Here is a 133,311-nt window from a genome sequence, read left to right as displayed (position 1 = left end):
CTTTACATATACACTTACTATCGACCACCATCAAATAAGGGAGAATCCCTAGAACAAGTTAGTATCTCACTCAATAGAGTTCTACGCAAGAAAACCGTTGAAACTCAAATATTTGGATAAGTGGCTACTTCAACCTTGACCACATAGACTGGAACACACCAGCAGTCAAACGTTGTAAACCTGATGCATCACTACACCAGCAACTCCTCGATATACTAAATGACAACAATCTAACACAGGTCATACATTAATTACCACCAATTGGAGCAAGTGATTATAACTTTGTTTACAGTTAAATAAACTTGACTCTGCCGAAAAATAAACAACATGCAGGCTCATAAAGTACTAAACTACAAAAAGGCAAATTGGGAGCACATAGAAAAATACATAACTGAAACGTACAAACAACTAAAACAAGATCAATATAAATTAAATCTCGATGAACTTTGGAACACGTGAACACCAACATCTAAAATTCTATTACCAAGCAGATTCCAACAAAAAGCATTGGGAAGAAATCGACACTACCTTGGATAAAATAATAACCAAATAAAAAAGCTCATCAATAAGAAAAAAACAAACTATATAAAAAGAAAAAGAAAATCCCAAGTTTAAAAAAAACAATACATTTTTGTACCAAGAAATCGAATCCAAGCTCCAGAAAGAAATGAGAAACTCGTACTGGCAATACATAGAAAATATTGAAATAATTGAGCCAGATCAACAATGCTTCAAAAATGCACCTAAAAACTCTATTTCTTAATTAAAATCCAGTAAAAAAACAAAAACACCTAAGTGAAGGTACACTACTCAAGTCCATCTGAGAAAACAAAAATAATAAACAAACAATTTCAGTCTGCTTTTACATCGGAAGCAAACAATAACATCCCAGACAAAGGTCCTAGTGAATACTCCATAGTGGAGCCCGTTAAAATATCTAAGGATGATGTTTATAAACTAATCAAAATCATAAACCTTAATAAAGCTACCGATCCTGACACCATCGCAGGCAAAGTACTAAAACAAAACATTGAAATATGTACAGATATTCTCACTAATTTACAAGATCACTACAAACAGGCAAAGTACCATCTGACTGGAACCATGCACGCAAACGTCACACAGTAAACTATAGGGCTATATCCTAAACATGCATAGCTCGCAAATTACTTGAATATATCTTTGCAAGCAGCATGATGGATTCTTTAGAAACAACCAACACTTTATATGAATTACAACATGGATTTAGAGCAAAACGATCATCTGATTTGAATTCGAAGTTATCTCACTGATACATGAATTATCACAAAAGAATGACAAGATCTTATAATCATGGATTTTGCTAATGGTATCAGACCACCAATTACTCCCTCCAATTTAGAACGTAAAAGTAGCCCTACTCTGACACAAAATAGTGCTTTTGATGTCCTTGTTTACTTAAACTAACCAACAAATGCAGAAATGAAACTTTTGATGAAAGAGAAATATATCTAGACCATTTTGAGTCAAAATTTACTTGTCTATTAGTTTGCATTAAAAATTATGGATTAATGCGCTCTATGGTATACTAATTTAAGATTTTCAGAAAACCAGGGATTATTTTTGGAGTACCTCTCTTTGAAGGTCAGTTTTTTCTTAGAAGGCTTTTAAGGTATGTTGGAAATTGGCATGATGAAATCTGATACATGTACAATTCAGGATGAACCTGGTTTCTAAGAAGTTAAACTTTTTTTTTCTTAAGTTAAACTTAAGGTAAAATATTTAGAAAGGTGTGAAAATTGCAAAATTTGATTGAACAGATAGGGATCTTTAATTGGTGGTCTGACACATAATAAAAGCTTATGTCTTTCCATCTAGACATGTGTGACAGTCATAAACATTTCAACAAAAAATAATCCCATCCACTTTTATTATAACATGTATAGACATATTTTAGAATCGGTAAAATATGCTAAATACTTAGGTATTACCATCTCAACAGATCTAAAAATGGAACACCCACATCCAACAACCGCCGCTAAAGCTAATAATAAATCTTCATCAGAAGAAACATTAAAGTACAATCACAAACATTCAAAGAAAGAGCGTACCAAACATTTATAAGACCAAAGTTGGAATACTGTTGTACTGTATAGGACCCCTTTACAAACGAAAATATAAAATCACTAGTCAAAGTACAGAGACGGACGTCAAGGTATGTGAGTAACAGACATCACAACACCAGCAGTGTGTCTAAGATACTAGACAAACTACATGAATTGAACTTAACAAACTGTAAAGCTGTATATAAACTGTACATCTGTAAAACTGTATGTAAACTGTACATCTGTAAAACTATATATAAACTGTACATCTGTAAAACTGTATATAAACTGTAGATATATATCGTATTCCACAAGTTGAATCTATATGTTTAGCTTATACACAGATTTATATATATGCAGTTAGTGTACAAATCTTTACAGAGTTACAGTTTATATACAGCTTTCAAAATGTACAGTTTATATTCCAAAATAGATAGAACCTAAAACAGAAGGCTGGTTTTAGTATTTTTATCTTAAAGGTACTGACTTAGATTCAGAGAAAATAAGATTTAGCAAACAGATATGAAGCCAACTTTTTTCGGAAGGGTGGAGGGGGGGGGGGGTACAACCGTATAAATAACATTTATAGCACAAATGCTAAAAAAAATCTACTAATGCTAATACTTATGCTATTGGTTTTATATGAGACTGTTGAAGTATTATACATTGACATTGTTATCGTGCACCAAAACGTTGTGATTGATTAAAAACATCTTGTACAGGTGACAGTAGTATACTGCTGTTTAAAATTCATAAATCGGTAGAGAAAAAACATTTCCGGGTTACAAACTAAAACTGAGGCAAACGTATCAAATATAAGAGAACTAGGACACAACAGAGACACAACACCGAAATGTAACACACACAGAAACGAACTATAATGTAACAATGGCCATTTTCGTATCTTGGTACAGGGCATTTTATGAAAACATGGTGGGTTGAACCTAGTTTTGTGGCATGCCAAACCTCCCGCTTACGTCCAATGATATGACGTTACTGACATTTTATATAAGTTTTACTCATAAAATGTCGCGTCTTTTGGTAGGTCCAAGGCCAATTGATTCTTTACTCTTTCAAAGACAATAAGAGAATAGAATCAACATTTGCTACTCCCTTATATCTGATAGCCGTTAATTACACACAGCAATCCTTATACATTCGTAAATTTAAAAAAAAACCAACTACATGAATTAAACTTAACAAACTTGATTATATTTTAAAAAATGGTTCGTGTGAGAAAAAAATTAACTATCTTTAAAAATGAATACTTCCAATAGTGAATAGAATGTAAGTAAAGGTACTATATTTAATTTTAAGTTCGAGAGTTACATTCGGTACGATATAAAAGTGCCAATGATTTATGATTTACTTTGCTTACAAAAAAGTGCCAATTAATGATTTACTATTTATTGTAATCCCTATACATTGTCCGTGCCTAAAGATTAAATCTAAGTACAGTAACTAATGATTATATTGTTTTTTATGCTTTTACACCCAATTGACGGGTATCCCACATCTCTCTGAGAAGATTAAATGATATATACCGACTAGCTTGGTCAATAACTATAACATATTCGTATACCACAGACGTTCACAAATTGTTATGCATGACTAAAACATGTTTAGGAATTATAATATGTAATTAGAATTCTCATTATTGTAGAGTATTTACAATTCATTATTTACAGGAGTTAGTTCTCATGCGAATATTAAAATCCAAAGTTAATTCAAAAATAATTTTTAGGAATTTAAGCGAAATCTTTAGGGAAATACCAACTAATGAAAGAGTAAATAATTCATGAGTTTAAAAATAATATAATGACCACTTTAAAGTAAATTTATTCTCGAAAATATAGAACTATTCAAGTATATGTAAGTCCCAAAGACATAACCTGTCTATCCATATTTGTCAATCAACGGATTACTGTTGATCATTAACAATGTTATTTACGCTATATCCAAGATTTCCATATGAACTAAACATAATTGCCGGACCTGTTTTGTCGTATTTATCAGCATCGATGAATATTTTTGTAATTTTTGCTCTGTGTGACCGGAAATTAAGATCGCCTGCAACTATTATAATGGAAGTATTGGCTGTTGCAGATGGATTGACTGCATTATGTACTTACGGCCTGGAACCATACTTTAATTTATTCTATAAAACCATTGATGTTCCCGGTTCACGTGACACCGCTGTCTACTATTCATTTGAGCAAGAATCTGATTTAGAAATTTCTATTTTAGAAGCCAAACAGCTGGTCGACCTGAAATATCCTTTATGTGCGGTACATTATTTCTTACAACTCTTCGCCGACAACTTTCACGTTGTGTCTATTTTGCTGACAGCTTCACTCGGAATGCAAAAGCTAATAGTTATAGTATGGCCCTTTTGGAGTCGAGCTAATTTGACCAACCGAAAAACAGCTGTTGTCTGTGCAACTTGTTTTCTATTCTCTATGGTAATGAATATCCCAAAAATGTTTGTAGTTAGCCTTACTTCTGACGAAGATGGTTCGTGTATTGTATCTCAACCACAGAAGATGATTGAATATTATGTATTGACTATTTATCCATTTTTGTTTGCAATCGTTCTTTTAAGTGCCGTTGTAGTTATGCTAGTATCTACATGTTTTATACTCATAATTTTGTGCCGTCGTAAACATATAAGGGGTCATACAACACTTTCAAAATATGAAAAGAAATCGTGTTTGTTAGTCGTTATAGTGATGATTGTGTTTTTACTGTCAGAAGTACCTCGCATTTACTTAAATACGATCATATTTGATACTTATAGGTCTGATAGTAATCAAGAAAACATAGCATCGTACAAAGTATACACAGAAATACAAAACACAATGACAGTTTGTTTCGAAAACCTGGAAAATAAGTATGTATCGGAATTAAATATAAACAGAGAAATGTCAACCTGTGCTAGAGTATCAACAGACCCTGAAATACAAGAAAGTGTTTTAGAATGGGTTGACTATTTTACTGCAGATGTGTCTGTCCACATGTCGCTTATAAAAAGGGAACTAAAAGGTAAACTAAAATCAGATTATATAGATTTAATATGGACGTTAGGCCAAACAGTTGATTCACAACTAGATTTTGGCTTCAGATTACAATTCCATAATTTTGTATCAACTTTGTACTGCAACAACGTAACCGAGGATGACGTTTTTGATACTATAATTGACCTTGAAAGTATATATAAAAACTCATGTGACGAACCTATTGTCCTTGCAATGTATAACCGTTTGACATTTCTTATCTTAGGTTCAACACCGTACTCTGAACCTATGAACTATATTTTAAACATAATCTGGGGTCATGTGGATATTAGTTTAGAAGATTTGAAATTATTTACAGAAATTTTGAAAATTTCCATGATAGTAGGATGCGGTTCTAATTTTGTGATTTACATTGTGATGAGTGAAAAGCTAAGAGAAGCAATATCAAAGAAATTTACGTGTTGCAAACAATAAAATGCGTTTACCTACTTTGAAGAAATGCACGTTTTGCAAACAGTAAAAGTCGTTTACCTACTTTGAAGAATATCAAGTGTTGTAAACAACAAAACGGCGTTAATGAACTTTGAAGAAATTCAAGTGTTGTAAACAGTAAAACTCTTTAATTTAATTTGAAGAAAAGTAAATTTTGCAAACATTAAAACACGTTTACTTACTTTGAAGAAATTTGAGTGTTGCAAACAGTAAACGATGTTTAGAAATTCAAGTGTTGTCAACAGTAAAAGTTATGAAGAAATGTAAGTATTGCAACCAGAAAAAGGGGTTTACCGTAATTGAAGAATTACAAGAAAGTATTTTAAAATGGGTTGACTATTTAACAAAAGAGGTGTCTGTCCGTATGTCGCTTATTAAAAGGGAACTGAAAGGTAAACTAAAATCAAACTATATAGATTTGATATGGGCACTGAGGCCAAAAAGTCGATTCACAACTAGATTTTGGCTTCAAACTGGAAATGTTTTCTTACTTTGAAGAAATGTAAGTGCCGTAAACAGTTCAAAGGCGTTTATTGACTCTGAAGAATGATAATCGTTGTAAACAGAAAAGGTGTTACAAACAGTAAAAGACAGTTATCTTCTTTGAAAAAAAAAGCGTTGTAAACAGTAGAAGTGGTTTAACGACTTTGAAGAAATGCAAGTGTTGCTTACAGTAAAAGGCGTTTACTTCCTTTGAAGAAATGTAGGTGTTGCAAACAATAAAAGGCGTTTACCAACTTTGAAGAAATAATTCACTTCAGTAATTTACGCAATAATAGAACTCTAAAGTAATATGAACGTTATGATGTAGTTCATAATTTATTTTGTGATGACATGATATAATTTTGAAGTATATATACCACGTTATGATTTAATTCATTCATATTTTTAGGTGTCTACATATATAACTTTTTCTTGTGTTATTTTATTTTGCTCAGATTGGAAAGGAAAACATATTTTTTTAGAACTTTATCTTTGATATAATCCGTTTTGTTGGGTCAATTTTGAATATTATCTTTTTGATGCTTTAACCAAAAACATATTTAATATATTGTAATAAAAGTAAAACACTTAGAAATCAAGCGTTAATTATTTTCTATGAGCAACCACTATTGAATGAATAATTAAACTCAACCTAAAAACTATAATCAGGTATTATCGCCAAATAAAGACTGTCCAAGGTTATGTTACAGTACCTAAATTGCACCCAATTACATAAAAAGCAGAAACAATCTTAAAGTATAAAAAAGAAGATGTGGTATGATTCCCAATGAGACAACTATCCACAAAGACCAAAATGACACAGACATTAACAACTATAGTTCACCGTAAGATTGTCTAAGAAACTAAATAAATCGTCTTTTTATAATTTGGCGTTATACACGTCTTTCAACATAGCTAATATAATGAAGAATAGAAGTACGGAGTGTACCAAAGAGACAACAACCCAACTAAACTCATTTACTAAATAAACACAAACTGGTAGCTCTTATATGTTTCTCAATTACACGTAGATGAAGACACCCACAAAATAGTAGCAATTTTGTTACCCTTATGTTTTCAAAGGCAGTTATAGAAACATTGATGTTTCCTGAGCTACATACGAATGCATTAACTATGTCGAAGTATGTTTCCTCGAATACAACTACAAAGGACACTCAACCTATATAACGTTAATTCCTTCTGCAGAAGTAACTATTATGTTTATTATATTGGTGAAACCAAAGGATTAATTGAATAATGCCAGAGCACACAATTGTACTACCCATAACACAAATAGAACGGATATCCATTGGATAAAGTACGATGTTCAACACCATGTGGATCATACGTATGTTATGCTTTTGCATTTTAATAACCAAACACTTTAATTAAAAATAAAATTGGCATGTTTTGAAGATAAGGGTTGTGGAAAGTTTTGTGTTATAAACTTCCTCTCCTATAATGTGCCTTTAATGTAACGACACATCAACTTCACATTATTTGAAAGTTAAAATGGGAATTAAAGACATTTCAATCTTATATTTGAGGAAAAAAATTGTTTTACCTTAAACCGTAGCAAAAAATAACAAATGAAAAATTGAACAGTAAAACCAAAATTGGCAACAACACACGATTACTATCAAAAGGACCAGATTTTTTTAAGCAAACTGTAATTTACATTTTAATCGGGGTAATCAGGAAAATGGCCATTGTTATATTATAGTTTCTGTGTGTGTTACATTTTAATGGTGTGTTTCTGTTGTGTCGTAGCTCTCCTCTTATATTTGGTGTGTTTCCCCAAGTGTTAGTTTGCAACTCGGATTGGTTTTTTTCTCAATCGATTTATGAATTTCGAACAGCGGTATACTACTGTTGCCTTTATTTAACTTACACGGGTTATTGGGATATAGCTTGGGTCAAATCTTATATATGAATAGAATAGAATAGAATATTTTAATATTAAAGTGCAAACTGAATTATAACAAAAATTACATTCATATATACAAGTAATTTTCAGCCAGCCAAATAGGCTTATGATGCACTGTGCATTGTGTATCATTATTGAAAATAAAATAAATAAATAAATATAGTTCAAATTTACACGCAAATTATAGCAAGGCACGTTAACAGTTGATTCTAGATTGTCTGATGGTAAAACAGTTCAAAATAAAGTTAGAAACAAGCTTGCTGTAATTACAAAATAAATGTTTTAATTTGATGTTTGCTGGTAGCGTAGTTAAGTCTATGTTGTACTTATCTCGGATATCATTAAATAATGTTGTTCGTAATTGTTCATAGCGTTCACAAAACAGCAAAAGATGGGATTCGTCCTCTATTAATTGAGACTTGCACATTTTACATATTATATGTTATTGCAAATTGATATAAACAAAAATCACAGCTTCATTTAAATATACAGCTTCTTCAAAAGAGAGATCTATCTTTTCTACAGGAATAACTCCATATAGGAATATAACCGATGATATCCTTAATTGAAGAAAAGAAACCCTTAAATAATTGAAAGCGTAAGTTCCAAAACAATTATTCAAGCTATTTTTTCTGGAGACTGAATCTATTTGTAATCTATTGACTCCAATTTGTATCTCGAGATTTGTATCTTTGAAATTTCCTAATGCAAAGTTTTCATGTAAAAAAATAGGTCTTGCCGGCACTGTCACTGGTTTAAGCCCCGGTCACAACAGATCGTATGATTTTTTGTCGTGAAAGATCTATAAAATATAGTTATCGTGGCACTGTCGTGCAAAATGTCCAAAAAATATTTCGAGTTGTCACATCAGCTACGACATGTCCACGATGGGTTCACGACAGAGAAGAATTGTAATTGCACTGTCGTGGGTAAGTCGCAAGTCGGTCGTGCGACAGTCGTACGACAATCGTGAGTTATTTTGGGCTAATTTTCAGTTTTTCATGTCATGGGATGCTCGTGTTACTGTCGTGTCACTGTCGTACGTCTGTCGTGCCACTCTGTCTTGAAACATGCCAGGCTCCATCCGCATGAACCCAACGAAATCACCGGCAGATTCCCGCTCCAACTCTTGCATCAGTGTATACTTTACTGCCCAAAAATCAGGTGCCGTTCGATCAATGGCCTAACTCATCAACGTCGGTCGTTTCGATGATTCCTATACTGTTCACGGGCTCGAATCAACGCTAACATGATCATATTTTGCTCTTGTTGGAGTCCGGCAACGCGCCTATTCAGCAGGTCAAGCTAATCGTTCTGGAAGAATAGCCATTCTCTTTAAACGGCAGACGGCATGTTTTTTCCGAACATTCATTCCCGCCGAATTGTATTCTTCTAAATAAAACAAAAATATGTTGCACGACGAACGTACCACTGTCGTACGACAGCTAATCAGTGTTGTGCGAGCATCGTACGACATTTGGTATTCGTGAGACAATCGTGCGGCTGTATCATGAGTGTCTTGCGACAGTCATAAGATTGTCGTACGACAGTCGTGCAACAGTCGTACGATTTTTCTTTATTAGAATGGTTTATGTTGGTACCCACGACAATGTGTTTATCGGACGACACTATTACTACAGCCACCAGACAGTGACACGACAAAAAATCGTAGAGCAAAAAAGGTACATGTCTAATTTTCGTTCCACGACACACGACAGCGCCACGATGCTCAAAATATCGTGCGACTGTCGTACCATGATCCCAAAGGACCCATGATTTGACAAATTTTCATGTCGTGGCGTTGCATAGATGTGACGTGGGTTCGTTGTGACCAGGGCTTAATGGTTGGTCTTACATAAACAAACAACACAAGTATATAATTGCTTTAAAAAAGCAATTGTAAACGGTATTACCCCCTTTGAATCATGATTGATTGATATGTGTGCGTGTGTGTGTGTGTAGGTGTGTGTGTGTGTATATGTGTGTGATTGATTGTTTGTTTGTTTGTATGATTCTTTAAAGGGTCCATATAAGTGTGTTGTTTAAGTTACTATATTTAGTTTGGAAAGTTATAATTATTTTCAGGTCCCGCGCGCGTCTTTGTCTCGCGCCAGATTGTAGTGACGCGACTTTATAATAGCTATTATCAAAACCTTTTTATTTCTTTTTAGGTGGAGACGTCGCACAGACAACATGTATAGCGACGGGAAGTACACAATGTATTTCTTTCGTCACTGTAGGTAAATGACGTTTTGATTACAGTTCACGAGCAGTGCCTGCTGTGGATTTTATTGCTCCGGTGTATCGGTAAAACATGTTTGTCGATTATTTTCATATAATGTACATTTTTCAGCAGCAGTTTGTAATACAGATTTGTATTTTAATCTAGGAGCAGGCATTTTATTGTAGGATTTCACTGAGAATAACGGAGCTAGCAAGCAATTTTAAGGCACTGCAATATCTTTTCTGTAGGGAAATTCTTGGGAGTTAGCTGCACAACGTTTTTATATGAAGATGTTATCCATGTATACCATGCTGACTGCAATTTTGAAGAGAAGATCAGATAACATGCATGTGGAATTTTTTTTTCAGAAGAGATCATAATACAATATTAAAAACAAATTCTTTAGAGACGATTGGGAGTCTTTCCACTTAGATCTATAGTTGTAGTGGTGGAGTGACCAAGCCAACAATTTTTCAACTTTAATGGACCACCCTACTTGCAGGATAAATTATGACTTTTTGGAAAGAGAAATTCTTTAATTTTTGCCTGGTCGTAGACTTGAATTATGGTGCATTTTTTTTTAAATAAGGTCAAAGGTTAGTGATTGAGTTTTTCACTATTGTCAATTTATTTCACAAGAGGTTATAAAAAGTCTCCAAAAAATCTCTGAATTGTTACAAAACAAGAAATTTATAATGAAATGAACTGTGACACTTCATTTTCAACTTTAATTGAAAATAATGAAACCACCAATGGCATATTTTTAAGGAAATCCAGACTAGCAACAAAATAGAAGATGGAACAACCGAATCTCAATTCAACATTTTTTTTCTAAATGGCATGTACTTCTAAACTTGTGTACAATTTGGAAATTAGTATGGCGTTCATTATCACTGGACTAGTATATATTTGTTTACGGGCCAGCTGAAGGACGCCTCCGGGTGCGGGAATTTCTCGCTACATTGAAGACCTGTTGGTGATCCTCTGCTGTTGTTTTTTATTTGGTCGGGTTGTTGTCTCTTTGACACATTCCCCATTTCCATTCTCAATTTTATATTTCTGAATTTTACGGCATTTATAAAAAGAATCGAAGTCAATTTGGTTTTTGCTTCGATGTATATTTATTGCCAGTCACAAATATTTCACAAGGCAATTACATAAAATGAGTTTAAGGATGGACTAACGTTTCAGCGTATATTCTAGCTCTATGAACGTTTTAGGTTTTAAGTGCCTTTGCTTACAAAAGCACACATGGATCCGTAAGAAATAGTGGTTATTTGTGGTATTTAAACACACAAAGGGCATGACAACTTTTGAAAACCTGACATCAGTCATCGTTTTCATCATCGTCTTCCTCCAATATTGCTCGGTGAGTTAAATAATTACTACAACCATCTCAGACCCTTCACGTGAACAAATATTGGTATACGCGGATTTCTGTTGGTTGCATACACAGTTGTCCGTATACGTACAAACAAGGTCTTCAAGGACATCTACTGACATACGTCCCTCAAAGAAAACCGATAGCAAACCGTTTTTACCCTCTTACCAACCATAGTCCTTGGAAAGTATGATCACTGGTTTATCAATATGAGAGTTTATCCAAAGTTGCGTTTGAAGCATTGCACGTGGGATGAGCTGTAATTTTTGTTTCACATGGATAATTTTCACAAGACTGGCATCCTTTGTGGCGGCAAACTCTACCCTTAGCTTGTTTAGATCATCATGAAGATACCGGAACTTTCTCTTCGGATAATACAATGAGGCGATAAATGCACTTCCAATGTTAACGGCAATTCCTTATCTCCCATTTGAAAACTTATCGGATTTGGCACAATTTTTGGGAATTTTTGTCCTCAATGCTCTTCAACTTTATACTTGTTTGGCTTTCTAACTATTTTGACCTAAGCGTCACTGATGAGTCTTATGTAGACGAAACGCGTGTCTGGCGTATCAAGTTATAAGCCTGGTACCTTTGATAAATATAATCATAACTTGGAAGATTGAAAGAAGAGCAAACTTCCTTTTCAAGGAGATGAATTATATCACATTTACAACATTTCCACATGGTACCATCATCATGAAACAGAGGTGAAGGTATGGGACCAATATGATATGCCAATATCCTGACTACAGTCTCATTCTCACGAACATTTGCAAGAACTAAAGCACGACGAACTATTTTTACTGGGTTTATATGTGCCTTAACAAAGCCTCCTGGTTTACACTTGAGTTTTGAGGTCTTGGTCGTATCATCGAAAGTATTGAGAGGAGACCCCGACATAGGACTGCAGAAAACATGGGTTTCAGACTCATTAGAGCAGCCTTTCACAAAAGATTTAACCATCTGGATGCCACGTTCAAAAGATTTAAGAAGAGAATCATGAACATTTATTGAGGCTTTCATTTCTGTAGAAATACTAGTAAAAAATGTATTTATCAATGGCTAAGGATGATCGGCAACGTTAAATGGATCGGTCATATTTGAATGCATATACACTATCAAATCAGAAACAGTCTTCTTGTCTCGTGTCATTGCCTTTGGCTTGTTTTTTTTGTATTCAATGTCTGCATCTGTGGCTATCCCGATCTTGATCTCATTTTAGAACTAAAATGCGCAAGGATGTGTCTTATAAGCATCCATCGAAGTACAGCGGTTTTTCCCTTGTCAGTTCTATATGATGCCTCTTCAACCTTTAGAATCTTTAATAATAGTTTTCTCTGTAGCCATATCACTCCGGATACTATTTAAGGCTCCATGTTTATGTCTGATTAAAAACTCACCTGCCATAAAGATAGATTTTACCGTTTCAGACAGATTTTACCGTTTCAGACAGATTATACCGTTATAGACAGATTTTACCGTGTCAGTCAGATTCAACACATCCAACATGTAGGCTGGTGTACACCTAGCATACATTTTGTAGTTCGTCCGATCGGTAATGTACAAGCCACTACCCATTCTGTTCAGCCCTGATGTTCTGTAACAATATCTCAACTGCACGAAGAAACATATTCCAAAATGCGAAGGTCGGTGATAGTTTACAAGAGTGTATTCTGAATTCTTCAAACAATGGCAACATATTTTCCTTTAAATTAGAAAAAAAAACTGTGCATACCTTCAGCGTTTTTAGGTGTTTCAGCAAATGAACTTTGACATACATTTGGTTCAATATTACTTAACGATTTTCGTCTTAACACCAATTGAAGAATGCTTTTAGATGAAACAAAAGTGTTACGATAGCTAGCCTCATATGCCAAAGTTCATCCTTGAACAAGTCTGGAATAGACCATTTTACATTTGGGCAACAGCATACAATTAGTTGTCAAATGTTTGCACAGCCTATTGTTGACCAGCACGTTTTGACATATCTAAACATTGTTTCATAGTTGTAAATACTATTGCCATGTCGAGGCTTGGCATCTATAACCGGAGCATACGAACTTTCAGATTTCGCCTTTTGTAAGAACCGGTCCAAAATGGAACAATTTGTTCAGTACTTTCTTCAGAAAATGGAATCGAATCTAAGTTTTGTCTCGAAGGAAGTCGCAGAAATACCAAAGACAGGACAGATATATCTCGGTTTTCGATGAAACAAGACACAATCTTCCCATAAACATTAGAATAACGAGGAGGTCCATACCGTTCTGTTGGCTTGTCGAAAGGTAAACATGCCATAAGATAGGTATTCGAATCATTCAACGTCGAAGATCTTTCGAGTCCCCGATTAACCTTTATGGAACTCATGTGGGCGTTTGATGATTCGTTTTGATACTGAAATACAACTCTAGCCATGGAGTGAAATGTATTTTTACCATCGATTGTTTCAGCATTTAAGTCAATATTTTCTGCTCCCTTCTGTATAATACGACCACCTTTTCTAAATACAGTAATACCATCAGGTACATAGACATGTCTTGGATTCTGTCTATTTTCAAATTTGCTAAACTAGTCCGATATCTACGTACTTCAGAATAGGATGCACAAAAGCCATGAAAGTTTGGATTTTCAATAAAACAATTTAGAGCTAAACTCATGGTGTAATTGTTATGCGAAAGCATGATGAAATGGGGTTAACAGGTTCTTGTTTCAAGCAAGTATGCATTCTGTTATTGCCAGGACTTTTCGCAGTTTGTCGACAGGAAGATAAGAAACATTACTACAATCTTTCAATGAGCATCAGAATAACGAGGAGGTCTTTATCATATTCACTGAACTATACTGCAAAGTTAAAAATCCTCATTAAAGTTAATTTATAATAAATAATGACTTGGAATGGCTTCGAAACTTTACAATCGGAAGTTTTTAAACATTTTAATCCAGAAAATCATGAAATTATCAATGTAAATATACAAATGTTGTAACCACTTCTTTAAATTAATACAGAGTGTTCTTCCGCTAAACTAAGTGAAAATGGACAAAATTTAGAAGAGAAAAAAGGAAAGTATAGTTTTACATTATGAATAAACAATTAAACTCTGTATAAAATGCAAAATCATATGTCAAAAGACAAAAAAAAGTAACAAAATTAAAAAAATTTCCCATCTTCAAATTCGAAAAATAATTAAAAAAAAAGTCTTCTTTCTTTCCATTTTATAAAAAAACTGCACCGCATGAAATGTCTACGACCGGCAAAAAAGTAAGCTTAAGGTATTGGCTTTGCAAAAAAATCGTTTTTGGCCTGCAGGTATGCCGGTCCATTAAAGTCATAAAATAAGCACCTTTTTCTTGATCTGTCACTCCACTATAGAGAATAAAATTTGAAAAAATGGTTCATGTTATTTCTTACTTCAAACTGATAAAAAAAAGATTCTGGGTACTTTTCATAGGATTTAGTCTGAAATAGGCTACATCCGGTATAAATACGGTATAAATTTCCGGTTGACCTGATAAATGGTGAAATGTCTACAACCAAATGCAGAATATTTTATTTAATATGTGTTACTATCCTGAGTTTGTCCAGAAATAAAAACGAACCACCTCAAAAGAAAAGTATTGGGTTTTAGTAGCCATAGAAAGTGCTACTACAGAGACTTAATGTTTTTACAATGAACCAGTAAGATATTTTAACAAAGAACAAAATCTAGAACGCAAATTGACCTTTGACTTTGACCTCAATTTCAAGGTCATAGATCAGTGATCTTAGATAGAAAGAACTCAGGTCAATCACTTTCTTTGGTTGCAAAGTAATACTGATTTCAAATACATAAGTAAAGAAAACTCCTATAATGTTTGACCAAAACACTTCGACTGAGATCGGTTACGGCTTCTTTTTAAGAAAGAAAACAAGCAAAATTCAAAATTTAGAACATGACCATGACCTTTGACCTTGACCTCAATTTGCTCTAAATGAACCAAGGACTTCATATCAAAAGACTTGAGTCCTCTATGACTTATAATGTATAAATTTATTCAATATATCACCAATGTTAAATTTTCAAAAGTAAGTTAGCTCCCATAAGATGTCACTCGATCACTTCGGTTAAACTTAACCAAAACATACTTAAGAACATACAAACAATTTGGGGAAAACAGTTTGTTAAAATCTTTTATGGTTTCAGAGAAATAAAGATAACAAGAAAAAGGGGACACAGGGAGATAACTCTTATAAGAATAAGTATTTGGTTACACAGGGTATCCTTTCGATATGTTGTAAAACAAAAAAGCATCTCAGATGGCAGAAGATTTATTTTTATTCAGAACAAAAGCAAAAGGTCTTTTCGCGTAAAGTAGAAAGACCTAATTAATCACGTCAGAACCGCCACGGAACACTTAACTTGCACCTTCAATATCGATCACTTCATTCGCACTATCCACGGTGACTTTTTACCGTCACCGGCACAGTCATTGTCACCGACACAGTCACCGCCACTGTATTTATCACCATAAGAACAAAGTTAACTTTCAACGCTTGTTAACAAAGGCTCTTGTATGGTAATTAACAAAGCGTAGCAAAGATAATCATCTACACAAAACAAAAATTCGATGTTGTTTTCTGAAACACCACTGAAAAGCGTAAACACTTTGAGGGTATTTAATGTTCTTGAAATGAGTATGTTAGAATGTAGGGCTTAGCAATATCAAGCGAAAGAAATAATAGAAATAAGAAGATGTGGTATGAGTGCCATTGAAAACAATTTCCATCAATGTCACAGTGTGTAAAAAAGTAAACAAATATAGGTTTGAATATTATAAAATGTGTTTCATTAAACCAAAGATTACTTTTATACGTCTGACTGGACAATTTGACTTTTTGATCATACTTCAAAAATACGACGAAACATAAAGGGTCCTGTCGTTTGATGTATCATACGACATTAGCTTGTTATCGTAATGAATCTTAATGTTGTATTTCCACTTTGGTGATATGCAACTTCCAATTTACTAATTAATTTGTAAAATGTTTTAACTCTGTAGGTTGTATGTGTCGTTTGCTTGTCTCATTGATGTATTACCCATACCTTTATTCAAGCCTCGTAGGTTTATATATTTATCACAAATTTGAAGTTATAATACAATGGAATACATCATACCAATAATACATTTTGTTTTAAATATAAGGCTCACACAAGTCTAAACAACACTTTGAATGCGTGTGTTAGCTTAAAACTCGATAAAAAAGGATAACAATATCAAAATGGTAACTTTATTAAAGTCATTAAATAGCATTCACTACTTATATTTTGGGCCCATGGTATATTTTATTCTATTGGCCCTAATACGCTGAAAGTGTTATAAACACTAAACAGACTGGAACCGCTGTTCACTACTACAGAAATCTTGTCGTTTGCTGCCAAATTAATGTTGATAGTTTGGGATGCCATATCATAATCATTATTAGTGTATAACCACACCAAAACATCTGCATTCTTCCTTATAGTAAGGTGAGAGGCGGTTAGAAGGCCTGACATCATGGACACAGATATGAGGTAAATACCAGGTTTTGCAACTGTATAAATTCCCGTAGCGGCATTATATTCAGAACCAATACTAGCTGAATTAATAAGGGTGTATTTGATTGGACTTCCTATTGACACTGGTGTGTAACCTAAAGGTAATGTCGCTGTAAATGCATGCCCTGCGACAGTAGAATATGCTAAAAAAAAAAGAAAAATGTATAATATACACATACACATACACATACAAAAACGCTCAAAATGTTCGTCAGAATAAAATGGTCCTACGGAATCTTTAGGACACTTTATCCTGCGGTCAGCTGTCTATTGTTATTTAAATGTTCACTTAAAAAAATTTCACAATTCTGGTATTTTCACAGTATTTGTTCTCTTCGGAAAAATGCATATTTTTTATTGTCTGCAAGTCAAATCATCCAATGCTGTCAAATGATTCAAATTTTTGTTGAAGTAATAAAAATTATTACAAATCTTAATAATAGAAATCAACAATACTAGTTTCTTATCTTTATTAGGAATGCAAAGTAAAATTTTATACACAAAATTCTGGCAGAAATTGCCACTGAAATGAAAGCAGTTTTATTACATTTTACAGCTGTAATTTCTAAACACTTATATTTACGTTTAAATGCCAGCTGTGATTTAAAATAAACTTCAACTGGAATAAAACTGCTTTCATTTCAGTGACAGGTTTTGCAAGAATTTTGTATTCAATCTTCAAAGACACAAATGTTGCAAAAAACTTATCCTACCTCCATGACAAATAGGTTGTTATCCCCGCAGTGAAAGCCCCAAAGAACATTTTTATGTGTAAAACTCATTACATTAACTGCTTGATAAACGAATTAGGTATCGACAATTCACTTGGAAACTCAACATATTCCCTCGCAACACTTACCAAAGGGAAATCCTGGATAATCATAGGTCTGATCAATGTTCCTTTGGAATTTCAACCAAAAATGAAGAACTGGATCTTTCATTACTGTATTGGATACATAAACTACACAAGTGTCCTTACAAACAACGGTATATTGCTGGGTCTTTCAAGTGCTCCACTAACCTCTTTCTAAATTATTAAGATCTATTTTATCAGCAAGCAAAGCCGGGCTTCAAAGTTATTGTGAAACTGCCTATTATAGAGGTGACGTGAATCAGATGTGGATACTAAAAAATTCCAAAGATCTTTTACAGTACATACAATATAACTCTCTTTCATCTTGCAATAGTATTAAATATTTGACTTTTCTACACTTTACATATTCCAAACTAAAAGACAAATTGTAAGAGTTGGTATTGCTTTGTTTCATTAAAAAGAATGAGATAAAGGTTACAAATGACACAGTTAATTCGGACTCATATCTTGACTTACATCTAGAAATTGACAACGAGAGTCGGTTGAAAACAAAACTTTACGACAAAAGATATGATTTCAGCTTTCCAATTGTGAACTTTCAATTTCTAAGTAGCAACATTCCAGCAGCACCTGTATACGGGGTATATATCTCCTAATTGATACGATATTCCTATGCTTGTATTTCCTATCATGAATTTCTTGATAGAAGGTTGCTGCTCACAAGGAATCTACCACACCAAGAGTTCCAAATGGTGAAGTAGAAATCATCCCGTCGTAAATTTTACGGACGCCATCACGAGTTGGTTGACCGTTATGGAATAACCGTTTCTCAGATGATATAGGATATTTTTCTTACGTCGTAACTACAATCTCCTTCCCTTTCATAAATGTGACCTACCGAATTAGACTATTTACCGGATTTGTTATAACATGAGCAACACGACGGGTGCCACATGTGGAGATCACCCCTATTTTTTTGTGGGGTTCGTGTTGCTAATTTTTTAGTTTTTCTATGTTGTGTCATGTGTACTATTGTTTGTCTGTTTGTCATTTTCAATTTTAGCCATGGCGTTGTCAGTTTTTTTCGATTCATGAGTTTAACTTTCCCTCTAGTATCTTTCGTTCCTCTTTTTTACGAATTGAAAGTTTTGTCAAAATGTGAATTCAAGTTGTTTTTATAACATTATATAACAAATCGATGTTAACAGAAACAAGATTTAATCAATTAGTATTATCATTAAGTCAATATACGTTCATTTGATAGAAAAACTGATCTTTTATCCACTAAAAGATAAATACTAGTAAACGATTCCGTCATGAGTTTCTACTTTCTATTTAAAATCGTCTGAAAGCAACCAGAAATTCTCGAATACTGGCTCATCCAACATAATCAATCAACGCAATGTTCCTCATATAGTTACAGTACTTCGTGCAAACAGTTATGACTTCTAAAAATCATCACTTTTATTAATTTTAAAGATTACAGACATTATATAAAAAGCACATATCTATGAGGGTGGTAAAGCAGCTTGTTGTCTTATAAAAAAACATGTTTATTGTGACAACACTAGTACTAGTATTTAAAATGTCTAAATATGGAATACCATAACTGTCTTGTTATGACCATTTTCATTATATAATGTACATGTGCATTTACCTTTATATGATGTGCACGTGTCATTATATGATGTGCAAATATCCTTATATGTTGTGCAAGCATCATTATATGATGTGCAAACATACTTGTATGGTGTGCATATTTACTTATATGATGTACAAAAATTCTTATATGATGTGCCACCATTATCATATGATGTGCAAAGATCCTTATATGATGTGCAAATGTACGTATATGATGCACAAATATACATATATGATGTGAAAATATCCTTAGATGCTGTGCATTTCCACTTATATTTTAAGTGCAAACATCTATATACGATGTGGTTGTGTCAGTATATTATGTGATTGTAATCTTATATCATGTGGTTCGGTTAACTTCGTTATATGATGTCGAAACGTCTTTATATGCTGTGCTTTCATCGTCGTTTTGATCAATGAACATAATTACGATTAGAATGATTACTGTCTACACCATAACTGATTCCGATCTGCTTCTGCAGAATTCATATAAAATCTGTAGCTTTCGTTTGGAAAATGGTTGAGATTAAAAAAAAGGAGAAAAACCTTGACATGTTGGTTCCTCGATTTAAGTTAAAAAAGAAATTCCACGAGATATTGTTGGAAAATTGACAAATTATGAATTGCAAAGTGAAGTTTTAATCGATGGGTCTTCAAAAATCAGCAAACAGTTAAAGTTATAGATTAAAGAAATAATTCTTTTATACATGCTCAATGCTCATTTGAACAAGGCTTATATTTTTCAATATCTTTATACCTAGCGTTAGCGGGTTTTTTTTCATAAGAAGTAAATACATGAATTTCTAGTTTTTTTTGTGTTTTTTTGTATTTTGCCTTGCTGACCAAACAAAAAAGCAATTCTTAGCTTCTTTGATATGCTGAATCTAACAATATATTGAGATATTGGATATTGGACAATATAAAAGTTAATTGTCCAATTTCAACTTTTAAAAATGTTGAACCTCATTTATTATGTGTCACAAATAATGTGTCAGATATTTAACAATATTAAAATTCAGACTTGTATCAAGCTTGAATGGTGTGTTCCCATCGTTTAGAACATTTTAAACCAATCATAATGTGTCGGTGTACGATTTCGAAAATATTATCCAGAATGCATTTAGATTCTGAAACGGCGAATTGTGTTAACTTATTCTAAAATTCCCAAATTATGTTTCAAATATATTTATTAACATTTTCCTATTTATAATATAAAACAATATACAACTTGAAATACATGTTACATAGTATAAAATAACATTATAAGTATTAATTAAGATCTTGATTAACAGTAAATGAGGTACTAGTTAGTGACCTATTGTTATACATACATTAATAAATGGCTACAGTCAAGGGTCGACGGCTGTCTAAACTTTATGACATTTTGTTGAACTTTGCTAGACATATAATCGGAAGTTAATTTTGCCACAGCTGAAGTTTTATTGAACAGAAAAGTTCAATAGTTTTTTAGTATACTCATTTGACATATTTGAACAGTTAAACAATAATTGCATATAAACTGTTTTACACAATAGATCTGACATACATAAATTAGATCAAATTAATAAACTGTATGAAATAAAATAAACTGCATTTCGTTTTATTACAATGCGTCTATTACCGGTTGTTTCTGAAATTATAATTATTGTTCAGAGGATATATTCCGTCGTAACATTAAAACATTTCATTTAACCAAGATAAAAGAATGGTTGGCTATGATACAGCAAACACTAATCAATCAATTTTGTTTAAGTTTTGTGTATATAGATATGCTAATATATTTTTTGTCAGAACTAGCTCGGCAATCATATTGAGGTCGATATTGTACCGGAATGATTTTGTTTTCATTGTTTCTGCTCGTTTTAACATTTTGTCGTTCTATATTTTATATTGCTTTATATTTGGCACGGTAGTATTTCATGGCTTATAAGGGATACTGATAAACTTTTCAGGTTTTGCACGACTTCCTAACCCTGCCCATAATTCTACATACACAGTTAACTGAAGTATTTTCTTTTACTTTGCATAAATAAATTTTAATATGTATTATGACAGTTTACTTCTTTTGCTATCTTTTTTTTTAAAAACCTAAGGCCACTTGTGCTTTTATGTCTTATATCAGGCAGTGAATACAACATTAAAAAAGTTATCAAAAAATCATTTTCACCTGTATATAGAATGAATTCATATTTTTCTACATCTGATTCATCCCTCAGTATGGGAAAGTATGTTCAGTTGATACTGTATTGTTGGTCTAATCAAACTGTTCAAATACATTGACTTATTAGGGGACACAAAAGAACAACCTACAATCTGGGATGTAATTACTACCGTACCACCTATAAGTATGCCGCTTTATGTCCATAGTAAAATTGTGTTGTATAGATGTTTAATTTAGAAATGTCTTGTTTTGATCGTTGTATTCCATGTTTAAAAAACCCTTCCCTAATAAATAAAAAAAAGAACCATCAAAAGAATGAATGTATAACAACTGTCATATTCCTGACTTGGTACAGTCATTCTCTTATGTAGATGACATAGTTCTTAAAATAATTCTAGTCTGAATTCAATGTAGTGCATACTTAACATATTTACATTACACAATAGTACCATAAATGGTTTATCTCAGACTGAAATGGTGTGTTTTCTACAGTAGCAAATGTGATATGAGATTGATTCAAATTTAATGATAATAAAAGATAGGCAGAAGATACTAAAGGGTCTTTTATTTTTTTCTCTCATAAGGCGACACCAAACTGACGACGTCAATGAAAAGATGGAAACGACCTAAATAAAACCAACATTCTATGTTAACCGAAGACTAAGAAACACAAACCCTACAATATTTAGTTTGCTCAAAAAGTAAAGGTTAGCATTTTTCCTTGAAGCAGTGAATATAAAAATGCCACAGAAATTTTTCATTAAATCCATGTAGTACGTAAATTTGAAAATATATTGATAGCGACATAAAACGCTTAGTACAAAATATCTTTAAACTCAACATTATCTATATAGGAAATGAGAATTTCATTTTCAAAAACATTCAACTTTTTCCAATTTGTCTAGTTCTGTGATTGCAAAATAAAAACATCCGCTTTTCTCTATATGTAAAACGGGGATATTCTTTTTGCAATGCTGATATATTCTAGTATACTATAAAATGCATTCTTCATGTCAAAGACACAAACACTATAATACTTCATATTTTGATTGACACTAATACTACACGCACGTCTAACCCGACTTACCACTGGTCTGTTAATGTCATTTATCTATGAATTGTCATGTGACCAGTATTTAATTATTCTTGTTTTAAGTCATTTAAGGTAGATTCATGGTATACCGCCATCTTGGATTGTTATATAGCAGTACACAATCAGTCTAGTTATTTGCCCAAATCTGCAAATTTGTAGACAGATGTGCAATTTTATTAGTTAGATTGTTTATTTATATAAAGAAAATTTGCTGATTTTCTGCATCATCCAAAATATTTAAACGAATACTAAACATTTGTGTTTTAGAATTATTTTTTCCACTAACATTTTGAGGGGAGATGACTCTTTTAGTAAAAAATATATACTGATAGGAACATTTTAAATTATTACTTATAGCAAACAAATAAGTTCGGTGACACCATTTTTTATTTTTATTTTCTTAAAGCATATTATAAAACCTATCTTCTCACAATTTATTTCAAAATTCTATCTCATAGATATTTTTATGCACAAAAGTCTGAGTCATTCTAAGCAAATTTAGGCAATTTTTAACGACTCATATCTTGAAAATTAATTTGGTGACCCATCCTTTTTATTATAATTTTGAAAAGAACTTAGTAAAATCTCCATTTTGGCAAAGACTAAGAAAATTCTATTTCGGGGAAACATATACCTTAGATCTACCTTAATTTGATTATTTATTTTATTGATTATGTAAAAAGTAGAATCACCAAAAACTCAAAAAGAAAATTCAAAAAGAAAGTCGCTAATCAAAAGGCAAAACCAAATCTCAAACACATTAGATGAATGGATAACAACTGTCATATTCCTGACTTAGTAGAGGCATTATTTTTATAAGTAGTGACAGGATGATACACTTCTAATGCGAAGTTATACTTAGTAAAGTTTTAAAATGTTATCCTGCTGATTCAATTATATTCATATGAGACAATATCAAAACCCTTTTTTTGACACCTTTAAACTGTTTCCTTATCAAAGCCTAAATATACAAAACTATATAAGTTATCATATTTATATTTTAATTTTTTAACAATATCGAAATATCACCTGCTGATAGATTTTTAAATAATTAATAAAAAATCCAAATGTTCATATCAATTTTATTGTGGTTTCATTTTGCTAACATTTATAAAAGGCATCTTCAACAGATACAGAAATACTGCATCATAGTCTTCTCGTATTCAAGTGTACTGATCTCCTCCTCCTTCTGCGGCGCCCTTGACACTTAGCAGGTTTGATGATACGGCCTGTTAAAGAGAAAATGAAAATAAATTGAATTAAGTAATGCTCGATTAACCACTTAACTTTGTGTTGAAACAATATCGTTTTGTTCAATATGTTGTCAAATGGATATATAATTGATAGTTATCAAATATCTAGGCTTATAATTTGATACGCTAGACGAGCGTTTTGTCTATATGATAATACTCATCAGTGACGCTCAGAAAGCCAAACAAGTATAACGTTGAAGAGCAAAGACATGATACCAATTATGATGGAAGTATTCTTTGGTTAGAATTTCAGAGCTGACATATTTTTATCAGTCAATAAATCAAAGAAAAAGAACAATTTAAAATATGTAGGGGGACGGTTGAGATTGCATAAACATGTTTAACCCCTCCGCATTGTTGCGCCTGTCCAAAGTCAGGAGCCTCTGGCCTTTGTTAGTCTTGTATTATTTTTAATTGTAGTTTCTTGTGTACAATTTGGAGTTAAGTAGGGCGTTCATTATCACTGAACTAGTATATATATTTGTTTAGGGGCCAGCTGAAGGACGCCTCCGGGTGCGGGAATTTCTCGCTGCATTGAAGACCTGTTGGTGACCTTCTGCTGTTGTCTGCTCTATGGTCGGGTTGTTGTCTCTCTGACACATTCCCCATTTCCATTCTCAATTTTATTAGACTTCACTGATAACTTATGTTACAGTAAATAAGGTTAATTATAAACGAAACACCGCATGGTCCCAAATGGAGGGTTGAAATAGCATGTAATCGTCAAAATTCAACCGTCACCTTTTTGCTACAGCTAGCGTTAATGAAAGCGACGGATATTTAACGATTAAAATAAGGATAATCAAGAAACCAAACTAAGGGAATTAAAAAGGAACGAGACCGGTTGAGTTGACGATGGAATCGTCTCCTTCTATGAATACATCACTCGCCAAGCGAATCCTCACTCAATCAAAAATTAAACAATCGGGAATAAGACACTAAATGTCAAATTACAAGTCTGACGACTTTCTTCAAATCTAATGATAAGATCTAGACGACGATTTAGTGGAGAGAGCGACGTAAATTATCGGTCAAACGATTTGTGATAGTAATCGTAAAAGTTATGTAGCATTGATTTCAGTCGTACTCCCTCATGACTGTTAAATCAGTTCTTTTAAGGAACATACACCTACTTACGGAGTCCAGCATAGTTTGAACATATATGAGGTTAACGTATTTACTAAGAAATGTTAATGTCCTGTAATGATCTGAGCTGAGAAATGAGAAGTTGCAAATTGGAAAATTGAAATCATTACGTTTATCATAAATCTAGTTTGAAGTTGTCAATCTGTGTCAATATCGAGGATTATATACGAAGAAGGCGGTCAAAGCATATAAAGTAGATCTTATGTGTTTTATCACCTTTCATAAAATAGAATTTTTGAGCAGGCGAGAAAATTTATTTAAAACAATTAAAATATTTAATCGCCCAATTCCATAAATATGAAATACCGTAGCATAAATCAATTGTGAGCCGAATAGTGGCATACATAGAACATGGATAATGAATTTAAGCTTTTAAAAAGATCTATTCATCTTCAAAAATTGATACTTTAAACATTATGGACTAGGATAGTATTCAATACTATTGGTTGATCATTTTTTTGCTGATCGTATTTAGTATTTAACGTAAAATAATAGGCAAAATCGACAATAACTTGTCGTTGTGGACTTGGATAGTATTCAATACTATTGGTTGATCGTTTTTTGCTGATTGTATTTAGTATTTAACGTAAGATAATAGGCAAAATCGACAATAATTTGTCGTTGGACAATTTCTACTACGTTGACTTATTTATAGATCTTGTCTAGCTGATTATTTTTTTATTTTGACAATAACTCCTATAAAAAGTTTTCTATCAATTTTGGTGTAATGAATAGTAAGTAGGTTTTAATATTCTGAAAATCTTTGTCTTTGTCCAATTTTTACTATCTACATCAGTTGTCAAGATAATAGGAAAGCCTTTCATTTACCCAAAAGTTCCATTTTAGTCATGTCACTCTCGTGTTGTTGGCAGGCAAATTAAAAAAAAATGATAAAACTAAATTCCCTTACGATGATAGCAGCCTAGTAATTTCTTATGAGAGGATCTTTGTAAAATCTAACAATCGACGACGATGGGGAAATTTTCACTCTCCCCTAAGTCTCAGATGAGTAAAAAAGAGAAGGGGGGATGGGTGTTCCAAAGAATTTGACATTATCATGTTCGTTAAATAAGACAATCTTTTCAAGATGTATTTTATTAAACAAAAACTGCTTGAAATTGTGTTTTGCAATACTGATATCATATCATATGTAATATAAACCATTTGAGTGAGTACTGATGCTACAACGAAGTTGTCATTTTATTTGTTTGTAGGTGTTCACTTATTTGATTGATAATAGTTATCAAAGGTACCAGGATTATAGTTTAGGACGCCAAACGCGCGTTTCGTCTACATAAGACTCATCAGTGACGCTCATATCAAAATATTTATAAAACCAAACACGTACAAAGTTGAAGAGCATTGAGGATCTTAACTTCCAAAAAGTTGTGCCAAATACGGCTAAATATGATATCATTTTCTACAAATTTCAAATACATCACTTTTGTTAGGTACAATCGTATGCATTTCGTATCCGTTAATTGTTTTAACATAAGAAATTAGAAGATGGGATGTGACTGCTAATGAGACCACTATCAGCAAGAGACTAAAAGGAATTAAAATTTATGCGTACCAACTTTCAAGTGTACATATATATGAGGAAAACATTTTGGATGTATAATCACAGTTGAACTAATACATTATAAACCCTCATGTATTGAAATGCCAAATATTTCTGTCTTCACAACTCCACAATTTGACCTCAGTTCATCCCGGTTATATTCGAGGAAATAATTGGATTGTGTAATCGCGTATATTCTGTAATTTGTGGAAAATTTGTCTGTTTTTTGTTAGTGTTTTTGTACATGATGTTGACTGTTTTTTTTTTGTCAAAATACGAAGGAATTATCTTCCTAAATGTCAGAGAGAATTAAGAAGGATACATAACGTAGTACAGTGGTTGTCGTTGGTTAATGTCTGTCATATTTGATTTTTCTCAAATTGGTTTGATAAAATTTAGACAAGCAGATACTAGCTATAGTATTTCAATTGAACTATTACATATTTGTTAATGTCGGTGCCGTTTAAAGCCGATTATAAGCCATTGTTTTTCTCATCGTTGTAGGCCGTACGTTTGCCTATAATTTCTTTTATCCACGTCATTTGAAGTTTTGTGCATAGCTACTCATTGCCAATCATACCAAACCTTCTTCAGAATTTTCATATTGTGACGTCATAAAAACAGTCGACCATGCCTGATGACGTCACATCAAAAGTACACAACTTTACTCATATCTTTTAAAAAGGATAAAAATCATTCCACCACTGTAACTCGTGAATTACGACATTTCTCCACTCTCAACAGTTAAATTGTAATTATTTAAAAAAAAAAACTCGTTAAGCCTCGCGCTTTAAATATTAAAATCTAACTATCTCGAGTGGAGAAATATCGTTATAAAGTTGTTGCAGTTGTAGAATCTATATTTCATTGCAAAGAATCCTGATAATTTTGATTTTGAATTGATGGATATAGTGTTATTGAAAGATTTTATTTTCTATTGAAAGAAACATGTATTTGAATAAATTCGAAAACCTCTTCATTTTATAGTTTATCTGCCTACTAATTTTTTTTTGTCATAAAAAAAAGTAAAATCAGAAAAAAAAATGGATTCAGAGGAAAATTTAAAACGGAAAGTCCCTAATCAAATGGCATAATCAAATGATAAAACACATCAAACGAATGAACAAGAACTGTCGTATTCTTGACCTAGTACAGGCATTTTAAAATGTAGAAATGATGCTTAGGCCTTTAAAAAGAAATATCGTGTACGATATTTATATTAAAAGTGTCAACCAAGTGTTCTTACCGCAGACTGGGGGAATACCACTCCAGGCTTTATCATCCTGACATTGACGAGTCAGGTCACCATGGTATCATGCTTGTTCATGTCGGTGCAGTTTATTGACTTTATATGCCATTGTTTTTCTCATCGTTGAGATCGTACTACTGCCTATAATGTCTTTCCTCCACTTCATTTGAACTTTTGTACATCGCTTCTCATTGGCAATCATACCAAACCTCCTAATTTTTTTTACATTTGTACTTGAGAAATGTGTATACACATATTTTTAATTATGTATTCCTAAGCCTTAGGATAAAAAAGAGGGACAAAAAATACCAGAGAGACATCCAAAATTATAAATCGAAAATAAACTGACAACGCCATGGCCAAAAATGAAAAAGACAAACAGACAAACAATAGTACACATGACACAACATATAAAACTTAAAAATAAGCAACACGAACCCCAGCAAAAGCTGGGGATGATCTCAGGTGCTCCAGAAGGGTAAGCAGATCCTGCTCCATATGTGGCACCCGTCGTGTTGCTCATGTTATAACCAATCCGGTAAATAGTATAATTCGGTAGGTCACATTCATGAAAGGGAAGGGGATTGTAGTTACGACGTAAGGAACATATCCGATACCATGTGTGAAACGGCTATTCCATAACAGTCAACCAACTCGTGATGGCGTCCGTAAAATTTACGAAGGGATGACTTCAACTTCACCATTTGAAACTCTTGGTTTAATAGCTTCCTTGTGAGCAGCAACAAATATCTTGTACGATCTTTGTATTTAATTATCTATACAGTGTTCTTACCGCAGACTGGAGGACTTCCACTCCAGCTTTCATCGGCCAAACATTCACGAATCAGGTCACCAGACTTCAATTCATAGCCGGTGTTACAAGCATAAGTTATATTGTCTTGGTAGTTTGTACCAGTCTCAGCAGTTATAGTAGTGAAATTTACTGGAGCAAGGTCTGGACAAGCTACTATCTCTACAATAGAATAAAACCCTAATTCAAAAAGTTGTTTGATTGAATAATGTTTTAATACAAGTACTAGTAGTTAATTATGAATGATTACGAATAATTGATTTTTTTCTCAATTTGGTTTATTAAAAAATTAAGACCATTAAATACTAGCTATGGTATCATGCTTGTTCATGTCGGTGCAGTTTATTGACTTTATATGCCATTGTTTTTCTCATCGTTGAGATCGTACTACTGCCTATAATGTCTTTCCTCCACTTCATTTGAACTTTTGTACATCGCTTCTCATTGGCAATCATACCAAACCTCCTAATTTTTTTTACATTTGTACTTGAGAAATGTGTATACACATATTTTTAATTATGTATTCCTAAGCCTTAGGATAAAAAAGAGGGACAAAAGATACCAGAGAGACATTCAAAATTATAAATCGAAAATAAACTGACAACGCCATGGCCAAAAATGAAAAAGACAAACAGACAAACAATAGTACACATGACACAACATATAAAACTTAAAAATAAGCAACACGAACCCCAGCAAAAGCTGGGGATGATCTCAGGTGCTCCAGAAGGGTAAGCAGATCCTGCTCCATATGTGGCACCCGTCGTGTTGCTCATGTTATAACCAATCCGGTAAATAGTATAATTCGGTAGGTCACATTCATGAAAGGGAAGGGGATTGTAGTTACGACGTAAGGAACATATCCGATACCATGTGTGAAACGGCTATTCCATAACAGTCAACCAACTCGTGATGGCGTCCGTAAAATTTACGAAGGGATGACTTCAACTTCACCATTTGAAACTCTTGGTTTAATAGCTTCCTTGTGAGCAGCAACAAATATCTTGTACGATCTTTGTATTTAATTATCTATACAGTGTTCTTACCGCAGACTGGAGGACTTCCACTCCAGCTTTCATCGGCCAAACATTCACGAATCAGGTCACCAGACTTCAATTCATAGCCGGTGTTACAAGCATAAGTTATATTGTCTTGGTAGTTTGTACCAGTCTCAGCAGTTATAGTAGTGAAATTTACTGGAGCAAGGTCTGGACAAGCTACTATCTCTACAATAGAATAAAACCCTAATTCAAAAAGTTGTTTGATTGAATAATGTTTTAATACAAGTACTAGTAGTTAATTATGAATGATTACGAATAATTGATTTTTTTCTCAATTTGGTTTATTAAAAAATTAAGACCATTAAATACTAGCTATGGTATCATGCTTGTTCATGTCGGTGCAGTTTATTGACTTTATATGCCATTGTTTTTCTCATCGTTGAGATCGTACTACTGCCTATAATGTCTTTCCTCCACTTCATTTGAACTTTTGTACATCGCTTCTCATTGGCAATCATACCAAACCTCCTAATTTTTTTTACATTTGTACTTGAGAAATGTGTATACACATATTTTTAATTATGTATTCCTAAGCCTTAGGATAAAAAAGAGGGACAAAAGATACCAGAGAGACATTCAAAATTATAAATCGAAAATAAACTGACAACGCCATGGCCAAAAATGAAAAAGACAAACAGACAAACAATAGTACACATGACACAACATATAAAACTTAAAAATAAGCAACACGAACCCCAGCAAAAGCTGGGGATGATCTCAGGTGCTCCAGAAGGGTAAGCAGATCCTGCTCTATATGTGACACCCGTCGTGTTGCTCATGTTATAACCAATCCGGTAAATAGTATAATTCGGTAGGTCACATTCATGAAAGGGAAGGGGATTGTAGTTACGACGTAAGGAACATATCCGATACCATGTGTGAAACGGCTATTCCATAACAGTCAACCAACTCGTGATGGCGTCCGTAAAATTTACGAAGGGATGACTTCAACTTCACCATTTGAAACTCTTGGTTTAATAGCTTCCTTGTGAGCAGCAACAAATATCTTGTACGATCTTTGTATTTAATTATCTATACAGTGTTCTTACCGCAGACTGGAGGACTTCCACTCCAGCTTTCATCGGCCAAACATTCACGAATCAGGTCACCAGACTTCAATTCATAGCCGGTGTTACAAGCATAAGTTATATTGTCTTGGTAGTTTGTACCAGTCTCAGCAGTTATAGTAGTGAAATTTACTGGAGCAAGGTCTGGACAAGCTACTATCTCTACAATAGAATAAAACCCTAATTCAAAAAGTTGTTTGATTGAATAATGTTTTAATACAAGTACTAGTAGTTAATTATGAATGATTACGAATAATTGATTTTTTTCTCAATTTGGTTTATTAAAAAATTAAGACCATTAAATACTAGCTATGGTATCATGCTTGTTCATGTCGGTGCAGTTTATTGACTTTATATGCCATTGTTTTTCTCATCGTTGAGATCGTACTACTGCCTATAATGTCTTTCCTCCACTTCATTTGAACTTTTGTACATCGCTTCTCATTGGCAATCATACCAAACCTCCTAATTTTTTTTACATTTGTACTTGAGAAATGTGTATACACATATTTTTAATTATGTATTCCTAAGCCTTAGGATAAAAAAGAGGGACAAAAGATACCAGAGAGACATTCAAAATTATAAATCGAAAATAAACTGACAACGCCATGGCCAAAAATGAAAAAGACAAACAGACAAACAATAGTACACATGACACAACATATAAAACTTAAAAATAAGCAACACGAACCCCAGCAAAAGCTGGGGATGATCTCAGGTGCTCCAGAAGGGTAAGCAGATCCTGCTCCATATGTGGCACCCGTCGTGTTGCTCATGTTATAACCAATCCGGTAAATAGTATAATTCGGTAGGTCACATTCATGAAAGGGAAGGGGATTGTAGTTACGACGTAAGGAACATATCCGATACCATGTGTGAAACGGCTATTCCATAACAGTCAACCAACTCGTGATGGCGTCCGTAAAATTTACGAAGGGATGACTTCAACTTCACCATTTGAAACTCTTGGTTTAATAGCTTCCTTGTGAGCAGCAACAAATATCTTGTACGATCTTTGTATTTAATTATCTATACAGTGTTCTTACCGCAGACTGGAGGACTTCCACTCCAGCTTTCATCGGCCAAACATTCACGAATCAGGTCACCAGACTTCAATTCATAGCCGGTGTTACAAGCATAAGTTATATTGTCTTGGTAGTTTGTACCAGTCTCAGCAGTTATAGTAGTGAAATTTACTGGAGCAAGGTCTGGACAAGCTACTATCTCTACAATAGAATAAAACCCTAATTCAAAAAGTTGTTTGATTGAATAATGTTTTAATACAAGTACTAGTAGTTAATTATGAATGATTACGAATAATTGATTTTTTTCTCAATTTGGTTTATTAAAAAATTAAGACCATTAAATACTAGCTATGGTATCATGCTTGTTCATGTCGGTGCAGTTTATTGACTTTATATGCCATTGTTTTTCTCATCGTTGAGATCGTACTACTGCCTATAATGTCTTTCCTCCACTTCATTTGAACTTTTGTACATCGCTTCTCATTGGCAATCATACCAAACCTCCTAATTTTTTTTACATTTGTACTTGAGAAATGTGTATACACATATTTTTAATTATGTATTCCTAAGCCTTAGGATAAAAAAGAGGGACAAAAGATACCAGAGAGACATTCAAAATTATAAATCGAAAATAAACTGACAACGCCATGGCCAAAAATGAAAAAGACAAACAGACAAACAATAGTACACATGACACAACATATAAAACTTAAAAATAAGCAACACGAACCCCAGCAAAAGCTGGGGATGATCTCAGGTGCTCCAGAAGGGTAAGCAGATCCTGCTCCATATGTGGCACCCGTCGTGTTGCTCATGTTATAACCAATCCGGTAAATAGTATAATTCGGTAGGTCACATTCATGAAAGGGAAGGGGATTGTAGTTACGACGTAAGGAACATATCCGATACCATGTGTGAAACGGCTATTCCATAACAGTCAACCAACTCGTGATGGCGTCCGTAAAATTTACGAAGGGATGACTTCAACTTCACCATTTGAAACTCTTGGTTTAATAGCTTCCTTGTGAGCAGCAACAAATATCTTGTACGATCTTTGTATTTAATTATCTATACAGTGTTCTTACCGCAGACTGGAGGACTTCCACTCCAGCTTTCATCGGCCAAACATTCACGAATCAGGTCACCAGACTTCAATTCATAGCCGGTGTTACAAGCATAAGTTATATTGTCTTGGTAGTTTGTACCAGTCTCAGCAGTTATAGTAGTGAAATTTACTGGAGCAAGGTCTGGACAAGCTATTACCTCTGTAATAGTATTAACTTCATATTTATTAATAAAATATGTTAAGTAGTAAATTATGAATGATTATCAATTGTTGATTTTTGAAGAAAATGCATTATAAGTACTTAAAAAATATGATTCCCGCCAAAATATTACAGAACAAAAAGCATGCAAAACAAAGAAACTCGAGGTAGGCTGCTCTGGTAAACAAAAGACAAACAAAAACACACAAGAATTTACAAAATTCCGATATCAACTTAACATGATATAGATTATGTATTTTTTGCTATATAAACTAGTAGATTGATTTTATTTTCGATTGAAAGTAACATAATTTGATTATATTTTTCAAAACCTCATCCTTCTATAAAAAATCCAAATACCCATTGTTTCCATAATTTAAGTTAAAAAAGGGTACGAGAAATGAAAAAAGGAATATGTTTCTTTTCAATCATCAATGAAAGTTTAATTTTGTCAAAATAAGCTTAAGAAACAGCAGATAATAGTTTTACTTGCAAGTGAATAACTTGACCTCATTTAATTCGTATTCATGTGACCTCCAAATTAATTCCTTACCCTGAGTTTGGTTACGTATGCATTTTGCATGTTTGGTAATTAAAAGGAAAGGACTGTTAAGATTGAATGTGAAACATGGGTAAAACATTTGATAGACTGATCTACAAAAACTAGTTTATTATTTTTATCTATGTATATGTATGTCTATATCTATATCTCTATCTGGTAATATGACCGTTTGCAGTCATCGAAGGTCACCTCAATGGTTAATTACATGGCGTCCTCACTAAAATGCACACAAAATATGCTGATGTATATTATCGAGTTCATGCATTGGAAATCGTTTATTTTAGCCTTCGGGAAAACGTTTTACTATGTTAAAAAAATAAAATATGAGAATTTGAGTCAATAGTTAAAATACAATTATGTATAATACTATATGGTATATACCTTTTATAAGCCGTGGATACAAGGTTTGAATGTGTTAGATTGACAGTGAGTTTGTATCCAGTCGTCCTGGTGTAAGGGTATATATCGTGGTATCATTTGATGAAGGTCTTCAGTTCGATTCCGAGAACAGACACTGGACATTTGATGTTTTTTTTTTCTACATTAAAGTTGGTGTTCCTTTCTAATTATTTATTCGACATTCCCGCCAAAATATTACAGAACAAAAAGCATGCAAAACAAAGAAACTCGAGGTAGGCTGCTCTGGTAAGGGTGATGCCCCTTAGACTTTTAGTTGGGATGTAAATTTAAAGACGCGTGACTCATTTTTATAACGAAAGAATGTGTTCAGCTAAAAATCTACGCGAAATTGAATGCAGTGACCTCATAATTAATGTGAATATTTTCTAATATGGAATTTATCGTAAATTAATTTTATTAGATATACATCTCATTTAAATTCCATTAACTTTTTTTAAGTTAAATCACCACATAATGTTCATTGCATTTGATAACAAGTAACTACATTAATTATTCCCTAAAAATGTTTTTTAATAATGAAATCAACTTAACATTTAAATTATTGTAGATTCGGTTTACTTTTAACTAAAATAGATATTAGCATGCAATCGTATTATGTATATAACAAGTAACAATTCATGCAATCTATGTCTTGTTACAATGCAATTGGCCGAGATACAAATGCTAGATATGGCGATTAATGTCATTTTATCACCGAAACAAGAGCATTATTATAGTTAGTAATATATATATTATCAAAGCTATTATTTTCCCAGTGTAGATTTTGACCACTTCAGGAAATTGTGTTGCTGTAACTAATGTTCAAGTCAATGAATTATTCATATTTAACCTACGTTCTTCACATGGACTTTCACAAGGCGTACACAAAGCTGCGTCACTTGGCACAACATCGGTAGTACCTGGTATAGATAAAAAAATATATTAAATAAGAATAAAATGTATTGCAAGATTTCAGTTCTCTGTTTCTGTGTACTTTATACATGTTAATATGAATATGATAAATGTCTCTTCAACTTATGTCTAATGTCTATCAATTTTATAGTTATTATCAGTTAAAAGCGGTGTTACCAGCATGAAAAGGAACATTGTAAATAGCTAGACAGTAATTGCACTCATTTTGATTTCCTCTCTTCGTCATTTGCTGTTCAATTGCTTCTTCCAATATTTTCAATTTACGTCGAAAGTTACTTCGATAAGCGCGATGTCTAATAATACTGCAGTGAACAAATCCAAACGTGCACGGGACCCACAACATTTTCTCAAAGGAAAAAATAAAAGCCTAATGCCAGTAAAAAAATGATTCCCACTTTTCAGCTAGTAAAATATTTTGAAATACATCTACATTTAAAAAAATCCCTTACTGACGCATTTTACCATCAGGTTCTTATTCATAAGATTCTTACATCCTTCAACAATGCTTTACAGTAACACCATTCAATTTAACAATTTGAAGAATGCAAATGACTAATGTTTAATAATTGTTTTCATACACGAAAAAGACGAGCATTCGAAACAAAAGCCGACACTCTCCGTAACAAGAATGTTTCCATAGTGCACGAATGATGAAAGAATGGAAATGAGGAATATGTCAAAGAGACAACAACCAAACAAAAAAGCCGATAACAGTAAAAAGCCATCATTGGATCTTCAACATACGAGAAAAATCCGCATCCAGAGACAGGATTCAGTTTGCCTCAAAATAAAATAATGTACTGGTTCAGTGAAAATAGATCTCATACTTTACTCAAGAACTGAACTTATACAATGAATAAAATTTAAAAAAAAAAACACACAAAACTAACAATTGGCCAAAGGCTCAATAATTGGGACAGGCGAAAATATGCCGTAGAGTTCAACATGTTTTGTGAGATCTGAACCTTCCTCCTTGAACAGAAACTTTACCCTGAAACGAGACAGACGGACTGACAGACGGATCCACTGACCAAAAGACATAAATGCATCAACACATATATTTAAATAAAGACAACAGTAGTATACCGCTGTTCGAAACTCATAAATAGATTGAGAAAAAAAAAATCCGGGTTACAAACTAAAACTGAGGGAAATGTATCAAATATAAGAGGAGAACAGCGACACAACAGAAACACAACATTAGAAACGAACTATAATATAACAATAGCCATTTTCCTGACTTGGTACAGGACATATTAAGAACAAACATTGTGGATTGAACCTGGTTTTGTGGCATGACAAACCTCCCGCTTTTATGGCAATGTTAAATATAACATTAAAATGACAACATTACATGATAGGACTACAATACAAATAAATAGGAAAACATATAGGACAGAGAAGCACACGAATGATAGGTAATAAAAGGTGCCAGGTTTAAAATTTAATACGCCAGGCGCGTGTTTCGTCCACACATGACTAACCAGTGACCCTCTGATGAAAAAAGTTCGAAAGCCAAAAAAATAAAGGGGTACAAAGTTGAAGAGCACCGAGGACTAAAAGTCCCAAAAAAGAAGTGCCAAATACGGCCTATGTAAAATAAAGGCAACAGTAGTATACCGCTGTTCGAAACTCATAAATCGATAGAGAAAAAAACAAATCCTAGTTACATATATTTATAATAATGTAGATGTATTTAAATATATGTTAAAGGATATTGATAAGTTCTTATCTTTCTTCCTAAGAAGTTTCTATATGAAGTCAGCCTTATATAAATAAAGAAACAAGTCGGCAAGAAGAGGGGCACAATTTGTCCCCATTGGAATGCCGACAGTTTGTTGACAAACACGTCCTCCGAACGTAACAAATATGTTGTCAATCAAGAAATCAAGCATCTTGATAATGTCAATTTCAGAGAATTTATTGTTTGAATTAGAGTGATCCTTTACAAAGTAGAATTTATCTCTCCCTAAGACAAGATACTTGTATCTACGTTGGCCGTTCTTTTTTATGAAACAAAGCAATACCAACTCTTTCAATTTGTCTTTTAGTTTGGAATGTGGAATACTTGTGTAAAGTGTAGTAAAGTCAAACGTTTTAATACGATTACAAGATGGAAGAGAGTTTGATTGTATGTACTCTAAAAGATCTTTGGATTTTTTAGTATCCACATCTGATTCACGCCACCTCTGGAATAGGCAGTGTCACAATAACTTTGAAGCCCGTCTTTGATTGCTGATAAAATAGATGTTCATAATTTAGAAAGAGGTTTCGTGGAGCACTTGGAAGACCCAGCAAAATACCGTTGTATAAAAGATGTCGTTCAATTTGCCATGATTTTTTCTCAAATAAAAATAAATTGTCCATTCGTTTGATGTGTTTTATCATTTGATTTTGGCATTTAATTACGGACTTTCCGTTTTGAACTTCCTCGGAGTTCAGTATTTTGGTGATTTTACTTTTTAAATACCAATTTTCAACATAAAAAATGAAAAAAAACTGTAAAAAATTGCGTATCAATCAAAATCTGATCAGAAATGATAGCGCTGATAAAAACACATGACGGTGATAGCTGACGGATAGACGGCTAATAAACATGGAAACTGGAAGACTAGTAAACGAATTAGATATAACGCAGCAACATTTCTCACGATGCATATCATTTAACGAAGGGGAAATGTGTGTTGTCATGCTTTATCTACATGGCTGCAGATTTGTTTGTTTATATACAAGCAAACTCCATCTATCTTTCTCTATTAGTTCTTTCGTCTTTCAACACAATTGGCTTCAAAATAATTCCACTTTTTTACAATTCGTAGATTTTAGTAGCTACTGTTGTTTATGACATTTTGACACGTTTTCTTGGCTTTTTCTTGTGCAACTATCTCTTAATCTATCTCAGTGAACTACAACTCAGCCAACAGATTGTTGTTTCATTGGTACTTATACCACACCTTCTTATTCATACGTTTCTCTAACAAATTACCTGTCTTGAAGTATGCGTATTTTTGTTTTTGATGTATATTGACAAAACTAACTACACAGTGGGTCAGTGAACTACAACTCAGCCAACAGATAGTTGTGTCAAATGTACTTATACCACACTTTCTTATTTATACAGTTTCTCTAACAAATTACCTGTCTTTTGAAGTGTGCGTATTTTTGGCTCTGATGTATATTGACAAAACGTGCTACACAGTGGGTCAGAATCATCTGGTATACTGTTTTCTGGAGGATTGAATACCCTTTCATTTGGCAATATAGTATTATCCACATCTGCATATTTCAAATTTAATTAACAAATATTAAAATTAAAAAAATACTATAATTATGTTTATGGTATACACATTTACCTTTTTCGCAATTAACAAAGAATAAAATATTCAGCGTAAAAGGATGTTCAGTAATTTTTAAAGGCTGAAAAAAATGATTAAATAAAAAAAGAAATCTCAAATTTTATCATTTGTCATATTTATTAGCAAGTGTATATGGTGTTGACAAATACAAAGAGAAACATGGCAAATAGTTAAACAATATTAAAGAAATACATATTTATCGGGAACATCTTAACAGTTTTGTTATCCTGATTAAGCAGTTATACTCAGACACTAATTTTTACTCGGCTCGGGAACACTTGATTCTAATCAGAAACATTTAGTTTTATTCAGCAGGAAAAACATATTTCACCCAACAGTTGAACTTGTATTAACATTGATGAATTTCTAGGACTGCCTGAAAGTCAGCAGGTTTTGAAAAGATTCAAACATATAATTGGTAGGCAGATTTACATACCCAAAAATTATAGTCCTGGACCAAGTGAACGTTCATAATATTTGTCCACCAATTTTTACCACTCACCTTTTATTTTATTTTCTAACTTCTTGACAGCGGCTTGTTTGAGTGAAACGAGAGTTAACTGCGCAATATAAATATTGTCGTTTGTCTTTGTTTTTTAAGACTTGCATTGACCTCAAAATAGAAACAAAGACAACATCTAAAAGAACAACTTTTAGTCATTAGAGGTTTAGATAAATCTTAACTAAGATAACCGATGAAAAAAATAATAATACCTGATAATAAGTAGAAGTAAAACAAGTTGTCTGTGACCTTTGTGAATTTCATACAAAGATATAACCGTCTATTACCTCCGAAAGGTCCATCACTATAGCTGGTATCGCTCCTTATACAGAATAAAAATAAAATAAAAAAGGAAATATATTAATATACATGACCTACTTCGGCCCGTACAGATTGCATGGACTTAATTTTATTAGCTTATTGTATTTTGTAACTATGGCAAGTCGTCTCACTTAACAACGTTTTGTATGATAAAACGGGTACTGTCTGATTGGTATATTCTTGAGTAGGTTCGTTACATTTTTTCGTCTTCTAAGCTGTTGTCGGCACTTATCTTTCCGGATCACCCACTTATGATGAGGTTCGAATCGCTAAAAAGTGTTGGGTTTTTATTTTGGAAAGGGGGACGGGCGTTATGTGTCTTTGATGTACCATGCTCTTGTTGTACCATGCTTTTAGATTTTTTGTTGACCTAGAAATTTTGTAACTTCTGCATCTATCAAGAACTTTAATTTTGGTAGCTATGACATAAGGGATGACATCAAAAGATCAATGTAAGATAAAAAAAAACTTAATTCAAATAGTTTGGGGTGGGGGGTTGAACTGCTGCAAGATGTGGTTATCCGGCATTGATTTTTACATATATCTATATGGGTGAATCATTTTTTCCCAAATTAAGTTAAGAGGGGGTGAGGGGGTCAGATAAAAAACTATGTAAATTAAGTTTTTTATCCTTCATTGAACTTTTGATGTCGTCCCTAAGAGTAAGGCAATCGTTAGCTCATAAGTGTAAAAACAGAAGTATGGGTTGAACTGAATGTTTGTTTTTGTTTTGTTTTAACTGGATTTTATTACATTCAGGTATATCTCGTGCGAGTGAAAAAAACATTTGTATGATAAAAACTTCCAAGTTGTACACACAATGAGCAACTCGGGTAAATACTTTTCAGGACAGATAATTTGTTTTCTTATATTAAAACAAGAATTTACTAGAATCTGATGTGGAAAAAGATGCATACTAAACAAGAATTATAAATAGACCAACGTATATAATATTTTTTACTATGCATTTTACACATTATTTGATAAATCGAATTCTAAAAGGATCGACACTAATTTGGAATACTATCAAATACAAAATGAGGGAACAGTTCGACTAGCATGGTTAGGTGTATCTAATTTAATGAAAAGAAACCACAAAGAAGCTAATATAACGTGATATATTATATAGTCTTACTTAAATACAGCAACAGATTCTGTATCTGACAATGTTAAGTTAGATATGCAAGTCCATGCGTCCATTGTCGTTCCAAGTGCATTGAAACGTACGGATGACTGTTGTGGTAAAACTGTATTCTGAATCCTAAGTGTAGTTGTTATCGGTTGATTATCATCTGGTTTGGTATACTTATAAATCCATTCCGTATTCCGAAGTTCTGGAGGCAGTATACAAATTGCATCTAAAAATAAGTTTATTTTATTAAGCATTATATACATGTATGTTGCATATAAACATATCATACTGATGTTTCTCAAAAATCTATACTCAAATGTTAATAACCTCGAAACAAATATATCCTGACACATCTCACAAACAAAAACATATTTCTTTCTATGCAGCCTATATTTGCTCCACATTTTACAATAACATGTATCGAGAACATTTAAAAACAAATGAAAACATAAAGCACCAATTATGTAGTCGTCTTTATCTATTCGTGTCCGTGATGTAATGCGTGATTCAAAAAATCTTTCAAGATGGTTGAAATACCTTTTTCAATAGTCGTCAAATGGTTATTTGAATCATTATAAGAGTCAATTTCAGATTGCATTTGTGGTGTGTCAAATAAGCCGTATCTGTCAGATGACTCGTAGCCGTTGTAATTGGAATTCATGTACCATGATCAGTTAAATAAGTTTATAATTTTAAGCGTCATGAAGAAATGAACGCTTCCACGTTTTCTTTTATTTATCTATGTTTCTTTGTGGAGTTTTTGTGGACTTTTGTTTGTATTTGTTCTCCTTTTTTTCTTTTGACCATGTGGAGTTCTCTCTTAAACTAAAGGGTTCTAAATTCCCATTTTGCACCGTTTTCTCACTTAAAATTATAAGTAACTTGAGTTGCATTAAACAAACATTTACATTTTACGTTTTTTTGTAAATGAAGCATTACATACTATAACCTAATAATATATTTAAAATATTACTTAAGCAATCAGGTTGTCTTGTAGCGTACACGGATGTCTGTGAACCCACTTTTAGATTTTTTAAAACGATGATTTTTTTTTCTTTAAAGAACAAAATCCTTAGTCATATGTTATAAAATAAAATTATCCATCGAGTCGTTTTATAAAGTAAACAGATGTCTACAATTTAAGGTGACTGGGGTGTGTTCCTCTATCTTGGATTTGGAAAATACAGATAACATTCGGTCTAAAAAATAAAAAAAACAACACGTTTAATAATTTAATGCGTCCGAAGCGCTTTTCTGGATTTACCTTCATCAGGAACGCTCAAAGCCAAACATTTGAAATCCAAAGATGTATAAGTACCGAAAATCGTTGAAGAGCTATATGTCAAAAATACTTAGAATAACTAGCCAAATTCATCGAAAGCCATCTTTGCCTAAGGGAGTTGAAACCTTAGTTTCATAATAATTTCAAAATTTATAAACGGACAATTTTAGTTTGTTAAATCATGTCAGTACCGAAGCACTGACTACTGAGCTGATGATACTAAATCTTCAATGAAATGTGCAAATTTCGACGGTAGTATGTATTAAATGTGTAACACGTTTCGTGTTATTATAGAAAAGTGGGTCTTTTATTTTAATTTACGGTGGTATTTGACAAAATAAAAGAATTTCTAGTTTGATTCACTTTTATCAATTGTGCATAAGGGGAGGGAACTCCGATATAAGGTGAGATACCACAGATAATGTAAGTTTTATAATAGTGGGGCGAGAGATACCAGAGGAACAGTAAAACTCATAGATCGAAAATAAACTGACATCTCAATGACTAAAAAGGACAAAAGACAATTAAAAGTGCACAAGACACAACAACAAGAGAAAACTAAAGACTAAGCAACACGTACCCCAATAAACTGGGGTTATCCCATGTGCTCCGGAATGGTAAGCAGATCCTGTTCTACATGTGGATGTGTCGTGTTGCTCATGTTATTACAATTCGGGTAGATAGTCTTATTCGGTAGGTTATATTCACGAAAAGGGAACTGAATTGTAGTTACGACAGAAGGAGCATATCTGATATCATCTGTGGAACGGATATTCCATACCGGTCAACCAACTCGTGATGACGTCCGTAAAATTTACGAAAGAATTATTTCAACTTCACTATTTTGGAACTCTTGATTTAATAGCTTCCTTGTGAGCAGCTACCCTCTATCATATATCAAGGAAATCACAAGTCCGAGAATATCGTAACATTTATGAGATATATACTTCGTATGCAGGCGCTACTGGAATGTTGCTACATAGAAATGGAAAGATGTCAATTGGTAAGCTGAAATCATCTCTTTTGTCGTTAAGTTTTGTGTTCATCCGACTCTCATTGTCAAAGTCTAGATGTTAAAATCAAGATATGAGACAGCCCTAAAAGAGGGACGAAAGGTACCAGAGGGACAGTCAAACTCATAAATTGAAAATAAACTGACAACGCCATTACTGAAATGAAAAATACAAACAGACAAACAATAGTACACATAACTTTATCTGTTGTATCCTTTATCTCTATTACGATCGGATAGTTGCGTTAAACATAGTCACCAAAGTTTGAACTATTTAGTGAGAGAACATCATCTATATAGCGGAAAGTAAAGTTAAAGGATATCGCTAACTTCTTATCTTTCTTCCTAAAAAATCCTGTATGACGTCAGCCTCATAATAATAAATACACAAGTCGGCAAGAAGAGGGGCACAATGGGTTCCAATGGTAATGCCGATCCCCATAGGAACGCCGACATTCTGTTTAAAAAAACGTTCTCTAAACGTAACAACTATGATGTCAATCAAGTAATCAAGGACCTTTAGAATGCCTGTTTCAAAGAATATTTTTTTTTTAATCAGAGTGATTATTTACTAAGTAGGATTTAACCCTCCTTAAGGATTGATACTTGTATCTACGTTGACTTTTCTTTATTATGACACAAAGCAATACCAATTCTTTCAATTTGTACTTTTAGTTTGGAATGGGGAATACTTGTGTAAAGTGTAGAAAAGTCAAATGTTTTAATACTACTACAAGTTGGAAGAGAGTTAGATTGTATGTACTCTAAAAGATCTTTGGATTTTTTAGTACCCACGTCTGATTCAAGCAACCTCTAGAATATGCAGTTTCACAATAACTTTGAAAGATGATCAAATAAACGTTAATAATTTAGACAGAGGTTTTGTGGAGCACTTGGAGGATCCAGCAATATACTGTTGTTTGTAAGGACACTTATGAAATTTGGGCATCCAATACAGTGATGGACGATCAAGTTCTACATCTTTGGTTGAAATTCCAAAGGTACATAGAACAGACCGATGATCATGCAGGATGTCCTCTTTAGTAAGTGTCATGAGGGTATATGTCGAGTGTCCAAGTGAATTGTTGATACCTAGTTCATTTATCAAGCAGTTTATGTAATGAGATTTAGACACAACAACGATGATGTTTTTTGGATTATTTGTCGGAATAACAACATGTTTGTCATGGAGGTAGGACAAGTGCTTTGCAACATTGACGGTCTTTACAGATTGACGTAGCATAGGTATTGATAGACCAATTTAGTTTTGTAATTCCAATTTGTATTAACGACCTCATTCGGAAAGAGTTTGACTTCTTTCTCGCGTTTATTCCATTGCCTGGCAAAATCTCGATTGAATTACTCAGTATTTTGAAGTTGTATTTCCAATTGATTGATTAAGGCTCACGATATTTCGGAACATTGGATAACACATTTCGCAGTTGACAATGTCACCGGTAATAACGTAGCCCGCCGGATAATGTGTGAACTTGGAACTAGCATAGGTTCAATTAGGAGGTTTAGACTTGAAGTCGTCAATATTGAGATCCTACAAAACGTGTTTATAATTAAACGTTTTAGTTGCAATTGGTTTGGTATATGTATAAGAAAGGATTGGTACAGACTGATGTTCAGATTAAGGAGGTATTTTGCAATTGAACTAATATATGATCAAGTATATTGCCCTAGTTGACGCCATCGAGACCTTTGTTGACAAAGAAAAATTTTGATAAAGATTTTTTCTCCTTTTCATCTTTTCCAATGCGAACAAGTTTAAAAAGTCTGTGACTTGCAATATATGACATCATTGCTGTAAGTTTGTATTGGTTTAAATGAGGGTTTGTAACAGTGGTTACCAAACATAAATTGAACAGAAAATGAAGTTTTTAAAGTGGTAATAAATAAAGTTTCGTGCGAATGTTATGAATACCATATGAGTATTAGAATGAGTTGCGAATTTACCTATATTTTTCTGTTGCAAGAAAACAAGTCCAGTGAACCCATGTTTTTTTTTTTTTTTTTTTTTTTATCGAAAGCATATTCTAAGAGTTTTGGAATGGGGGAGATGTGGTTACTTGTTTTAAAGCCAACTATGTTCTCTTTCGGGTGACATCCGGAAACGTAAGTGTTTCGATATCCTAAAGATGAAACACATACAGGTATACCTTTTGTAACAATTTAACCGTTATATTTATTGGCCTTCGTGGGTGATTGGCATTGATAACTTACAAATCCCGTGGCAAACATTTCCGTTTTCAGTAGGATTATAGATTGTGGCAGATAACGGAACATTATTTGACAGTTATTGTCACTGTAAAATCGATTAACATCGGGAGGGGTAGCTAGCCATAAATCAATTTAACCATAGAACAATCATTTTCTTCTTCAAAGTAATTAACATAGCAGTTGTTGTCAGATACTAGTAGTCCGTTTATATGTATGTTGGTGTTTGATTTTGTTTGTTTGTAGCAGTTTAGTATTTCTGTCGTTCCGTTGTTTTACGCACCTCTTTACGTTGATGACTTTCCCTAGGTTGTGGTTTGTGACCCAGATTTGTTTTCGCCTTGTCGTTTTATGAGCATCAAACAGCGTTATTATACTGTTGCCAATATCTATACAACATTTTATGTGTCTTCAAAAAGCCTTATTCACATAACAAACATATTTCATTTTACTCTGTATTTGAATTGATTTTTTTTTTCTATTTTGAGAGTCCGCAAATATCTATTAGCAGTATCATCACAATAGTATATAGTGTTTATAAACTGTTATATATATACAACTCGTCTAAACATCAACCCAACAATGTTAGATCTGTAAATATTTGCTTTCGCATTTTTTTTGTTCTTCTCTCGCCCGGATTCGAACGCATGCTACTGAGATATTGTGACACCAAATCGCCTGCACTGTAACCGTCCCGCTAGACCACACGACCACCTGGGCTTCATAAAAATGAAGTTTTCGGTGGCCGGGTGTTACCTTTCCATGTCAGTTTTAATCTAGCGTCGTACTACAGTACATGATATATAAGGCATGGAGATGTTATTTTTACAGATCAGCTAAGTTATATATAGTAAAGGATCCTACAAATTAATGTAAGATACAGTCACAGAAAATGATTATATTTATAATAATTTCTGAGCCAGTTACAACTCTACAACAGATTTATCCATCGGATCACCAGCAGTGATGGTGATACATGGCTGTATACAGTATATATACAACTCGTCTAAACATCAACCCAACAATCTTATATCTGTAAATTTGCTTTTGCAGCAACTATACAACTGTATAAAAACGACACGTATGGTGTGGCTTATTGCCAAGGGTTAAAGAGTTTCTAGTGGTCCTTTGTAGTTACATGTAGCATAGGTTGTTGCAAGCCGATTGAATCATAATGTAAGTAATTGAAGTAATTGAAAGACTGAAAAAAGTCGTAGTAGAACGACAGACGTAAAAAAATCATATATCATATGAAAACATACATAACAATGACTAAACATAACATCGCAGAAATGACTAGCATCAATAGGAAACAGTACATAGACGATTCAAGATTAAGAAAACGAACCACATCATCAAATTGACTAAAGTCAAATGCCCAGGAATTGCTAGTAGATATTTCAACTATGTTACAATTTTGTTAAGCTAATCTTTCTTGACAAATTAAAAGGGATAATATTAAGACTCTCTTTTCTTAAATTCTTAAAACACAGATTTGGTAAAACATAAGTAAATATAGTTATGCGTTGGCGATAGATTTTTAATGTCAGCCCATCATTTATTCTAACTAAAACTTGTAAAGAAATCGTTAAAAATATGTGATATGTGTTTGATTGATACTCGTGTACATTTAGGTGTCTATACACGCATAGACGATTAAATTAAAACTGAAATTACATAATGTATATGATTAAATATAACTTATTTACTTCTAAGGAAATATCAAAACATTACGTTGTTTAAAAAACGGTGACAAGGGCGTAAAGCTAAAAAATATGGTTCCTTGAGATCCTTGTACTTTTAAGTTAACCGGAGATTTAAATAGTATATTCAAACGAAAGTGTTTGTGGTCTTTATTTTGAAAAGTTCAAATTATTATTAAATGTGATATTTTTTTGTGAATAATGCTACTATACAAGAAAACGGAAACGATATCAAAGGAACAATCAAAACCCACAAGTTCAATATATCAGTGGAATACACGAAACAAGCCTTAACTTTGGCCAAAAGAAAAAAGAATATACAAAAATGACTACAAAGATTTAAGAGTTAGCAACATTAACATGAACTACAACTAAACAAGTGGTGAACTTGGGTGCTTTGCATACATAAACAGTAGTTGATGCACTAGTGAAAAGCTTTGTGTAATTCATATATAAACCGGATTCATATAAATGACATTGCATAAAACATATCCTTGACTACAACATTTTTTTTTGTTTTTTTGCAATATGTTATACCTTAAAGTACCGTGTAACTCAATGTAGTCTATATTGAAAAATGTGTTACATTGAAGCTATGTTAACAAATCTAGATTCAATTTCTCCGAAACCATGACTTTTGAAAAAATCAATTGATAACGACGAATCATGGTACATTCGTTCCTCTATAACGATATTGAAATTAAAACTGAATAACGATAAAGATAACCAGAGTCGATAAAAAGAAAACCAAGTTTATCAGATGCTAACGAATGGTGAACATTACTTCTTGACTCTAGTGATAGCTTACCTACAATATGTTACCCTCTATAGAGAAAATAAAAAAGACAAAAGCAAGCTCTACATTATAGTTTCAAAATTCATATGAATTGCTATCGGAAAGTTGTTACACAGAAATGGGAAAATTTAAATCATCTCTTTTGTCGTATTGTTTAGTTCTCAACCGACCTTTATTGGCATTGCATCGGTTGTGTTGCTTACTTGAGTTTAAAAGGATATATGCAGTAAACCAAATTTACAGTCAGTTTCATTTCAATTTTCTTCGAGAAACTTATGTATGATGTTTGTCCTATTTGAATAAACAAACCATTCCGAAAGCATATGTGAACAATTGGTTCACCCAGGAATATCGATTAATATTTTTCCAAAACGTAATAAAGGTGTTCCCAAAACAATATTTCGGATATTGATGATTTTCGACATAGGAAAATGCCGGTACCCAGTTCGGAATATAATTCGTTTGATGTGTTTGAGCTTCATAATTTGACGAGGGACTCTCTGTTTTAAATTTTCGGACTTCGATATTTTCGTTATTTTACATTTTTCAGTTTCAGTGAACATTGCCAAAAGATTTATTCCTTTCTTATTAACAGTACATTTTTATCTGTCTTTCTATTTCTGTTATATAAAACAAAGTTTGACTTATTCTATAAATCTATCTTTACCTTAATTAAGTGGAATATTAGTGACGAAGTAGCGAAGTTATATACTATTACATGAGAAGGACTTTGATTAGAATTACCGTAATGGTTAAATAATTATGTTTCTTCATCTGTTCGAAATTCATAAATCGATTGAGAAAAAGAAACAAATCTTGGTTACAAACTAAAACTGAGGAAAACACATCAAATATAAGAGGAGAACTACGACACAACAGAAACACGAACTATAATATAACAATGGCCATTTTCCTGACTTGGTACAAGACATTTTAATAAGAAAAAAATGGATAGTTGGACCTGGTTTTGTGGCTAGCCTAACCTCCCGCTTTAATGGCAATGTTCAATATAATATTAAAATGACAACATTATATGAATGACAGGACTACAATACAAATAAATGAGAGAACATAAAAGACAGATAAATATTCTATGGTAGAAAATCCATAATGTTTCAAAATATTCGATATATTCGTAGTTTTGTAAATTTCATAACTATTGACACATCAATGATAATTCATGTCAAAACAGAAATACTGAATTCTCGGTAAGTGATACACAAATCTAAAAAATGACGCTCAAAAAAGTTTTAAAGGACAATCAATTACATAACAAGATTTAAGAGCTACAATAAATTACCTGTGACTGTTGAAAGCAGCAACAGATTAATGACTACTGTCATTGGATTAACAAAAATAATCTTGAAATCCATTCTCGAATCTCTCCGTTGCAAATCTTCTGACTTAATATTTTAATCGGAAATATTGTATACCAGATGGTACATTCGCTTTAATGTTGACGAAATGTTGACAGAAATAAACATCTTGTTGTACATGTCGTTTTTATCAATAGATTGAAATTTAAAACTCATTAGCCATAGATGAATGATTTTCTGATGGATAAACAAGTTGTCAGAGGCTGAATAAACGTTAAACATTTGTAGTTATTGGGATTGGTAAAGCACCAGGATCTACAGTTGTACAAAATTGTTTTGAATTGATTACACTCTTTTTTTATATATGTATATATTTTTCAAAATATTTACTTTTTGTCATCATTTTGACGTCCGTTGTCGTCGTTAACACTTTTTTTACTATATTACTTTAACCAAATACTCATTTTTATTCGTCATCTGTGGCCTACGCTTAGAATGTCGTCTTGAATTTTTAATTTCAAAGTATTTTAGAGGCCTTTAACCTCACAAATGTGAAGTCCATATGCATTTTCAAAATAGAATTATAGTCCATCTGGTCATGTTATAACCCTCTACTTTGGCATCGTTATTAATGAACAACTAAGAGAGTTGTTAGCTAAGGGACCAAAATACAGAATTCCAAAGTCCATCAACTGGACAAGGAACTTAAGATTACTGATGAATGCATTTGAGGACTATACTAGAAAATGGATAAAGAGCAAACTAGATGAACCAGAACTGGACACTTTATCTGAATTTATCAAAGCTATTCGATCAAGAATTTAGAAGCGCATTCAGAAACTAATATTAACTATGAGCATAAGGGTTTCTATCCCATTCAAAAATCTGGCTGAAATCGATGCTTTATCCTCTTTGCACGATGATATATCATTGTTCCGTCCGATAAAGCCCCCAATACTAATTGTCTTCGTATGTAAATATCATTCTCACAAAAGAGCTTGGAATAAGCAGCATAACGAGAAATCCTGAAATTTCTTTAACATCATTTACATAGGATAAAATTTTGCAGAATCACAAATATGTCCTTCCTTCATTTGGTATTTACATCAAAACGAGAAAAAAAGAAAATATACCGTCAGTATACTTGATACCAAGACTTCATAAACTCCGTATCAAGACCGATACATATCTGGATCATCAAATTGTTACTCTAGTCATATTTTTAAAGTGTTGACTTATATTTTTTTACGATAAAAGATGGCCTTCAAAAATATGACGAATTGTGTAAATCAATGTGAATTCTCTAAAATTCTACAGATCTACTGCTTAACCTCAGATCACAATCACTGCAATTTTGTAGTAACATTAAAACTTTTGCTTTTTCCACGCTTGACACTACAATTCCCCTTCAAAACATTTACTTCATCACCTCATTAAACAAATCTTGTTCTATAAAAATGGGAATCGTAGATATTAATTTATTGTTTTGGGTTTTAATAATTCTTATTTTGTTAAGAACCAAACTGATTCTATCAGAAAACACAGTGAAGATGATATTTTCAAAATGCTATACTTTTTAATCGACTATATATTTATATGATTGTTCAGTTTAGAATTGATATTCCAATGGGTACTAATTCTGCACTCTTTTTGCCAATTTGTTTTTGTACTCGTATTCATTCACAACCTTCTTAATAACAAATAGAAAAATCACCTTGCATATTTCTTTAATTTTACTTTCAGATATATATTGGTGATGTCGTATCACTTAATAATCCATTTTAGTTAGTACATATACATCACATATATTTCATATATTCCAGCGAAGTTGACTTTAAGAATACTACTGATACAAGTTACAAGAAGGACTGCTTCATACCTTGATCTTTTCCTCAATATTAATATTGATACAGATGGACGACTTCAAACTAAAATCGATGACAATCATGATGATTTCAACTTCCCGACTATCAAATTCCCATTTCTCAGCAGTAACCTGCTCTTCGTTGTTTGATGTGTACATATCTCAATTGAAACGGTATGCTCTTGCATGTTCACACTATTCTGATTTCATATACAGGAGTGTTTTTCTTACGCAGAAACCGCTCGAACAGAGTTATGAAGAGAAAATATTAAATTTTATGAACACAAGTACGAATTGGTTGATCTATACGATGTGTCTGTGTCTAAACTAACTAATGACACCTTGCGACGTCTTAGACTGTTGGTTAACATCTTTGGTATGTCTTCTAAGTACCGAACGTTACCTTTTCTGAATATAACTGTTATACAGAGAGTGAATTTACAATGCTATACGACGTGACTCGGTATTTGTACATTCAACATTCCACATTCAGGTATTTATTTTCATTGATGTTATGGTTACGGTTGAATAATGAGTTTTGTCGTACCATTTGTTGTCCAAATAATTACAAAAATGCCTTAAAAATAGAAACTTTGGACCGTAGAATCAAATATATTTTCATGGTAACACACACAGGACAGCTACAATTACAGACTGTGTCTCTATATTCTGCAAAAATGTTTGTTTTCATCATTGAGAGTTGAAATAAATTAGAAAACCACTCTCGCAAGTATGATTCAGATTAATTGGCTTTGCAAACAAAATAAACATGACAATAAGCCTCGAGTGTCCGCATTCAATCATTTATCTAACCGTTTGTTTGTAGTTAAAGCTGAGACCTTTGCAACATAAACGGTACCAATTTTACTGCACTAGATGCCCATTTTGAGAATTCCTCATTGATTCTTTGCGGATAATATTTGAATTGTATCTAAAATTAGCTAAAAAAAAACACAAACCCAGGCAATGATTCAGAACTTTGTATGATTTGAGATTTGAAATACAGAAATATAAAAATACGCGGAAACGTTAGAGCTATAAGACCTAAACTGACCATTCACACATTTTAAATGATGATGATGATGATGATGATGATGATGATGATGATGATGATGATGATGATGATGATGATGATGATGATGATGATGATGATGATGATGATGATGATGATGATGATGATGCTGATGATGATGATGATGATGATGATGATGATGATGATGATGATGATGATGATGATGATGATGCACCCGGAAGGGTCGGTGAATTTTAAGGGGGGGGGGAGTCATTGCCAAAATATCATACCACTGCGGGGGGGGGGGGGGGGTACCATCAAAAAATATTTTAACTAGGGGGTCACACAATAAAGGTTTTTATGTCTGACTTGTATATAAATTATTGACAAAATTGGAGCGAGTGTGCAATCTGTGAAATAATGTCTGTTTATTAAATATTTGATAGTGTAAACTGTGAAGCACCATGCATCAGGATATGCCTAATTTCTCTAGGACAGTGAATCTGACAGTGAATCTGATCACTCCTTATCACAGTTGTGTAAATTTACAATCAATAAATTAATAACTCTATGAAACGTTTCTCCCTAATTTTGACAACAGGAAACAGTGAGTTGGAAAGGTTTCTGGACATGCATAATTAACTTTCTATAGTCATGATAGTGTTTAAATCATTTTGATGTGATTTTTGAGATGAAATGGGTGTGTATATATAATTATTTTGATGAAAGCAAGGATGCGTGTTAGTTATATGTCCGTCACGTGGTAATAGGTATACTTATTTTATGAAATTATTACAAAGATATCGAATAAGAATAAAAGTTGATCTCGATATTATAGGTATATCCCTTCTGTATTCTTATGGTAATATTTTTCTATTCGTTAGTATTTTTGCTCCTTTTCTCCTTTTATTCATATTTGAACACCAGTGTTCTCTGTTCTTTTTTTAAATTTTTTTTGGTCCATTTTCTGTAAATTTTATCCATTCTCCGATATTCTTTCCTATCCAAATTTCAGACCTTAATAAAAAAAAAAATACTTGATGGGCACCATGGTATTCACACACACTAAACAATACATTATATAAGTTGAACAAAGAACAAATGTATTCAGCTGGGGCCCCTAAACAAAATGTTTACTTGTTCAGAGAAAATTGATAAGACACTAAACTCTTAAAACATACATCTGTACAAAACAAAGAAAGGCCAGAGGTTCCTGGCTTGGAAGTATATTTCTTTATCTCAAATAAATCATTTACATATTATTTAATCAAGAAAGGACAAGAACCATTTAACCGGGGTTGTTTTATTTGCACTTCCTAAATCATTTGTACATTGGAATTCTGAACCCCCCCCCCCCCCCCCCCCAATTCATAACTAGATATTTTAAAGTTCAAAGGTTAAAAAAATAAGATACTAGGGCCAGTGATTGGGATTAAAATAACAGTCAATATTGAAAGTTTATCTACCAGTATACTGATAAAATTTGTAGCATTATAGGTTGCAGTAAAATAAATTAATAAATTGGAACATACAATTTTCTGTATATTTTTTTCTATTTTTCTACATGCACGTATCAGATGTTCCTTTTTGGAAAAAAAAACAAGAAGAAAGGCTGTTTGTTATACTCAGAGCTTCTCAAAGCCGGTTACTATGCAGCTGGTCATCATCTCCTCAACACAACTGGAAATCCTTTTTTTTGGGGGGGGGTCAAACTTTTGAAATTATGTTCTTAGGGGGGTCATTATGTGGTTTTATAAAATAATGGGGGGGGGGGTCCCCAACATAAAATTTTATATAAAAAATTTGAACCGACCCTCTCAGCTGATAAATAATGACCATTCCCTAAATGTGTACTTGTTTAGTTAAACTGTTCGTTAAACAAAGAACTAGCACAACATGATAGTTATGTAAACATGACAAAACAATGTATTTGTATACATGTAAATGATGTAGTGTGTATGATAGTTTCTATAATAGTTTTTTGTATTTTAAGATACTAAACTGGTGTGCACTTTTACTCAGTGATTTTAAAGTCGATCAACATATGTTTTCAGATATAAAGTTATGTTCTGTTTTCATTTAGTGTTTATTTAAATAAATATAAAAGAAGTCACCAGGTGTAGTCATTTTGGTTAAAGACTTTTACGATGACGTATTTATCGCTTTATATTTAAATTAAAGACTTTTACGTTTCCCAATTTTTTATCAAAGCAAATATTTCATTTTACATTTAAAAATATTACGTATGAGTGTTTTCACAAAGTCTACCTACCGTCATTAGTATCGACAAGTAAAATCAAACGTATATTGCAACCGTTTTGTTATTGAAAGTTGCAGTATTCGTTTGATGTGTTAAGCTTTTGATTTGCCATTTGAAAAAGGACTTTCCGTTTAAAAATTTCCGTGGTATTTTTGTTATTTCACTTTTTTAATAGCAAAGTTTTGGCTATAATGTTGTGGTATGTTTTTATTTTGTTTTCAACTATCAAAACATGTACATGACATACATATAATAACATACATGTTATTTACGATGTTATTATAAATACATCACATTTCGAAATATTTGATATTTTCTATAGAATAAACCAAAAGAAATTTTTTCAAAGAAATATATAAATGATAAATACATAGATTATATATAAATATACTAAATAAATAAATGATTTAGAAAATACGTTGAAGGTATAAAAAATCAAGAGAATTCTGAATGCAATTAGGTTCTATCCGGTCACTCGATCTGGTTCTAAACATTGGTTCCATCTGGGTTTTTTGGTTCGAAACCATAGTAACTGGTTCAACATCCGGGTTGTTTGGTTATGGCAACCCAACTTCTTGGTTCCATCTGGGTTCTATTCTAGATCATTCAAATGTTCCCGTTGAACTTGGAGAAGATAACCGCAAGTATCCCAATAAAAAGATAAAGTAGGTCAAAGACGCTAAGATTGTTTTATAACATTAAACATTTCAGCATCGGCGGTAAAGGAAGCTGTAAGGTATTTATCTTCTCTTTTAATTATTTTCATTAGGAAACAAGATAAAAATAAAGCATCGTATAGATTTTAAAAATAAACCGAAATATACAGTATATCGAACATCCTTTTATTTAATTCAGTCGTTCTGTTTTCATTTATTTTTCTTTACTCATCCCTTATTTCCGTTAATATTTCTTGAAGTTTTAAAACGACATGTCGTTCAATTTGCCGGCAATATGTGGATGTAGCCTCTTGACCAGTTAACGACTTGCATATATATTTGAATGATTGCATATTTATTTTCAAGTTCGACTGAATTTTACTTAATTGGCTTTGTAATAATGCCAGATTTGATAGAAATACATGTGAAGTATATGTAACAAATCGTTTTGTTCAAAACAAAATGTTAAAAGATATATAAAAAGAAAGAGATGATCAATTTAAGTTTGTAAGCTTTAATTAGTTGAAAAATAAGCTATAAAATATTACAAAAATGTATATGTACAATAAATTGGTCAAAGTTGAGAGTCCTTGTGAAGGGGATGCATATAATCCTTCGGCCCCAAAAAAAAAGAAATCAAAATTAAGATTAAATATTTTTATTATAGAATTGTGTGTGTGTGTGTGTGTGTGTGTGTGTGTGTGTGTGTGTGTGTGTGTGTGTGTGTGTGTGTGTGTGTGTGTGTGTGTATGTGTGTGTGTGTGTGTGTGTGTGTGTGTGTGTGTGTGTGTGTGTGTGTGTGTGTGTGTGTGTGTGTGTGTGTTAGTTAATGACAGTGTCAATGGGATGAGTATTACCAGCACAATAGTCAGAACTTCTGTTTTGATGCCATATTGGAGATGCATAAGGTGTTACCCTAGTCCGTCCTCCCCGAACATCCCAAAAAAATGAGTCCCGTTCTCCTAACTTTAGTTTGCCTCAACCAATATTGGGAAATACTACAAAACTTATACACAATATAAAAAAGAAAATGTGGCATGAGTGTCAATGAGAACTCTCCACAAGAGACCAAATGACTCAGAAATTAACAACTATAGGTCACCATACGGCCTTCAACTATGAGCAAAGTCCTTACACAATAGTCAGCCATAAAAGGCTACGAAATGACAATGTAAAACAATTCAAACGAGAGAACTTACGGCCCAATTTATGTACAAAAACAAATATTTAACACATAAACAAACGACAACCACTGAATTGCAGGCTATTGATTTGGGACAGGCACATACATACAGAACAAGGCGGGGTTAAATTTGTTAACGGGATCCCCACCCTTGTGTAAACCTGGGACAATGCTTATTACCACACAACGCAAAATAAAATTTGAAATTTGGTAGCTTCACTATTACCGTTTATGAGAATTCGCGTCCCTATAAAAACATAGAAAATGCTGAATTTTTCGTTTCCGTTCTCTTAGATAAGTTTTACTCAATCATATTAGGTAAAGGGTGGGGATCCCGTTCACAAATTTAACCCTGCCTTATTCTCTATGTATGCGCCTGTCCCAAATCAATCGAATGTTATAAACCTTATACGCAAATTTGCTTATTACCCCATAACACAGATCTATGAAGTTCGATATTGGGTGGCGTCACTTTTACTGTTCATGAGTCATTAGATGTAAGAAGATGGGGTACGAGTACCAATGATACAAATGTCAACACGGAGCCTTAAGATAGGTAAAATGTAAAATCTGTTGTTACCGTTCTTCAACTTCAGTTTGTCTTAACCAAATATTTTGAAACTTATATATAATGCTTATGGTCACAAAACGGTCAAAATAACGTGAATCCTCATCTATATGTGGAAGTTTACTTGTGGTTTTTTTTTACAAGCAGGGGCATCTGTGGCCCATAGACATATTGTACATTTATTTCTTCTACTTCTACTTCTATGTGGTTAATCTGCAGTCGAAAATTCCATATCACAAATATAGTGTGCGCGTGTGTCAACCAGTACACGCCAAGTTAAAAATAACAAACTTTCAGTAAACAGTTTATTTACTTCCTTTGGATTCTACTTCTAGAATTAACTTGCATATTTTTTTCAGGATCTCGGTTCAATTTGGTAACAGACAACGATATTTCAAGTTACAATGTACATGTGACCAGCATAACAAAGTGTTTCACTAGATTGAGCTTTCTGTCTAAAGTGTACTTTAAAGGTTCTTTGCATTGAGTTCAGTTTATTGATATGCGTATACCTTCTGTGTGAATTTTTAAGATGTAAAACCAGACTATCCATATCTGCATGTCCATTAAATGAAATGAAATCTAAGGTAAAATGATTAAAACATTTTTCATTATCTATCACAACTGGCAGCACATGGTGCTACTAAAGCAGTAAATGTTCTCTCTAATGGGGGTCTCGTTGGGGGTTCTGATCCGGGATCCCGCTTACTGTTTTGTCAGATTCCCGTATCCCGCTTACACTATGTACGTAAGCAATTCTCATTTTTTTGTAAATTCCCATGTCCCGCTAGACTTCAGTTTCCGTTTCAACAGTCACGGCACAATAATTTGACTTTCACGTGTAACGTTTACAAAAAGTCAGCAATCCCGCGTCACGCTTAGACCCCAATGAGACCATCTCAAATTTTTCACGGAAATTAAAGGATTTAGTTTTCATTTGAACCTAACATTCTTGAAAATTGAGAATGAAAATGTGGAATGTGTAAAAGATACAGTAACATGACAAAAGAGCAAAAAGCAGTCGAAGGCCACCAATGGGTCTTCAACAAAGCGTGAAAATCACTCGACCGGAGACGGGCTTCAAATAGCCCCTAAACAAAGTGTGTACTAGTTCAAACTCCAAAACATAAAACTGAACTTACAATTAACAACATAGAAGATCAACAAAAAAACAGAGACTCCTGACTTGTCGTCAAGATAATCATACCAAGAGACACACCAAATATGCAGAAGTCAAGAGTCAAAAAGTCATAGTCTGGTCAAGAATTCCTTATCAAAAAAACACAAAGCAGATTTTGAGGAAAAGGTAATCGTGAAACACAAAACTAACAAATATATCTTTATATATCTAAAATAGATATAAGATGTGGTATGAGTGCCAATCAGACAATTCCTCATTTAATTCAAACAAAATATACAAGTTGTACATTGAGGTCAAAGGTCAAGCTCACATGAAGTTTCTATTACCACTAGACTCATGCACCACCTTATGACAATACATCTACATGCCACATATTCAGAAGCAAGGTCATTGAAAATTATATGTTGAGGTCAAGGTAATATACACACTGTATCCCGATGACACACCCAACGTGCATAGGTCAAGAGTCAAAAAGTCATATTCTGGTCAATAGTTCCATGTCAAAAATATACACAGCAGTAATGCACGAAAGTTCATCATGGTACAAGTAACAATGTCTTATGTCATGCACTACTAACGCAAAATACAGAAAACCTTGGTCAGAAACAGAAACACAAGACATATAACTAAACTCGAATGGAACGGTACTTGTATTGCAGGTCACTACAATTGCCTTCAAAATAGAACATATACTCTCCCAACACTGCAAAATTAAAACCATCTTTCACAAAAGTTTAACAGGCTTCTTTGCAACGATCGTCTATCTTACCACTATCAATAAAATTGAGAATCGAGTCGTGCAGTTATGTCAATAGATTAAAACGCTAAGCACTGAAAACTAGGGTTTACCATTAATTTCAAACCTAACCATGTGACAGTTCTATGGTAAACTGATGGAAACACATGATACAGTCATGAAATTTAATATTTGCAATAGTACGACCAGAACTATACAACTTGATCTAGTGATCAAAGCTTTTGTTTTGTTGTAAAAACCACAAAGTACAAAAGGGCAAATATTTTTATTTTGAAGAAACTTTCCCAAAAAACTGTACACCTTTCCGGTATTATATGGTTAAAACATGTCCAAGAATTTTGTTATATCCCGGGACTTATATCTTCTTTTTTTTTTTTTTTGCCCCCTTCTTTTAAAGTTCTTCAAAATATAATAAATTTTCTCCCTTTTAAGTTAAAAATAAAGTTCTTCTTTTTAAAAGTAAATGTTTAGTGTTTATTCATTACAATGTAGACTCTATGATAAGTTTAGGAGAATAATCATAGACAACAATTGGGCAAAATCATCTTATTTAGGGGGGTTGTGGAAAAAAAGGAAAATCTAAACAAAAAATTTATATATGTTACTTGGCGAAAAAAATAATAAAGTGGCGAAAAATATATTTTTTTGGCGAAAGAGGTGGCGAAAAAATAATTGACCCAGGAGAAACCTTGAATACAAGACAGAGTTGTAAACAAATGAAAGTAATGATACATACGAATTTTAAATCACAATGCACCAATAAGGAACCGTAGTTTTCATTCCATTTATTTATCTAAAATGTACGCTGCGTTAAAACAATGGAAATTAACACTGTATATTTATATAAACGATCAATCTTGTAAATAAATAGATAAATAAGTAAACATTAATAATTAATATATTGGACTACAGGAATAAGAAGAAGGAAAAAAAAAAAAAAAAAAAAAAAAAAACATAAAACACCACTCACCACAACACAAAAAAACTAGTAAATAAATCAGCAAAATGATTAATCAGTAACATCACTTTTGATATTATTTTTTTAATTCTTGATGTAATATACTCCTGTTGGGAATTTTTTGGAAGATTAACTTTACATATTTCTTTCGTAACAACCAGCAACACAGCAGGACATAACATGACAATAATAATTTCTAGAAAATAGATTGTAAGTAAAAAGTCATAATTAATTGTACCAAAAATAGACCTTAGCTAGTATGCAATGACATTTTTTTTAAAAACATGCCATTGATTTGCTATAATGTTCATAACATTTACGCTTTACGATATCAAACTAATCTTGACACTATGTAAATTTGGTTTTTTTTTTTCGGACCAAAATTATATATTAATGTTTATGGTTGAGTAAGCAACTATCTAATATTTTACGGTGAACCACAATGCATTTCTATGCTGCTTATTTAGATAAACATTTATATTGTTGGATCTGGTACTTTCTTGTAATCAAATTATCTCATAGTTATTTGACACGACGACATACCTACAGCATTCATCAAATTATGGCAAAAGAATTTACACTGAACGTCGTAAGCAGTCCTTCAGCACAGCATTTACATTTTAAGCCTGCAAAATTACCAATGGAAATTTAAGCACTATCTTTAAAAGTTGGAAAACATATGTACCAAGTTATGATTGTCCAACCTCACTCACTAGTCTATGCTGCAGAATATCAGATCACGCCTTGGTGTGCATATCTTGAAATATCTTGAGGAATGTCAAATCCTTCAAATTTCCAAAATGTATTCAGAGGTAGACAGTTATTTGACAATCAATCATCATGAAGAATAAAATTAACTCATGAATTTCAGTAGGACATTTGACAAATTGCATATGTCAAAGCTTAAGACATCAATCAGTATTTACCACCTTGCATTGTTGCCTTAAGAGTTTTTATTGTTACGCTCTATAAATAATTGACTGCTTATTTGAACACACATATTAGAACTGTCAGTATATATTCATTTTCTGTATAGACGTGTGAATACATTTCAAAAACAAATGAACTCTATAAAAGCATAGCGTCAGTTAAGAGATCGTTATACTAATGAAGATTAGCTAGGTACTATGTTGCCATAATGCCCCTTTGCTCCTTTAAACGTTTAGGAATTTTGGTCATCAATGCTCTTCAACTTCGTACTTTATTTGGCCTTTTTAACTTTTTTGGATTCGAGCGTCACTGTTGAGTCTTTTGTAGACGAAACGCGCGTCTGGCGTATATACTAAATTTAGTCCTGGTATCTATGATGAGTTTATTTAAACATTAGTCATATATGTAAAACGAGAAAAAGAAAGCAATCCAATTAATTCAAGAGGAGCAAGGCATTTATTTAACCGGAGCATAGAACATGGCATGATGCAATTATTTCGATTCTGATAGGAACATTCATAACTTTTGTACCTCGAAGCGGTCTTATAAATCGCGTTCGAAAAGTGTCCATTTTGATTTGATGAACCCAAAAAGATAAAAAAAAAAGTTGGACCGTTTAATGAGTAAAGATTATGTTATGATAAAAAAAGAGATCATACTTTTTTTTCGGAATAATTAAATTTTAGCGCAGAAAATGGTTTCTGGTTTTACGATTGCGCGATTGCGTGCTAAATTACATTAAAGTTGCTGGTGGAGTTTTAATTCCCCGAGGGTATCACCAGCCCAGTAGTCAGTATTTCTGTGCTGACATGAATAATCATTGATATGGTCATATTTATAAATTAACTCTTTACAAAACTTTTGAAATTTTGAAACACTAAGGTTTTTCTACCTCAGGAATATATTACCTTAGCTGTATTAGGCAAAACTTTTAGGAATTTTGGTCCTCAATTCTCTTCAACTACGAATTTTATTTGGCCTTTTTAACTTTTTTGGATTCCAGCGTCACTGGTGAGTCTTTTGTAGACGAAACGCGCGTCTGACGAAAACATAAAATGTAATCCTGGTATCTATGATGAGTTTATTTGCGTGTATTTGTTTTACAGGTAACACAGTTAAAAAATCACATCTGTTGATTTACTTTTTTCGTGTTGTAATCCAATTTAAATCATAATCCTGGTTTCTATGATGAGTTGATTTGCGCGTATTTGTTTTACAGGTAACACAGTTAAAAAAATCACATCTGTTGATTTCACTTTTATTCTGTGTTCCAATACTTTAGTGAAATGTCTTACTTTGAGTCTATTTTTTATATTACAAATACACTCTTAAGAAGGAATGTTCTACAACAGAATGGCTCTCTCTTTTTCATTTTCTTTCCGTTAACATACTATTCCTTCTATGACTGACAAAACAGTATTTATGGAGATCTGGTCGATCAAAGATCTCAGGGTTACAACTAGACTGGTTACCCATTTCCTGGATAGGTGTAGAAATGTATAATGTATATATATTCATACCTGAAACTACGTAACGAAAAGGTGTTACAGTATTGAGCCCTTGCTAACTTAACAGACATTAATTTCAAAGTTATACATATCAAATCGCGGTGGTCTTTTAATGTCAAATTTATATTCACAGCATATTCAGCTACAAGTTGAAGTGTCTCGTCTGAGGTGATATTGAGTGACTAGCATAGCATGGGCAATAGTTTTCCCCTATTGAAGCATGATAGCAACTTCTTTGTTTGCTAATTTCTCGAAACAGACTTACTCCCCTTGAATTGATTGGATTGCTTTCTTTTTCTCCTTTTTCTTAATTGCTGAAGATAATATTCTTTAAAGTTTCGTGCAAGTCAAATGGAGTTGTCAATCGGCTTTGTTGTTATTTAAGATTTTTGCAATTGTAGGAAATGCTTTTTTGACATGATGCGGTATGTATTTTGACAATAACGGATAATTGCTGGTCATTCTTCCAAAATCTGTCTCGACAAATTGACCGGAACGCGGGCCTTGATCACTAATTATTACCAACACGGTATTTTTAAGATTCCCAGTTGAATTCATCCACAGAATATATTGTTTTGTGTCTTCATCTGCTGCAGTTGAACTATAAGGATTATGATGAGATATATTTTTATTCCACATAAATACGTACTTTCTTTTCTTGTTATACTTTTCAATACATTGTTTGGTATATTTAAAAATTATATTATGTTTAAATTCATTACCGATGCAAATTGAATTATTACTCAATTTAATATGCTTCTTTGTCTCGGAACAAAGTTGTAGATCTTTGTTATCTTGCGCCAGAATTATACTACGAAAATAGTGAGTGTAGTTCGGATACTTAGCAATGCAAGGTTCTAAGTATGGAGCCCAGTCCTCTGCATAACAGTCTATATAACCCCTAAAATATACTTCTTTGTATAAAAAAGGTATTCTTCGTACTGATAAGATCGATTCTTGTAGTGTTTTACCTGTAAGAACAGCCATCAAATTTGATAATGTGTTATCCCCAATTCGGGTATAACCCTTTATAGGGTAGGCCCCTAAAGTATTTTAGACAATTTCTTTTCGGCTACAAATCTTGATACCGAATCAAGCCCAATGATCACAATACTCATTTGATCAGTTGTCTTATTTAATATTTTCCTTTTGTTAACTTTTGGATTTAAGTTGAAATGGAAGTTTGAATACACCTTGGTCCCGTTAGTAGTATTACAACTGACATAGATAAATTCGTTATACACAAGAACTGGTTCTATAAAGTTATCGAGGACTGGGTAGTGACCACATAATCGCATATATATATACACCCCAAGAGTGACTGGGGTATAGAAATATGGTCACTTGGTCTTCTCCCGACCGGCAGTAAAACGCTTGCTGAAGTGGGGCGTCCGTTTGGCTGTGCGGGATGTATCAAGTTCGCAGTCACGTCCGGTCAGAAGGGGAACGTTAAATCCGATGCCTCATGTAAAGAGAGTGCCACGCTCTTTGCACGTTAAGAACCTTGCAACAACTCTTTGAGGGGTCCGTAGGTGGCCTGTTGCAAGGCAAAATTTCTGTCCCTATCCAATATACCCTCATTTTCCAGTGGCAGTCCAAATTTCCCCGACCATCATCCTAGATGGCCTCTATTACAAGAACCTACCTATTGTATTTATTGTGAACTTGTTCTCGTCCTGAATATGCATGAAATATTTGCCACAGGACGTTAAGCAACCAACAATCAAACAATCATATATGTATATATGTAGAATTTCTTTTTTTTTTTTTATTTTTGTATACAAAATATGTGTATTCAAGTTTTATCAGGCAGTGTATCATGTGTTTTAAAGGACTTTATTTTTGTAGTTTGATGGACTTAACCAGATCAGATACATATTGTATTAGGAAATAGAATTTAAGGTGGTCACTATACCATTCAGTATCAAAACTTGTGTTTGATCTATTGTATTTAGAAAGTAAAGGCTAATGTGGAGTGTAAATAATTGGACGTGCTCAATTATTTACAAAATTTCAAAATAGATGGAGCATTTTAGCACATAAATACTTTGGTTATGTTTGGTTAAACAACGTGCATTAGAATATAAAGTACATTTATTGCTTTGTATGACTTCAATTTTGTAGAGACATTCATTTGTCCCAATCCTTCTGTAAATGATTAACATTAAATGTCTATCTTTATATATTAATTCATTAATTAACCAGACTCCCGTAGTCCATTATTTGACATAGGGGTTTAATTACCAAACATTAATGTGTTTATTATTTCAAATATTAGATGTGATAAAATCCTATTCGTTCTTCACAGCTACTTTATTTTGGAGTTCAGTCCAAACATTAAAAACCTTCTGCCACAAGGAAGATTTTTACATGTGTTCCTGGACTTACATAAAGCAGTTCATGTTATTTTATTTATTCAGTAACTTACAATAATTATTATTCTTTTTTTAATGATTCTTCTTATCCATGTTAAGTCCACCCAATTCATATATTTGAGCAATTGTTTCTCTTTTAATTTAGTCAGGTTTCCCAAATAAAAAGTAAATAAACTTTTTGTAAATTAGTTTGAAATGTTTAAGTTACTCTTGATTTTGACTTTTTGTAGTAATTGTCCAATTAGAAATGAGTTTTTGTTTGATCAACTATTTATTGTTCTAACTATCTCTTTAAGTTAAGGTCTATTAAATTAGTGTTTCCACTTTCTTTTTAGTCCACCGAATATTTGATACCAAGGAACGTAAATCTGTTTGAACCCACTCCAATCCCCATTGTATATATGAGTATTTAGACCATACGCGTATACTCGTATGGTCGGACCATATTAGATAATACTCGTTTGGTTATTAACGGTCCGGACCATATGAGTATTTCGATCATATAGGTAATTGTTGTTCAAATTGCATTATAAACGTTGCAATAATACAAAAACTTTATCTAAAAAATAATGATGGTTACATGACAATGTATTTAAAATTTTATATTTCAAACACTACGTAAAAATTAAATATTGATGCCATAGTTTTATTCATCGCTAATTACATTCTTGCATGTAGGCTTGTGGGACATTTACTTCCATTCCAATATGTCTACGGTGTTTTTAATTAAGAAGCTCTAGATCTCAAATATCGTAACATGACTGCAATACAGCATATCCACAAGACAATTTATTATAAATAAACTATGTTACTTTCCATTGACTTCTTGTGTAACAGTTCATTAATAAGAATTTTTTTTAAATTTATTTTTTTAAGTCGACATATTGCCATTCACTCCTAACAACAATCGGCAATGACCATCGGTTATGACCATCGGTAATGACCATCGGTATATAATGTGTTCTTTATAGTTTTGACAAGTAAGTAAAATCAACTATGTGAAATTTCTAATTTTTATTTAGCTAATCTTTTTATTATAATATAATAATAAAATTACCTATGATAGCGTCTTTTTAATGAATGGTCATACCTTATGAAGAGTTTAGAAGTATTAAAAGTAAACTGTAACAGAATGTTAATTACCCCGACTATACGCGTACGGTTTGACCATACGCATATGGTCGGACCATATCAGTATATACCCATATGATCATGACCAGCATACGCATATGGTCCGGAACATACACATTGCATCTCGGCTATATTTATTTTTTCCAATCCTTACTACCTTTGTTTTTTTTTTTAAATCCATCTTGAGACCAAACCATTCAGCATATAGTTCTAAAACACATAGAGATTCATCAAAGGATTCTGGTGAACCATCTAAAATATGTGTGATGTCATTATCATGTTGTGATGGTAATACCTTTAATATTTTCGTTGTTTCTATGTAGTATTCCAAAATTATCAGCAACCAACAAAAACATTATTTTGTGTAACTACTTATTTTGGTATTTGGAAAGAAAGTGTTACTGTCTCTAACTTCCTAAAATATTTAGATTTGTTAACACCCAGTATTGTATGGAACTTCCTAGATAGAAAAATAAAGAACCTGTTCTATAATAATCCAGGAGATTGATACGAAAGCCTTTTCTAAATGAATGGGAAGAAGAATGCATGTGATATCATTTTCCTCAGTGTAATGCAGTAAATCATATGTCAATCTGTTATTTACACCCTTAAATCTACAAGGTATAACTCCTGTCTGGTCATTCTAAATTAAGATTGATAAAACAGATGTTACTTTTTCTGCCATGCAACTTGGTGCTTATTTATAAACAGTATTGAAAAGACGGATTAGACGCCAAATTTTCATGTATTGCTTTGGTGTGTCACCTTTTAGAATGCAATTGATAATACCAAAAATGTACCTTGTTTTTGGATAATAGAAATTTCACCATAATTATAAACATATTATGTTGATCTATGAACAAATTTGGCTATATCTATCCAAAAACATTTGAGAAATTCATTTGTGTATCCATATATCCAAGACTTTTCTCATTTTTCGTTGACTCTCTAAATGTCATTTTCCCTTCCAAGGAGACTTTCATGCTTCAGATATATTTCGTATATCTTAATGAGGTATAGCATTATTTTAATTATTAGATTGTGTTGTCTCGTTTTTGGAATTTAAATTTTGTAATAATGGTTTTTCAGTTTTATTTCCTAATTCAGCAATTAATTTAGTATAAAATAATTACATAATTTTTTGTCTCTAAATTCATACAATATTTTGATGGCTTTTCTTCTACCTATTGAGTTTTTGACCTGATAAACTGACTCCTAAATTTATTCTATCTCAGAAATTCTAGGTCTGTTTTCTTTTTTTATATTATGTTTCAAAATTTCATCTGTTTGCGATATTTGTTCCAATTCGTATATATCTTTTAAGATGAATCATATGACATTATCTTCCCCTTTATTTCAGTTAAAATGTTTCTCAAATCACTAATTGTGAACTCGGTATCACTAGAATCTACTAAATTAAGGTTTTCTCTGTTATATACAAGAGACGCATATTGCTCTTTAAGGTCACTTTTAACCTCTTTAAAAATATGGACATAATCTAGATCATTAAAACGAGAATTGTGACATTTAAAAAAAGCAGCGGAAACAACTGTCATATTCCTAACTTGGTACAGGCATTTCCGTTGCTAAAAATTTTGAAGTAAACCTGTTTTATAGCTAGCTTAACCTCTCTCATATATGACAGTTCCACAAATTTCAGTGTACTGACAACAATGTGTGAACAAAACAACCCATAGATAACAGGTGCAGAATGTTAAAAATGATGTATAGCAGTCAACATTGTGTTATAATCTTGTTTAGAATATAAATAAACAAATATGTCAACAAAGAACAACAAAAAGGCATATAGACAAAGCACACCAGCAAATGTGAAAAACGCGTGTCTGGTGTATCAAATTATAAGCCTGGTACATTTGATAACTATTTACACCACTGGGTCGATACAACTGCTAGTGGACGTTTTGTCCCCGAGGGTATCACTAGCCCAATAGTCAGCACTTTAGTGTTGACATGAATATCAATTATATGGTCGTTTTTATAAATTTACTGTTTGCAAAAGTATTAATTATTTAGGATTTTCTTATCTGTCACAGATTACATGAGTCGTGTTTGGCACATTTTTTTGAAATTATGGGTCCTCAATGCTCTTCAACTTAATATTTGTTTTGCTTTCAAATTATTTTGATCTGAGCGTCACTGGTGAGTGTGATGTAGGCGAATTACGCTTTGGCGTATTAAGTTATAGGCCTGGTACTTTTGATAACTATCAAGCCTATCTTTTGAAAATACAAGAATGCAACTTTTCTTAGTTATAATCACTGTGAAGTGTTGAACTCGTCACATGCTTCGGTGAACAGGTAGCACCCTATCCGATTCTGGTGATTGGACGAGAGAGAAACCAAATTAGAGAGCATTATCAGCCCCAAATATTATCTACCTTATTACTAATCACTATCACATTATTTTACTCGTCACCAAAACGTAAAATATAATGAAAATTAGAATCATTGGACCTTAACTGACTTAACTTTTGTTTTTCCACAACTTTGGGAGTTCCTATATCCGGTTGTGATGCTAGACAGTGAAACTGTTATAAATTTACTATACCTACACTTTTTCATTTAAGTCAATGATATTTGTCTACCTGTATCATATATGTGCTCTTGTATACAGTGTATTGGTTCTGTTTGCTTATGTATTATTGAGGCTTTACTTTTGCGCCAAATGGCAACTAATTTGATGGGAATGAAGACGTTAAATCAGGTGCCTCATTTAGGGGAAGAGGTAAATTATCAATGCCATTTAAATAACAATGTGAGTGTGGCTTGTTGCATGGGACAATTGTCCATATTCAACTTTGTTGTCCTTCGTCATTCACTCAAGTCGATCCACTTTGCGGAGTATCAAATTTGTAGTTCAATCAATCAAAACATATCCAAGGTGTCACTAAATTTATTTATATATATCATAAATATGCAAATAATCAATTAATTACTAGTATATTACTTTTAGATATAGATTAGAAAAAAATAGTTTTGTAATTGAAAAAATGTCCTGTAACATAATCTTCCTTCCGAATGTCCACATGTATTTTTTTACGAGATCATTAGCATAGTACATTTGTTCTTAGTAGAGGATTTCTGTTTTTACGATTGCGCGCAGATTATATAACAGTTGTGTGTATTCGTTATACGGGGAACACGGGTATAGATTGTTCATGATTAATATAAAAATCTCCTCTGGTTGTAATCCACTTAAAGTCTCATCTAACGACAGTATGTTTATACTTTTGTTCTGTGTGCCATAACTATGAATAAAGGCAACAGTAGTATACCGCTGTTCAAACTCATAAATCCATGGACAAAAAACAAAATCGGGGTAACAAACTAAAACTGAGGGAAACGCATAAATATGAGAGGAGAACAACGACACAACACTACAATGTAACTAACACACACAGAAACGGACCAAGCATCAGACAAAATCCCACGAGAATAACAAATATAACATCAAAACCAAATACATGAATGTGGGATAGACAAGTACCGTGACACGTCTTATCGCAATGTCAATTTACACTCAAAAATAAGAGAAAACAAACGACGCAACGTTAAATTGTAACACACACAGAAACGAACTATAATATAACAATGGCCATATTCCTGACTTGGTACAGGACATTTTTAGAGGAAAAAATGGTGGGTTGAACCTGGTTTTGTGGCATGCCAAACCTCGCACTTTAATGGACCTTTTCTCTTATATTTTATTTCCGTTCAAATATAATTCTTTCTATGATTGACAATAACAGTATTTACGGAGGCCTGTGTGTGCTAACTTCTCTGTGATACAACTAGACTGATTACCGTATTCGTTCAGTCTATCTACATTTCCTAATAGGCTAATTTTCTCAACATCTTTTAATACAATAGCTTGAAATAAGCCATTGCCTGGATAAGTATAGAAATTTATAATGTAACGATTTTCATTCCTGTCATAATTCAAAGATGGGGTGAATTGAATCCTCGCAGACTTCACAGACTTCAATTTCAAATGAGCACATGATACATTATGATCTGTAATCATCTGATTCAACCAATCTATTGCAAAAATAGTTACTAATTGAACTCTATCGTCTGCAAGTGATGTTGGCTGACTAGCATAACATGGGCAATAGCTTTCCCCTATTGAAGCCTCATAGCAACTTCTTTGTTTGTCAATTTCACGAAATAGACTGGTTCCTCTTGAGTTAAACAGATTGTTTTCTTTTTCTCGTTTTTCTAAATTGCTGAAGATGATATCCTTTAATGTTTCGTACAAATCGAATGGCGTGGTCAATCGGTTTTCGTTGACTTTTAATTTTTTTCTAATATTAGGAAATGTTTCTTTGACATGATGCGGTATGTAAATTGACAATAACGGATTATTTCTGGTTATTCTTCCAAAGTCTGTCTGAGCAAATTTACCATAACGTGGTCCGTGGTCGCTTATTACTAACAATACAGTATTTTTCAAATTTCCAGTGGAATTCATCCACTCTATGAATTGTTTTGTGTCTTCGTCCGCTAAAGATAAGCTCTGTGGATTGTGATGAGATACCTGATTATTCCACATAAATACGTATTTTCTTTTCTTTTTATACTTTTCAAAACATTGTTTGCTATACTCGAAAATTATCTTGTGTTTAAATTCATTACCAATGCATATTGGATTAGTACTCAATTTTTTATGCTTCATTGTCACAGAACTAAGTTGTGAAACATGTAAGTCTTTGTTTTCGTTCGCTAAAATTACACTACGGAAATAGTGAGTGTAGTTTGGATACTTAGCAACAAAAGGCACTAAGTATGAAGCCCAGTCCTCTGCATAACAGTCTATATAGCCCCTACTTAATACTTCTTGGAATAAAACAGGTATTGTTCTTGTACTTAGAATAGATTCTGGTATGGTTTTCCCTGTAAGAACGGCCAACAAATTTGGTAATGTGTTATCCCCAATGCTGGTATAACCCTTTATAGGGTAGGCCCCTAAACTGTTTTCGAAAAAGTCTAAAGTCTTTGACAGTTTTTGCTCTGCTACAAATCTTGATACCGAATCAAACCCAATAATGACAACACTCAATTGATCAGTTGTCTCGTTTAATATTTTTCTTTTGTTTACTTTTGGATTTAAGTTGAAATGAAAGTTTGAATACACTGTGGTCCCGTTAGTAATGTTACAAATAACATAGATAAATTCGTTATACACAAAAACTGGTTCTATAAATTTTACTCTTGGTGACCATTTCACTGCATTTAAACCATCCATTAGAATTGACCTATAATCACATTTAAACTCGCTAATGGTAAAATTGGCGTCATTTATTGCAGTGGTGTTTAAATGAAGATGCCCTGATTGGTTGATATATGCGAATGGCTGCCACATTCGACATTTCACTGGTTGACCCTGGAGTAATTTCAAAACTGACTTGTCCGGGGCAACAGCCTCGAACTCGCATGGCATTAAAACATTTGCTGGCACATTTTTCTTTAAAAGGTATAAACAGCATCCAACTATGAGAATTAAGTATGTGTAAATACGTTTGAAGCGCCGTCTAACGCAGCAGTTAACAAGCTGACGAAATCTGTTCCTGTTCATTATGAATGTTGTTGTAAAGCATTTGTTGTGTATAGTAATTTCTGAAAAATACATGATTTTCAATAAAACATTGGTAATAAAGAAATAAACTAAACAAGTTGTGTGTAATAAAATTGAGAATGGAAATCGGGAATGTTTATAAAATTACGATGAATATTCAAACAATCTAGAGAAACTGGGATAGAAAAACTCCCAGATGATACCATCTAACATAAAACAGTTGCTAAAACCCTGCATTGTTCTTCTTAAAACTATTTAAAAAAAGGGATATGCAATGGTATCATATGGTTGATTAATGTTTTTAAAAGAAGATTTAAACCAGTTATCTATGCATTGATCTAAAACGGAAATTATATTACATGTTTTACTTTCAGTTCACTCCGCATGCTGTGTGAACATTTGAGTGCCAAAGATGAAATGTTTGATTTCTGTGCACGAGACTTTTAATCTTGCTTGTACCACTGTTTTAAGATGTGCGCGCAAAAGCTGTTAAAACCACCAATGGCATGGCAGTTATATGTTGCATCACAGTCAGTGCCATCTGTTTAACTTATGTTATTTGATGTTGTATAATACTAAACTGATCTTATGATGATCTTATACCTTAGACCTCGACCTGAAATAGTAATGCCATCAAATACTCATATACTATTTGACAAAGTCACTACGTTGTTATATAATCATGTTAAGTCCGTGGTTGATATATTAGGTCATCAGGTATATATAACAATATTTTGGTCGAGATAAAAGTCCTTAATTGCATTTCTGTAAATATAGACAATGCAATTTCCCATATGAACTTTTCTGCGGCTAAACTGTGCCACTTTCACTATGAAGTTTCGCCAAAAATTGTGTCCTATAATGGAAAGCTATAAGTATGCCACTTTATATCTATAGTTAAATTGTGTTGTATAGATGTTTAATTTAGAAATGTCTTGTGTCGAACGTTGTATTCCGTGTTTAAAAAAACATAAAAAAGCAACAACAAAAAACCATAAAAATAACAATTAGACTATAATAACAGTTCGTTAAAATATTGTAGCCGATAGCCAAGCATTACTGGTGGATCCCCTATTGATATAGATATAATTGATAAACACAATATACATAAAGCAGAGAGAGTTACGCTTGGACTGTATATACACTATATGTAATAATTAATAACTCAACTTACTCTTGAGTAAAATATTTAGTTCCTACTAAATACAAATTAGAATAACAATTCAATTGAAAATTATCTTTATTTCACTGTTGTCCAGTCCGATGCTTTGCTAGAAGTGACCAACAAGGGAAAATATTCCCGCTAAATATCAATATCACTTGATAGGTATATATCATACGTGTACATACGAAGTATCCGTATCAATAGCATTCACTACTTCCGTTATTACAGTAATTTCCTACTATACTATCGAACCGTTGGAAATTATGAATTTTTGTATGAACCACCAATGGACAAGTATAATGCAACATCTAGATATTTAAATTATCTTTTTGAAGAAAAGATCTGTACGAAGAGATACTTCTCTTCAATATTCTCATTAACATAATTAGTCTGTGTTTTTATGCTAGATATTGCAATATAGCCTTATACCCAATATGAAATGCGTGAATATCATACTTGTTTGATAATAAAACAAATGCAAACAAGCTAATAGACATATATGATTTAGTTCTATCGACAATTTAAAAGTCGTACACTCAATATAAATAAGTTCATAGAAAAACAACACTCCGCAAATCAGAAGAAAATATATTATTTAAATAGCAGACTACCCTAATAAACCTCAAAATGTATCCCGTTTTAAGATTATTTATCTTGCGTGTAATTAAGATTAGGATCTTTCACGTGTACTTTAAACTCTTTACAATATTTGTCAATAAAGTGACTTTAAATGCTTCAAATAACAGTTTCACTTACATCCGTGTTTTCATTTACAACTAAATTTTTATTAATAGAGAGATGACAAGAAAGAAAGAAAGAAATAAGGAACACGATAAAAAAAAAACAAAAAAAAACACACAATGAAATGAGTATATTAAAGGAGTCATATGAACTGAATAAATGTATCTACTTCAGATCGGTTAATCTAATATTTTGATATATTTATTTTGTTAGTGATATTGCATCATTTAACTTTTTCTAAAGTTATCTTTGTTATTAATTTCGGTTATAGTAGTTACAAATGTTACATGTATACCTAGAACAAGGAGTAAAATATCGAGCATCTCGGCAAGTTGATGTCTATTTTGATAGGCCACGTTGCTAGATTTTATATCACAATACATGTATCCATTAACGGGAAAAATTTAATTGTTTTGCAGTTTGCACATTGCGTCGACTATTATAAAGTTAGAATGTGTTTGTGCGTTTCTCTGCTATGATTTTTCTTGCTTGACACTGTAGTTGTGTTGTATTTCTGTCAAGTCATGTCGTCAGTTTTTTCCTTGTCATATAAGCAAGATGTTTGGAAAGCCATAACACCAGGTTCAACCCACTATATTTTCTTAAAATGTTGTTCAACAAGACAGGAATAAGGCAGATGTCATTGAATAGTTCGTTTATATATATGCTGGCTTTTGTTTTTGTTACATGCACTTCAGTGTTCCTGTTGTTCTTAAGTTTTCATCTTATACATAGGATAAATTGCAACATATGTTTTCATATGTTTGAAAACATATGTAAACATATGTTTAGGCCCGACATGAAAACATATGTTTTTGATCATATTATAAAACATATGGAAAACATGAAAAACATATGTTTTTCATATGCTTTTTATAATTTTCATATGTTTTCATTCCAGACCTAAACATATGTTTTCATATGTTTTTTATATTGGTCCTAAATAGATATTTTTACTATTTTTTCTATTTTTTAATTTTCAAATGCATTTATTTTTTCATGTATATATATATATATATATATGTATTTTTTGGGGATTTGTTTTTAAGGGTAATTATGTTTTGATGTTTTTCTTCTTCATCTTTTTTTTTTTCTGTCAGGAACTCATTTTGAGTATAAATACTTCAATATGACGAGTTGTTGTTTTGAAAAGTAAATAACCTAAAGACAATACATGGCAAAATAATGGTTGCTGCCCCTGAACTGGTAATTTTAGGTAATTTTTGCTGTTTTTGGCTATTATCTTGAATATTATTATAGATAGAGATAAACTGTAAACAGCAATAATGTTCAGCAAAGTAAGATTTACAAATAAGTTAACATGACCAAAATGGTCAGTTGACCCCTTTAGGAGTTATTGACCTTTATAGTCAATTTTTAACCATTTTTCGTAAATCTTAGTAATCTTTTACAAAAATCTTCTCCTCTGAAACTGCTGGGCCAAATTAATCCAAACTTGGCCACAATCATCTTTGGGATATCTAGTTTAAAAAATGTGTGGCGTGACCCGGCCAACCAACCAAGATGGCCGCCATGGCTAAAAATAGAACATAGGGGTAAAATGCAGTTTTTGGCTTATAACTCAAAAACCAAAGCATTTAGAGCAAATCTGACATGCGATAAAAGTGTTTATCAGGTCAAGATGTATCTGTCCTGAAATTTTCAGATGAATCGGACAACCTGTTGTTGGGTTGCTGCCCCTGAATTGGTAATTTTAAGGAAATTTTGCTGTTTTTGGTTATTATCTTGAATATTATTATAGATAAAGATAAACTGTAAACAGCAATAATGTTCAGCAAAGTAAGATTTACAAATAAGTCAGCATGACCAAAATGGTCAGTTGACCCCTGAAGGAGTTATTGCCCTTTATAGTCAATTCTTAACCATTTTTTCGTAAATCTTAGTAATCTTTTACAAAAATCTTCTTCTCTGGAACTACTGGGCCAAATTAAACTAAACTTGGCCACATTCATCATTGGGGTAACTTGTTTAAAAAATGTGTGGCGTGACCTGGCCAATCAACCAAAATGGCTACCACGGCTAATAATAGAACATAGGGGTAAAATGCAGTTTTTGGCTTATAACTCAAAACCCGAAGCATTAAGAGAAAATCTGACAGGGTTTAATTGTTTATCAGGTCAAGATCTATCTGCCCTGATGTTTTCACATGGATCTGACAACCCGTTGTTAGATTACTGTCCTGAATTGGTAATTTTAAGGAAATTTTGCCGTTTTTTGTTATTATCTTGAATATTATTATAGATAGAGATAAACTGTATACAGCAATAACGTTCAGCAAAATAAGATCTACAAATAAGTTTTCATGACCAAAATAGTCAATTGACCCCTTAAGGAGTTATTGCCCTTTATAGTTAATTTTTAACATTTTTCATAAATTTTTGTTAATTTTTAAAAAATATTTTCCACTGTAATTACTGGGCCAAGTTCATTATAGATAGAGATAATTGTAGCAACAAGAATGTTCAGTAAAGTAAGATCTACAAACACATCACTATCACCAAAACACAATTATGTCATGAATTTATCCGTGTCCATTGTTTAATATGCACAAGACCAAGGTGAGCGACACAGGCTCTTTAGAGCCTCTAGTTTTATTTAGTTGTAATTGTCTCTTCTATTTTCACATTTTTCTCTCTTTGACATATCCCATTTCTATTGTCTATATTCTATTTTCATATATATATTTGTCTCTTTGACATACCCCATTTTTATTGTCTATAATCTATTTTCTATGTTTGCCTCTTTGACATACCCTAATTCTATTGTCTATATTCTATTTTCATCTCTATTACATACCAAATTTGTATTGTCTATATTCTATATGCATATGTTTGTCTCTGTGATATACACCATTTCTATTGTCTTAGTCTTAATTGTCTATATTCCATTTTAATCTGATGTATGTGATATTTCTATTGTCTATATTCTATTTCCCTCTGATGTATGTGATATTTCTATTGTCTATATTCTATTTCCCTCTGATGTATGTGATATTTCTATTGTCTATATTCTATTTCCCTCTGATGTATGTGATATTTCTATTGTCTATATTCTTTTTCCCTCTGATGTATGTGATATTTCTATTGCTATATCACCATACACATTGATATGTAATTGTCTACACTGCTAGCTATTAGTACAGGTGCAAGTGTATGCAGCTGCTTTTGTGGCCCTTTATGGCTTGCTGTTCCGTGTGAGCTCTGTTTTGAAGATCGTACTTTGACCTATAATGGTTTACTTTTACAAATTATGACCTGGATTGAGAGTTGTTTCATTTGGCACTAATACCACATCTTCGTATATCTATAATTAAGAAAGACAACTAGATTGACTTTTGAGTTCAATATTGTATTAATTTAAAATGAATGTTCTTTGATTCTGTTTCTTAACTTTTCAGTTCCTGCAAATAAAAATAAAAGAACAGAGTTTTATTGTCCACTGGGATGCACATATTTTATCTATCAAGGTGCAATAATTAAAAAAAGGCACTTGAAAAAAATTATGAATAAAAAAGTGTGCTTGGAAAAAAAGTTCTTTTTCTCGTATACGAAATATTTCAAACAGACTTTCAAGTGCATTACTTACAGTATACTATGTGATTTATAAAAAATTGAACCGTTGAGAGCGCTTACGAGGCCATTTTCCATATTTAATATTTTCAAGGGGAAAACTCTTTTGAAAATAATCGGTTATTAGTGAACTTGACCAAGATATTGCTGATATTAAAGTATAATAGTATAAAGTATAAGTTTTATAAAAAATCTGGCAAGAATTGCACCTGCAAGACAATTAATGAAATATAAACACCTTACAATCATTGCATAAACATAATGTAGTTAGACTTAATCCAGAGAAATTTAATAGTCAATGAATGATTGACAAAGTTATTAATGTTAAAAATCAAAGCACTGTAAGCGCTGTAGGCAGTTAATCAAAAATCAAGGCAACCATAATTATGAAAATGGTAATATTGCTTCAATTTTTCTCGCCTGTTTTCAAGTTCTCAAACAAGACGGGTGGGGTGACCGCAAGGACTCCCTCATATTTCATTTGATTTGTTATATATTCCCATACATGAGTATATATGGTTAAGGGGTGAGGATCTCAACTGTTTCCAACTTCTCAAACAGGAGGATGTACAGTGACCCAAGGGACTCCCACTTTAATTCATTTGATTTGTTATATTGTCCCATACATGCATATAAATGGTTTAAGAGTGGGGATCTCGACCGTTTTCAAATTCTCAAACAGGAAGGGGTAGAGTGGCCCCTCAAACTCCACCTATATTTTATATGATTTGTTATATTGTCCCATACATGAATATATATTGTTTAGGGGTCGGGATCTCGACCGTTTCCAAGTTCTCAAACAGGAGGGGTGGGATGACCCCCAGGGACTCTCCCTATATTTCATTTGATTTATCATATTGTTCCATACAAGAATATGTATAGTTTAGGGGTGGGGATCTCGACTGGCTATTTCAAACTTCCCAAACAGGAGGGGTGGTAGACCCAGGACCTCCCCCTGTATTTCATTTGATTAGTTATATTATCCCATACATGAATAAATATGGTTTAAGGGTGGGGATCTTGACTGTCTCCAAGTTCTAAAACAGGAGGGGGTGGGGTGGCCCTAGGGACTTCCCCTATATTTAATATGATTCGTTATATAGTCCCATACATAAATGTATATGGTTGAGGGGTAGGGGATCTCAACATTTTCAAAGTTATCAAGCAGGAGGTAGTAGAGTGGACCAAAAGACTCCACCTATGTATCATATGATTTGCCTTACATTCAGGTATCACATAATTTAGTTGCACTATTTGTGAAAATAAAGTAAGAAACTTCGAGCTATTTTAACTGAACCATCAAAATTGAGAAAAAAATACCCATTGAAATTGCAGTAATATTTTTACACTTTAAAAGCATCTAATATGCATTACCAACATGTATCACTGATAAAGGAAATTAATACTGTCACCAGAAACATATATATTGTTAGATAATCATTTACTGTTCCCAGCTGTCACCTTGGTTTGGATTTTGGCATTAAAATTACTCAAAAAGTAATTTTGAGTTTCTATACAAAATAGTTTCTGCTTTTCTTTTTTTATATATATCTTTTGGTTTCCAATTCTAGTGTTTATATTTATTTACCATATGTAGATGTATTTTGTCATCTGTCTGAAAAAAAATTTAGTTGGTCGCCAAAACCCGGAATTACTCTTATCCGCTTCCGGAATCGGATCCGATGTTGTAATTTGCCGTCTTATGGCATCCATTTTGTCTTCAATGTTGTTTTGTCAGATACGATATTACTCGAATTTGAACATTATTTTTCGACGATTTTCTGTATAAAGTTAGTAGTTGGACAAAATGAATATCGCTGTCGTGAATAATAATGATGAAAATAAGTTTTGAGATCGTTTGGAGACTTTGGTAAAAAGGTTTGCAAAGTTATGTTTTTATTTTCCGTCGGGCATATCGGGCGTAGCTAGTAACCAAGTCGAAAATTCGAGGTATCAGGTCCGTTCGCACCCAATACACTTTCGCACCTTACACGTTTGCACGTTCGAACCAAGGTACGTTCGCACTCTACACGTTCGCGCCCAATTTTAATTCAAATTCCATTTGAATAATTGAAAAAATCATGATTGTTGTTTTAAATCGCTTTGGTGTAGATACTGAATTTATTTATAGCTTGGTATGAGTAAGACATTGAAGATTTTTTTAAAATGAAAAACGCACAGCTTGGTTCCTTTGATCTGAAACAATTAAACAATAAAATATAGCAATACACTATTATAACCAAAACATGATAAAATTTATTCAACACACAAAAAAAAAAAAAAAAACGTAGTCAGAATCTCACTTTATTTTGAAACAAGTCAATGAAACAAAGTAATAGTTATAGCAATACACTAACCAAAGCATGATTAAGAGTACTCGTTATTCAGCACAAAATAAAACTTTGACAGAATCCCACTTTATTAAGAATGGATTATTATTTTTTTTTTAAATAAACACTATCCAAAACATCATGATTCAACACAAAAAAAAATGCTGCCTCACTTTATTTTGAGACAATGACAACAATTATACTTATAAGAATATACTTGCCAAAACTTGATTACAAAGTTATTAAACACAAAACCAATTAAAATTTGGCGCGAACAAGTAGGGTGCGAACGGACTTTGGGTGCGAACGGAACATGTAGGATCCGAACGTGAAAGGGGGCGAACATGAGTGGGTGCGAACGTGAATGGGCGCGAACGGACCCGGATTCAAAGTCCGACTTCAAAAGTGGAAGGTCACAGACCTCGGACCACCGCTAATTTGAACCCCAGCCTATAAAATTGAAAAGATACGAAAATGTTGACTTCTAATTTAAAATTGCCGCCAACAGCATGAACAGTTGAAACTTATTTTAATAGACTACTGACGTAGTTGACTACGTATTGACGACAAACGATATTCCTAGTACGACTTTTGCCATTTTGGAAATCTGAACTACTTGTCTTTAGAGATTGTCGGCGATTAAATATTTCATACATTTGTTCTTTGACATCTTAGCCTAAAGCTCAGGTGATAATAAACTACATAAGGATTCCTAATGTGTTCTACTTCCTATGTTCAACTTCAAAACTTTTGAGTCATTCGAAGATCATTTAAGGTTTTTCTGGTCATATTTTTTGTAATCCAGAATTTATAGTATGAAAAAATTGTCCAATTAGGTATAAATAACATAATATCCAGCTCGATAATGACAATGGCACGTATTTATTGGGAAGAACACAAATATAGGGTGCTCCGGCCGCATAATAAGGCAGCTTAACTGCCTAAAAACTATAACCACAGACATAACCTAAAGAAGACAGCAACAACTACGGATCTGACATAATCTAGGATCTAGGATCACTGCCTTGCACTTGAAAGCTCAACAAAAAGCAGAACATGTATATCTATGCAATTGTTAATACTTATGCTATTGTGGTCCTACATCTTTTTTTTGTGTTCAATATTTTGGCATAACACAAAGTCATGCTTTCCAAGACTGCTTGAAATGATAAATATTTGTTGTTACATCAAAACCCTCGAAGGTAAACTGATAGATCTATATTTTTGCATCTTTTAATATCTTTTTTTTAATGTGTGTCTGATTTTGACAGTTGTTTCTTATGTTGGGTGCCGTCTGCCATACAACAAGTACAATATGTAGCTTTAATTTTTCAATTGTTCACATTTTGCATCCTTAGCTTATACAAGTTGAAGGTTACTTTATGGTATGGATTTTGATCATTGTTTATTGCTGTACATTGACCAGTAAATGTTTCATCTTAGTTCTTTGGTTTTTTAATTGATAGTTGTCACATTGAGGATCATACCCCATCTCCTGATACCAATAACCTAGTTCTTTAAAAACGCTCTACGGTTAAAAGAAAATTATTAAATTGTTATATGTTTGAAAACTCATTTCAATAATGCAAAAACATTCATAGATTGATTGTTCTTGCTTATTTTAATGTACAGTGGCAAATATTTAATGAATATTCAAGACGAGAACAACTATATACAATTCATAATATCATGAATATACGGCCTGTGATGCAAATCATTAATGCTATAATTATTTGAGCTTTTCACATCTCATGCGTGTGCAGCAGAAGCTGAAGAGACTGGTAAAGATTCCTTGATGCATACTTGACATCAGAAAGACAGAAAAATAAACACTGTATACATGTACAATTACACTTGAAAAAGATTTAAATAGAAAAATAAACACTGTATACATGTACAATTACACTTGAAAAAGTTTTAAATAGATAACATTAAATTATTTAAATCAACTGCAATTCTATATATGAACTTACTTTGAAACCAGTTTTTTACAGGACATCCGCACTAACATGTACATGTACATCATAACATGTACACCAGTGATTCTAATACATGAACACTGCACTTTCATTTCATTTGGTAACAAGCTAAATTATAAATTTTAATTTAATCCAGAAGTCCAGATAAAAACTATATGAAGTATGAACTGATGCTCACTAATTTATACTTTTACTTTTGATGGAATGGAAACAATTTATAAACAAAAAACAGAAAGAACAACTGTGTTACTTATAAAAATATGTATAGCATGAACTTTCTCATATATAATAAACTATTCTGCTGTCTAAGTTTATAAAAAAAAGGTGCTCTGCAGGGCGCAGCTTTATACGACCGCAGAGGTCGCTCTCTGAACTGTTGGGGCAAGTATGGACACAACATTCAAGCTTGATACAGCTCTGAATTTGGATTGTGATCAAATTCTTGTGTGACATAATATGAGTTTCTGACCCAAAACAAATGTCAAGATCTTACAAATCTATTATGCAATATTGTGCAATTGAAGATTTCTTCTTCAAACTTTTCAAAAATGTGGAATTTGAGAAACTTGGATTTTTTTTTTTTGAAAACTGCCACCCCCCTTTTTTTGCAATAACCCCCCAAATTCATTACTAACCATCCCTTAGTGGTATGGAAACTTGTGGTATAATTTCAGAGATATTCACCCACTTAAACACAAGTTATTGTTTGAAAACTACAAAAATGCTTATTTTGCCCCCCCCCCTTTCAGACCCCTTATTTCTAAACTATTTGGACCATAAACCCCAAAATCAATCCTACCTTCTTTTAGTGGTATTGAACCTTCTGGTAAAAATTTATAGTGATCCATTCACTAAATCTAAAGTTGTTGTCCGGAAAACCTAGTTTTTTCCCTTTTATTTACCCTATTTTCGCTTTTTTTTACCCCTAATTCCAAAACACTTTGATCCATAACCCCCAAATTCATAACTAATCATCCCTTCATGGTATTGAAACTTGTGGTATAATTTCAGAGAGATTAATACACTTGAACACAAGTTATTGTTTGAACACTACAAAAATGCTCATTTTGGGCCCATTTTTGGCCCCTAATTCCTAAACTATTGGGACCATAACCCCCAAAATCAATCTCAACCTTCCTTTAGTGAAATTAACGATGACGACGCAGACGACGAGATGATACCATTATACGACGCAAACTTTTCTTTGCAGTCGTATAAAAACCATTTAGGCATGAACTCCTGTTTATTAAATCTCCATTTGCTGTTTCATAGGCAAAATTGTTGAAATACAACATTTACATATATAAATATAAAACTCATTTACTCATGAACATAACATGTTGTCATTTGTGTTACCATTGGTATACTTCATGCAAAAGAACAGTGTTTCAATGTACCTCACCACTTCAAGGATATATATAAAATTTGCTGTCAAAAAGCAATAACTACAACAAATAAGTATGTTCTTTTAACATTTTTTATAAATTATAAATAATCTACGTGAAAAGTAGACATGTGTGGGATGCAACTTTCCTTACACTATCTATTTCCAAGAGGCATAACTCCTGTTGACATGTTTTAATGATAGAAATGTAAGTTTTCTGGAACTGTCGCCACGTGCACAAGTATTATTTTTAGTTGGCGATATTGGTTATGCTTTTAACGATGAAATTGGTTCATTTTATGATGTTTATGGAAGAATGTATCTCTTAGAATTATTTAGATTACGTCAAACTATGGTTGAACCAAAATAACCTTTGAGTTAACTTACTCGTATGTACTATTATATATTGATTGATCTTAGTTTTTATGCTTTATACATGCTGCATGGTCATATTTGTCTATGAGTGTTTTAATTACATGTATATTTTAACATTCTATAAATTGTCTTTTTTTTATTATGATTATGTATTTTAGAAATCTCTATTTTTGTCTTATTAATGTGCCATGTATGTTATTGTTTCAAAGACATTCTATAATGAAACCATTAACTAAAATGTATACAATTGTAAATAATATAGCCCCGATGTAAAGGGGTAGTTTTCTAAATAATATATATATATATATATATATATATATTGATCTTGTATTGCATATCATTTTAATAGTCTGTTAAGTTTCTCTTTCTCTTCTTTAGTTCTTTCTCAAAACACAAAAGACGATATCATTCTTTTTTATTTCAGGGTAATTACTCCTATAAAGAGACACAGTCTTCTTATCTTTGTAAAAGATTGCAAAATTTACAAAAAAGTTGTTAAAACTTGACTATTAAGGGCAACAACTCCGTAATGGGTCCATTGAAAATTTAGGTCATGTTGATCTTACGGGTCTTCAAATATTTTTTTTTAAACTAGATACCCTAAGGATGATTTAGACCAAATTTGGTTTTATTTGGCTCAGTTAGTTTCACAGGAGAAGTGTTTTGTAAAAGTTAAAGGACATTGACAGACGTACAGTCTAATAAAATGCTTCACTGAGTGCAACCTGATACGACCACAGTGGTCAAACCCTGAACAGTTGGGGCAAATTTGGTCACAATATACAAGCTTGATACTGTCTGAATTTGAATTGTGATCAAATTTTTGACATATTATAGGTTTTTGTCACAAAATAAATGTGGTCAAAGATCTAACAAATATATTGCACAATACTTTGCACTTGAAGATTTCTTCATGAAACTTTTAAAAAATCGAAATTTAAAAAATTTTGAAAAAAAGGGAATTCCTTAAAAAAATTGTAAACAAAAAATCCCCCCCTTGTCCCCAACTTATTGAAATCCCCCTTGGAGCAATAACCCTAAAACTCTATCCCATCCTTTCCTTTGTAGTATGGAACCTTGTAGTACAATTTCATAGAGATCCATACACTTACAATGTACACTCAAGTTATTGTCCGGAAACTAGAAAAATGCTTGTTTTTGGCCCCTTATTTCTAAACTTTAACCCATAACCCCTAAAATGAATCCAAACATTCTACTTGTTGTTTCAAACATTGTGGTACAATTTCAGAGCAATTGAAATTCTTATACACAAGTTATTATCCTGAAACTAGAAAAAAAGATGCTTGTTTTGGGCCCCTTTTGGGCCCTTAATTCCTAAACGGTTGGGACCATCATCCCCAAAATCAATCCCAACCCTTTTTTTGTAGTATTGAACCTTCTAAAATAATCATAAAGATTAATTCACTTAAAATAAAGTTATTATCCGGAAACCAATGTGTCTTATGACGACTCAGACAACGACAACACTGACCGACATCATACCATTATAGGATCCCAAATTTTTTTTGGCGGTCGTATAAAAAGAACAAGCAATGGAGTGTATATAGAGCTTCCAATGCTATTTTCAATAAAATAGACTAGAAGAAAAAAAATTTTTCACTGCTTAAGCCCTGGTCACAACGAACCCACGACACATCTATGCAGCGCCACGACATGAATTTTTGTCAAATCGCGGGTCATCTGTGGTCGTCATACGACAGTCGCACGCAATTTTGAGCATCGTGGCGCTGTCGTGGGACGAAAATTGGACATGCACCTTTTTTGCTCTACGATTTTTTGTCTTGTGGCTGTCGTGAAAATGTCTTACAACCGTCATGTGACTGTCGTACGATAACCACATTGTCGAGGGTATCAACATCAACCATTTAAATCAAACAATCGTTGCAAGACTGTCGTAAGACAATTTCAGGACTACCGCAAGACACTCGTGATACAGTCGCACGATTGTCTCACGAACACCAAATTTCGTATGATTCTCGCACAATTTGATTGTCTGTCGTACGACAATGGTAAGTTCGTCCATGGCGATTCCATCAGAATGATTATGCTTGGCCCTGCTGAGTGGACGCCTTGCCAATCTCCAACAAGAGCAAAATATGTAAGCGTTAATTCAAGCTCATGAAAGTATAGGAACCAGCGAAACGCCAGACGTTGGTTGCATTGGTCAGGCCATTGATCAAACGGTGCCTGATGGTTGGGCAGTATAGTACACTGATGCAAGAGTTGGAGCGGAAAATCTTCCAATGATTTCGTTGGATTCATGCGGATGGAGCATGGCATGTTTCAAGAGCTTTTGCTGAGAGTCGCTTTACAGTGGTACGACAGTGACACGAAAGAAACACGCGCATCCGACGACAAAAAAACCTTTAAAATAGTCTCAAACAACTAACGATTTTCGTACGATGATCGCACGACTGTCACACGACCGACTTGCGACAAACCCACGACCGTACAATAACAATTCTTTTTTCTGTCTTGCACCCTTCGTGGAATCATCGTGGACATGTCGTAGCTGATGTGACCACTCGAAATATTTTTTTAACATTTTGCACGACAGAGCCACGACAACTATTTTAACGATCTTCCACGACAAAATATCGTACGATCTGTTGTGACCGGTGTCATATTGTATTTTGAACCCCATGGTCAATTGACCCCGGGGTCAAAATACTGCTATGGTAAATTGAACCCCCATGGTAAATTGACTCCGCCCCCCCCCCCCCCCTTTGTATGGAAAATTGAACCCCTATGGTAAATTGAACTCCCCTGTTTTTTTCATCCTAGATGATTATTAGAACATTATACATTATTCTAAAGCTTATCATATATTAAAAAATCATTCATACAAGAAGGGGAGGTACATTTTCCATGCTTAATTAAAAGAAATATTTTTGCTTGGTATACATTTAAGTGCTCTGAAGTCTTTACCAACAAAATGTCATTCAAAATATTTATTGACACATTATAACTAGACCATATGTAGCTTGAATGCTTTAATCAATTGTAATTATATATATATATATATATATATATATATATATATATATATATATATATATATATATATATATATATGTTAAGGGTAGTTTTGATTTTCCATGGTAAAAAAGGGGTATATTAAACTATTAAACCCCCTACTATAGATCTTGAATTTCAAAAATTCAAGCTATTCTTACACCTTTACATAATAATAATACTCTAATAAGTAGTTTTTTCTGTATTTAACATGACGGAAAAAATATTTTGAAAATTTTACTTTGCCATGCTATTTTGAACCCCCTGCGGTATATTGAACCCCCTACTATAGACCTTGAATTTATAAATTCAAGCTATTCTAACTCCTTTACATAGTTGTAATACTCTAATAAGTAGTTTGTATTAATTTACATGATGGTAAAGATGTTCTGAAAATTTTGACCCCCCCCTGCGGTGTATTGAACCCCTTACTATAGACCTTGAATTTAAAAATTCAAGCTATTCTAACTCCTTTACATAGTAATAATACTCTAATAAGTAGTTTGTATTATTTTACATGATGGTAAAGATGTTCTGAATTTCACATGATGGAAAAGATGTTTTGAAAATTTTACTTTGCCATGGTATTTTGACCCCCCTGCGGTATATTGAACCACTACTAAAGACCTTAAATTTCAAAAATTCAATCCATTCTAACCCCTTTACATAGTAATAATACTGTAATAAGTTGTTTGTATGTATTTATCATGATTGAAAAGATTTTTTAAAATTTTTCTTTGCCATGGTATTTTGACCCCCCTGCGGTACATTGAACCCCTTACTATAGACCTTAAATTTCAAAAATTCAAGCTATTTTAAGTCCTTTACATATTAATAAGAAGTAGTTTGTATGTATTTAACATGATGTTATTAGGGGTGGTGGTGGTGGGTTGAGTTTTATCCTTGCATTGTCCATCTGTCAGTACGTACGTCCCAAAATTGGTTTCCATTCTCTAACTTTAGTTTGCCTCTAGCATTGTCTAGGCTCTACCAAATGTTTTGAAACTCATAGTTATATACACAATGCTTAATACCACATAATTCAGATCAAGTTCAAAATTGGGTGGTCACTGATGTCACATTTACCTTTCTCCAGTTATGCCCCTTTCATTTTTCCTTTAAAAACATAAACATTGCTGAATTTTTCTTTTTCTGTTCTCTAATTTTAGTCTGGCTCAACCAAATGTTATGAAACTTATACACAACGCTTATTTCTACATTTGTGTACATTTATAAATTCAGATCAAGTTCATATTTGGTGGCAGCACTTTTACTGTTCTTGAGTTATACCCTTTACAAATTGAAAAATAGCTGATTTTTTTTGTTTCCGTTTTCTTATTTTAGTTTCCGTTTGTCTTGACCAAATGCAACGAAAATTAAACACAATACTTATAACCACATAAAATGTACACTTTGTAACACAGATCAAATTTTGAATTCAAGAGGAACTACTTAAACATTTCAAGAGTTATGCCCCTTTACAAATGAATTAATAAAATTGTTGATTTTTGTTTCCACTCTATTTTGAAATTTGAAGTTATATACATAAGGATGTTTAAATTTGGTAAATGAGATCAAGACAAGGTCAAATGAACCTTGATCATGTTGATAGACAGACTTGACGACTCATGCATACCCTATTATATTTATTGCATACATTGTACACCAAAAACTGACCTCCAGTAATATTTCATTAATTTCTTCATTGATACGTCGTCTTGTTTTGGTTTATTTTTTTATTTTTTTCCCCTTTTTTTCGCTAAAAAAATGTCACTATCTCAAAAAAAATCGAATTTTAAAGATTAAATGTATGTAAATAAAGAATCGACTCATCGTTAAGGATTTTAAAATCATCATTGAAACAAGTGAAGTATATTTCTTTTTCACGATAATCTGCTACTTATGTCATATACTACTGTGTTATACTTACTCAAAGCATTTTGTTGAAGTCAATGCTAGTGGTGATTGAAGTCTTATATTCCATATGAGATAATTGAAATAATCACGATAAAAATCGCAAAAAAGATAGAGAACAAGACCCTGTTTGTAACCAAAATGAAAAAAAAAATGTGTAGGATGACTTGATTTCATAAGCATTGCACGGGCATCAGTTACAACTTTAATAAGTTAAATGTATCTCGCTGTAATTATGAATAGATTTAAACCGTTTCACGAAAAACTTGTGGACCTCTTGCATGAAATACATAAAATAAAGTCATTGAAATATGAAATAATAAACTTTGATAAAAAAATGTAATTTCTTTTAAAGGTATATAAAACGATTTTTTTATATAATCACAGTGTTATGGAGATTATCGAACCATTGCAAACATATAAACTAAACTAAGTCTTATGGAACAGCGGTAGCAACATAAAAAAAAGGAATGTAACCAACGAACACGTGGCTAAATGATATATCACTGAAAAGACAAAATTGTTACCTTTAAGATTAATGATGATGAGGGTTTAAAAGCCCTCGCATGGTCAGGCGAAAGCATGAGGACAAGATTTCAGGCAGAATATATGAAGCCTGTATGGTATAATATTTTTTCTTCTTCGATAAGTTATTTGTTAACGTTTAAAATTTACGTTTTTATTATTTTTTAATGACTAGATATACATAAGGTTTCCAAAGAAAGATGACCTTAAACGTCAGTAATAATATTTTTCATAAAAGTTAAGTCTTAACAAGAGTTGATACTTTGCAAAACTTTAACGTTAATTAAAGGAGGGTTTAAATTTACGTTTAGTGATTCCAGTTTCACATGCTGTTTTAGTAAATGTTTGACATTTTCTTTTGAGACAAAAGCTGTAAATAATATTTTTTGTTGTAAAATCAAAATGTATCCTTATAATGAAATATATTAGCATCATATCAACGTTTTATAACTTTATTTAACATTCGGTCAACTATCGTGAGAAACATAAATAGCTTTTTTGTCAATGTTTTATTAACAGAAAAGTGGACATAACTGAATGTAAAACATAACTTTTATAAAGTCGTTAGCATGTTTAAAACGTCAGATAATCAAGCATTGTCATCATAAAATATTCGACAAAAATCTGATGCTTGATATTGACAAAGTTCAGAATAGGAGAAATTCTTTTCAAAACACATACAAACATTACTGCAAACTGGTTTTCCTTTGCAGGTGCACACCAAATCTTGAAGGAAGTCAGATGGCATTTGACCTTCCAAAAAGACTGGTTCGACGCCACATTTTTCTTCTTCCCAGACAAACTACAGAGGCGACTCAATCGACTTAGCTATATGCGTGGGCTTTTGCATTTCTCATTTCACAAATATGTCAATATCTGAACAAGACCAATTAAACAAATCTCGATACGTGTATTTGTTTTTGTAAGCCTTATTATTTTTTATACTGTTACATCCTATTCGCGTGCGAGCCGTTGGTAGTATACTTCACATTCATGGCCAAATAACATCTGACATTCCGCTGGCTAGGACGCCACAGAGATTATTTTTTTAAAATCACAACAATACAAGTAAATTTTCAAATTATAGCATATGCAGTTATTTGATAATATATGCAAATGTCCGTAGATTGCACACTGAAATAATATTAGATTAAACACAGTTGAAAACATGTGCGTGTAAATGATTTGTTCAGTGCCTCTTAAAACAATATCTACTCAGATGTTCTCTGAATTCGACAGCTCACTCTTGTGATTTTTGGATTATTTGTTCGTTATATCTTTGTCAAGACTTCTAGGAGTTTACGAAACGTGAACAGAAGCTTCGTCAATATTAAAAGATGTATTCTAGATCAAAACGAAGCATTTTATTGCTATTTTATCATATTTTCTCCCGATGGTATCAGCAGCTGAGTAGGCAGCATTTCTGCGCTGACATGATATATCACTGATGTACTCATTTTTTGTAAAAATGTTTATAAAATATTGAATTATGCTAACGTTAAAATAGTGTACACCAATGCAAGTTTCCCTTAGTCTGAATTGTCACAGCTGTTCAGAATTTTTGGTTTTAATGCAAAACTTCGTATTTGCGTTAGTCTTCCATCTTTTTTGTCATTCAACCGCCACTGATAAGCCTTATTAAATTGAAACGTATACCAAATTATCAGCATGTAACTTATGTAATTTTGATAGTTTTTATTATCAAATTGACTTAATCTTTTGCATTCAACCGTAGGCATAGTCAGTGGTTGAAGATTGATTAAGCATATTTTCTAAAACTTGAATAACTTCGTCAAACATTCATCCTATTTTACAAAGCATGAACACAAGCTTCTTGAATATCACAGACATCAACCAGACCATGTATTTTAATATTTGTTTTCTTTTCATTTTACATAAAAAGATCGATTAAATATTTTGAAACTTGAATAACGTTGTCATACCTTCATGCAAAATTACAAGTCTTGAACAAAATCTTCTTCATTCATGTTATGATATAGAGAAAACGCTTTCAACAATTTGTTTTTTTTTTTATTCTGCTTTTAATGAGCAACAGAATAATCATACTGTTTGGGGAGACACATCAAATTTAACACTGATAGCAGCCGTCGCAAATAAGTTCTGCAGACCTTTTAATGAATGTCTATCTATACGATTAACCTTTTGATTACCTTAAATAGTATTATTTGCACCAGACTTGCACTCCAGCAAGAAGGACCATTCGTGCTTATAGAATATTTGGTAAACCGCTATCAACCAAAAAATCCTTTTCTGAGCATACCCATGCTGCTTTGACCTTTCCAACTATTTTTAATCCAGCGTAACTGATGAGACAAAACATATCTAGCGTACACAACTGTGATCCTGGTATCTATGATGAATTTATTCAGAAGAGAAGATTAAACAAGTTCAGAGAGAACATTGAAAAAAAAAAATAAAGCAACTTTTAACACTATCACTAGAGTATTTACATATATATGCTTTTCTTAGCCTCCATTTCTCAAATAATCGCAATGATTTTGCTCATATCAAATTCATATCAAAGGCCATTATATATGGAGGACTACATCAACCTTTCTTTTGATTAACTAATATGTATTCTACCATGCATACCTGCAACTAATATAAGAAATTTCAAATTGAGTTCCAAATAAATATGCAGAACACTTTTATCAAGTCAGGAATATGACAGTTGTTGTCCATTCGTTTGATGTGTTTTATCAATTGATTTTGACATGTGATTAGGGACTTTCCGTTTTGAATTTTCCTCAGAGTTCAGTATTTTTGTGATTTTACTTTTTACTTATCCGCCACAAAAAAAATTGATTATGTGCAGAAATCATGCATTGCAAAGCCTTCATGTCAATATGAGTGTCAAACTCGATCTTCATCAAGACATGTGATACTTTTGACTTTGCAAATTCGATGTGTATGTGTTACACTCACTAATATGATACCAATATATGTTATGTATAATCAAGAATTGTGTAAAACGAGATATCAGTTGCTACCTTTTAAAACTGAACTAAAATGTACCTGAATATTTTATTATTAATAATTAAGATATCTGATTTTTGTTTGAAAGTCAGTTATTACCGATTCCTGTCCCCATTCTGAAAATAATTCTGGATTTAGAGGAGCTTGTGTGTGAAGCAATCCTAATTAACATATGAAGTTATGCAACTAAAAGGTCATAATATGTATAAAATGAAACCAATCATTTTATCAAATTCTTGAAAAAGCAATGACTTTATCAACAGTTTTGAGTGAGTTCCTGTTGCTTAATCTTTCGTTTTCAGTGTAATGTGTTGTCATTATTGTATATCAATTATTGTTTCCTATTTTTTGCCATGATGAAGTGTTTTTATGAATTATCATTGATATGGTCATATTTATAAATAAATGTTACCAAAACTTTCGAATTTTAAAACAAGAGTGCACACACTGAAATGTCTCGCCTTCTTGATATTATGTTGATAGTCCTAAGTATAAAGCTTGATTACAACTGTCACATAAACTTAACATTAACCAAGATAGCTAAACAAAGACCAATGAACCATAAAAATGAGGTCAAGGTCAGATGAACCATGCCAGGCAGACATGTACAGCTAACAAAGCTTCCATACAACAAATATAGTTGACCTATTACTTATAGTTTAAGAAAATAGACCAAAACACAAAAACTTAACACTGTGCAATGAACCGTGCAATTGAGGTCATGGTCAAATAAAACCTGCGGGACTGACATATAGATCATAATATATTTCCATACACCAAATATAGTTGACCTTTGGCATATAATATTAGATAAAAAGACCAAAACTTAAAAACTTAACTTTGACCACTGAACCATGAAAATGAGGTCAAGGTCAGATGACATCTGTCCGCTAGACATGTACACCTTACAACCATTCCATACAACAAATATAGTAGACCTATTGCATAAAGTATGAGAAAACAGACCAAAACACAAAAACTTAACTATAATCACTGAACCATGAAAATGAGGTCAAGGTCAGATGACACCTGCCAGTTGGACATGTACACCTTCCAGTCCTTCCATACACCAAATATACTAGCCCTATTACTTATAGTATCTGAGATATGGACTTGACCACCAAAACTTAACCTTGTTCACTGATCCATGAAATGAGGTCGAGGTCAAGTGAAAACTGTCTGACGGGCATGAGGACCTTGCAAGGTACGCACATACCAAATATAGTTATCCTATTACTTATAATAAGAGAGAATTCAACATTACAAAAATTTTGAACTTTTTTTTCAAGTGGTCACTGAACCATGAAAATGAGGTCAAGGATATTGGACATGTGACTGACGGAAACTTCGTAACATGAGGCATCTATATACAAAGTATGAAGCATCCAGGTCTTTCACCTTCTAAAATATAAACCTTTTAAGAAGTTAGCTAACGCCGCCGCCGGATCACTATCCCTATGTCGAGCTTTCTGCAACAAAAGTTGCAGGCTCGACAAAAACTAAGGCTCTTCTACCTCAGGCATAGATTTCCAATATTTTTGCCATGATGAAGTGTTTTTATGAATTATCATTGATATGGTCATATTTATAAATTAACTGTTTACAAAACTTTCGAAATACTAAGGTTTAGATTACCTTAGCTGTATTTGGCAAAACTTTTAGGAATTTTGGTCCTCAATGCTCTTCAACTATGTACAGTATTTGGCCATTTTGATTTTTTTGGATTTGAAAGTCACTGATGAGTCTTTTGTATATGAAACGTGTGTCTGGCATAAATACAAAATTTAATCCTGGTATCTATGATGTATTGGACCAATGATTTTTGTTAGCCCCATTAGTGTATTCTCCCTCCTTTTTTAAGTGTCAGCAAATGTTTTTAAGGAACAATTTAAAAAGGAAACATTTTTTCTTTTTTCACACACAAATTTAACATACATGACTGATGAAATGAACTTTACCTTCAATAAGGGACTGTTCATTTAGAATTTTTCTTGCGAGTTCGTTTTTTTTATTTTACTTTTTGCATTATATTCTTATAGGAGACATAAGTGGAATAAATCTTTGATTCAGAGGAAGTAAAACAAAAGAAACACTAAAAATATGCATAGTTTATTAACTCCATACTCAGATACATATAAAATGTAGCAACTGAAACATAAATTGAACCACAATATATCATCAGTGTCAAATCAAAATTAAATCAATAAATAATTGAGGTAGACTCAATAAAAACTTATGGTCATTCTATACGTCCACACAACAAAAATGATTCTTCAGAAGGTTCCTTTATATATATGTATATTTCAACAGTAGAAATATTTTAATAAAAAAAAAAACAACTTCAAATTTTCATCAATGAAACTCAGACTTAAGTTCAGAGGCCTTCGAAGTTTGTAATATTTACTTTGTAATTTTAAATATTTCTAAGTGTTTAGAATATTATACTATTGTACTTTTGTATGTCTGTACTATAGAAAGATGGCTACAGGGTTTAACCTTCTACCTTCATGCAACAGGACAGTTCAACAGACCCCATAAACATTAGAAAATATAGATATAAATGTTTTTGATAAAAGATGCTTTAAATGTACCAAAGTGGCGTTATAGCTTAAATTTCACAAAATCACAACAGTGTAAATTTTGTTTCAACAACTTTTTTTCTAATTGCCCATAAAATTATTTATGCTACATGAAGTCAGAACAAAACAATTGATAGCATAATGTGATATTGAATATTAATTTCATGAATATTGTTGAACAGATCTTACTATTCTTCTAATTCAGATTAATATCAGCCTATTGAAGAAACAGTCCTCATTCATGTCAATCCTCAATATTCTATAACTTGTGACACAGACACTAAACATACTGATATGTTAAAAAATGACAGACACTCTGATTTAATAATTTGTTCCACTTACAACAAAATTCTTTAACAAATACATACATCTCTAACAGTTACACATATCTATATAACAAACACATCTATTTATAATAGCTGACAATGTAATCTACTGTGATATTTTTTTAATATACTCTTCAAATTCAGCTTGATCCCTGGACCCTATTTAAAGTGTTATTCAACTTTGTATTTTATACCACACAACACAAATGATCATTCAGTTTGTTTCAAAAAAACTTCTGTGGTCTAAATAACAAATGAATAAAACCATTGACGTGAGGGCATGTCCCTGAGTCAATGGTATAAGTCTACAGATTGCTTGAAAGCAATCGAATCCCAATAAATCAACAATACTTCAAATAAGGGATATAAGATTCTACCAATATACACATTTATAAATCTTGATGCCTTCATCACTTAATTATTTTCTAATATGTTTGTGGCTTTAAGAACTTAGGTCATTCTATACATACCTAAGGTTTAAATAAAATTTAAAAATAAAATTTATATCTGCTGAACATGAATCTTTTGACTAAAATGTAAATAATTTCAGTGCTCTATTAATTCCAAAATTGTTCTCTTATCTAATATCTTGCCCTTTCTGCTTGATATTGTGTGAAGTGTAAACACTTTGTTTGATCTTATGTTTTTATTGTTAAATTAAAACCCTGAAACAGATAAATCATTGTTCTACGTTATTTCAATAAGCAATAATTGATTCAACACTTACAAACTGGCCATTCAAAAGATAAAGATGGAAACATTTACAATATTTCAATTCTAAAGTATAAAAGGTTTTAAGTGTTATGTCAACTATTTGATATAAAAATTTCTGTTACATTGTGCTTGGCATATAGGTTTTCATATTAATGAATGATGATTTAAATGTTACAAAACAAATCTTTCAAAGATTGAACAAATATAATTCTCATTTACTCCTCAGATCATCACAATATATCACACTAATGCTGCTAAATCACATGCCATTATATGCTGGGCCCTCACCACCCTGAGGACATACCCAATTAATGTTTTGACTAGGGTCCTTGATATCACAAGTTTTACAATGTATACAGTTCTGAGCATTTATTTGTAGTCTTTTTCCATTTCCATCTTCTGTTTCTACATATTCATATACACCTACAAATAAAAATAATAAATGTTGTTTCACTTATATGATATATCAGCTTCTAAAAAGACCAGTACAATAAATTCCATAGTTTTCATATATTGTTGTTTTTTTGAACTCCAATTAGTTTCCCTCATTTCAAAAATAAGCAGTTTTATTTGAGTTCTGAAATATCATATGTAGTAGTACGCTGTTATCTGCTGTAGTCCACTGTTTTGCAAGTAAGACTATAAATTCTGTCTCCAAAGACCCAGTTGTATTTGATAATTAACAAGAATGTGTCCACAGTACACGGATGCCCCACTCGCACTATCATTTTACATGTTCACTGGACCGTGAAATTGGGGTCAATACTTTAATTTGGCATTAAAATTAGAAAGATCATATTATAGTTAACATGTGTACTAAGTTTCAAGTTGATTGGACTTCAACTTCATCAAAAACTACCTTGACCAGAAACTTTAACCTGAGCTTCACACTATCTTCTTCTTTGTTCAGTGGACCATGAAATTGGGGTCAATACTTTAATTTGACATTAAAATTAGAAAGATCATATCATAGGGAACATATGTACTAAGTTTCAAATTGATTGGACTTCAATTTCATCAAAAACTACCTCGACCAAAAACTTTAACCTAGTAGACTTGTTCACTGAAAAGACGAGGATAATGGTTTCATCTGACATTTGTTATGCATTCCCAGTTTTGATCATGATATTTAAAAAGACGTACTTTTTTTCATTCTATGTAACTAGAAAATTCCAAATTGAAATATCTCTTCATCTGGACCGACTTGGCATCTACTACGTTTGGATGGGTCCATTTCATTAGTAAGGTGATCGATAAATATTACGGAGTTTGACAGAAAAGGAAAACGAACTTATTGTTATTTGCTTTCAACAAGGGTTTCGTTCGGCTAAACTATTTGCGCGAACAAAGTTTGTCTATTTTTAGATTACAGGTAATCATTTGACACTACGCATTAACCTGTGTAGTGATTTTGATTTTACGATAAATGTATGAATGAACGATAATTTTATGAATGAACAAGAACACCTGACCTCTTAAAGAAACACAAATTAAACATATAAAACCGTATTTAATAGGAGATAATTCAGTTAAATTTTCAATACTAAATCAACAACTGAAATGAATCCATATTTTGTTGAAACATCGTACGAACGGCGGAAAACGGAATCGCAGTTATAAAAATGTACTTTTTTTCACTCGGACTTCTATGTTATTTGATAGTCAAACGGTTGACCCTTTAAATACAAAAATACATCTACAAGAACATATTCTGAAACTTCTTAAATCCACTAACGTTTTTTTAAAGTTTCAAGCTATGTATTGCATTAGAAAACATACACAGGTTTAAAGAATGACAGACCAGGAGCCTGTTTAACAAAATACTATGGCTTGATATGGGCGGAGTCTCTGATCTGGGTCACAAAGATGGCCATACGCGATAGCATAAAAGCAACTGCTTTAAAAATGGAGAAGGTTTGGATCCATTAAAACGTTTAGTCCCACTGTGTGTTTGCACCTGTCCTAAGTCAGGAATCTGATGTACAGTAGTTGTTGTTTGTTTATGTAATTTATACGTGTTTCTCGTTTCTCTTTTTTTTTATTTTATATAGATTAGACTGTTGGTTTTCCCGTTTGAATGGTTTTACACTAGTAATTTTGGGGCCCTTTATCGCTTGTTGTTCGGTGTGAGCCAAGGCTCTGTGTTAAAGACCGTACATTGACCTATATATCTATAATGGTTTACTTTTTTTAAATTGTTATTTGGATGGAGAGTTGTCTCATTGGCACTCACACCACATCTTCCTATATCTTTCATGTATTACATTTCCACAAATAATATTTACATACCAGCAGGACAGAATCTTTGTTCTGGTCCATCGAACACTGCTAGATTATGATTGACAGGTGTATCATCATTAAGTAGGGTCAGATGGGCAGGTTGGTCATGGTCATGGTTTGTTCCTGTTAAAGCTACCGATTCCAGTAAATCAAAACTAAGTTGTCCATCTGGCTTAGGATAATCTATTGGCTTACATTCTGCTGCTGGCTTCAGTTTAGTATAATCAGCACCTGAAACACACAATAAAGATAGGACTTTCTAAATTTAACATGAATAACCAGATGCTCTGCAGGGCGCAGCTTTATATGACCGCAGAGTTCGAACCCTGAACACTTGGGGCAAGTATGGACACAACATCCAAGCTGGATTCAGCTCTGAATTTGGATTGTGATTAAATAATTGACACAGCATAGGTTTCTGACACAGAATGAATGTGGTCTAATAAACTTAAAAACATTTTTTTTTTTGCTTTTGAGCAATTCACTTTGCTGTTGAATATTAATCCTCTCAAAAAAAAAAATTGAAGAATTTTTCTTTCTGAAATCTGAAAAATTGAACACCCCAATTTTTTTTCATCTCCCCCTTTCCCTTATTCCAAAAATCATCTAATTCAAATTTCTTATGGAGTTTGCAACAAAAACTACTCATTTAAATACATCATAAAATATTAAAATATAAAATGTCATGGTTAAAATTAATTTTAATTAAAAGTAACTTCTAAAAAATATAAATGGGGAATGCATCCAAAGAGACACAGATGATGCCCCCGCTAGCATACAACGTTAAAAAAAAGACAAAACTCAAGAACTGTAAAATTGAAGCTGCCAAAAATTGAACTTGAACGGAATTTAGAGGTACTGAGAATCATATAAACATTTCATTAAATTTAGTTGAGACAAACTTAAGTTAAGAGAACAGAAAAGAAAAAAATCTTCAGTTTTTCCACTTGTAAAGGGGCATAACCCTAGAATGGTAATCAAAGTGCTTGTAATCACTGAATGGCAAAGATTGTTTTAATTTATCAGTTGGTAGTAAAAGTGAATATTGCATTGTATATTGCATTGATTTAAGTTGATTCAACTACTATTCTGGGCAAAGAAAGATAACTCCAATTTTCAAAGAATAATAATCATGGCTAATAATAAACAAAAAAGCTTCATCAGCAACATTTTACATTGGCAAATTTCCAATGAAGTTTATTTAACTAAAGTTATTGGCAAATTTCCAAAATACATAATTTAAAAGCAGTTTAGGTGAGATAAACAAAAAAGATTCATCAGCAACATTTTATATTGGCAAATTTCCAATATACATAATTTAAAAGCAGTTTAGGTAAGATATTCAAATGAGTTTCAATTACCAACCTTACACTGCTTTTAAATTATGTTTTCTACTTAAGTAATTGTCCATTAACCTGGAAATTCTTTTCCACCTTTTTTGCACCTTATTCCTTAACGGTTTGAGCCATACATGCCATAACTCCCAAAGACAATTCTTACCATCCCTTTGTGGTATTCCAATATCCAAAATCTAAATACATGGTTAGATTCAGCATATCAAAGAACCCCAAGAATTCAATTTTTGATGAAAAAAATAAAGTTTTTTTTTGGACCCTTAAGACCTCACTGTGGACCAATTTGATAACCTTGCCCAAATATCATAAATCTAAATACATGGTTAGATTCAGCATATCGAAAAACCCCATATATTCAATTTTTGTTGAAATCAAACAAAGTTTCATTTTGGACCCCAATTTTGACCAACTTGAAAACTGGGTCCATAATCAAAAAAACTAAGTACATGTTTAGATTCAACATATCAAAGAACCCCAAGAATTCAATTTTTGTTTAAATCAAACTAATTTAATTTTGGACTCTTTGGACCTTAATGTAGACCAATTTGAAAACGGGACCAAAAATTAAGAATCTAAATACACGGTTAAATTCGTCATATCAAAGAACCCCCATATTTTAATTTTTGATGAAATCAAACATTTAATTTTAATTTTGGACCTTTTTGGCCCCTAATTCCTAAACTGTTAGAACCAAAACTCCCAAAATCAATCCCAACCTTCCTTTTGTGCTCATAAACCTTGTGTTTAAATTTCATAGATTTCTATTTACTTCTACTACAGTTATAATACTTATTGTGCGAAAACCAAAACTAGAGGCTCTAAAGAGCCTGTGTCGCTCACCTTGGTCTATGTGAATATTAAAGGAAGCAGATGGATTCATGACAAAATTGTGTTTTGGTGATGGTGATGTGTTTGTACATCTTACTTTACTGAACATTCTTGCTGCTTAAAATTATCTCTATCTATAATGAACTTGGCCCATTAGTTTCAGTGGAAAATGTTAGTAAAAATTTACAAATTTTATGAAAATTGTTAAAAATTGACTATAAAGAACAATAACTCCTAAGGGGGTCAATTGACCATTTCGGTCATGTTGACTTATTTGTAAATCTTACTTTGCTGAACATTATTGTTGTTTACAGTTTATCTCTATCAATAATAATATTCAAGATAATGACCAAAAACAGCAAAATTTCCTTAAAACTAACAATTCAGGGTCAGCAACCCAACAACGGGTTATCCGATTCATCTAAAAATTTCAGAGCAGATAAATGTTGACCTGATAAACAATTTTACCCCATGTCAGATTTGCTCTAAATGCTTTCGGTTTTGAGTTATAAGCCAAAAACTGCATTTTACCCCATGTTCTATTTTTAGCCATGACGGCCATCTTGGTTTGATGGCCGGGTCACCGGACACATTTTTCAAACTACTAACCCAAAAGATGATTGTGGCCAAGTTTGGATTAATTTGGCCAAGTAGTTTCAGAGGAGAAGATTTTTGTAAAAGATAACTAAGATTTACGAAAAATGGTTAAAAATTGACTATAAAGGGCAATAACTCCTAAAGGGGTCAACTGACCATTTCAGTCATGTTGACTTATTTGTAAATCTTACTTTGCTGAACATTATTGCTGTTTACTGTTTATCTCTATCTATAATAATATTCAAGATAATAACCAAAAAGAGCAAAATTTCCTTAAAATTACTAATTCAGAGCCAGCAACCCAACAACGGGTTATCCGATTCATCTGAAAATTTCAGGGCAGATAGATCTTGAACTGATAAACAATTTTACCCCATGTCAGATTTGCTCTAAATGCTTTGAGTTTTGAGTTATAAGCCAAAAACTGCATTTTACCCCATGTTCTATTTTTAGCCATGGCGGCCATCTTGGTTTGATGGCCGGGTCACCGGACACATTTTTCAAACTACTAACCCAAAAGATAATTGTGGCCAAGTTTGGATTAATTTGGCTTAGTAGTTTCAGAGGAGAAGATTTTTGTTAAAAGATTACTAAGATTTACGAAAAATGGTTAAAAATTGACTATAAAGGGCAATAACTCCTAAAGGGGTCAACTGACCATTTCAGTCATGTTGACTTATTTGTAAATCTTACTTTGCTGAACATTATTGCTGTTTACTGTTTATCTCTATCTATAATAATATTCAAGATAATAACCAAAAACAGCAAAATTTCCTTAAAATTACTAATTCAGGGGCAGCAACCCAACAACGGGTTATCTGATTCATCTGAAAATTTCAGGGCAGATAGATCTTCACCTGTTTAACAATTCTACCCCATGTCAGATTTGCTCTAAATGCTTTGGTTTTTGAGTTATAAGCCAAAAACTGCATTTTACCCCATGTTCTATTTTTAGCCATGGCGGCCATCTTGGATGGTTGGCCGTGTCACCGGACACATTTTTTAAACTAGATACCCCAATGATGATTGTGGCCAAGTTTGGTTTAATTTGGCCCAGTAGTTTCAGAGGAGAAGATTTTTGTAAAAGTTAAAGACGATGACGGACGACGGACGACGACATACGCCAAGTGATGAGAAAAGCTCACTTGGCCTTTTAGGCCAGGTGAGCTAAAAAATGCTTATTTGTGCCCTTTTATAGCCCCTACTTCCTAAATTGTTGGTACCAAAACTCCCAAAATCAATCCCAACCTTCCTTTTGTGGTCATAAACCTTGTGTTAAAATTTCATAGATTTCTATTTACTTATACTAGATTTATTGTGCGAAAACCAAGAAAAATGCTTATTGGACCCTTTTCTGGCCCCTTATTCTTTAACTTTTGGGACCAAAACTTCCAAAATCAATCCCAACCTTCCTTTTGTTATCATAAACCTTGTGTTTAAATTTCATAGATTTCTATTAACTTATACTAAAGTTATAGTGCCAAAACCAAATGCCTTTGGACGACGACAATGACGCCAACGTCATACCAATATACGACCACAAAAATTTTGCAGTCGTATAAAAAGTAGATGTAGAGTATATGTCAACAAGAAAGCAAATTAACAACAATTAAACTTTGAACACAGAGATATATCTCACTATAAGAGTTCCCATAAACTAATCACTTACTAATACATTGCTGTCATCCCTACCAACGTTGCAGAAAAAAATTATGACTAATTCACGCTTTTCTAACTTTGTCATGGCGACAAAACCCAAGACATATATCAGGTAATCATACAGTTTTCAAGAGTAGACAGATGTGCTATATGACATTTGTCCAGTTCTTAATCACCTCAAGTTTAAAAATAGTATGAGTATAGTTAGCAATTACTATGAGATATATGCCAACAACATAAAAATGAACAAATGAACAAAATAATTATTCCTGCCACATTCTGTATGTAAGTGGGGAACCTGTAATTCAGATGTTGTTGTTTGTTGCTGTGTATCATATACCTTTTTCGTTGCTAATTTTACATAAATCAGGCCGTAAGGTTTGTTTGAATGATTAAAATTTGTCATTTCAGGGCCTTTCATAGCTGATTATATGATATGGGTTTTATTCATTATTGAAGATCATACGGTACCCTATAGTTGTTTTTTGTGTCATTTGGTCTGTTGTGGAGAGTTGTCTCATTGGCAATCATACCACATCTTCTTATTTTCATAAAGCCATTTTATATAATAAAAGGCTAGGGATAGACTCAGACTTGTTAATTTAACATAATCAAGTGTCATGAAAAACTAAAATATTGTGATAAGACTGTTTCCCAAAACCAAACTTATTATTTGTTTTATGAAATTACACAAAAATCAAATGAATGAATAGAATACCTCCATGAGACAATGTCCATGGTTCTTTTCCTCTGCCAAGAACATAGAATAGACCTGTATACATCACCCCTCCATAAAGTCCTAACTTTGTGTTGAATGATGGTCTGACATTCCGTACTGCATGCAGTTCCTTCCATACCCAGCTGTCTCTTATCTTTTGTTCATACACATCAGGATCCAGACCTGTTAAATATACCAGTTAGTAACGAATTTTAAAACTGTTAAACTGAGCCTTCATTTAGATATATGGGACTGCTATCTTGATTATTTTCTGGTCCGAGACCACAATTGTCGTCCCTTGACTTTCGTTGTTCACAAATATAGTCCCTAGTGTTGACAGTTGGTTACTTGCCATTAATTTTTATACCCCTTCCAAATTTATTTCTCCATGTTCAATGCCTCAAATTGCAAGTAGGGGTGAAATTACACTGTAAAAACATTTGGGTCCAGAATTTTAAAGGAAAGTAGCGATTTGGTCCAGTTGAAAAAGGTTAAAAATTAGCACTTCGGAAGCTGTCAAAAGATTTCAAGACGCCCTAAACATAAAATTGTCCATATTTTGAGTTAGAGCCGATGAAGTTTTCTATAATTTTGATATAATTTGTCCCAAAAGTAGTACAACACACTGTATAAGTTTCTTTGAGAAAGCACAGGTGGGATTTTTTGTATTTTCATTTATGTTTTTAAAAAATGCACTACGAAATAATAGTGGTCTCAGACTTTCTTTATCATGTTTATACATTTATCAGTTTAATCTATATTAGAAAAAATTATAAGTCTTACAAATGAATAACATTCTTTCTCAAAATTTGTATATTTTATATTCAAGATATAGACCATTTCCTCTGCTTATTTACAATTTGAGATCGAAAATAGTCATTTATCATTCACCATGTTAACTGTCTATTCAATTTAATAACTTAAGATTCTACCTTCATACATCGTCATAGTTTAATGGGTTGTTTTCCAAACTTATAATATGCATCTTGAAACACACAGATGTCATTAGATCAGTTGTGTGAGTTTGAAAAAGGCTAAGAGAAAAAAGTTTCAGAACCAAGTAACAGTGTGAGCTGGAGATGTAACTGTATTAATAAACATTTGGTTACTTTTTGTCACCAAATATATTAATATATAAATGACAGATATTAGTATGTAGTTGTAAAAGAAGGTAATGATATACACTAATGTTGTATTAACAATATGCCTCAACATTATTTTGCCCCAAATCAGTAATTATAGATTATCGTTGATCATTTCAACAAGATTGATTTTCTCGCTTGAGCCGTTAGGATGAAGGTGAGAAAAGCAATGTAGTTGAGATGACCAATGATAATCTGTTTATTGCTTTTTGACCTTTGACTATATTGTAAATTTAATTAGCTAAAAAATCTCCATGGAAATAAGATGTGCCAATGCTAAACTGCATACCAAATACCATTGACTTATCATAAGTAGTTCCCTTTAAACAAACCTAAACACAAACTAATGCATGAAAACTAGGCAAAAGTTTCAAAGTCAATAGACCATGACTGAGGGGGCTGGGCAAAATAATCTCCATGGAAATGAGATATGAAAATGCTTATACAACTACATACCAATTATCATTAACCTACCACAAGTGGTTCCCCATAAACTGACCTAATCACAAACTAATACATGAAAACTAAGAAAAAATTTCAAAGTCAATAGACCATAACTATAAGGTACAGGGCCAAATAATCTCCATGGTAATGAGATGTGCCAATAGACAATACTAATACAACTGCATACCAAATATCTTTAACTTACCACTAGTGGTTCACCATAAACTAGACCTAATCACAAACTAAAACATTGTTGACACCGTCGCTGCCGTATACATGGCTGTAAACAGCATACCTATGTCTCGCTTTTTTACTCAATCAAGGGAGACAAAAATAGCAATAATGCTACAAAAATAGCATTTAAATGTAAGATTTCTGCTATAAGCCAAAAAGTAGAGTCCAGTGGCCTTCACTTTTTTTTTTTATTTGCAAGCAATTAAATACTGCTTCAAGGATGTTTTGTCAGAATTGTAAAAAACAAAGGCATGATTTTTTTCTGCATGCATTTGTATTGGCAAAGAAAGCAGGTGAAAAGGTCTCTTTTTGGTTTTAAAATTTTGTTGGTTGGCATATTGAAATATGAAATTTTTGTTTGTACCTCAAACATAGTGTCAAACATGCCAAATAAATACCAAAATATCTCAAAATACAAGTTTTTCAATAATGCATACAAGTGTTTGCCTTTAATGTCAGATGTAATCTCTTTACACTAACAAACCTTACATGAACATAAGGTTAACATATAATATCAATGTAGTGTTTACAAAGGGTAAACATAGTACAATGCATTCATATTACCTGCTGTTGGTGAGTTTGATGCTAAACTTTCATTATTTAATGTTTCAAAGACAGCTTCAGCTGCCACCATTCCACTCTTCATTGCATTGTGTGTGCCTTTGATTTTAGGAACATTCATAAAGCCTGGACTACATCCTGCCAATATTCCTCCTGGGAATGTCAACTTGGGGAGTGACTGACAAAATAAAGGATGAAAAGTGTCATTCTAAAGTTTTGATCAATGATTTTTTTACTACTCTTCTTTTGATGTTAAAAATATAATAAAGGGTGGATTATCTGCTTAGTTTTATCTATTTTTTTTTCATAGTCACATTTTTTACAGTTCTTATTTCACTTTATTTTTTGTACAGGTGCAATAAACCAATATCAAGCTGAAAGTCATCTACAAAAATTAGAAAAAAAGGTGATTTGACAAAATAATTTTTTTTTGAGAATGGCCTTTACCATTAAACTTTCCTGTTTTACTTATATTTGATCTTTTAATCAAGTTACTCATATTTTATCAATTAGTAAAACTCTGAAATCTCTGTCTTAACATTACCTGAAAGCCTCCTTCATTTAGAGCTCTAGCACCATAGCCTATTCTCTTTCCACCTTTAAGTGTCTGTGCTATACATGGATGGTGTTTGTATCTTTGGAATTCTTTAAATGGACTAATGTAAGGATTCTGGTAATCAAGACCAACCTGCAAAAACATCAGACAATCATTATAAATAACTGTTACATTTTGTCAAACTATTTTCAAAGAATTGAGGAGCAACAATCTGATATTTAGCAAGAGTGGGCAATTCCATGATTTTTAAAAATATCATCACATCAAAGTCTGTAAATTCATTGCTATATTTATTTAACCACAGCAAGATATAACAATTCTTTAAGATTTTCAAATTTGTAAATATTGCCATCTCTTTTACCATGTTTACTGTATTGACAAAATAGCTTGTATAGAATTGTAATCATGGCAGGGTTCCCCTTGCATTTTTTTAAGGGGAGTCTAGGCAATCGTCATTTTAACTATGGCATTTCAACAGTAAGAGAATGACATTTTATTTCAGTCTACATGACAAAATAGTAAAAGGAAATGACATTAAATTAAGATAATGTTTTTTTAATTTGTTAATGTTATTATAAAATGATGACAGATGTTCTCAGTTGATAGTGTTTTGCAGCTAACAATTGAGAAGATATATAACTTACCACCATTCCTAATGTGACTAAAGGTCCTTCATCTAAATGGTAAAGGAATGTACCTCCATATGTATGGATGTCCTAAAAAATAACAAATAAAATGTTAGAGATCATGTTAAACAGCATATGCATTTGTTTCTTTAAACATTCAAAGTTACCTACTGCAATTAAATCAAAGAGCTGAAAGCTCTGAAGAAAAATGACGCCACTGTCTCTAATATTGGGATAGTTTTTATGCAAGTCTTGATTTTCACATACCGTAATTAGTTTAACAATGCAACATGTATCGTGAGCATATAATTGATATTCGTATATGTGTGTGTGTGTGAAGTGAAGGTGACAACTGGCTGTTTTTTTAAGACAAATGAATAGGTCAAGACCAGCTGAATTGTACAAATAAATACCATAGAAAGGCTTGTATATTTCTCACTGGTACATAGTCTGAATATGGGTCCGTTCGCTTCCATTCACGTTTGCGCCCACTCATTTTCACCCCCTTTCACTTTCACACCCTACATGTTCGCACCCAATCTTAATTGGTTTTGTGTTTAATAACTCTGTAAGCAAGTGTTTTCTTATAAGTATAATTGTTGTCATTGTCTCAAAATAAAGTAAGACAGCAATTTTTTTTTTGTGTTGAATAAATCTTAATCATGTTTTGGATAGGGTATTGCTAAAAATAATAATAATCCTTTCTAAATGAAGTGGTATTTTGTTAACGTTTTATTTTGTGTTGAATAACTCTTAATCATGTTTTGGTTAGTGTATTGCTATAACTTGTTTCATTGACTTGTTTCAAAATGAAGTGAGATTCTGACTATGTTTGTTTCTGTGTGTTGAATAAATTTTATCATGTTTTGGTTATATTAGTGGATTGCTATATTTTGGTTTCTATGTTTTATTGTTTCGTTGTTTCAGATCAATGGGACCAAGCTGTTAAAAACAATTATCTTTTGTGTTTTTTCCTTTAAAATCTTCAATGTTTTACTCATACCAAGCTATAAATACATTCAGTATTTACACCAAAGCAATTTAAAACAAGAACCATGATTTTCCAATTATTCAACTTGAATTTGAATTTGAAAATTGGGCACGAATGAGTAGAGTGTGAATGTGCGAACGTGTAAGGTGCGAAAATGTATTGGGCACAAACAGACCTGATACCACACAGTCTGAACCACAAAATATTAAGTAAATAATCTTTTTGTTACTGCTATCAAAGGTCTAATGAAACTCAGATAATTTCAAACATTTGTCAAAGAATTCTAGTCAAGCCGGCACCTAGTTAAATTGGCACCTGGACAAATCATCACCTGTTTAAAATCGACACCTGATATAGTCAATTCGTCACCCATGTTAAATATATATTTTTAACAGTATTTTAAGCAATAGGGTAAAAATAAGAAAGGGGTTGCCAGAATTTTTTTCAGTATTTAAGCAAAAAGAGTTAAATACTAACTTTCACATTTTTGGGTGTTCATGTATATTTATTTTTCTCAACTAAATGACTTTTTTGGTGTAGTTTTAATGATATATATATATGAGTTGTCCAAATAATTATTACGTCTGGCAAGGCTTTTTCAATTTTATTCTGGAACACTTTCCTATGACCGCAAGGCTATGTTAATTTTTTTTCTGGGACGCCTTCCTACGAACGTCGTAGGAAGGCGTCCCAGAAAAATAATAAAATAGCCTTGCCAGACGTCATAATTATTTGGACTAATACATGAGATATTGGGTATTTTTCTGCATTATTTTAACCAGTTGAGCATTTTACAGGATTGTTGGTTTAATGCTGTTTAAACTTTACTGGAAAAAACACACCTTAAATTTGCTAATTATTTGGCATGAAAATTTGATTTATTGAAAGGGACTCATAGTTTTCCATTTTATTTTAATAATTGACTTGTTTTTACAATTACACAAATTGTCTAATTGTTAAAACAACAGCTTTGGTAAGGGCTTCGTTGTTTACCTTTATACACAACATATTCACTTTCGTTTCGTTGTTTACCAAAATACACAACAACATATTCACTATGTACTTGGTAACAGTAATTAATTAATTGAATAGAAAATATTATAACAAATATTATTGGATGCCGAATTGACGTCGAATAGGTGCCCATTTGACTAGATGCCAATTTAACCAGGTGCCGACTTGACTTGTACGTTTCAATTCCTCTGCGATCGTTTGCGGTATTTTCTTGAGAAAACCTATTTTCCATCATCAAAGAGAAGAAGAAACTGCTTTAAAATGATTCTGGAACGCTTCATGATTGTTAAAATAAGTTTAATTCACTCAAAAACAATTTTAAAACTTGCGATGTTTAAGCAGGAAGTTTCCAAAGCATGTGTAAAAGAAGAAATTAACCGGTGAGAGTGGAAATCCGTATATGACAGATATCCCTATAGTACGACTTTGAAAGTAAAACAGTTCAATCCTTTTGTAAAACAGTCTTAAATATACCTATCACATTAATGTTTGAAGGGTCTTAAGCTTATTCAAACCATATAAGTCGGTATGAAACACCAAAACGGAATGAACAATAACCGATTACGTTTTGTAGTTTACAAATTCTAAAACTGGTTTCCGTCAAACTACAACACTTTGTTCGAGTGTAGTGGAATTCAAGTAGAAACCAGTGTAAACTGGGTCCTGGCTGATTTAATACTACACAATGATGCATAATGATAACACAAGCAGATTCCAGTTTGTATGGAAAATAGTAAATACGAAACCAAGCGCGGTAGGCAAAGAAATGTAATGAAGTTCAGGTCGGCAGTTATGGAACAATGACTGCGTCATTTTCCAAAAAGGTATGAGTATGTACTTAATTTTCAAAACTTAACATTTTGTTTACATAGGCTATCTTTTGTTAGCAAATAACATTAAATAGCCAGCCTTTATCACATCCATTTTTATCAGCTTAACTCTATATTCCTGCGGACAAGATTGCAGGGTTTAAAATACTTACAAATGGCCATCCTATAGTATGCTCAACTCTTCCAGGTCTGTGCTTTTCGGGATCAATTTCCCATAATTCCTTTAAACCTATACCGTATGACTGGGGTTCACAATCTTTTCTCAAATCAAATGTCTTATATAATTGTTTAGCTAAGGCTCCATGGCAACCTTCTCCAAATATTGTTATTTTGGCATGGAGCTCCATTCCTCTTTCAAATGTGTCCTGAAAAATATGTTAAAAAACAATTTAAGTGCAAAAGCTTGATGTTGCATATAAGATTTATTTAGGCTATAACAATAAAATGAAGAAAAACAAGAATGTGTCAATAGTACACGGATGCCCCATCCCCTTATAATTTTCTATGTTAAGTGGAGCGTGAAAATGGGGTAAAAAATCTCTAATTTGGCATTACAATTAGAATGATCATATCATATGGAACAAGTGCACAAAGTTTCAAGTTGATTTTACTTCAACTTCATCAACAAGAGTGCACACACTGAAATGTCTCGCCTTCTATACTAATCATTGATATTATGTTGATAGTCCTACGTATAAAGCTAAGCTTTATTACAACTGTCACATAAACTTAACATTAACCAAGATAACTAAACAAAGACCAATGAACTTTGAAAATGAGGTCAAGGTCAGATGAACCAAGCCAGGCAGACATGTACAGCTAACAATGCTTCTATACAACATATATAGTTGACCCATTACTTATAGTTTAAGAAAAATAGACCAAAACACAAAAACTTAACACTGTGCAATGAACCGTGAAAATGAGGTCACGGTCAAATAAAACCTGCGCAACTGACATAAAGATCATAAAATATTTCCATACACTAAATATAGTTGACCTATGGCATACAGTATTAGATAAAAAGACCGAAACTCAAAAACTTAACTTTGACCACTGATCTATGAAAATGAGGTCAAGGTCACATGACATCTGCCTGCTAGACATGTACACCTTACAATCATTCCATACAACAAATATAGTAGACCTATTGCATATAGTATGAGAAAAATAGACCAAAACACAAAAATTTAACTATAACCACTGAACCATGAAAATGAGGTCAAGGTCAGATGACACCTGCCAGTTGACATGTACACCTTACAGTCCTTCCATACACCGAATATACTAGCCCTATTGCTTATAGTAGCTGAGATATGGACTTGACCACCAAAACTTAACCTTGTTCACTGATCCATGAAATGAGGTCGAGGTCAAGTGAAAACTGTCTGACAGACATGAGGACCAGAGATGGGTCCGATTACTTTCAATGTAATTGATTAAATTACAATTACTTTGTCATTTGTACGATTAAATTAAATTAATGATTACATCATTTCTGGAAGTGTCTGATTAAATTAATGATTACATTAGCAAAGTAATCATGATTACATCTGATTACACTGAATTTAAAAAAAAAACATATTTTGAATGATATGAATGATTTAACAGTTGATACAACTAAAGCACTTTTTGGAAAGGATTTTGTTTTATATATTAGAAAATGATAACTTCAAACTTCATCTATTTAATAAACCACAAAAGTTCACAACATACATACATGAACATTGTGTCACTGGTTATGACCCATTACACTTTATCAGCATTGATCTCTGAATTATTTTGACTTCAATTGAATATGGCATTATAAAGAGTTTGCTGTTTGTCTTCTGACCTCTTTAAGACTTTATATGTATTTCAAGTTGCAGTTTATGGAAGTTAAAATATGGATGAAATAAAGTTACCAGTTAAAAACTATGTAAAATTTTAATAGAACTGTTTAATAAAATTGTAAACAAAATACAATTCCTATAAATCATTGCATTTTACATGTCCAGTTGAAGAAAATACAAAAATTTGCTTATCTTGAACAAGATATTTGTCCAACTTTTAATTTAGTTTGTGCTAATTAGATAAATTTTCACATGTCTCATTAATCTTTTATCATACATACATTGTCCTACAGCTATACTCAATTGGAAATTTCAATAAAAACAAACCTTAATTGGTTTCCTATTCAAAGTTGACAAAAATCACAATAATAACAAAAGATCATAATTCAGGATTAAAGAAAAGTATAATATTACTTGAATATAACAGTTATTATCAAATATATATATGTACAACTTTAAATTGTGAATATATGTACAATATCTTTTACTAAGCCAGTACAATATATTTTACTAATTGTATTATATGTCTCTTCTTGGGCTATAAATGATGACTTTCCAATACTGTAACAGTTTAATTTTTTCTGCAGTATACAAATCAATTTACATGCTTTATAAAGTAAACCAAACTATCTTAACATGTAAATATTTATTAAATAAGAATAACAAAATTGTTCATTCATTGATCATAAACACAGTTTAAGATTTTTTTTCATTGTAATCAGAATGTAATCAAAAAGTAATCAGGATTACAGGGTATTTTGAAAAGTAATTGATTAAATTAAATTACATGTAATCAGATTTTTGGCTGATTAATGATTACAATGATTACTTGAAAAATTGTAATCAATTACAGCTGATTACTGATTACAATTACAATTACCCCAAGTCTGATGAGGACCATGCAAGGTACACACATATTAAATATAATTATCCTATTACTTATAATAAGAGAGAATTCAACATTACAAAAAATTTGAACTTTTTTTTCAAGTGGTCACGGAACCATGAAAATGAGGTCAAGGACATTGGACATGTGACTGACGGAAACTTCGTAACATGAAGCATCTATATACAAAGTATGAAGCATCCAGGTCTTCCACCTTCTAAAATGTAAAGCTTTTAAGAAGTGAGCTAACACCTGACGCGTTACAGACAAACAGATGGATGGACAGACGAACAGACAAACGAACGAACAGATGAACCCACGCACAGACCAGAAAACATAGTGCCCATAAATGGGGCATAATAAATTGGACATAAAAATATTTTGACATAAAATTCCTGATTAATGGAAAGATTTCTAAAAATCTGTTTTTATATATACAGGACTAATAGAAAATTGTATTGAACTTTTTTAGTGATGCAAGTGTATTTTGTGTAAATTTCGTCATCCTTTTGGTAAACATATTGCTTGCACAAAGAAGAATGTTTCATGTTAAATGTTGTAACAGTGTTTTAAGTTTTTATGTTAATCATATGTTGAGGTGAGTCGAGGAGAAAATTGTTTGAAATTCATTTTTCACCAGTTATTAGTGTGTTACTTACCAGTGTGCACCACATTTTTTATCTTATTTCGAATAGACATAAAAAATATTACAGTCATTTCTTATAGTCTAATTCTAAATTCCATTGTAAACCGGAGTAAATCATGAAAAAATGTTGATGACCTCATGGTCACATGTCTATGAACTAAAATACAAAACACTGTCAGCCAATCAGAAGATGTGTTACATCCAAAATTAAATAAATGCTAAATACAAGATAAAACTTAATACTGAATTTTTATGAAAGTGTGATTGTTACTATCAATAGATAATGTATGAAACAAATGTTACAGTCAGAAAAATAAAAATACACTAATACACATTCAAGTGAGGTATCATGTTCATGTCTTAAATATGATGATCTGATTACCTGTTGAAAGTTAAAAATATACATGCTTAAATTTTATTTCTTACGAGATATGTTTACCTTAGGTGATCCATCTTTATATATTCCTACATCGTTAGTTGCTATTCCTTTTACACTACCATCTTCATGAAATAATACCTGCAAATAAAGAAAAAAGGTTCAGTAAATCATTTTACAAATATAACTAGATAATAACAAGACATCTCTGTGGGCTCTGCTGTGAATAATGTGTGGTAAATCAAAGAGCAGAATGCTCTAAGGGATACGATTGCCATAGTTTTCATTGACACATGTATAGCAGTTCTGTCAACTTTTCATTAAGCAAATGCGTGAGATTTGGCCAATATTTAAAAGATCAAAGAGGGAAAAAATAGACCCAAGGATACTGCCACAAAAAAGCATGAACATGTGTGAGTCTCACGCATTTTTGGCAGCCCTGGTACAGCTGGATAGTATTATTTATTTTCAAAACTAATTGAACTGCATATGCAAAATGTGATAATCAGAATAGTCACTCAACTTTAAAAATGGCCAATCACGGATACAATACCATACAAGTGTATGAGCAACGTACTTATTGTGTTTTATTTTTGTACTATCAATACCAAGTTTACTTTCCACAGCAGTCACTGAGAATGAGAGAAGGTATTTCACTTCGTATCTTATCACCGTTAATTCTAGGAGGAACCCCATTTCTAAGTCTTTAAATATTAATTTCCTCTGGGTCAGTTGGCATGACTCCTTTCCGTACACACTCCTCTGTTTAAATTGAGATCGTTCTTAATATAATACGACGTTTATCGACATCTAACGAGGTAATTTTTCTTGACGAGTCGTACTGTATTTCAATTTGGACGGAAAATATTTCCGGAAGGGAGACAACTCGAAACGATAATATGGAAGACTCCATTTCGGCTGAAGGGGTGTTATAGGTAAACCCGTTACGATGTGGACATTTATTTTTATCATTTAAATGATGCATACGATGTAAAATTATGCAACAACAATAACCCTCAACAGCAGTCAGACATAGAAATAATCCCATGAGTTTCAAATTAATCAATGAAGCGGGGAATCCAGAGCAACCACTCAATCTGATACCCCTTGAAATCAAGAAAACTATACGCATGCGCACTAATACATAAACAAACCCGTGACTTGCGATTTGGAACAAAAACGTTTATTAAATGATATGATGAATGGTTCTCTATTTCTTTATGAGAGTACAGTATAAAATATCAGTTTCATAACAGTAAAATATAGAAAAACTCCACTTCAGTTCTTATATGACAGAAATAGAATTATCGGAATTCAGAAAACTCTCGCATTTATCAAAACTGGGGAATTCCCTGTGACGAGTTTCTAAATTTATAAAAACACTAAATATAAATACTGCTTAATTCTGATTTTCCGTGTTGTTAAAAACACGCATATAAGTCAAGGGAAATATCAAACATGAAGATTATGAGAAGAACATTACAGGAAAGTTGTTTATGTTCAATCCTTTTGCTTGTTTTTACCTTATAAAACAAGACAATAATAAGAATCTGAGATGTTGCTTAATGTTTAGAATAAAACGGTTGACGCGAGGGAATGCAGCCCTGAGTCAACGGTAAAAGTCTACAGATTGCTTGAAAGCAATCGTATCCCAAAAAATTGTATCTTTATCTTAGGACATGGGGTTGCCCAACTGAAACCAAAGTTTTTCACCTTGACCTTTGACCTAGGAAGTTGTAAAACTTTGAAATCATAACAGTTCTCAAGATATAGGGTGGACGCAATCTTTAAAGTAAGACATGGGTTTGTCCATTGAAACCAAAGTTTACTACCTTATCCTTTGACCTAGGAAGTTTTACATACATTTTGACACATCCTCTAGTGTTGGTTAATGTACATGTCAAGTATAAACTTTGAAATCATAACAATTCTGAAGATAAAGAGAGGACAAGATCTTTACCACAGGACAAGGGGTTGTCAACTGAAACCAAAGTTTTTGACCTTGACTTTTGACCTAGAAAGTTATACATACATTATGAGCAAGTAAAGCATTGTTTCTTGAAGTACTTTTTAACCTTCAAATAGCTTTCTCTAATGGTATCATCCTTTTCCTAATTATTTTTTATATCTTATAAATGTCTGACTATACTATCATTTATTTATTTCAGGCTACTGGAGTCTTAAAAAAAACAGGAACATATTCTTGTTAATAATACATTCCTGAGGTTAAAGATGACAACAAGTTGAAAGGTTTTGCATTTTTAAAAATAGCCAAGTTGAAAAGTTGAACACAGATTCAGAGGATCAGCATGTCCGTCCAACAAAAAGCAAAAGAGTGTGAAACAACCAGACTGTTAATAAATATATTGTACATTTACCTCACTAGCAGCATAACCAGGATAAATCTCTACACCGAGTTCCTCCGCCTGCTGTCCTAACCATCGTACAACATTACCCAGACGTACTACATAATTACCATGGTTATTCATTGGCATACCTAAAACATACATACTTTTGATGAATTGTTTTACATTGTCTAATCGGGGCCTTTTATAGCTCACTATGCGGTATGGGCTTTGCTCATTGTTGAAGGCCGTACGGTGACCTATAGTTGTTAATGTCTGTGTCATTTTGGTCTTTTGTGGATAGTTGTCTCATTGGCAATCATACCACATCTTCTTTTTTATATACTTTGTAAAATAACATATAACAATCATATTAACAATGTTTGCATGGTGTTGATGCTTATATTCATGGATAAGAAACATGCTATTACTCATGTTACTCATTCTTTAATTTTCTATGTTATGTTTTGTGTACTATTGTTTGTCTATTGGTCTTTTCCTTTTGTCATTTTATTTTTGACTTGTGAGTTATAATGTTCCTCTGGTATCTTTAATCTCTCTTTAAATGCATAATATTCTAAATAAAATGCCTGATCAATTCAAAAATCAAACAAAAAAACCAGTCATAACATACCCGTAGCCAGGGGGGTTTGAACGAACCCCCCTTGAAATTAAATAAGCACTGTTAAAGTCAACCTTCTGTTCAAATTGTGACTGTTAAAGTCAAGTTCATGAGTCCAAATAACCCCTCATGGAAATTCCTGGCTACGGGCCTGTATAATGTTCATCTATCAGGTTATTAATTACTGGGCATACAGTATTTAAACATTGACACTAACATGACTTACATAGTATTTGTTTATCAACATATGTTACCTTACTGATCAAAAGCAGGTTACAGTAATCGTAATGACTTTGATCTATTGAAATATTAATAAGGTTACCAATTTCCATGGCATCAATTCGCAAGTGATGCTATGAAAATGTACAGGCTAGTGGAGACGAGTTATTACAGATTTAAAATGTATGCTGTTTTCTTTTAGTTTCATTAGAATGGAGATAACATTAATGTATTTTAAGCATCTGATCAATTGGTGATGCTCACAAAAATCCATTTACTGGCTCCACTAATGTGTCGGCAGTAAACTTAATTTGTGATCATCAAATCACCAATTGATGCTGTTGGAACTTAAATACAATACAGTTATCTCCTAATATATAAACTGGATTCAGTGAAAACACAATATCTGAACTGCTTATGACTTTAAATAACATAAGGCCTAAGAACCCTGTTATTTTTTTAGAAGGATATCCTTACCAACAATTTTATTTTGACCCATTGCATTGTGAAGGTGTTGAATTATGAATACAGACAGTATGGTCAAGTTATACCAAGAGTATCAATGGCTTTGACATTTTTTTGAAAATGCAGAGGGAATTGCTTCTTCAATAAAATAAAATCACAATTAATTTGATAGGATATTTCAACCTAATATAAGTTAATTCTGGACCTCTAAATACTTTTTGTTAGCTATAGAGGCCAAATAGGCTCTTGAAGTTTTGTTTATAGTTTCCATTTCACAACATAGCAACACATATTGACCAAAGTGATATGAAAAGGTCAAAATAGTCTCTAAAGGTGGCTCGTGGGTACAAAAATTTCAGCAAATAATTGAACCTTTATTTTTTCATTACAAATTTTATTTATTACACTATTAGTTATTACTTTATGATATGGTAAAAAAAACAACCCAAAAAATTGATTTGGTTTGGCCCCAGATGACTTTTTAAATGTTTATATCATTGAAAAAGCTCCAAATTATCTCCCTTTGGTGCAAAAATGTCATTTTTTGGCATTAAATTTGAAATATCTTTTTTAACTCATCGGTGAACTATATTTTTTATTATTGTTTTCATATAAGCTGTACATAAACTTAATAATTGTAGAATTTAAGCGATTTCTGTAATTAGGTTATTTTTTTTATTTCGATATTACCTCTATTTCTCCTATTAGTTCAACAAAAAAAAAGGACATTAACAAAAATGTATGCTTCTTCCGGAGGCAGATTGTGAGCTTAAATGAACAGTTACCCCATTTTTTTATTTCATTTTTCTTTTAAGTATATGATAAAGTTCATTTATAAAAAAATATAGCAAAATCCTATATTAGAAAAAAAATTTGATTTATACCCAGGAGCCCCTTAACCATTAAATTCTAAAAGTTAAAACATTATGAATAAAATCAAGTTTTCAGTATATTTACCTGGGAATACTGGTATAGGTATAGTTTTATTCTCTGTTAAGAAATAAAATTTATCTTCTGTTACTGGTGTCTTTAAGGGTGCCTACAAAAATATCAATCATGTCAACATGCTACACTAAATTATCAATTATAAAAGAATTTAGGTTTCTACCTCAAACTATTGTGAGGCCTTTAACATTGAGCCATATTTCAAATAAAGCCATATTATCCAATCATTATTAATCTAATTAAGAAAATAACTTATATACTACATGTACCTTAATTTAAGTCAATGTATTTTTAAAAAAAAACATGCCTCTAAAGAATTATAAAAGAATTACAATGTTTTTAAAAAACATGAAGAAGCAATTTTCAAAATATAAAAAGATAAACGGTGTTAATGTTTTACAATTTAAATTAAAAGGTAGCATAGTATTAACTATATCTGGTTTCTACTATACTTACTCCTTTTTCTTTCCAGTCAGGAAATAGTTCATTAAGAGCTGTCGGTTCTATACATGCTCCAGATAGTGTATGACCTCCTGAAAATGTATGTACAAATCAATGTAAATCATATACAAATTCAGACATAAGACTATTGTACATTAAATGTGTCCAGACTCCTTCCTAAAAATTTAAAGTTGTTTTGTCAGAATTTTAATTGAATTGTTTTTTAGTTACAATCCTTTGAAATATTGCGTTTTTACTCTGTCAAGTTTTGTTATTATAAATATCCTCTACTTATAATGTAACCTGCCTCTGTTGTCCAGTGGTCTGAGTTTTCAAGAATCAAGTTTCAAAGTTTTATTAAGAGTCAATATTCAATAAACTACATAAACACAAGCTCTAGTGAGCTTTTCAAATCTACTGCTCGCTAGCCTGAGGTTGAGAGTTTGATACCCCACAAATATTACAAATACCATGACTGCCTTTTCTTAACCCTTTTTTTGTCCTGGTAATAAATTAAAAAACTTTCAATATCATATTTCATAGTTCAATCACAAGTCCTAAAATAGTCAATCTTAAAACAGTTTACACTTTTTTCTGTATACTGTAATGACTGTAAACATACTTATTTTTTATGACTTTCGTGAGTAGAAGAATATCGCTAATATAAATCGTCGCTAATATGTAAAACTTGGATCTTTCCGTATGGCGTATCACACTAAATCAAATAAATAAGAAAATCTCAAAATTAAATAACTGTGAAGTGGACTAGAAAGGGGTAAACGAGAAATAAAGTATCTGTGAAAATGAGTTGATTTACAGATCTTGAACCCGATTTAATAGTCATAATTAAAGAGTTCTTCTAAAAGATTTTCCAAAACTACAGTAATAAGACTTTTTCTAGTGATATAAAGTTATAACTCAATAAATTAACACACATTTTTTCTTAAAATAGACTATCTCATTATACATTTTTGTACCTACCTATTTCAGGAGCTTTTTCGACTAGGCAAACCCTGAGTTCTTTTTCTTGTTCATTTGCCAACTGCTTCAGGCGACAAGCAGCAGACAGACCTGCTGGACCTCCCCCAACAATCACAACATCTGCCACATCTTCATACCGTGTCATGTCTATATCTATTAACAAATAGTCAAACATTCAATTTATTTATGTGAAATTATATCTTAATAGTTTCTTATGGCAACCTCCACAATGAGGGATTACAAAACAAATTAGAAATCTTTCCATGTGTATGGATGAAAGATATTGATTTTCCAGTGATCTAAGGTGAAGAAACATGTTTTTGCTGTAAGACAAAAACTGTAAGACAAAAACATGTAAATTGTCTTGTGCTCCATAGAAGACATTTGACAATTATTTGGTCTTATGCATCTCTTTTTGTGTTTGATCAATCAAACATGACAGGTTTAGAATAGAGTATAAATTAGTATAATAATAATATATTGTATAAAGTCATGAAAGTGAAGGATTGGTTCCTAGTGAGAACCCTACAAAATGTATCTTGTTTTGTTCGCAGGGACATTTTCTGTATACAATGAAAAAGAGAAACATGTATCTCACAAGTTTTCTTTTGTCATGTTTGTCATAATTTATTAAAACTTTTTTACATCGTAATGTTTTCAAGGTTTTAGAGGTTTTTTTTGGTCATTTGTAGAATTGGGTGCTGAGGACAAATATTTGATAGACTAATATATAAGTTCAAAACTAAGTGTTAGATTTCAATGATTTTAATAGTTTGAAATATTGTATCTATAGACATCTGTTGATGAAGTTAGTATTTTAACTTCTTAACTTTTTGTTTTTGTACTGTTGGGTTGATGTCTCTTTGTATAATCAAAATACTCAATCCACTTTTAATCATATCTATAATACATGTATGCAATACAAATAATCTCTAACGGTGACCTATAGTTATTTATTTCTGTGTCATTTGGTCTATATCGGAAAGTTGTTTCATTGGCAACCATCCCCCATCTTTCTTTTTTTATATCTTAGGATAATTTCATAATTTCATTATAAACCTGCCATAAAATATTATTTACATTGACAACATGTACCTATAAGCAATGATAAGTTTTAAAAATAATGTGTATAAATTGCATTTGTGTATACATGTTGTATTTGAGTAAATGAAGTTTACAAGTTTTCATGGCATTATTTTATACATTAGTTACATATATGTTTTAAAAGATAGTTCTAATTATTGCTAATAGCATTTTCAAATTAGGTTAAGAATAATATCAACTGGTTAGAATAAAATATATACATCATATACATGTATATAAATACATGAAAATAGTATACAACTGCATGTACTTGAGTCAGTTGACATCAAGCTTGGACCTCTAGAATACACTGTCACAAAAAGAGAACTTTTGCAAAAGATTTTATTGGTTTATTATGAGTGTCATACAGTCAGGGGTACTATTTGTACAAGTTATTTTTAATTACTTGAAGAAGTAATATTAATATACTTATATAAGTAAGTTTGTAGTATACTTATACAAGTGAATTTTATTTACTTGTATAGGTAAAAAAAAAATTGGCTGATTTATGTCCCTTAGACATTCAGATTTGTTTACTTGTAGAAGTAAAAAAGTCATCCTAACTTCTTTTATTGAATTCTTATGATTTCTTTGCTCTAAAAGAATTTCAAATTATCTGCCCTTTGCAGATGTCTTTACTAGTCATTTAAGTGTAATTTCATGGACAATGAAAATTCCATTTGTCTGTTTTCTTCAGAACACTGCTCATTTACAAGTCCCCAATGAGCAATTCTTATGCCTTGCACAAATACTTTTAAGATCTTTGCGCAATCAGTTTCTTTGTTGAATTAATGAGATGAAACATTTTCATTGAACTCTAATTAAAAAAATTGAGCAAACCTGGGAAAAATCATTAAAGGCATGAATTTACATCTCAAAACTTGAGGACTTTTGTGGGATTGTAAGAAAAATTTACTTTATATACAAGTAAATTGTTGAGAAAATTAAGGGGAGATTATTCAAACATTATTTATTTACTTATATGTGTATATTTGTCAGAATACATATTCTGACATCGGACTCTGACTTCTTTTGAACTGGCTTTTACTATGCATATTGTTGTGGGTTTATTTTTTCTATATAGGCAAGAGGTATAGGGGGAGGGTTGAAATCTCAAAAAAACATGTTTTATTCCATCGAATTTTTGCGTCTGTCCAAAGTCAGGAGCCTGTGGCCTTTGTTAGTCTTGTATGAATTTTAATTTTAGTTTCTTGTGTACATGTATATTTTTCGGGGTTTAGTATGTCGTCCATTATCACTGAACTAGTTTACATTTTTGTTTAATAAGGGGCCAGCTGTAGCACGCCTCCATGTGTGAGAGTTTCTCGCTGCATTAAAGACCCATTGGTGGCCTGCTCTTTGGTCAGGTTGTTGTTTCTTTAACACATTCCCTAATTTCATGCTCAATTTCATCATTGCTTTAAAATGCTGTAAATCTCTTAACCTACAAAACATGTACCTTTCCATCTTGAATCTTGTTCTCTAGGATGTATAGTATAATGGGTTGTTATCTTTGTTGAATACAATCTGCCATATTTACAGCGGGATAGGAAATGTGACACTGAAACAAATATATAAATTTATATCTTTAGAACATGTAGAATGACAAGTATAATACAGTGTGCATTATTATATATACATGTAATATACATGTACATGTGTAAACAAATGTAAAATATAAAATGCATTGTCATCATCATGTGTTCTACATGTAACTGTGATTTGTAAACATGGTAAAAGTAAGTTCCTTGCTTCACATGTTGATGACTTGAGTGTTGTACAGGGCAGTTAATACATTGTACCACCAGTAACCATGTAATTACAAGGTTGGTACAATGTCAATGTATCTATTGAACCTACTATGTACATTTTTGTTTGTAACATATTCCCCTTTTCCTTGCACCATAACAATCAAATGACAAAACAGGTTGCTCAGGTTTTTCTAAATGACAAAAAGATGCATGTCCAAATAAAAGGAGAAGAGATAGTTGAAAGTAAAAACCAAGTACCAAACTAAGCACTCATTAACATGGCCGATAGAAATGAGAACTTTTTTTAACCCTCTTGCTGCCAGTTATATTTCAGGGTTGCATTTCATATGCCAGAAAATATGACCACTCAACGTTTGTGACGTGTTGTCATGCGATATATGACGTCATGCCGTAATTACTGTTACATTTGAGAGCCTTTATGGAAACATAATATGAGGCAGGCAATACCTGTGAATGGGGACGAAGTCTGTATGAAATATTTTTTTAAATTCAAACATGTCATGCATGTTAATAAAAGAAACTGAAATACCGTAACGTTTCCGATTTTGGTTCTGTTGTTAGGGAATTAGTTGTGACGTTATTTAAATTATGACGTCATATTCAATGCAAACAAAGAAACGCTTTTATCAGGTTATGATTTTTTTCATATCAAACAATTATTAAAAATGAATTGGTATTGAGTTCCAATCCTATATTTTACTAGACTGATAAATATATCACGTATATATTGTATTCAAAGTCTCATTCAAACAAGACCGGAAAAGAAAGTAGATTTCTGCGCAATTGGGGGATTTAAAAAAAGTCTGAAAAAAAAGTTAACGATTTTGAGTTCATTAGTATGTTGAAAAATTCGGGAATTTCCCATTTTTTTTTATTGATTTTTCTAACGTTATATAGGACTTCGTCCCCATATTTCACTTTTCAATTTTTGGTCTTTTTATTTTGAAAGAGGTACAGCAATGATGAGAAGCTTGCATTAATTAAAACATGGACATACATGTATGTGTCCTTACAGCAGCAAGAGGGTTAACAGATCAAGCCATTGGAATACATTATAAAAAGAACAGGTTATTTTTTCATGTTATTTTGGATGTCTGATCTTGTATAAACTAATGCTGTGAACAGCTATTAAAAGTTTAGTTAAAACAATATTTTATTCAAATAAATTGAATTGGATTGGGCAACAGGCATGCCGCATAGCCTATGTAAGCCCTCTCCACAAAACAAGGTACAATATATTACATTCAAACAAAGCAACACATACACAAACATAATGACAAAACAGAATTATGGTTTCAAAAATACCTCTTAGCTGACTGGAATGATGTTTCAAATAGTTAACTCAGATCAACTATTTTTAACATGCTTCAAATGTTTACTCACAAAAATAAGAAAAAATAAATTATGAAAAAAGTTTTAATATTCTAGGTGATAAGCTCCAGCATTGATTTAGAGGTCTCACATTAAATTAAATGGTCTCCAGTAAGCTATTTAAAATAATAAATTGAATAACTCATTTTTAAAACAACATGTTTGATATCATGTACTTATTTTTACTAAATTATTGCACCTGAAGAAAAACGACAGCGAGTAGTAACCATTTTGATACATTAAAGAATTATAATAATATAAAAAGAATTTAGAATGTTGATAATAACATGAATAAGAAGAGAGAGAAAAAAAAAATAGATTTAAGAAGTTAAAGATATACAAATTGAATATATGAATGATATAGAAATAAAGGTGCATTTGTTAGCTTTTTAGCTTTAATAATATTAATTTCAATGTACTGTCATTTCATTATTAACTTTTGTTTCAGTTTTAATTATTTTTCAGCTGGTTCGGGTCTAGGAGCTTAAATATAATATAAAATACAGACATACAAAGTAAAAGTTAATTTGGCTTTGGACTATAAAATACATTTCATTATACAGATCTCTCTAATTTTTTTATATATATTATGGGGACGAAGTCCCCAATAACAGTAGAAAATTCAATAAAAAAAAAAAAAAAAAAAAAAGATCAGGAAAATTTTCCCGATATTTTCATTGTACTAATGAACTCAAAATCGTTCAATTTTTTTTTTTGTCGCGTTTTTGAATTTCCGGATCTGCGCAGAAATCTACAATGTATATCCTTTTTCCAGTCTCGTTTGTATGAAACTTTGAGTAATATATATATTTATCAGTCTAGTATAAAATAGGAAGAGCAATTTCATTTTTAATAATTCCTTGATATGAAAAAACGTTACCTGATGATAGCGTTTCTTTGTTTACATTGCATATGACGTCATAACTTAAATAACGTCACAACTAAAATCCCTAACAACAGAACCAAAATCGGAAACGTTACAGTATTTCCGTTTCTTTTTTTAACAAATACATGTATTTAAGTTACAAAAAAATAATTCATACAGACTTCGTCCCCATTTACAGGAAATGCCTGCCTCATATTCATGAACAGCCTTAACTATCTATACATTGTCTTCAATACTCATAGATTGATCACCAAATAGTATCAACTTTAAATCAATATCAACTCCATAAGCAGACAGTTTATTAAGGAGTGTGATCCTGCTATTAAAAGTTGTTTGGGAACAAATTTATGTAACTCCTAAAATGATCCAAATTATATGGTAATAATTCTGTATAGAAATACCAATGACAATGTCAACGAACTTGATATTGAGACATAAGCAAGTATTCCCTCCTTTAACTTGTGAATAATTTTTAACGCAAAACAGTATTTCTCCTTTTTTCAAAATGCAAACACAGCTATTCAACAAATGAACTTTGGACTCGACGTTACGCAAGAACAAAAAGAAAAAAATAAGCAAAAAATAATTATCTATGAGATTTAGCCAAACAAAATTAATTTAGAAGATGTATATTTCTATATGCTATTTCTAAAGTCTGAAATATTATAAATTCTAGACCTATTTTTCTATTTTTTTCGATTAAATACCTGTTTTATAACCGCTTCTCATGAGCGTAGCCATTGCTTGTTTTGAAAACAAAACGAAAGACGACACATGTCGTCAAAAGATCGGCTGTGAGTGAAATAAAATATTTATTGAGAACAAGTAATCGTATATTATAAATCAAAGCAGCTTTGAGAAACTAAGTTGGATTTTTATCATAATCTGATATTATTTCACATATGATAATTGTCGTAAAACACATTACTGATTAGCTTTTTAAAAAGCTGACCCAGCCTTCTATGTAATCCTATCTAATCTGTAATCGAACTTCTGCCAATCAAGGCACACCTCCATTCAGACGGTTTACAATTTGTTTTTTTTAATTCAAAGTGGTGGAATCATTTTTTTTTTTGTACATAAATAAGTAGTAAACATACACATGACATTTCCAGGCTGATGGAGGTAGAACGTCATTGTTAAGGAAGCTGGCTTGTCATGTTTTAGATGTTTTGTCAGATATTCGGAATCCTCTGGTTTTATCCATTTGAATGCATTAAAAAAATTTGCCCGGTGACCCCCATTTTTCTTTTTGTAAATCTTTTACATGTATAATGATAAGCCATCTGTAAAAGTCTTTTAAAATTTTAATTACTTTTTAACAGTTTTTGAGAACTTCAACTTGTCAATGATAAAGCTATGAAAAATCAAGAGAGAATATTTTCCCGCCAAAATTTCAATGACTTTTATCTAGAAAACAAGCACGGTGACCTATATATTTTTATTGCTCTTTGGATTCAATTATTAATCCCCTATCTATATAAACTAGTGTTTTGAAAAGTTAATTACTATGAAAATGAAAATCGAACTCCCTTAAAAAAAATAATTATAAACATGATAAATATCGAGATTCAATGAAATACGTATTTGGGAAGAAGAGATAAACACTTTCCTTGGCTTCTTTTTTGCGGACACCGAACTATACATCATTGAAGAAGTTTTACTTTTTCATTTGAAGTGAAAAATATTTGAATCTACATTTTAAACAAATGCACCGTATCAAATGCATGAAAGAGAACACCTTTTTATAAACTGTTACGCGTCGCATACTTTGTATAGAGACATGCATAATAATTCTAAATTAAAAGGAGGAATTCTTAAAGCTTACTTTGACAAATTTTAAACTAACTTCATTTCAACTGTGACAAGTTTAAATTACATAAATCTAAAATAGAGCTACAAAAAAAAAGCTCTGCTCTTAGTATAGATTTTCTTTCATAAATGGAGTCTTAAATATATCCATAATAAATGCACAGTATCAATTGCATATATGAGAACACCAAGACTTATAAACTGTTACTCGTCGCATACTATGTTAAGAGACATGCATGATAAATTTGAATTAAAAGACAAATTTAAAAAAAAGGAATTCTTAAAGCTTACTTTGACAGATTTCAAACTAACTTCGTTTCAACAAGTTTAGATTACATGTTCTGAAATAGAGCTAAGAATTGTTTGTATTGTAGTAGATTTAATTCTTTGAAATTTCAAATACGCTATTGAACATTATTAAGAGCCAATAAATACAATAATTTTGTATTTTATATATTACTGTAGTGCCTTCAATAAATAAAAGTCGTCATAGCACAGTCTCGTTTTCATACCGGTATTCGAAATGACTCGTTTCATTGCTATTAGAACAAATATGTCATAATAACATGACAGAGAGTTTTGTTTCGAAATATTATATAGATAAATATACAAAAAGCATATTTTAGACAATGTAACATCCTAAGCCTGGAAGTGGCTAGTCACATATAGTTAAAAACGTTTTTTCTCACAATGATGTTCTACTACCATAAGCCTGGATATGTCGTGGCTGGTCACATATATATGCAGAACAAATGAAATTACATATCTTTACCACAAGTTTCGAAACAAATCTGAAGCTGAGATTTTCTTTTTTTTTATTCCTGTCTTGGTAAAATTTATTCGAGCCCATTTGATAACAATTTCCACCTTGATTATTGATTGGTTATTTTTTTAAGTTTTTTTTTAAAGCTTAATATTTGAGAGAAATTTGTGCAAAATTTCTTTAAAAATCCAAATCATGTTGCATCATGAAAGAAGATAGTGTCGACCGATAAATTCACCAATACAATAAAAGCCTCTGGCCTTTGTTAGTCTTGTATTATTTTAACTTTTAGTTTCTTGTTTACAATTTGGAGTTTAGTATGGTGTTCATTATCACTGAACCAGTATATATTTGTTTAGGGGCCAGCTGAAGGACGCCCCCGGGTGCGAGAATTTCTTGTTGCATTGAAGACATGTTGGTGACCTTCTGCTGTTGTCTTCTCTGTGGTCGGGTTGTTGTCTCTTTGGCACATTCCCCATTTCCATTCTCAATTTTATCTAATCTGCATACAAACAGTTGAATAGTGGATATGATACAAAAGATGATTCTAAGAGGATAAGTACCACAGTGACTAATGTACCACTTTGTTTTCATTATAAGATCCCTTTTCGTCCATTTAGACCTCGGAGTCCAGTGGCGGATCCAGAAGGGGGCGTAGAGGGCGTACGCCCCCCCGGTTAAATGATTATTAAGACTAGACTTGTTAACGTTGCCATTTCCCGTGTATTTAATTTTTATGCAACAATTCTTTACTTAGAAAGATATTTTTCGCTGGTATTTACGGACTACAAGTATGGCAAAGTCATGCAAATTGTTTTGGTGGAGTTGACAAGTGCGTAGAAAAACGTCACTCGGTCATTTTAAAATTCAAATTACAGTAACACATTGCTTAATATTGTACTGTTATACCACTGTCCCAGGTTAGGGGAGAGTTGGGATCCCGCTAACATGTTTAACCCTGTCACATTATTTATGTATGTGCCTGTCCCAAGTCAGGAACCTGTAATTCAGTGGTTGTCGTTTGTTTATGTGTTACATATTTGTTTTTCGTTCAATTTTTTTTTTATACGTATAATAATATTTATTTACAACATAACTCCACAAAATTTAGTCCTTTTTTTCAGTTTTTGGTTTAATTTCTTAAAATGTATGTAAAGTATGATACTTTGATGGAGTTATAAGTTCAAACCCGACTATATTTTATAATCTTCTGCGCCTGAAATGAACAAAACCGAGGTGTTAAGGGTATTTTTATTTTCGGTGTGCATTTTTCATTAAAGAAATTGCAAATTTGTGGCTTTTTGAAAAAAATAATGTGAAAATTTGGTATTGTTTATATCGGTATATTATACTTGTTCAGCATCGATCTTATGTAAAGAAACTTTAAACCCCAAAAAGAAGAATATATGCTTATTTTTTGTTTTAATTTGAGATTCTTTACCATGACATGTTGAAAAATTCAATAAATGGTCAACTAAAAAATTACAAAATCTAAATTGAAGCGTTAAAAGATATTAAAAGACCTGAAGAGTTGTCTGTTATACTCTAAAGACGGGTAAAATATCAAGAATCAATACATTCTGTTGAATAGAAGCGATAATATTATAGTTTTGTATCAAATTTTATTGATAGTTCTGTCTTTTTTTTACAGAGTTATCTCCCGTTTCAATGCAAATCTCCACAGGAATATTAAAATAGTGATTTTTTAGTTTAGACTTTTTTCTGTGTATATTTAGGGTATAATGCTAAAGATTAAAACTTTAAAATCTCCTGTTGCAATTACTAAAAGGTTAGGGTCAAATTAATGCTAGATTAACAAGGCCGTAACTCCCCTTGAGGCAAGTGAGGCAATTGCCTCACTAAAATTTCGACAATGATTATTTTTTAATACATATATATATAAATATAATAGTCATTTATTGTTCTGTCTCAACTTTAATTTCTATAACTTGTCATCATTCCTTTTAAACTATTCTTCCTGTATATAATTCAGCATCTCAACGGGCGATGTTTCTCGATTACATTAACCTAGTAACGATAATCATCATGGATCTTTAGTTAAAACAGGCTCTTGCAGAAAAAGGAAGGTAAAGAAGGAATAATTCTAGTAAACTAGTTTTTTTGTGAACAGAGTCTGAGTATTGCATATAACTTCATTAGAACAATAAAAAAACGATAAGTAGACTGACAAATAAAGTACTGGTCTTCGGAAGGGGGCAGTCCTGTCTGCGTATTCATTTCTCCGTTTCACCAACTTTTGACAAATCTAGTACTGGGCATCGCAAGGGGGCAAATCCTGTCTGCGTATTCATTTCACGAACTTTAAACTTTCTCTTTACAGATAAATGAAATATAAATAATATGAAACATGAACGCATGGATTAGTTTTTATCCATGTTTCTTTAACCTTAAAAGTTGAAAGAATATCCCATATTCCAATTTGATATTATTGAGGAATCGAAGAACCTTTAACACAGGATTTTGTCTTTACTTATTCGGGACTACGGAATTTCATTTCTTTATATTCGGGGTTTCGGAATCGGACACCCCCAAACCCTTACCCCTAAATTTATAGATTCTGGAACTAAAATACCACGTATGATGGTGCTTACAGGAAAGCTTAATTCCCTCTTGCAAACAAAACTGTTACTACCGATGCTGCTACCGAATTGCTGATAGAGAAGGAATTGGAAGAAGACATTGATCATTCAATTTGTGTTGATGATGATGTGCTACCTTTAGAAACACAGACTGCCCTGGAACAACTGAAAATTTGGAAAAGAGCATGCATGAGTGGCGAGAGATTGTGCGGTCTTGTCATGCTCCATGTTCATCGCGATAAGGATATCAGCAGACCAAATTATGGTTCTGAAACGATTTGATTGAACTGTTCATAGAAAAAAATTGAAAACTCTACTGAATCGATATATGTTCTAAGTTCTGGCAGCAGATTCAAATCAGTGATATTTGGATGATTATCTTAATTATAAATTTAAATAAAGTTGTTAAAAATTTGGTGTTAGTAAAAGTCTTAAAATATGAAAAATTTATATAAAAAGTGTCCAAATTCAAAACATTATCAAACTCTCTAAAAATGCCTAGAATGCAGGATTTTGCACCATTAATTTCATACTCTCCAAAAAAAAATGTCGCCTCGCTTCGCTCGGCTCAATTATTTTGCCTCACTAAAATAAGATGCCTAGTTACGGCCTTGAGATAACTGGACATGATGACAATGATGAATACGTGTAGTAATATTAGTAGTAGTGGCAGTGAAAATGAAAGTGAAATTGAAAAGGAATCTTATTTGGCTTCTTCAAGGAGGAGATAAGTTAAAATGCCAGACAAATTCTAAGACTGTGTGATCTATGTTAATCTGAGAGAAATGAAGATAAAGTATGTTTGATTTATTTATAGATTAGATAGGACATATACTTATTTAGATATTTCATATAGGACAGCAACTTTTTTTGGTATATTCAGATGGTAGGACATAGATCTTTTTTAAGGGAGAAATATAAATTGCACCGGTCCTAACCCCCCAATAAATATTGACCGGTCCCTTAGACAATACAATCTTTAAAAAGCACTATATTTAAAATAATTGAACAGACTGCACCCTTTTAAGATTCTTGGATAACTATTTTAAAGACTGTGTTTTGTTAATCAATTCGTCATTCCTAAATGTCTTGAGTAGTTTTGTTGTATAGGTCTTATATGTTGATTGCGCATCAGGTGAAATTCACATAGGTCTAAGTACAAGTATCATGGGGAGAATCGAAGAAGGCTATACCACGGGAAAACTGCTTGTTTAAAATAAATATTCGGTGGGTTGGTGTTTTTTTGTTTTTTTGTTTTTTTGTTGTTTTTTTTTGGGGGGGGGGGGGCACGTAAGCATGGTAGATGCTAGTCGTACACGGCATGTGTATATCAACATATGATGAAGTAATTTTGCTATTTAAAGATGTGCGGCTACCTGAAGCACAGTAATTTAGCGGAAAATTTTAATTTAATTGTCACACTATCATTTGCTGTACTACATTTTGTGCATACTGCGGGTAATGGTTTGCAACATCATGATAGAACTCAGTAAATTATATGACTCTTGAGAAACAACATCCTCATGCATTCACATAGTGTACATCGCGCACTGCTCGATTAGTTAAATGAAGTAATAGCGTCATCTTAGACTAATAACATGACATTCAAGTTTACCGAAGCAGAACGTGTTGCCCTTTAACAGTTTAAGCCTAATCAAATTATAATTTTACATCATGATTTATTTCAATACTGCAACAACTTTTATAGCCCTACGTATGCTTGAAATATTTCCCATTGTACTTTTTTCAGCAATATATAATAAATCAGTTATCTTTGGTTGTTGTGTAATGAACTGCCGTCTATGACGAATCTAGTAATGACTGTTTGTGGTCTAAAGTCTAAGATAACATCAGGAGAACCCATAATTATCACCAGAGACAAGAAAAAATATTGAACATAGTTTTTAAAAGGTGCAACGTATAACAAACGCATTATGAGTGAAGTAACAGGGTATCAGTCGAGTGCTAATAGGGATATTTCACCTCTAAGAACCCATAGTTACCACCAGAGACAAGAAATACACTGATAACCTTTTTTAAAGATGAAATTTATATCACACGAATTATATTCGAATAAGGAACGAATAAGTAGCAGGGTATCAGTCAAGCGCTGAAGCGGGTACATACGCGCCAATAAGAACTATTGCCAGATATAAGAATATACAGAATTATAAAAGGGGGAACGATATTAAAAATTAAAAAAGTAACGAATAAGGAATAAGTATTAAATAAGTAACGAATAAGGAATAAGGAATAAGTAAAGAAAAGGTAACGAATAAGGAATAAGAAATAAGTAACAAATAAGTAACGAATAGGGAATAAGGAATAAGTAACAAAAAGGTAACGAATGGGTAACGAATAAGGAAGAAGGAATAAGTAACAAAAAGGTAACGAATGGGTAACGAATAAGGAAGAAGGAATAAGTAACGAATAAGGAATAAGGAATAAGTAACCAACTTGACGACCCTTACATCATCGATGTTATTCTGACAAAGTTAAACATATAACTGACTGATAATAGCGAGTATCATTTCATTATAGTTGTCATTAAATGCTTTATAAATATTTGGGGAAAACATATCCTTTTTTTATATGTTTGTCAGAATATATGACCGTTGGCAGTATTCCAAGGTCATTTCAATTATTAGATTGATGGCGTCTAGACTAAAATGCACACGAATAATCAAAAATGAGAATTTTAGTCAAGTCGGTGAACACGAATTTTACAACTAATTCCACTTCAAGGTCAGCATACTGAGTTCAGAGTAACTATTCATCATAATCAGCTTTTGTCTACCATTCACGGTATTCACTATGGACAGTTCACCACCAGGAACGCTCGGCTTGATTTTACTATTAACTTTTGAAACATGTTTTATAGTTCTCAATAATTTAACAAAATTACATCTCATATATTATGCATTTAACACGGTGAACTGATTCGAACGATCAGAGAACTTTAAATCTTTACAGAACATGTATTTAAAATTGTTAACCCTTTCTATATATCTATATATCAAGTCATGTGGTGAAAATTATTCTCAGTTCCAACGTTATGCCTTTTAGCAAAACATGTAGTAAAGTCATAACTAAAAAAACATATATAGATCCAGTCTGGAAAAGAATACTATCTGAAAGCTGTTATAAATAAGTAAGTTTTAAATTTTACCTTCAAACATATCTAACGAACTCGTTGGACTTTTATCACAAATTCATTTAGAACTGGTAATTGTTTATAAATATATCTCTTAATAGAGGTTTCTCAACATCTTACGAACGAACGAAAATCGCCCTAACTTGACGTTACTTGCCGTAACGAGAAAAGAGGGAGCAGTAATTTATCTTAAAATATTGGATTATCGGCTGTGCTCTTCTTCCCTTTGAAATGTCTTTTATATGTAAAATATGCATGCTTGATTTTTTTAAAACATTTTGAATCAAAAACATATTATATTTATTTGATATTATATAATATATAATATACAAGTTACTGTTCAATCAACACAGTTGAAAGTCTTACTGATCTATAGATTTAAACGAAGAATATATAATATTTAATCAAAGGACAGTAATCGTACAAGAAATTTTAATAAACATGATGACAACATCACTATTTAGTATATGTGAAAAAGGTAAATATAGATCTGTGGATGGAAAGGGATAAGAATCTTTTTGAATCTTAGATAGAAGTTGATTAACGGTAAAATTTCTTTCGTGGACATGAGGTAAAATAAATCTAGAAGTGAACGCCTTTCGATTTAAATTTGAAAAGAAAACATCCCAATAAGTTCCGGGATAACTTCTTTGCCCCAACCACTAAAATCCAAATGATCTCTTCTTATTGATATATTGTTATAAATTGGTAGACTTAACAAGAAAACTAAAGGAAAATATTGAAATACATATTTAAACTTATATATTGTGTCTTTTTTTGTTATCATGGCCTTTCTTATTATATGTGTGTAAGCTTCCTTTATAGTATACATGTAATTATAAGTATATACATATTTTATTTTTTTTTCTTGTTTATTGTTTCCGTGAAGCTTCTATGGCATACTGTGCATATTTCCTCTGTTTTTCATATTTCTCATTTTTCTTTTTAGTTAGGGGTGTAATATATAAATATATATATTTTGATAACTATGCGACTACTAGATTTGTTAGGTCTGTAGCACTCATAATTTCAACAAAAACACACAAAACTCTATTTCTAACGATAGATAGAGTGCACCTTTAAATTTCTTAAACTGATTCCCAATAAATATCAGAAGTAAAAAAGCTATGTTACGACGTATCTATCCAAGATACTCTCCCACACGAAAAAATGAAACTCATAGTAACTCAAACCAATTGGACCCATAGCAGGGACGTGTGGATATATGAAATATATTAAAGTTGTGTTACTCAATCACTTATCAATCCTCTATCAAACGCTAAATTCGCAATGAAGTGAATGGAATATTTGCCAATGAACTTTAAACACCAAACAATCAATCAACCAATTGCAAACTAGATGTTTTGATTTTTTTAATCAAGGACATTATAAAAAAATGTTCTTTTTGAATAAATAAGGGAGATAAATCGAACGCAACTCGACGTAAGAAAACGAATCAGTCAACAACAGAAAATAAATTGGAACACGGATGTTTAATGATAACAATAAAATGCAAGGTTGCAAAAAAGGATATTGAGTTGTTTACTGTTGTCTTTTAAACACACTGCAGTATCGGAAGACATTTATTATGGATTTTATTATAACAAAATTACTGCTCCATAACGATACGTTCGTAGAGTTTCGTCCGTTCGTAAGATGTTGAGAAACCTCTATTTGAACAGACTTCACTTTTTAAAGATTTTTGTGTTTTGTCGATACACAAATATATATTTCATAGTGACATATCCACTATGTTTTTAAAGAGTCAAAACCATTCATGATCATTCTCTGAACTATGCAGGCGCGTACGACATTTAAGGAA

The 133,311-nt window shown here is 32.2% G+C and overlaps 4 protein-coding genes across 4 annotated transcripts in view; 1 reads left to right on the top strand and 3 right to left on the bottom strand.

The window, feature by feature from the left end:
* Window positions 1–23,955: 23,955 nt before the first annotated feature.
* On the bottom strand, window positions 23,956–49,040 carry LOC143085269 (P-selectin-like). Its single transcript, XM_076261523.1, has 11 exons — window positions 48,847–49,040; window positions 40,534–40,756; window positions 39,290–39,399; window positions 38,358–38,495; window positions 35,141–35,206; window positions 33,146–33,325; window positions 32,082–32,261; window positions 31,018–31,197; window positions 29,954–30,133; window positions 28,890–29,069; window positions 23,956–24,116 (listed from the first exon to the last, which is right to left on the bottom strand). Exons 1-11 carry the CDS (start codon window positions 48,917–48,919, stop codon window positions 24,034–24,036), a joined length of 1,593 nt encoding a protein of 530 aa, XP_076117638.1. The 5' UTR covers window positions 48,920–49,040; the 3' UTR covers window positions 23,956–24,033.
* Window positions 49,041–68,102: 19,062 nt separating this feature from the next.
* Window positions 68,103–72,499, bottom strand: LOC143085268 (uncharacterized). Its single transcript, XM_076261522.1, has 2 exons — window positions 71,975–72,499; window positions 68,103–70,841 (listed from the first exon to the last, which is right to left on the bottom strand). Exon 2 carries the CDS (start codon window positions 70,798–70,800, stop codon window positions 68,956–68,958), a length of 1,845 nt encoding a protein of 614 aa, XP_076117637.1. The 5' UTR covers window positions 70,801–70,841; window positions 71,975–72,499; the 3' UTR covers window positions 68,103–68,955.
* A 20,430-nt stretch (window positions 72,500–92,929) lies between these two features.
* LOC143085267 (electron transfer flavoprotein-ubiquinone oxidoreductase, mitochondrial-like) lies at window positions 92,930–123,958 on the bottom strand. Its single transcript, XM_076261521.1, has 14 exons — window positions 123,868–123,958; window positions 120,591–120,692; window positions 118,049–118,201; window positions 117,083–117,159; window positions 116,639–116,720; window positions 114,409–114,527; window positions 112,094–112,171; window positions 108,443–108,655; window positions 105,474–105,545; window positions 104,818–104,961; window positions 104,277–104,451; window positions 101,893–102,075; window positions 96,745–96,966; window positions 92,930–94,878 (listed from the first exon to the last, which is right to left on the bottom strand). Exons 1-14 carry the CDS (start codon window positions 123,899–123,901, stop codon window positions 94,715–94,717), a joined length of 1,818 nt encoding a protein of 605 aa, XP_076117636.1. The 5' UTR covers window positions 123,902–123,958; the 3' UTR covers window positions 92,930–94,714.
* A 7,399-nt stretch (window positions 123,959–131,357) lies between these two features.
* Window positions 131,358–133,311, top strand: part of LOC143085266 (glutamate--cysteine ligase catalytic subunit-like) — a 23,368-nt gene continuing 21,414 nt past the window's right edge. The window contains exon 1 of the mRNA XM_076261520.1: window positions 131,358–131,486. Within this exon, the coding sequence (XP_076117635.1) occupies window position 131,486 (1 nt within the window). The 5' untranslated portion in view covers window positions 131,358–131,485. The remainder of the gene's footprint in view (window positions 131,487–133,311) is intronic.

The sequence above is a fragment of the Mytilus galloprovincialis genome, chromosome 8 (assembly GCF_965363235.1).
Source record: "Mytilus galloprovincialis chromosome 8, xbMytGall1.hap1.1, whole genome shotgun sequence".
Classification (NCBI taxonomy): Eukaryota; Metazoa; Mollusca; class Bivalvia; order Mytilida; family Mytilidae; genus Mytilus; species Mytilus galloprovincialis.
This window is presented reverse-complemented; position numbering and strand designations above follow the sequence as displayed.

Excerpts from the sequence above, each read along its gene's own strand:
- LOC143085269 (XM_076261523.1), bottom strand. The coding sequence starts at position 48,919 with ATGGATTTCAAGATTATTTTTGTTAATCCAATGACAGTAGTCATTAAT. Across the intron at positions 38,496-39,289 it reads TTACTTCTACTTATTATCAG|ATGTGGATAATACTATATTG; the intron begins GTATTATTATTT and ends TGAAATATGCAG. Across the intron at positions 24,117-28,889 it reads TGGAAGTCCTCCAGTCTGCG|GCCGTATCATCAAACCTGCT; the intron begins GTAAGAACACTG and ends TCTCTTTAACAG.
- LOC143085268 (XM_076261522.1), bottom strand. The coding sequence starts at position 70,800 with ATGAACAGGAACAGATTTCGTCAGCTTGTTAACTGCTGCGTTAGACGG.
- LOC143085267 (XM_076261521.1), bottom strand. The coding sequence starts at position 123,901 with ATGGCTACGCTCATGAGAAGCGGTTATAAAACAG. Across the intron at positions 112,172-114,408 it reads CTGGTTATGCTGCTAGTGAG|GTATTATTTCATGAAGATGG; the intron begins GTAAATGTACAA and ends CTTTATTTGCAG. Across the intron at positions 104,962-105,473 it reads TAGTCACATTAGGAATGGTG|GTTGGTCTTGATTACCAGAA; the intron begins GTAAGTTATATA and ends ATGTTTTTGCAG.